The 144,179-nt window shown below is 38.7% G+C and overlaps 3 protein-coding genes, 2 long non-coding RNA genes and 1 pseudogene across 6 annotated transcripts in view; 3 read left to right on the top strand and 3 right to left on the bottom strand.

The window, feature by feature from the left end:
* Window positions 1-29,708: 29,708 nt before the first annotated feature.
* LOC140517867 (uncharacterized) lies at window positions 29,709-33,152 on the bottom strand. Its single transcript, XR_011971761.1, has 2 exons — window positions 33,066-33,152; window positions 29,709-29,934 (listed from the first exon to the last, which is right to left on the bottom strand). It is a non-coding gene; the product is annotated as an uncharacterized lncRNA (long non-coding RNA).
* Window positions 33,094-38,116, top strand: SRSF5 (serine and arginine rich splicing factor 5). 2 transcript variants are annotated; one of them, XM_072629484.1, is made up of 8 exons: window positions 33,094-33,230; window positions 34,075-34,219; window positions 34,558-34,628; window positions 35,390-35,488; window positions 35,607-35,676; window positions 36,871-36,944; window positions 37,090-37,200; window positions 37,306-38,116. In XM_072629484.1, exons 2-8 carry the CDS (start codon window positions 34,094-34,096, stop codon window positions 37,553-37,555), a joined length of 801 nt encoding a protein of 266 aa, XP_072485585.1. In that variant the 5' UTR covers window positions 33,094-33,230; window positions 34,075-34,093; the 3' UTR covers window positions 37,556-38,116. The 2 variants fall into 2 exon arrangements, with proteins under 2 accessions (XP_072485585.1, XP_072485586.1); XM_072629485.1 differs by lacking the exons at window positions 36,871-36,944; window positions 37,090-37,200; window positions 37,306-38,116 and adding an exon at window positions 35,934-36,706.
* A 5,526-nt stretch (window positions 38,117-43,642) lies between these two features.
* On the bottom strand, window positions 43,643-86,261 carry SLC10A1 (solute carrier family 10 member 1). Its single transcript, XM_072629483.1, has 5 exons — window positions 85,772-86,261; window positions 62,685-62,895; window positions 56,214-56,392; window positions 54,111-54,307; window positions 43,643-44,386 (listed from the first exon to the last, which is right to left on the bottom strand). The coding sequence occupies exons 1-5, from the start codon at window positions 86,146-86,148 to the stop codon at window positions 44,298-44,300; spliced, it is 1,053 nt and encodes a 350-aa protein (XP_072485584.1). The 5' UTR covers window positions 86,149-86,261; the 3' UTR covers window positions 43,643-44,297.
* A 3,423-nt stretch (window positions 86,262-89,684) lies between these two features.
* LOC140525411 (uncharacterized) lies at window positions 89,685-92,377 on the top strand. Its single transcript, XR_011974031.1, has 2 exons — window positions 89,685-89,880; window positions 92,012-92,377. It is a non-coding gene; the product is annotated as an uncharacterized lncRNA (long non-coding RNA).
* Window positions 92,378-107,759: 15,382 nt separating this feature from the next.
* LOC140525410 (methylmalonate-semialdehyde/malonate-semialdehyde dehydrogenase [acylating], mitochondrial pseudogene) lies at window positions 107,760-109,362 on the bottom strand (annotated as a pseudogene).
* A 33,563-nt stretch (window positions 109,363-142,925) lies between these two features.
* Window positions 142,926-144,179, top strand: part of LOC140517864 (uncharacterized) — a 4,791-nt gene continuing 3,537 nt past the window's right edge. Inside the window, exon 1 of the mRNA XM_072629482.1 lies at window positions 142,926-144,179. This exon is cut by the window's right edge and continues 3,537 nt beyond it. Coding sequence (XP_072485583.1) covers window positions 143,104-144,179 — 1,076 coding nt within the window. The 5' untranslated portion in view covers window positions 142,926-143,103.

Below are 144,179 nucleotides of genomic sequence, written 5' to 3'. Positions count from 1 at the left end.
GAGCTCCAGCCACTACTTAATATTCCACATGTTAAATAGTGGCTGGAACGAAGTGGCAGAGGTAAATTTAAATGTACAAAGGAATATGATTCTGCTACACTTATAAGAACTGTAAGAACACCTAATTACAACCAGAGCTGTGACTGTTGTAATTGTTCATTCTTTGTTTTCAAAGAGGGTTGATGATATCATAGGTGATGTCTTGACTTTTGAATTGGATTTAAGTAAAGCAGAGTTGTACAAAGTCATCGGCCTCACTGTCTCCTCCAGAGTCATTGGCAAGACAAAAGTCAAGATGGCCCAGGATGTAGAGGATGACCTTGGTGTCTTTGATGTCTGACCAGGCTCTACGTGTTCCATAGCACCTGCTTCAATTTCTTTCATGGTCATTGGAACACTCTTCTTATCCACCTATTCCATAGTTTTATTTCACATTCACATATTCTGTGATGATGATGCTTATCCAGACTAGGTGTGGCCTTGGGCAGAGGGGTAGCACATTTTTTGGGCATCCTAAAGATGAACAACATGCAGGAAACCTCAAGAAGAGGTAGTTTATTAAGACAGCATCCAAAAGCTTGAAGGATTTCAAAAGACACCTAGTTCAACTTGTACTTGACCAAAAATTCCCTCTAAAAAACCTCCAATGAGTGTCTATTCACCCTCTGTTTGAAGACCTCTAATGAAAGGGAATCTACCACCTTCAAAGGCAATATATTCCATGTTAGGGCAGTTCTAATTATTGAGGAGTTTTTCCTTACATCAAGCCTAAATTTCCCTCTCTAGGACTAACATCCATTGCTCCTAGTTCTGTCTTCTGAGGCCAAACATAACATAACAAGTGCAATTCATCTACCACATGACAGCCCTCCAGACACTTGAAAACACTCCTCTACTTTTCTAGGTTGCTTCACCTGATTACACGAAGTCTCATGTTGGGAAGCTTCAGTTTGTGAGTATGTTTTCTAAAATGTAGTTCGTAGAACTGAATGCAATATTCCAAAGGTAGACTAACTGAGGCAGAATACAGTATTCCTATCGCCTCTCAAATTCTGTACACTCTGCCTTTGTAATAGATGCCTAAGCCAGAGCACTCACGACAGGTTCCTTTATCTGTTCTGAATTTTCTGAAATAGGGCCTAGAGTGGTGGCAGTTTGAGGAGGGAAGAGCTGTAGATCAGTTTTAGCAACTATCATGGCCCTCTCATATTTGGGGTAATATATGCATGGTAACAGGCAGCCATATAAGAAGATAGAAAGAGGGATGGACTCGTTCACTACATGCGTAAGTCTACCCTATCCTACCCTCTTTGCCTCTTCCTCCTTTTCACCCGTGATAGATATCTGAAGTGACATCTAGTCTATATGACATGAAAGCTGCTTTTCTTTACAAGTACTTTATAAGAAGAGCAGTAATTTTACAAGCAAAGTAAAAGGAGGAAATTTGATTGCAATCAACAGGCTTTGGGCAATGGGGCTACAACCTACCCCACTACCTGTGGTGACCAGGACCAGACAAGAGTTGAGAGCAAGGTCAAGCAGTAAGAGCAACCACAACCTGAACTCCTGCTGGTGACAAGAAAACAGACCAGGAGCAGTCCTGGAATTAATGTTAGAGAAGTGACTTGACTAGGAGAAGGAATAGGGCACTAAAAGGGGTGGGGTCCTAAGTACCAGACAGTGAAGTGGAAAAAGGGTAAACCAGAACCAAAGAACCTCATCTCTCTCCTGCTGCTCTTGTCCTCCTTTTCAAACTTTGGAGTCCAGCGGTAGGGCCCTGGACACACACACACACACACACACACACACACACACACACACACACACACTCACACACTCACACACGTATATATACATAGGCACTTCTTTACCTTACTCACTTATTACCCCCTATGAGTGAGACTGGCCTTAGGAACCCCAGAGAAGTGGGAAGGTAATCAGAAGGATCTTTGGGACAACTGGATGATGTATTGTGCGAGAGTGGAACTATTGATCATTTCTTTGCAGTTTTATTTTCATAAGTCCAATTAAGCCATGTGATTATAGAAAAGTCAATTGCCTGTGCTATATTAATATAGAGCATTGGAATGATCTAGAAAACTTCAAGGAAATAGGGGAGTGGAGCCGATCCCATGAGTTTCCACTAATTATCCAGTAATTTGGAGATGAATTTCATATTATCTCTGAAACAATATTGAACCCAATTCACTGAGGGCAATGTCTTGCTCAGCAGTCTGAAGAAAGTGATATAAATCCACTAGAGAGAAGCCTTTGCACAAGTATATGGGGAGGGTCTCCCTCACTGCTTAATTTTCCTAGGATTGTAGATTTTATGCTAAAAGGGACCCCCAGGGCCCTCTCACCTGACCCCCTGATTTTTCAGATAAGGAGACTGAAATCTATCTAGGTTAGGTGACTTGTCCAAGGTCACATAGGTAAACTTATATCAGAAGCGGGACTCCGATCCTTCAACTCCAAAATAAGTGGGTGACAGAAAACAGGACAAGAGCTGGGCGGGAACTGCCCTGATAACCTGGTGTCTCAGTTTAACCTGCCTAGTACATACCTAACCCACACCAAGTTTGTCATACCTTTATTAACTCAGTTCAAGATCTTGTTACCTTTTTTGGCTGCCATGCCACACTGTTGACTCATAATGGGATTATATCTCATTAAACTCCCTAGATTTTGGGGGGTGATGTCTAGGCTAATACATCTCCATCCTAAGCTGAGGAAGTTTTTAAAAACCAATTTTCTACATTTAAAAAATTTTAAACTAATTATAAGAATTTATATTTATTCGTAACCAATTTCTTCATATCAGACTCTCATCTACCATGTTGGTGCTATGGATAAGAGAAATGGACCTAAAGTTGGGAAGACCTGAGTTCACATTTGGTCCCTAATACTTATTAGCTGTGTGACCCTGGGAAAGTTATTTAACCTCTGCCTGACTCAGTTTCTTCTATGTAAAAAAGGGATAATAATAGCATCAACTTCCCAGGGTTGTTGTGAAGATAAAATGAGATAATATTTGTAAAGTGTTTTGCACATACTGAAGTGCTACATAAGTGCTAGCTATTATTATTACATGAGTTATTTCTCTAAGCTTTTTATCATCTGCAAATCTGGCTCCCATGTCCTCATCAAAGTCACTGATCTAAAGAAAAATCCTTGGGACCCTCCACTAGAATGACGTAGAAGGTTGATACTGCCTTTGTCATTCTGTTAAGGAAGCTTCCTTTAACTACCCAGAGCAGACAAGGCTTTGGATTATTAGAAATCTTTCCACTTCTGGCTGTTTCTCAACCTGGAGAGAAGTGTGAACTCCAACATGCAATTCCACAAGTCCTTCTGAAATGTTCCCCACTCATCCTTGCAAACACAATTACACATCCTTCAAATGAATGACACTTTTCTCGCCAAGTTGTTTTCAAACTCACGAAATACTCCAGTCAGCTGAAGGCAAGAACGCAGCAGAAATATCACCCTTGGCAAACTCTGGAAAGCAACTGAGGAAGCAAAAGAAGAAAGCCCAAGCAGCAAAAGAGGCTTGGAGAGATGCCATTTCCTTCTGGCACAGAAGATACTTTTTTTTCTAGATAATTAAAACTTGCCTTTCAGCTTTTGTTTCTATCTCTCTAGACTCAAGATTTAGGAATGAATGTTAGCACTTTTTTGGAGAGTCTCCCAAGTTTAACACCCCTCACAAACCAAGGATTGAGTGACAGCGGTAGTACAATGTAACTAGGAGTAGCAAATGTTGAGTCAGGTAACACAAAGAACTAGTGCCATCTAGTGTGAGGCAAGGGGATAGCGCACCTAGATTGGGGTCGAGGAGATGGAATGCCACTTGACTGGCTAGCAGGAAAACCAGTAGAGGTTGGCTACACTAGCCAAAATTAAGCTTGTGCTCAGAAAATAGGTATTACTCACTTTTCTTTCAGAAAGTCACCTCATCAGGTGAAAGAGGAAACTGGAGCAAGAAAAATTAAGAGTCCCTAGGATGACTCACGGAAGTTTAACAGCTTTCAATGATGACTTCTTTCAAAAATGAATTTTTATTGGTACCTTTTGTTTTTATAAAGCTGCGCCACTCCCCCCAGCACCTCTCCTACAGAACCATCACTTATACTAGGTTTTTTGCTTTTTAAGGAAAAGTAAAAAACCCAACAAAACTGATTAATACATTGAAAAATACCAGACATTATATGCAATATTCCACACTTGTGGAACCTCTGTTGAGGTTTAGGGGTTCTGAGACATCGAAAGAGTGACACACAGTCTTGCCTTGAATGAATTTGACCCAAGACTTCTTTCAGCCAAAGATAAGTTTCATTAGAACACCGGTCAGGGTGGGCATGATTCTAAAAATCTGCCATATTGGCCAGACTCTTAAGGAATTTAAGCATTGGCTAGATTCTTAAGGAATCTGAGCACCTTAATGGAGACAAGATGGATACAGAAAGACTGTGGGAAGAGTCTAGGAGTGGCCAAGTAGTTTGGAGAGATTGGGAGGTAACAGAGAAGAACCAAGTGCCCTAGGACCACAAGGCCAAGGAAGAATGCACTCTAGATAGGATCAAGGGTGGGAAGTAGCAGGGGGCAATCTGGAAGTAACAGACCATAAAGGGCTAGGCTAGGTTAGGGAGGACAGAGAATTAGGAGATTAGATGTAAATCAAGATGAAAGGCCAATTGAGAGGATTACTGGGATGGGCTGGAGACCGACTATTTGGGAATATTCAAGGAGAGTTTGGGGCAGGGCCCATACCTCATCATTTCCATCTCTAAAAGATGGGGGGGAGGAGGTATATTTTCAAATCTCTTCTTTGAAACAAGCTTGTTCTTTATAATTTCACATTCATCTTTTGTTGTTTTGTGGTAGTTCTTTCCATGTTCATTGATGTAATCATTGTGTATGCTGTCTTCTTGGCTCTGTTTACTTCATTTTGCATTGGTTCATATAAGTTTTTCTGTGACTCTGTATTTGTGTTTGTTGTTTCTGACAGCATAATAATGTTTTATTACATTTACATAACATAATTTGTTTAATTATTCCCCAATTGATAAGCATTTACTTAGCTTCCAGTTTTTTGCTACCCACCCCCCCCCACACACACATACAATGCTACTATAAATATTTTGCTATATAGGGTGGCTTTCTTTTTGTCAATGATTTCCTTAGAAATCATTCCACTGCCTAGCAATCTGCCTAGCAGTGGAATCTCTAGATCAAATGATATGGAAATTTTGTCCACAATTATTTACATAATGCCAAATTGCTTTCCAGAATAGTTGTGCCAATTCACAGCTCTACCAATAATACATTAGAGTCTATGTCTCTGCACACCTCCTCCACATTGACTAGTTTCATCTTTTGTCATCTTTGACAATTTGCTGAGCGTGAGGTAAAACCTCAGAATTGCTTTGATTTGCATTTCTCTTATTATCAGTGATTTGGAGTATTCTTTCATATGGTTGCTAGTAGTTGGCATTTGTTCTTTGGTGAGCTCTGTGTTCATATTTTTTGACCAAAGGACAACCCAGCATTGTGGGCCCAAATCAAAGAAGGTAGCGTGCTGTTTGAGGGAAGCAGAGTTACAGTAGCTCAAGAGAAATGTGAGATGTACAAATTTAGAGACATCTCTGTGCCAAATGTTCATGTGGACTATCTGTGTCTGACCCGCCTTCCAAGCTCATATTGGTCTGATCAGCCAGTTAGGCATGCTGCTTGTGACTCTAATGTAGTGAAGTCATTTTGATCCTCTTCAAGGACAAAGGACAGCAACTATTTCCTCCATCATCAAATCCTTTGACCAGCAAATCTAATAGGAATCAATCTTAGTTTTGAAGAGAACTTAGGATCTCTTGGTCAGGTATGCCATTTCTTGTTGGCTGTCTTAATTGTCTACTTCCACTTCCCATTCCCAGAGTACATAAAGAAAAAGAACACTGGCCTTGGAGTCAGACAATCTGGTTCAAATCTTAGCCCTTCAAAGTCACCATTGTAACCTTGAAACAACTTATAAACCTCTCTGGGGCTAAGTTTTCTTACTGGCAAAATTAATATAATTGGATCATATTTCATACTAGTACAGGGTCTGGCATTTGTTCAGTACTATCCAACTCTTGTTTTCTTGGCAAAGATACTGGAGTAGTTTGCCATTTCCTTCTCCAGTTAAGGCAGAGGTTAAGTGATTTGCCCAGGACCACACAGCTAGTGAGTGTCTGGGGTTACATTGGAACTCGTGTCTTCTCAATTCCAGGCCCAGTGCTCTATTCACTCAACTACCTAGCTGTATCTGGCACTTAATAGTAGGTACTTAATAAACATTTGTGGGTTAGATTGATTGGACTACATGACTTCTAGAGGTACGTGAGGTTCTAAATCTGTAACCTTTTTCCATATTGTTATACCCACACAAGCCACTAGGTTAAGCAGTGGACAGGAGTCAGGGATGGACAGCATAGAAAAAGAAAACATGGTCTGTGCCTGCAAGCAGTTTACAATCCATATGGGAAATGAATCAGCAAAATATAGAATCCTAGGGTTTAGAGCTAGAAGGAATCTTAGAAATAATTTAGTCCCAGCCCCTCATTTTACAGACAAGGACATTGAGGCCCAAAAAAAGGTAAGTGATTTGTCCATCATCACACAGGGTGTAAATAAACTGGCATTTTCAGCTCCAGGTCTTCTGAGTTCTAATCCAGTGCTTTGGACACTGTATCACAGAGTTAACAAGTTCAAGTGCAAACTGAATACCTAAGACACCCTCAGCATAGCCCTGAACCTGCACAGAGAAATGATTTTTCTGTTAGTCATTCTATAGGCAGGATGCAGTCCAAGTCTACCCAACCAGAGTTAGCCTTACTCACAAAGTGTCCTGAGAAGGCTCATCTTCCCAAAGGTTGAAGGAGTTTACATGCTCCTAAGGACAAACATATAGCTAGACTGGTCACTTTAAAATATATACAAAGTGATTTATTTGGAGAGGTGGCAGGGAAGACACAAACAAGTGGCAAGATTAGGAAAGGCTTTAATCATGTCCTGTTAAAATACAAATACTCCTGGCAGTTATCAGTCATTAAGGACACTTTAGTGATGCTTCCTGCTGACAGAATACCATATTAGTTGGTAGAATGTGACTAATAGTTGTACCTAATAAGGTGATTGCACATGAATAACCTATGTCAAATTGCTTACCATCCCAGGGAAGAGGGAGGGGGGGAGAAAATTTGGAACTCAAATTAAAAAAAAATGAATGTTAAAAATTATTTTTACATGTAATTGGGGGAAAAATAAAATATTACTTAAAAAAAGAATATCAGTGGAGGACACAGGCTGTTCTTTGGTTATGACCCTCTCTAGCTCCATGACAAGATTATCTTTTTCATGGATGCACCCTCACAGCAAACGTTGGCATAATAGACTATGTGATTGTAAGAAGAAGAGACAGACAAGATGTGAGAGTAACAAAGGCAATGTGTGGGGCAGAGTGCTTGACTGATCATAGACTTATCCTTTCCAAGGTAAATATTCACATTCATCAAAAGTGCCATCCCCAAGGCAAAACGACTACCAGAAGAATTAATGTACCAGAACTCTTCTCTGAACATGAACAGTTTGTTGCTAACTTGGAGGAAAAGTTGAGCCAACACACAGCTGGCAACAGTGGAGCAGAAAAGGAGTGGGCAGCTTTCAGAGAGTTGGTGTACAGTACTGCATTTACTCATCTGGGTCAGACCACTCACAAACACCAGGACTGGTTTGATGAAAATGATGGGAAATTCAGAAGCTGCTAAATGAAAAACAAGAACTCCACAGGATTTGCCACCAGGATAGTTCATCCACCTCTAAGAAGACAGCATTTAATTCCATCAAAAGCAAAGTACAAGCAAAGCTTAGAGAGATGCAGGATTCCTGGCTCAGTAAGAAGGCAGATAAAATTCAGTTTTATGCTGATAGTAACAATCTAAAGCACTTTTATGATTCCCTGAAAGTTTTTTAAGGACCAAAAACCTATGGTGCATCACAACTACTCAGTGCTGATGGAGCCACATTGATTAGTGATAAGGACATGATCCTAGAGAGCTGCGCTGAACACTTGCATAGTGTTCTCAACAGACCATCATCATTCAATGTTGATGTCAGTGACCATTTACCTCAGGTTGAAGTCAGTCCCTCCTTAGCTGAACTTCCAACTAAAGAAGAGGTTTTGAGGGCCATTAGGCTTCTTTCATGTGGCAAAGCACCTGGTGCTGATTCTATTCCAGCTGAGATTTACAAGGTAGGGGGACCATTGCTCATACAAAAGCTGACTGAAATTTTCCAGGTTATATGACAAGAGGTTATCCCTCAGGAGTTCAAGGATGCCTCCATTGTTCATCTCTATAAAGGTAAAGGGAATAGATTGTCCTGTGACAATCATGGGGGGGGGGGGAGCGGGGAATCTCTCTCTTAGTCATTGCTGGCAAGATTCTTACTAGAGTCCTCCTTAAGAGGCTGATCCTTCACCTGGAAGATGGTCATATACCTAACAGCCAGTGTGGCTTCCAAAAGGGCCAAGGAACAGTTGATATGGTGTTTGTTGCCTGACAGCTCCAGGAGAAATGCCAAGAGCAGAACAGAGGTCTGTACACAACATTTGTAGATCTGACCAAGGCTTTTGACACTGTTACTCATGAGGGCTTATGGAAAACTATGCCAAAATTTGGTTGCCCAGAGAAGTTCATCAGTATTGTACATCAATTCTATGACGGCATGTTTGCCTGGGTTTTAGATAATGGACAATGCTCTTATGCCTTCCCAGTCACCAGTGGAGTGAAACAAGGCTGTGTGCTTGTTTCCATGCTTTTTAGCATGATGTTTTCTGTCATGTTGACAAATGCATTCAGTGAGGATGAACACCATACTACGGCACCAACTACCACACTGATGGTAAGTTCTTCAATTTGAAAAGGCTACAAGCCAAGACCAAAATGGAGGGAGTTTTGGTGCATGATTTTCTGTTTGCAGGTAATTGTGCACTCAATGCAGCCTCTAAAGCTGAGATGCAACAAAGTATGGATCCATTCTCTGCTGCCTGTGCTAATTTTGGCCTAATAATTAACACCAAGAAAACACAGGTGTTCCATCAGCCACCACCATGTCATCTGTACACGGAACCATTGGTTATAAAAAATGGAGAAGTTCTGAATGCTGTAGATAAAAGTTCACTTACCTTGATACTGTACTTTCCAGGAATGTACACATTGACAATGAGGTTGATGCACACATTGCCAGAGCTGGCTCAGTGTTTGGGAGGCTCCAAAGAAAAGTTTGGGAGAGAAGAGGTATTAGACTGACTGCCAAACTGAACGTCTACAGAACCATTATGCTGACCTCATTGTTATATGCTTGTGAAACATGCACAGCCTACCAGCGCCATGCCAGGAAACTGAATTGCTTCCATTTGAACTGTCTTAGGAAGATTCTGAGGGTCACCTGACAGGATAAGGTACCAGACACTGAAGTCCTTCCTTGAGCTGAACTGCCAAGCATTCAAACTATGCTTCAGAGAGCGCAACTCTGATTGGCTGGCCATGTTGTTTGAATGCAAAATGTACACTTGCTCAAAAGACTATTTTATGGACAACTCACATGGGGCAGGTGATCACATGGTGGTGTGTTGGGGGACAGCTCTGGACCGGGGTCCCCCGTGAGGACCGTGAGACGCCTGAGGGTCCGAACCTGCCCCCTTGTGGGGTACTGGGATGGCCCTGGTAACAGGCTGGCTCCACCCACGGGGAGGCACTTGGGAGGAGCTCGCCCGCCCATGGGAGGTACGGGGGAGGAGACAGGGGATAATAAAAGGGGATGACCACGAGAGCTGGAGGAGAAGAAACGCAATAAAGCTTGCTGGCTGCAACTCCTTTCGGGTGCTCTGCCTGTTTATTCCCCTCCCCCAACAGGGAGAGGGAATTCCCCTCCCCCAACCAGGAGAGGGACCGGAGACGTCCGAAGACCGGGGATAGGTAAGTAGAAGGCGAAGGCCCGGGAGTCGCCCCAGGCAGTGGTGGTCATGGGGTGCCAAATTTGAACACCCCAAAAGTTCACATGGACTGTGCCCAATCTGTAGTAGAGTATTCTGAACTTGTATTGGTCTGATCAGCCATAGTCGGACACACTGAAACTTCACTTTATCATGGTGACGTCATTTTGGTCTTCGAGAATGAAGGACAACAACCAACCAACCAATCTTTTTCAGTCATACATATAATTGATGGCATCCTTTATACCAGAGGTATCAAGCTTATGGCACTCAAAACTCTTGAGGGTAACTGGAACCAGATTAAAATGTAATTGGAAAGTATTTGACAAAATAAATAAAAATATAATAAAACATTAGAAAAAAAAATCATGATGATTGACCAGGGAAAGGGTAGGCCTGTGTGGGAAACAAGGAAGAAGTTCTGTTTCAACAGCTTTAAGTGATCAGAGTTGTGACCTAGAATGGTCAGATTAAAAATCAGAAACTTGAGCGCAGATTTGGCAAGCTGTTTGAGGGAAAGCGTCTCAGAAAGGAGAACAACAAGTCACTGTAGGGAGCCACCTAAAAATCCAACTGCACTTGTTAATGATGTACAATGGGCATGTCAAAAGATTGTGACTCAAAAGAGAACGGACCAATCCGGCCTCTGATGGGAAGATCTGTCCTGCATTAACTTTATAAAAATGCTCTCACTCGCCCTTTCTGAAGAAGGGTGGAGTTCACCTTGGCCAAGGTGTTCCATTCTTCTGAACTCTAATAAATTTTTCTTGATACTTTCTAGTGTCAAGTGTGTTTTTAACACCTGTGTGGGAGTCCTGAGTGGCCAAGAAGCAGCAAGAAGAGTATGTTGGTAAATGTTTAACAGTTAGTTTTCTGATGCATAGGGTTGGGGGTTGGAGAGGGGAATATGCATGATTGGCTCACACGTGTCCTGGATGAAGTATTTGATGCCACTCTTTGGACTCAAGTCATTTTTGACAATATGCTGCAATCTACATAAATCCGTCATTCATCTTTTTTTTTTTTTTGTCCTTTGAGAAATATGCAATTTTTGTCCTGAATAAATTTCAGTTGGATAACACAATTAAAAAATAGTGTGATGTTCCATGATTTGTAGCCATGTGGCATTGGGAGAATATGGATGTTAATAGGCAGTACATCTGTGGCACTTCAAAATGAATTGCTTTATATAAATTATCTTTACAACAATCCCTGTGAAGTGGATCTCTCATTATCCCTGTTTTACAGATGAGGAAACTGAGACTGAGATAAATTAAGTGACTTGACCAGAGTCACATTGTCTGAGACAAGATTTGAAAGCCCACACTCCAAACCCAGCACTTTATCTACTGTGGCACATACTAGTCTATATTGTTAAGAAAGATAGACTTTGATGTTAAGAAGCAGCCTAGGATTTAAGTGCTACACAATTTCTCACTCCCCTCCTCTTCAATTTTAGGTTCAATTCCTTGTCCAGATAAGTTCCTGCCCAAGATATATGTGCTTATGGACTAATTTGACTAATGTCATATTGTGGGAAATTTGGATTATCTATTATCTATATTCATCAACGCCCTGGCTTTTCCTGTGTGCACTACAGAACTGATTTCTTTTGAATGGCTGTAGACCTCATGAAGGAGTCCCTACAATGCTATAGTGCTCCTTGTAATCAATATTCATCTATTTTCAAACAGCAGCTTGCAGAGAACTTGACTATCTAGAGGGCACCTCTCAATGTGCAGTTGGCACAGGATATCTTTCATAACTTTGGGAAGCTCATGTCTTCATGCTTTGTGCTTTGCTTGAAACTCATTCTGGGTGAAGCCTGACTCAGGTTGCTCTCATGGTTCAGGCTCAGAATTAGAACAAAATTAGAGACACTCTTAGACCATTTGACAAAAATAAGTTTACTTAACAATAACATGGAAAGTTTACTCAGCCTGAATACAACATTGATTAGGGTAGACACAGCTTCCTACAACTCTATATTTTCCACAGTAATGCATCTGGTCAGAAGGATTCATGAACTTCTATAGCAGCAAGAAGTCTGCAAGGCTGAGGAGCATCAGCTACTCATATGCTGATCTTTCTATGCCTTAGTCAACTTGAAAACTGTGTCAATATTAAGCCTTAGTCCATTGAACTAAGTAGGTCTCAAGGACAGTTTCATTGCTTTTTTAGGGGAAAACTAGCCTAACCCACATGGATTAATAGTTACTGCCCAGGTTACAAGACTTCAATGCATAGAATGAGTGAAAACAAAAAAATCAAGATGAAAATTACATAAAAACCATGTAAAAATGTATGTTTTGGGTGAATGAACATTATAACAAAATTCTACAGTGAGCAGGGAGAAGAGCCAGTTTTACTGATAGTAGGAGGAAAAGTACTTGAAATATTAAGGCCATAAGGCAAGCCTGAAACTTTGGAACACTGAAGTACCTTCCCTTTTGAATACTGGGATGCCAAGGTACCCTCTGAACCTTTCCAAACTCACAATATCTCAAAAGGTCCACTCCCTCTACCTATTTGGCAAAGAACAAATGGCAAAGTCTGGGACCCAGACCCATTCACAGGCCATATGGCCTCAGAGGGGAGAAGACCCCATGACTACTCTCTTACAGCATTGTCTCTCACCAAATGCCATGATCAAAGGAACCATGGAAGGAGTCCAAGAGGAAGTGACTAAAACTGATAAGCCTTTTAAAAGTTCCTCTTCAGACAATGAAAGAGTACATTCTTCATAATGCAGTTAATTGACTGGAACCATTTACAGAATGTCCACAAATGTTCCACAGTCTTTCCAAGGTACATCCATTCCATGTCACTGTGTAGAGTTGCATCAATCAAGTAAGCCAATGGAGGCTGTGTATGTGCCAGACCCTAGTTACACTCTCTTTGTGAACAATATTGAAGAGGTGGGCTAGATGACAAAACAGTTAGATAAAGAAGTAAGGTACTCTGGACAGTGAGTTGAAGTTGGAGTCAGGAAGACCTGCATTCAATTTCCACCTGTGATGTTTATTCATTATATGGCTACGTGCAAAACACTTTCTAGGTTTCAGTTCCCTCATTTGTAAAATGAGGGGGCTAGACTTGAGGACCTCTAATCTCCCTTCTAGCTCTAAATTTATAATCCTATTTGAAACTGATTGAATGATGGGGAAAAATAATAATTAGTCATTAGTGAATTAGGGGAAGATCCATAATAAAGTACACCAAGAATCTATGCATGGCCCTGTGCTGTTCAGTATTTTTATTAGACATAGATGAAGGCACAAAAGTCTTACTTGTAAAATTTTCAGGTGACACATCCATAATAGTACTAAAGAAAACCTCGACAGTTTAGAATAGAATTAATTGAATAAGATGAAGTTAAAAAAATTTTTTTCAATTATTATAAAAACAATTTTAACATTCATTTTTTAAAATTTTGAGTTCCAAATTCCTTCCCTCCTTTCTGCCCCACCCCAAGTTATTTGATACAGGTTATACATGTGCAGTCATGCAAACATATTTCCATATTAGTCATACTGTGAAAGAAAACACAGACCAAAAAACCCCATAAAACAAAAACAAACCCAATATGTTTCAGTCTGCACACAGCTCTATCAATTGTTTCTCTGGCAGTAGATAGTATTTTCATCATAAATCCTTCAGATTTGTAATAAGATAAAATTTAACTAAGATAAATGAAAGTTCTATTTTTGGTTTAAAAATCAATTTTAGAAATATCAAATGGATTTGTAAGGGTGATCTAGCTACAATATCTGTTACCGTGTTGATCTTCAGGGTTAATTTTAAAAATCTGACTAACTAGGCCTCCATGTGCATGCCTCAAAGCAGCTCACTAAGAGAAGGGGATTACCTTAAGATAGTCAAGCTTCTGAGACTCCAGGCACATCCAAATGAGGAGCTGCAAGTGGTAGTCTACGTTTCTTTTTCAATATTCCCCTCTTCCTTCTTAGCCCTCCATAATTAAAAAAAAAATTTTTTAATTAAAAAAAGATACAATATGAGAGGGCTGTGTGTAGATACCAATTTGTGTTCCAAAGATCTGGATATTTTAGGGCACTTGCTAAGGCAGTGTGAATTAAGAGTGCTCTATGGCTTCTAGGCACAGGGCCTGGAGTTAGGAGGACCTGAGTTTAAATTTGTCCTCAGACACTTATTAGCTATGTGACTGTGGGCAAGTCATTGAACCCTCTTTCACTCAGTTTCCTCATCTGTAAAATGAACTGCAGAAGGAAATGGCAAACCATGCCAGTAGCTTTGCCAAGAAAACCTCAAAAAGAGGCACAGAGTTGTACATGCCTGAAAAAAATGACTTAAAAACAAGTGGCTTCTAAAAAGTTAATAATTGTGCTAGGTTGTCTTCAGAGAGACCTGGATTCCAGAACAAAGAAGGTGATGATTTCATTGTTTTCTGTTCAGATCACATATAGAGAACTGCGTTCATTTACGGGTATCATATCTTAAGAAATAAAGAAGCCAGAATGTGTCCAAAAGAGACTAGTATTGGGAGAAGATGGGAGAACTTAGGATCATGAGACCATCGATTTAGACCTGGAAGAGGACACAATGTTTGTAGACTAGTTGAAGAGCCTGGAGGTATTTGAAGAAAAGATTTAGTAGGGCTTTGATGGCTATCTTCAAAAATTTGTCTTGTAGAAAAGGAGTTGTTCGACTTGTTCTGCTTGTCCGCAGGCACAAATAGGAACAATGGATGATAGTAGCAGTAAGGCAAATGTAAGACTGAAAAAAATTCCTAGCAATTAGACCTGTCCTTCCTACAAAGCATTCTCTGATCTCTTATCCTCTATCTTGCTCTACGCTTAACTGTGTAGATGTCATAAGCCCCTTCCCTTAAGTAGAATTTTAACTTCTTGAGGTAGATTCAAGGGTCATTTTAAAATCTTTTTTATCCCCAGCAACTTGCAGGGTGTTTTGCATGTAACAGGAACTTAAAATATGTATTGAATTTACCTCATAGGGATACTATTAAGATAAACAGGAAAAAAAAAATGTAGTTCTATTAAAAAGGACATTCATTGAGCTACCAGTCAGGAGGCCTGGATTCAGGGGTGTGTTGGAGTCAGTTTGAAAAGCTGGAGAGAGCTTATTATTAAATTTTCAATGTGAACATTTATACCTAAGAAATCAAGAAACTACAAATGAGGACCTGATTCATTTTTTTCTGTCAATTCTCTATAAGAAAGAAATGGAAAAAATTTTTAAAATGCAGATTAAACTTTCAAGTGTGTAGGTACTTGTCACAGAGCTGGTTGTTGGACCACTGCCCTGCCCTGATTCTAGTCCCATTTTTGCTGCAAACTTGTTGTGTGTTATCATCGACATTCCAAACAGAACACCCCTAGGTGACTCCAACTAATTCACAGCTACTGTGTTAGATTAGATGGCCTCTTCCCCTGCAAAGCTCAGGGGACTGAAAGTCATCTTTGTTCCCTACTCAAGTTATGCTGTATATATGTAGTACTTGCAATAGCCACCCAACTCACGGAGTAAGTCCCTCACACATAAGACGACCCCCACGAAACTCCATGAGTCTGCTGATCAAAACTCAAAAACCATGAGAATCAGAAGAACATAATTAGTTAAAAGCAAAAGAATTTAATAAAAAAACAAAGGTAGCAAGTTAGATAACATGATGCCTATGCTGAGTAGGCTTAAGGTGGATGATTGTTTTGGAAGTGAAAAAATGATCTGAATTCTGCTAGATACACTTCATTCACTCAGCACAGGTCAGCCCCAGGTGGAATCCCAAAGCTGAGCTCGCTCCCCCTGGGTGGGAAGGCATAGGCTCTGGAATCCTCTGCCCTCGATTCCAGTTCCAGAGGTTTTCAGATCTTAGAGTAAGACAGGGAGGGCCACCTAGTGCCACAGTGGTACAGTTAAAAAGACACTCACATTAGATAGGACCTGGTAAATTAGTGGATGCCTGAACAGGGCCTTTTACCAAACACCATCAGCAAGAAGAATAGGTAAATGTAGGGAATCCATATATTATAATGCACAGATAAGAGACTATGGCCAAGGCTCACGTTTAGTGGGAGAATTCTGATATTTCAGATGAACTAATGTCCTCTGGCAATGGCATTGCACACTACTCTTGTGGGCTTTGCTCTCCTTTTGGTCTTTCATGGTGTACAGTTTCTTTCAGAGAGGTAGTTTCTGGTAGTTAGGTGTGTAGTCTCTCCCTGAACTTGTTCCTGATGTTGAAAGGTCTCTATTTGACAATTTTTCACTGGTCAGTTATGGTTCTATTAGGCAGGAAATTGTAGAATTTTGTTCTGTTTCCATCTTCTTGTTCAGTTGAAATATCTTGATGGGTTACTACCTCTTTCCTACAAGAAGAGTTGGTTCTACCATCTCTCTTTTAGCTTAAAGCCTACAGGCTTAAGCCTTAGCTGTGTTAAGGAAGCAGGACCTTCACATACTCAGTATCAAAACATGGGAAAATTTTTAGTGGCTTCTCCCCCCCATAAAGAGAATTTGTATATTCTCAGAACTTTCATTGAAATAGAAATTTCTTCTCAAAAGCATTTCTTTGGAACAGTGTTCCAAAATAATTCCAGGTCATTTGGATAATCACTCATGTTATTTCATGTTAGCACTCTGAATACCTTTAATATAGCTATATTCTTATTTATATCAAACATATCTGTGAATGTATTATTACCTCCATGAGATTATAAGATTCTTAATAATAACTTCTATTTAGAAAGCACTTTCAAGATTTACCAAGTATTTTATCTCATTTTATCATCACAACTATCTACTATAAATCCATACTCTAAGCCAAGCCTGGGGCATTTTGCACAAGCAAAAATCCCATTTAAAGAAGCTAGCAGTTTTTGTTCTGAACCTAGGTATCACAGAACCTGCAATATTTAAGCAGGTAGATACATATACTTATAGTCCAGTATACCATCTTAGAGACTGGAGAGTGATGAAAGCCAGCCTGGAAACACTCCAGGACTTGCTTGCCCCTCCCCCCACACTGGCTCTTTTCCTGGTCTAGACTTCAAATTGTATTTGTCCATGCCTCCCTGTGAGTCACATGTCTATATGTTTAGAGAACCCATGTGGACACACATAACCTACATGGTCACACATAGTTTGCACTTGAATGTACAAAGTTATTTGAATGTTATCTTCTCCATTAGAATATGAACTTCTTGAGGGCAAGTACTGTTTTTACCTTTCTCTGTATCCCTAGCACTTAGCACAATTCCTGGAACGTAGTAAGCACTTGTTGTTGTTTTCATCCTTCGTTGCCAAAGAAGACCATGCCATCAGAGAAATGATGACATGACTTGTACTTGACTTTGTTTTGAGTGGGGGAGGGTTGTGCAGGTGACCAGCCTCACTTCTCCTCCAGAGCCATCTGAATCCAGTGACCAGATATTCCTCAGGACGACTGGAGATGACCCAGGATGCACTGGGAGACCTTGGCCGCTTTAGGCCAAGATCTATGCAGGTACTCACTTAGGGTGAGGTATGCCCATTCATTGAATAGGACTGTTCCATCTCAGAAAAGCCTTTCCATTACTCTAGCCTGTAATGCTCTAAGTGGGCAGCTAGGTGGTGGAGTGGATACAGCACCAGTGCGGGAGTCAGGAGGACCTGAGTTCAAATCTCACCTCAGACATTTGACACTCACTAGCTGTGTGACCTTGGGCAAGTCACTTAACCCCAACTGCCTCATCCTGGGTCATCTCCAGTCATCCTGATGAATGTCTGGTCACTGGATTCAGATGACTCTGGAGGAGAAGTGAGGCTGGTGATCTGCCCAGCCCTCCCCCACTCAAAATAAAGTCAAGTGCAAATCATGTCATCATTTCTCTGATGACATGGTCTTCTTAGGCAACAAAGGATGAACACACGTACAATGCTCTAGGTTCTGAAATCTTATCATCCTCAGATTCTTTTCAACCCCACCCCCTTGAGACTTAATCCTTTTCTTACAATGTCCTTATGAGGAAAAGTATTGTGGGATTTAAATGGATGAGTTCCTGATCTCTCTAAAATGAATGCAATGTTTTTTGTTTTGTTTTGTTTACCCAACTAAACTAGAAGAGGCCCCCAAACCCAATCAGTGTTCAATAAATTGCTGAATAAATGAAAAGTAGAGACAGCCTTCTACAGGAATGATCTGGCTCAGTGATTCCAACCTCTATTTTTCCACATCACACTGAAATAACTCCACAAGCTACAACCTAACTCTGTCAACGAGAAAATTGGTTCAAGCCTCACATAACTCATTCATTTCTCCATTTATGAAAAGGAAGTGGTCATAAACAGATGAAAGCCAAGCTTGATAGTGACATAAAAATTCAACCATGTGAATCAACCGTCACCCAACTGTCATCAAGGGCTACAGACAGGTTAATTACCAATTGGAAGGACATCACACAGGAAGCAATCCAAAGTCAGCTGTCAAAGGTGAATGTAGCTTTAAATAGCCTCTTTGGGGATTTGATTAAGTCAAGACAGCTGCTCTCGGAGGAGAAACAAAAGTTTGAAAAGTAAATTTTTTCCAAAAACAAAATATTAAAAACACTTTATAAAAACAGACTAAACTAACACACATGAGTTCTAAGGCTATTAGCATAAAAAAACCCTTTAAGTGTTCTCTGGCACTATAAACAGATCAACTTTTGAAAGAATTTCAAAATTCATCTCAGTAGCCTGACCATGATGGAAATGAGAAGGCATTGGGACAGCAGAACCCTTACAGAGGCATAAGAAAGAGTATACTCCAGAGATCTTGGAGCATTTACACTTACGTGGGAGTTCTCTTAAGCAGCTGGTACCTGAAGCTACTATAACCATTTCCACTCTCACTCTCTAGTAGTCTACTGACTACCAGAGCACTTAAATGCTTATTGATTGACCTAGCAACTTGGAGGTAAGTTCTATAAATAGTATTATACTTATTTTACAATTGAGAAAATTGAGGCTCATAAAAGTTGACTTGTCTAATACCTCATAGCTAGTAAGTGTCTCAGGAAGAACTTGAACCCAGGTCTCTTATGATTATATAACCCTTAATTTTTCTAATGTCTACCACAGTACTCTTTTCACATAGAAAGCAGTTAATAATTGTCAAATTAATGTTTTCTCTTCTTCCAGAGCCAGGCATTTTCTGGGCCCTTGATTGTGGTAAAGAGGTTTTTAAGATCTAATTATCACATGTTCTGACATAGCTTAGCTTTCTTTTCTAACCTCACAGATTTAGAGCTGGAAGGGACCTCAGAAGCCACTGAGTTTGATCCCTTCATTTTATTCCTAGAATCACACAATTAGGAAAGTTCTGAGGTATGGTTTGAGCTTCAGGCTTCCTAACTCTGCATCCAGTGTCCTAGTTGATGATATGCTGCCTCTCATTTTTGTTTGACTATGTTTATTTTTTACAAGCATAAAGTTTGAGTTGTTCTTTTTTTTAATTTTGGGAAGAGGAATTTGATACAGAAGAGGTGTGTTATTGTCAAAAAAAAAAAAAAGGAAAAGAAAGGAAAGAGGATCAGTGAAGCATTTTAAAAAGTTTATTAGGGAGCTAAGCCAAAATGGTAGAGAAAAAGCAGTGATTTGTCTGTGCTCTTGCCAAAATCCCTCCAAACACCTTTAAATAATGCCATAAAACAATTCTTGGAATGGCAGAACCCACAAAAGGACAGGGTGAAATAATTTCCAGCTGGTTCAATATTAGGAAAACTATCAGCACAATTGAACGTATCAACAATAAAACTAGCAAATCATACGTTTGTCTCAATAGATGCAGAAAAAGCATTTGACAAAATACAACATATTTCTAATAAAATACTAAAGAGCATGGGAATAAATGGAGCATCTATATAAAATTAGCCACAAGCATTATATGTAATATAATAAAAAGGATAAGCTAGAAGCATTACCAGTAAGATCAGGGGTGAAAAAAGGATATCCATTATTAATACTATTACAATACACTTCTAGTACAATCAATATTGTACTAGAAATGTTAGCTTTAGCAATAAGAGAAGAAAAAGAAATTGAAGGAATTAGAATAGGCAAAGAAGAAACAAAGCTATTGCTCTTTGCAGATGATATGATGGTATACTCAGAGAATCCTAGAAAATCAAGTAAAAAATTACTTGAAATAAAAAACTAATTTAGCAAAGTTGCAGGATATAAAATAAATCCATATAAGTCATTGGCATTTCTATATATTACTAACAAAGTCCAGCAGCAAGAGGGAGAAAGAAATTCCATTTAAAGTATTTGGGAGTCTACCTGCCAAAACAAACCCAGGAACTACATGAACACAATTACAAACACTTTTCACATAAATAAAGTTAGATCTAAATAACTGGAAAAATATCAGCTGCTCATGGATAGGCTGAGCTAATATAATAACAATGACAATTCTACCTAAATAATTTACTTATTCAATGCCATACCAATCAAACTACCAGAAATTATTTTATAGAGCTATAAAAAACAAAAATAAAATTTGTCTGGAAAAACAAAAGGTCCAGAATATCAAGGGAATCAATGAAAAGAAATTCAAGGGAAGGTGGTCTAGTTGTACCAGATCTTAAATTGCATTATAAAGCAGCAATCATCAAAACTACTTGGTACTGGCTAAAAAATAGAATGGTGGATCCATGGAATAGGTTAGTTACACAATACACAATAGTCAGTGACTATAATAATCTACTATTTGATAAATCCAAAGACTCCAATTTCTGGGATAAAAACTTACTATTTAATAAAAACTGCTGGGAAAACCGGAAAATACTAAGACAGAAACTAGGCATAGACCAACATTTTGTATCCTATACTAAGATAAAGTCAAAATGGGTAGATAATTTGGATATAAAGACTGATACTATAAGCAAACTAGGAGAGCAAAGAATAGTTCACCTGTCAGATCTATGGAGAAGGGAAGAATTTATGACCAAACAAGAGATAGAGAACATTATAAAAAGCAAAATGGATGATTTTGATTACATTAAATTGAAAAGGTTTTGTACCAAGATTAAAAGGGAAGCAGAAATATGGGAAACAATTTTTACAGTCAGTGTTATGATAAAGGTCTCATTTCCAAGAGAACAGAGTCAAGCATAAGAATACAAGTTATTCCCCAAATGATAAATGGTCAAAGGATATGAACAGGAAGTTTTCAGAGGAAGAGAGTAAAACTATCTATATATATAAAAAAATGCTCTAAATCACTATTGATTAGAGAAATGCAAATCAAAACAACTCTGAGGTACAACATCACACCTATCAGATTGGCTAACATAGCAAAAGAGGAAAATTATAAATATTGGGGAAGATGTGGGAAAATTGAAACACTAATATATTGTTGGTGGAGCTGTGAAGTGATCCAACAATTCTGGAGAGCAATTTGGAACTATGCTCCTTTGGGCTACAACAATGTGCATACCCTTTAACCCTGCAATACCACTTCTAGGTCGGTATCCCAAAGAGAGCATAAAAAATGCGAAAAGGACCCACATGTACAAAAATATTTCTAGCAGCTCTTTTTCTGGTGACAAAGAATTGGAAATTGAGGAGATGTCATCAATTGAGGAATGGCTGAACAAGTTGTGGTATATAAGTGTAGTAGGATACTCTTGTGCTATAAGAAATGATGAGCAGGTAGGCTTCAGAAAAATCTGGAAAGACTTATATGAACTGATGCTGAGTGAACTGAGAAAAAATAAGAGAACATTATACACAGTAACAGCCACATTGTGCAATGACTAACTTTGATAGACTTAGCTCTTCTCAACAATGTAAAGATCTAAGATAACTCCAAAAGACTCATGATGCAAAATGCTATCCACATCCAAAGAATGAACTTTGGAATCTGAATGCAGATGGAAGGAAACTATTTGTTCTCCTTTCCTTTTGTTGTTTTGTTTCTTCTTTCTCATGGTTCCTCTCAGTTCTAATTCTTCTTTACATCATGACTAATGTGAAATTATGTCTAATGTGAATGTATAAGTAGAGCCTATATCAGATTGCACATTGTCTTGAGGAGGGGGGAATCTATAAGGGGGAAAAATGGACATTCAGTGAGACAGAGTTCCTTCAAGCATTCCTAAAGAAAAGTCCAGAGTTGAATAGAAAATTTTACTTTCAAATACAAGACTCAAGAGAAGCATAAAAAGATAAACAGGAAAGAGAAATCATAAGGGACTTAAAAAGGTTAAACTATGTACATTCCAAATGGGAAGATGATATTTGTAACTAATAGCAGCTTTCTCATTATTAGGATAGTTAGAAGGAGTACACATAGATAAAGATCACAGGTGTGAATTGAATATGAAGGGATGATATCTAAAAAAAATAAGATTATGGGGTAAGAGAGGAATGTAAAAAGAAAGAGAAAGGGAGAGTTGGAATGGGGTAAATTATTCCACATAAAAGAGGCAAGAGAAAGCTTTTATAGTGGAGGGAAAAATGGGGGACATAAGGAGGAGTAAGTGAATCTTATTCTCATGAGAATTGGCTCAAAGAGAAAATAACACTCAATAGGGTATAGAAATCTATTTTACCCTACAGGAAAGTAGGAAGGGAAGGGGATGAGAGAAGGGGTGGAGTGAGATAGAAGGGAGGGCAAATTGGTGGAGGTGGTAGTCAGAAGCAAAACACTTTTGAAGAGGGACAGGGTGAAAGGAGAGAGAAAATAGAATACATGGGAGAAGGGAAATAGAATGGAGGGAAATACATTTAGCAATCATACTTGAAAAAATTTTGAAGCAAGTTTCTCTAATAAAGGCCTCATTTCTCAAATATATAGAGAACTGAGTCAAATTTATAAAAATAAGATCTATACCCCAAATGATAAATGATCAAAAGATATGAATAGTTTTCAGATGAAGTAATCAAAGCTATCTATAGCCACAGGAAAAAAAATGTTCTAAATCACTATTGATTAGAGAAATATAAATTAAAACAATTCTGAGGTACAGGCTAATAGGACAGAAAAGGAAAATGACAAATGTAAGAGGGCATGTAGGAAAAATAAGACATTAGTGCAGTGTTGGTGAAGTTGTAAACTGATTCAACCATTCTTTAGAGCAATTTGGAACTATGCCCAAAGGGTTATAAATCATGAATAATCTTTGACCTAGCCATACCACCACTGTCTATATCCAAAAAGAGATAAAAAACAAAAAGAAAAAGGCCATATACGTACAAAAATATTTATAGCTGCTCTCTTCCTATGGCAAAGAATTGGAAATTGAGGGGATGCTCATCAATTGGAGAATGGCTGAACAAATTATGCTATTATAACAGAATACCATTGTGCTATAAGAATTGATTAGCAGGATGCCTTCAGAAAAACCTGGAAAGGCTTACATGAGCTAACGTAAAGTGAAATGTACTGTGTGCAAAGATGATCAGCTGTGAATGACTTAGCTATTTTCAGCAATACAACGATCCAAGACAACAACATAGAAGGACTTATGATAAAAAATGCTTTCTATCCCCAGAGAAAGAACTGAGGGTGTCTGAACACAGATTGACGTATACACTTTTGATTTTCCTTATTTTTCTTGAGGATTTTTTTGTCTGTGTTTTCTTTCACAACATCCTAGGGAATATAACAGTTACATAGGTGCTAGGGTTGGAAGCTCAATTCCATGTGGACAGTCTCGGGCAGGTAAAGGTGGGAACTTCTAAATCTTAGAGTTCTCACGAGACCCCCCAGGAAACGACTGGGAATCGAGGTGAACCGAGCTATCTCGTGTATTTCCGCCTCTTCCCGTGAGAAACGTGATGGGAGAGAGCTCTCCCCGCCCTCGAGATTGTCCCGGATTGGAGCACACCTAGTTACCTAACAGGCACGGTATTCAGATGCAAACTATGCCGCTGCAGAGCTTAAGTAGGATCAGGAAAGCCTGAAAGCTCTCTTGGGCGGAGGGGCGCGGAGTGGACGGGACAACAAGGCTCCGCTTTTCCTCTCTCTTCTCTCCCCTCCCCCTCTCTCCCCGCTTGTACTTCTACTTCCAATCTCTTATTGTAAGATCTTTGCCTCCTTGGGAGATCTTTCTCTTTCCCTCCTAAGGAAGTATTCCCCTGCACTTGTAACTAGACCCTGAAATAAAGCTCAACCCTTGTTCGACTCTGGAACGTCCTTTCTCTCATACGAGCATCCGGTTTGGCCAACCGAAGACCTCGGGAGGTGAGGTAAGGGAAGACTCGGGTAGCCCACAGGCCTCTAGGCCTGGCACATAGGTAAGCACACATACACAATTTTGAGAGGGAAAAACAACTGAAGAAGTTAGTTATCAGGCTCATAGGGTTATACTCCTAGAGTGTTAAGGTACTTGAGAAGTCATTTAGTTTCCCTTCATTTTACAGGTTAGGAAACTGAGGATGAGGGAAGAAAGTGATTTACCCAAGATTACACAGGTAATATACAGGAAATAAGTCCTTTGACTCCAGAGATAGTGCTCTTTCTACTATAAGGTCTAGAGAAAAAAAGCCAGGAGATAAGGTACTGCTCAGAAAGGCAAGCCTTTCTGGGCTGCCTCACTGCCCAGGGCTCTGGGGAAAGCATAAGATTCCATGAGATAGGAAAGGGGAACTGAAAGGGAATGTGAGAAGACCATTTATTTATCTTTTTGCCTTGTGATCACTAAAGTTCTCCCTCTAACTCTTAACATTTTTTTATTCCAACTTTGAGGCCAGTTATTCAATAAGTTCCCAATTCACCTAATGTACTTCACTTAGACCACATCACTCTCTCTTATCTTACAAGGGTGGCATGAAAGACTGTTATTTGTTTATTTGTTTTGCTCAGAAAACTTTTAGCAAGATTCTCACAAAGTGTAAAGCTAAATAATTTGTGATAGTGTAAAAAAAATCTTAGAAGTAATCTAGGGAAATTATATTTGCATCACTCCCTTGGATCTGCCAATCAAATAACTATATACAAAAAAGAAAATGAAATGAATCTGACATGATGTTATGAGATCATGCTGACTGTTAATACCACTTGCTCTCCTAGATGTTCACTTAATTATTCTTTTAATAAGAAGAAATTTTAGAATGCTATGAAGAATCAAAGTTAAACTTACTGGCCTATAGTTTTAAGTCAACATTTTTCTATTTTTTAATTGAGATATTTGCTCTTTTCTAATCCTCTAATTTCCCAAGATTTGGGCTTACTCACAGTAGCCCAACATCTGTGTTTGCCAGGTCTTTTGACAGAGACAGAGGTTCCCAAACTTATTTGGCCTACCACCCCCTTTCCAAAAACAAAAAATTACTCAATGTCTCCCCTTCCCCCCAGAAATCTCCTTTCTTTAACCCTTTAACTTTTTTAAAATTTGAGACATTTCAAAAATATATACAATACTTTTAATGACCCATCTTAAATTTAATAATTTATTATAAATTTGTGAGGGTTTTTCCTGCATTTAGATTTTGATGATGCAATACACATTACATGCACATATTCCTGCCAATGCATGCTGGACTTCCTGATGATGTACTACACACTTGCTTGTTATCAGGCTCATAGGGTTATACTCCTAAAGCGTTAAGGTACTTTAGAAGTCATTTAGTTTCCCTTCATTTTACAGGTTAGGAAACTGAGGATCAGGGAAGATAAGTGATTTACCCAAGATTACACAGGTAATATACAGGAAATAAGTCCTTTGACTAGCTATGAAACTGCTATTTTCATCATGCTCTTTTTACAAATACTTATATTATAAACAGGACCCCTCCCTAAACCTCCTCCCCAACTGGATGGAGCAAGGCTCACATCTGGACCAGACAACAAAACTAAAGTCTGGAGTGAAAGAAGAATCTTTGCACATTCCCTACAATGACAGAAGTGCACTGATACAGAAGTGAGAGCAAGTTTTATACTATTAGTCTGTTGTAGCCCCTTCTTCAGGAGCCTGGATTGGTCCAAACCCCTTCTGGTTACAGTCTCCCTGAACCACTCATCCCATGTTGCCCTTTAATATGTTCCCATATATATGTTCCTCCTCCCTCATCATACATTCCATGTTCAAAAATGGCAGCTATTTCTGCCTCTGGGGTATGTCAAATAATATGCAAAGAACTCATTAAGCACACGCAATGAAGAAAAGTTTTCTCCTGGTCACTGGTCCCAGCCAGTTTAAGCTAGTTTTCAGCCTGGCTAGCTTCTTCCCCTGAGAGCTGATTGGTCAGTAGTGCTTATCTTATACCACCTTGAAACTGCAACATCTTGTGGAAACCTAACTTTTTAGTATTCATCACACTTATAATCAGCACTACCATATATGTAATGACCAAATATCTCATGAAATAATGTTTCCTGTGCCCTCTGGAAATGTGATAAAATTCACTCCACCAACTCTTTTCTTTCCCTTACAAAGGAGTCCTCCCATTTAGCTACAATGTCCTTCTTTCTGCTTTCCTTTACAACAAGAATGCAAACTGATATGAGTCTGCTCCTCCAGCAATATGCTCACTCACTGATCCTCTAACAAGGATCTCATGTACAGAGTACCAAGTCAAATGAAAGCTTGTTGATGGACTTTCAGGTTACACATCCATCAACATGGAGAACTAACCATCTTCTCCAATCCTCATGACCACTTGGAAGTCCCCAAAATAAAAATTATGTACAAGAGGTAAAGGTTAAATTCCCTAGGTTAAATCATCAAGAACTGGAATGAATTAACCGAGGTAAAGGTTAAATTCCCTAGGTTAAATCATCAAGAACTGGAATGAATTAACATCAGAGAAGGTTAATCCCCTAACACATTCAGTCAGTACCCCGGCTTCTACCAGTCTCTATAACGTGGCTGAAGGACTCATGAGTTGATGATCTGGGATCCACTCAATTCCTTTGCTGCTGCTATTGCCTCTGCTGACACACACTTCTCTCCCTGCCCTTCACTCTATCATTCTGTGGCAACAAGAACAGAAAGGCATGGAAGCATGTACAAATATCCACAACCTTTTTTTATGCTGTTTAAATTTTGTTTAGTTGTTTTGTTTATGTTGTCTCTTCTATTCTTGCACATTTATTTGAATACTTATCTGTTAATGAAAATTAAAACAATTTACCAATACAAATTAAAATGAAAAATAGGTCAATGGACTATTGTCAATGGACAAAATCATGCAACCATTCTGACTGGATCCACTACAAATTTATGTTATACAACCTCAACTAGAAGAGGTTTAACTTCTTCCTTATAAACTCACTATCCCACTCTCCACAGCAACTCTTCCAAATCTTTTCATCAAATATCCCAAGGCCCCTCCTCTCCTATTCTCTCAGTTGAGAACCTTGCCTCATATTTTACAGAAAAAATTGAGGCCATTCACCATGAGCTTCCTGTTCTCTCTTCTTTCTCATTTCCTATCATTAGGGTGCCTTCTGCCACTCTCTGTCCCTTCACTCCTATCTCACATGATGGAGACTTACCAAGGCTGACTCCTCTACTTGTACAAGGAATCCCATTCCTTTCCAGCTCTTCCAACAGATTCTCCTCTCTGTTGTCCTCACTCTTTCACTTATTTTCAATTTCTCCCTTTCTATTGGCCCATTTCCTATTGTCAACAAACGTTTCCATGTCTCACATCTTGAAAAAACCCTCACTTGATCCTTCTATCCTTGCTAACACAACCTGGGAGTTATTCTGGACCCCTTTCTATCTCTCACCCCTCTTATCCAAGCTAAGGCCTGTCAATTTCACCTTTGCAACATCTCTCAAGTGTGCTCCCTTCTCTCCTCTGACACTACCACTACCCTGGTACAGGGCCTTATCACTTCACACTTTGGTTTATTGTAATATCCTGCTGTTAGGTTGGCCTGCCTCAAGTCTCTCTGCACTCCAAATGATCTTGCATTCCTCTACTAAAGGGGTTTTCTTAAAGTGCTAGTCTGATCAGGCCACCTTTCCCCCCTACACCCCCAATAATCTCCAGTGGCTCCCTATTACCTCCAGGATCAAATACAAAATGCTGTTTGGCATTCAAAGTTTTCATAACCTAGCCCCCTCCCACCTTTTCAGTCTTCTTACACCTCACTACTCAACATGTACTCTCTGATCTAGTGACACTGACCTCCTGGTTGTTCCTTGAACAAGACACTCATTTGCTTGGCTGAGCATTTTCTCTGGCTGTCCCCCATGTCTGGAACTCTCTCCCCCCTCCACTCTGACTACTGACCTCCCTAGCCTTCTTTAAGTTGCAACTAAAATCCCACAGGAAGCTGTCTCCCATCCTTCTTAATCCTAGTGCCTTTCCTCTGTTAAGTATTTCCTATCTGTCCATGCTTTGTATATATTTGTTTGCATGTTGTCTCCCTCATTAGATCGTAAGTTTCTTGAGGGCAGGGACTGCCTTTTGCCTTTTTTTTTTTAATCTCCAGCATTTAGCACATTTCCTGGCACACAGTAGGCACTTAATAAATGTTTATTGAATTGAATTGAATATATGGAGATATTGAATCAGAAAGATAGTACTACACCTGAAGCCTGCACAGGCTATTAGCATCAGTAACTTAGAAAGTGACAGAATTCCAACAGTTTCTGGCTTCCTGGTCTATACACATTCACTCTTTTGCTATTCTGATGTTCTAGGCCTTATCTCCCCAAGCTGCCCATCTCCCTTTCTATATTACTAGATGTTGTTTGTGGACAAGAGCTAGAGATACTGGAACTGGCTCTCTTGTCCTTGAGATGGTTTAGTATGAAAGAACTAGTGACAGGATAAGTGAAATCATTTTGGTGGTATTTTTAGCAAAGTGGGTAAAAATCTGTAATTTGTTTATAGATTAAACAGTTTAGTCTGGTTTGGTAGCATCTTGGAATTTATTTAACAGATAAGGATACTGACATGTAAGGGCATGAAATGATACATACCTAGTAAAATGAGGGGCAAGACTTGAATTTAAGTCTTCTGACCATGAGTCCAACCCAGCCTTGCGGTTTTAAAGATAAAGGTGGCCATAGGTAAAGGACATATTAGGATGCAGGTTAGGCAAATGGGGAATGCTCAAAAGGCCCTACCAGGAGTTTTGTTTTATAATTGGGCATGTTCAGCCAAGCCTAGGTTATAGAAATACCAAATGCTACAGTAGCTCAGAGGAGGGAGAGAACACTTGGGGAGGCAGAATAGAGCAGAAAACCCCTGGAATTAGGGGCCCTAGGCTCCAATTCTGACTTATTACATGCAGCTGCTGGGAGACCTTCAGCAAACAGGCCTTAACTGAAAAATGAGGGGGCTGGACTAGATGACTTTACAATCCATTTCAGCTCTAAATCCCATGTTACTCTGATTAGGCTTGGGAGTTCTGTTGGTTACCAACAGTGTACTAAGCTTGTACAAGTGAGATACCAGTATAGGATTTTTCTTTGGATAAAATTATCTTATTACAAAACAATAAGATACACAGAACAGCTCAATAGCAGCTGTATACAACCTGTATTAAAATGTCAATTGTAAAATACCATTCAGAAAAGATGCATGTTGTAGTACATTTTGAAAGTCAACTTTACTAGAACTTGGCCAGGCCACACAAGCCAAGTCCCACAGAGGAAGATTTTCCACCCAAATCTCCCCTCCCTTACAATGGCCAAAGGACCCCGTGAAAGGGAGTGGAGAGTGCTATCACAATCAACAATCAGGCACAGGCTAGTCCTCCAGTTAGTTGATTTATTAGCTTTTCTTGTTAGGAATTTAAGATCTTGCATGGAGTTTAGCCACTTGGAATACAATGTTCTCTGCTTATCCCAATTCCCCCAGTACTGGCCAAGTTGTGTTTCTCTCTTGTCCACCTTGTCCTCTTTATGGAACACTGAGTTGGCTCTGAAGTTTCCTCCCATTAAACTTCTGACATTCTCTGTTCTTGACTGGAATTCCTAGCCAAAAAAATGGTAAGGTAAATGAAGTCACCCTAAACTCAAATCCTAACAGTTGAAAACAATCATGTTAAGTAGATTTTGCATGTTGGTAAACTTATCTATGTAAAATTTTATTGGAAGAATTGATGCCTTTGTCACTGCTGGGAATAAAATAAAATTTTATGTCACACATTTAGCAATAGGTCAGGTCTTCACATTGCTAAACTAGACTCAAAAAATCTCTTTCCCCACTAGGCCAAGGTGGATCTTAGTATTTCCTACAGTCCTCAGTATAACCTATTGATAAGAATCATAGCAAAAAAACAAGCATGCAGATTCTATTGTTCAACAAACAAGGAATTATACAAAGATAAATAAGGAATCTTCCATCTAAACTCTAAAGACCCATTGATCTATGCCTGGCTCATAGTAAGCGTTTTAATATTGGTTGGTATATTATTAATTATTTTGTTGACACACCGCAAAGAAGTGCTGAAAATATTGTTAGTAACTGCTTCCACTTTTACTTCCTGTGACTGAATCAGCTGCTTCATTCAGTGCCGTGATTAGAGTGTTAAAGAGCTTTGTCATTTAATTAAAATTGCTACTTTAAGTCACCTTGAATTTCTAGATGTGTACTTTGAATAAGAAACTGCTGGAGCAGACTCCTTGCAGGAGAATATGTGTGTGTGTGTGTGTGTGTGTGTGTGTGTGTGTGTGTGTGTGTGTGTGTGTGTGTGTGTGTGTGTGTGTGTGTGTGTGTGTGTGTGTATGCATGTGTGTGAGAGGGGTTGAAGGGAGGAACTGGGATAAATTGGGAAATAAAAAGACCCTATCTTTCTCCCTAAAAAACTCCTTTCCTGTAACCCCCATACATCCATAAGTCCTATCCCTTTCACTCTTCTCAGAATTTGCACCTAAGACCCTCTCCTTTATCCCTCCTCCTCCATAAACCCTCCCAAAAGCATAGACACCAATTAGAAGCTTCAGACACAATTGTGAATTTCAGTACTTCCCTCTTCAATATAGCAAATGAATACTCAGAACTCACACTGGCAGTTCAAACCTCTTTGTAAATATAGAGATTTTTCTAAATTTTAGGAGAAGATATTGAGTAGCCCTTTTCCATATTAAATCAATGTAAGTGCCCTACTTTGCAGCACTTTATTTTTTCTGCCCTGGTTTAGGAGTGTGAGAGTAAAGGAATGGGAGGTTTGAGGGTAAATTGTCAGAGATGCAAGCAATTACAGGCCAGAGAGCTGCGGATATTGGTAAAAACAGCAAATCAATTCAGACTGAAAAATGGGGAGAGCAATTCCTAGTAAGGGCTCCACTTAAGATGAAGAGGCATTGCTATACTTCTACTGAGCAGAGGAGAGACTTTTCATTTAGAATTCTCCAAATTTCCAAAATTGCTTCAGTGCTCTAGGCCAGTTTTTCATCAAACGAAGCTGCTAGGAACTCTGAAATACTATGATTTTGTTAAACTAAGCTTATGCTGTTTGTTAAAAGGCATTAAAATAACACTTTTAGAGAATTTTACTTACAAGGGTCACACGGCCTGAGGGCATGCGCAGTGCAAAGTGCATATACTGCAAGTTCAGAACCAAGGCTGCAGTGACGTTGCACAAGGCAACACAGGCAAGCAAGAGCCGCCAGAAAAGCTTCGGATTCATGATGCATTCGATTTATAATTAATTTTTGGTTGCTGGTTGTTCAGAAACCTTTTGCCGTTGCCAAATTTTTCTTGACCCCATAGGGTCACAATCCAGAGTTTAAGAATTGCTGCCTAGGGAGTGGGAGATGTACTTAAACTAAACTCGGAAGGGCTACAGTGGCCTTTGGCAGGGAGAAATAGTTACAAAGTAAAATTCTGTTTAATGTAGCTAAGTGTGAAGGGAAACCTTCCAACAGGAGAGACAATAAATTAGATGCAATTCTTTAGGGAGAACTTTGCAGAGTAAGGTGGCATCTGGAACAGAAGGGGAAAAAAAAAACTATTGTCTTTTAGAGTTCCCTGTTTGAAAGAAAGGAAGAGAAAAACTTGGGAGAGCATCCGTGATGGGGAAAAAGAAAGCAGAGGGCCAAGAGGCCAAAAGCTGAAAGAAATGGTGATGTCTGGCATGGAGAGGAGAAGCCTGGAGACAAGTTCACTTGGTTCTCCAATATCTGAAGGTCTTGCCAGGTGAAAGCGGGATCACATCTGCTTGTTTGGCTTGGCTGCAAGCAAAAGCCTGACCTGAATTTGCTGGGGAGGGCTCCAGCAGTGAGAGTTTGTGACTTCATTCTGTCTCCTAAACGCAAACATCTAGCTTCTCTGTAGCTTAAAACTGAAAAGAGCCGGCAGAGGAGACAGAGCAATGATACTTCATTCTAGTTCAAATGATTGCTTGGCAACACCAAGGATATGAGGCTAGATAAGGTTTGCAGTCCTGCACATCCTCTGCACGCCCACAAAGCCCGCATGGCGGGGGCGGGGTCTTAACGCATGCAAGCCTGACACGTGGTGGGTCCCCCTCTGCAGGCCTGGACACCAGTGCGGGCTGCTGGCTTGTTTGAGAATAAGACTCAATAATAATACCCGTTAATAAAACGGGTGGAGATTAAACAAGGGGGCAAGCAAGCAGACAAAAAGCCGGGTGAAGGGCCAGGTAAACTGCAGAGGCAGTCACCCCAAAAGGCAACGGCTGTGGAATGCCTTGGGATGATCCCCAACCTGGCCCTCCCCACCTGGAAGCTGTTGGGGCTCTCTTTTCCATTTTCGGGTTCTACATATCGGCCCTATGGGACCGGAGCTTCTAGGGGGCAGGGCCTGCTTCACTTCCGTCTACCCTCCGGGTCTAACGCTGAACCCAGCGCTGGGAAGACACTTCCTGAATACCGAATAATAAACCCGAACCAAAGGGCCGGGTCAAGCGGCCTTCATTTCTGCCCTTTACCACTAAAAGCTACAAACGCCCTCCCATCCACTTCCGCCTTTCTCCCTCCCCTCAAAGTCCGCCTTTGGCCCCGCCCCCCAGCGGCGCTAGGCCTCTGGGACGGAAGAGGAGGAGCCTCCAGCCCCTTCAGCCAGTCTCTTAAGCCTTAGAGCGAGCAACAAGGTCACGTGCTGCTCTGGGCTAGGGCCGGAAGTGACGCACGCCCAGTACCTTCCATTTTGTGGAACGTCCTAGTGGATAAGTGCGTCAGTTGCAGAGAGACGTAGCCTGAGGAAGTTCGTGCTCTTCGAGTCAACGCTGTTGGTGGACTTTCGACCGCTCCGCCGTCTCTGCCTCCGGCGGGTTTAACGCTTTAGTTCCTGCCCATTTAGATTGGTAAGCGACTGGCCTTTTAAAGGAAATAATTCCTTTCGGAATTATTTTTGCTCTTCCGGTATCTGCCTCCCCGTAGTGGGGGTTAAGACAGGACACGGGGAATACCCCGTGTTACCAGCAAGCCATAGTCCTTTCTCGTTGTAGGGGCCTGAAAAGGACTAAAGATTGCTACCCGGAAGCGTCTGTCGTGTCTTCTAGAGGGCTGTAAGGGTGTTGGGGCGGTGTCCGTTATATCTTTCCGGGCTTTTTCCCATTTTATCTGAATTCAGGAGGCCTAAGTGTTAGGTTTAGAAGTCAGACCTTTAACGTGCATTCATCCACCAAACCGGCCGCTTAAACGGTCGGCGGGTCGGTAGGGAACGTTCGTGGGGGAGGGGGAAGTGGAGAGAGATTTGCGCGCGCCACTCCAGTCCCGTCCCCGCCCAGACGCCATTTTGTGGTTCCAGAGGCTTTATTTGCTTACTGCGCACGCGCTGGCGTCGCGTCGCGTGATTGGAGCTTCCATTTGGCTGTGACGCTCTGGCGAGGAAGGAGCTCACGCGGCTGCTCTAGATTGGCCCCGAGAATGCGGAGGATGTAGCCTACGCCCCTCCTTCGCTTCTCGGTCCTTCCAACTGCGGCGGAGGGGAGGGGAAGTGCGCCTGCGCAGTCTCCGACCTCCGGGGGCGTTGCGGCGGCTGCGGTAGGGGGTAAGGTGAAGTGACCCGCGAGTGCGGAGTCAAGATTACTGGGAAACCGCCCTAGTTTGTAGATCTGCTGAAATTCTGATCCGTACGTGAGCACCCTGTTTGGGTTCGAACGCTCCTGTTGGTTTTATAACTAACGTAGCCTTTCTTTTTCGTAGGAATCCGAAGTGGGACACCATGAGTGGCTGTAGAGTATTCATTGGAAGGCTAAATCCGGCAGCCCGAGAGAAAGACGTAGAAAGGTTCTTTAAAGGATATGGACGAATAAGAGACATTGATCTGAAGAGAGGCTTTGGGTTTGTGGTAGGTATCCAGTAAAAACTGTTGCTAGTAAAGAAAAAAACGCTATGAATTTTATTTTAAAATTCAAACTGTCCTAACGCTGTGAGGTTAAATAAATTTAATACAATCAAGGAAAATACTGCACTAATACAGCTTTAACAAATTCCACATCTTAAGAGGAAATGTAAATTTTTAAACGTTAATGGGCTGTTATCTAGTATTGGAGTACATAGATTGTTAGATAGTTATTCATATTGACTTAGTTTACTAACATGTAGTGATTTAAGTTTGCCTAGTGCTGCACATCTGTTGTTATTCATTTTCCTGTAATTAAATAGCTAAAATGATTCATTTCTTAGGAATTTGAGGATCCAAGAGATGCTGATGATGCTGTTTATGAACTTGATGGAAAGGAACTCTGCAGTGAGCGGTAAATCTTTTTTTGTTTAAAAATTACTGCTGGATTTGGGTTCAAGACCCAACTGTTACTGCCTATGAGACCATAGGCTTCTGAGTTAATTTTGCATCATATATAAAAATAAGGTTGGGCCAGATGACCTAGAAAATTATTTTCACCTTTAAACCTATGAGCCTGTGAAATCATGTTACTTCTATTTTTTGAGTTTTTTTGTTAAATAAATGTAAGCCAAGTTTATTTAACTAGTGTTTTTAGACACTGCAGTATGACAAGCAGTGTAAGTTAGTATAAGTCATCTCAAAAGCCAGAGGTTTTTTTAGTCACATGTTTAAAAGATGCAACTTGTAACAGGATTATAATATTTCATTTTTGAGTTAAAGAAGTCTCACAAATGAGCAACACTCCTCAGAAACTGCCAGGTGAATTTTCTATGCATCTCTACATAGGTCCTATAAAAGTTTTTAATTGTAATGTTATTTTACAAATGTGTTCATAGGAATATCTACATGCTGTGCATAAATATATACTGATGGTGTGTTGCAAAATTAAGAGTGTTGAACTCTTGGGAGTCAGAAGAGAAAACCTGGATTTGATTCCTGAATAGATATTTAACTAATTTTGTGGCCATGACTTGAGTCATATAATTCAATTTCTAACAGGGGCTTAACATCTGTATTGTCAATACGTACTGGATTAAAACCTAAATGAGAACGTATATGAGTGCTTGGGAACTTGTAAGCATTATTAATGAAGACTTTTCTACTTTATTCTAGGGTTACTATTGAACACGCCAGGGCTCGTTCAAGAGGTGGACGAGGAAGAGGGAGGTATTCTGATCGATTTAGTAGCCGCCGTCCCCGAAATGATAGGAGGTATGGGTTTTTCTGAATTAAGGTATTCTACTTTAAAAACAGAATTGAATAAGTAAAATGTCCTGTCTCTTAAAACTCACAAGTAGTGTTTTTCCATTTCAATTGTTTTTTTCCCCAGAAATGCCCCACCTGTGCGAACAGAAAATCGTCTTATAGTTGAGAATTTATCTTCACGAGTCAGCTGGCAGGTTTGTTGAAATAAGGTTTAAAACTTCTTCAATATTTTAAAAAATAATGGGTAGTTAATATTAAACCTTTTACTAAAGTAGTTTTATCTTTAAATATGAACTTAACTGGACATCTATAATATCATTTTAAACTATTTAACATAATTGGGGGATATTTGAAGCCTAGAGTAATGATAGTGATCAAATGTAAATGTTTTTGAGGATTTTTCTTGTTTTAAAATCAATTTTAACCAAATATTAAACCCTTTATTTGCCAGCCTATCTGTGTCGTTGGCCTTATGACGAGGAGTGCCTGTGGGTTATCCTAATCGTTCTGTCTTGGTCACTCTTGGTTGGGCCTGGTTGACTTTGCCAGTCAGCTCCTACAGTGATCAGTTGGCCACCTCTAGATCTGTGTTTGCCGGTCTAGACGTAATCGGTGCACTTCCTTAAAGTGCCAGGTTGCAGCGATCCCCGAGATAACGAGATCTGATCCCTAAGTTGAGAGCTGTCCTCCTGTAACGCTTCCGAATAAGAGGTCCTGGTCGAAAAGAGTTGAAAGATACGAAATTAGGTGGTCGTTGGAATCCTGATCGCAGTAAAGTGGTCCTTGGTAACTTCACAAGAGTAGAAAATGTCTGCATCCGTCAGTAGTCTGCTAATAGGGAGGGCTGTGCGATTTAAAGGCTTCCATCGATTGGGTAGTGTCCTTCAAGTGGGTGGCGAAGAGCCAGTCGGGCATATGTCATGACGGTATCTCCGAGCGATTAATGCAGTATGCTGCTTGACTAGCCTAGGGAAATGTTAATAAAGGTAAAGTAAACTACGTTTTTAATGACATATGGGGCACAAAATAACTGGTGTCTTGTAAATGTTCTGTTTAAATATAAGACTTACTCTACCTCAGTCTTTACTTTACAAATGTACTGTTAACTTTTGTTTTTTTTCTTTTTATTTCTTTTGTGCTGAGCCTCAGTATAGACTAATACTTGTAACATTAAAATCTGAATTTTTCCCTTGCATTTTGCGTAAAGCAATATGCTATTTTCACTTATTTCGTGCCCTGATGTAGATAATTTTGATAGAATACAAGTGTGGTAAATGCCATGTTTGTACTTTATCTAACATCTTCTCTTTCAGTAGTCTTGTTTTATGCCATGTTATCTGTTTATGTTCTTTCATTTTTCTTCGTTTAACATAATTGTCTTGTGTTAGGATCTCAAAGATTTCATGAGGCAAGCTGGGGAGGTAACCTTTGCAGATGCTCATAGACCTAAGCTAAATGAAGGGTAGGTAAAGTCTTATGAAAATCACTTCAACTTAATGAATTATGTAAATTAGATTGTGGTATCTCGAGTCTTGTAACCTCTTTGTATTGTAGTACATTGTGTATTGTCTTTCTGATGATTAACAAGATCAATAACTCTTTCCTAGGGTGGTTGAGTTTGCCTCTTACAGTGACTTAAAGAATGCTATTGAAAAACTTTCTGGAAAAGAAATAAATGGAAGGAAAATTAAACTGATTGAAGGCAGCAAAAGGCACAGGTATTGTTTGAAGTATAATTTTTTGCTGTTTCGAGAAAATGGCAAGAATACAGGTGGGGGGGGGTCGATTTTCTTCCTACTAATTAGCTATTTTATTTCCTATAGTCGGTCACGAAGTCGGTCACGTTCCCGCACTAGGAGCTCTTCTAGATCTCGGAGCCGATCTCGTTCTCGTAGCCGCAAATCTTACAGCAGGTCCAGAAGCCGAAGCCATAGCAAATCCCGATCTGTTAGTAGGTCACCAATGCCTGAAAAGAGCCAGAAACGGGGCTCTTCAAGTAGATCTAAGTCTCCAGCATCTGTGGATCGCCAGAGATCCAGATCTAGGTCTAGATCTGTTGACAGTGGCAATTGAACTGTACATAATTTGCCCTGGGGACCTTTTTTAAAAAAAAGACAAAAATCAAACCATACTTGCTAAAAATTCTGGTAAGTATGTGCTTTTCTGGGAGAGGGGGGTTGGGGGGCTGGAAATCTTTGTAGATGTGGACCACCAAGGGTTGTTGAAAACTTAATTGTATTAAATGTCTTTTGATAAGCCTTCTCCTGCTCACATTTTTGTGAATGTCTGAAGTGTATAGTTATGTATATTGACTGCTCTTTTATAACTAGAGCAACTTTAATTTTTTTGTACTAAAGAAATAATTTGAACGTTTTAGTTCCTAGTTTATTGGAATATGTGAGTGGCAATTCAGAAATTAGTTTAATGCCTTATAATTAAACTAATGGCTTTGGACACTTAGAACTCTTTACATCTGCTGTATATAAAGCTTAGAGTGGGTGTGATTTTTTTTTTTGTTTTTGGTTTTTGTGGGAAACGGGTATGTTCCCACCCACCCTTTCACAACTATAAAAGACGGCGCATTAAAGACGCTGTTATTATTGGTAATAAAATTTGTAAAAAAACAAAACAAAACTGTCTGGTTCATTTGACTGAATTTCCTGTTACTATTCAATCTTTACCTTTCCTTGACCTGAGTTTGGCATTCAATATACATTTGGGGAGAGCCACTGAATCTGGGAAATTTTTAGGGGGAGCTGGTGAATAATAACCTTTGTAATCTAAGGTTTTCAAAGTATTCTTGCATGTCTTAACTGTTTATACTAATAAAAGACTCAGACTCAACTCTTGAATCTAGTATGTAGCTATACATTGGAAGATCTTAATAGTGTAAAAATGTTTCTTGCTTCCTAATGCCTTCAATTTTTTGTTTGGCATAAATTTTAAAAATTTGGAGAGGGATTTTAAGACCAATAATGAAGTAATGCAGGGGAAAAGAAAGAGACGAAACAAGTATGACAGGATGGTAAGAGTAGTGGAGTGTGTTGGCAAGGGTACCTAACCCAGAAACTCAACTTTTTATCAAAGTATTCTTTCAACAAGCATATTTAACATACCAAAGGTAGTAGTGAGTTGGGGAAATATGAGGATAGTACTTTATGGGAAACAATTAAATGAAGCCATGTAATCTTAAAGGAGGTGTAGGTAAGTGCTATGCATTTCATATATGGGGAACAGTTTGTTAACTATTAAAAGAATGCATATTCCCTATTGGCTGAGGTGGTAACTGAAACTTAGATAACTTCCTCTATTATCTGTGGTTTTGGTTCTTGTACTGAGTTTTGCCTTTGAGGCAAGCTCTTCACAGGAAAATAGGACATAAGGTTCCTTGGTATCTTACATATATAGTAAGCCTTAAAATTAGTAAAATAGCTGGAGTGAGACATCTTAGTTTGTCACCCCACTTTCCAAGCCAGGATTACGTTTGCTTCTCCATACCTGAATCAGATTATTCTTAAATGCTAGAATTTGTGTGAATGCATTCTTAAGCTTGCTTGGTGTGATGCCACATGTTCAAGTGATAGTAATTTGAGGTCAAGCCAAGTCCTATTTTTCTTTTTCAGAAATCGTAACCCTGTGAGCAACGATTTTCTTGTTTTGGCATCTCTTGTGAATACCATTTTATGTGCTCCCTGTAAATTTGGTAGGCAAATAATTTTGTGAGTAAAAATTAAGGTAGATATTCTAGACTTGGTTTTCCCAATCCACCACTGCACTAGTGACTTTGCAGTTGTTAACCCAAACTAGCTAGTTCAACCACATAAATATGTCTTGCCTGGTGTGCTCATCTCACCATCTACCATTTCTTTGGAATTGGTGATATGCTAGTATTCACAAATTTGTCCTAATCTCAGTGGAGTCCTGTTAAAAGATAAAACTTGTAATTCCACTAAGCTGTTCCAAACAATATTTCAGTATTCTGAGAGAAAGTTATTTTTCCTGAGCACTCCTTTTTCCATTCCATGCCTCAAAATGCATTTCCCAGTTTCTGAAGAGGTGAGCCTTAAGCAAGCCTTGTGTTTTTGATCTAGTCTTGTTTGTTTAAGGAGTTTACCCTCTTAATTATCCTGTCTACTCAAATTTTTCTATGTTCAGTTGCTTTAAACAAATACCCACAGCCATCCTTAAATTTTCATTTGATCATTAAGTTATGAATTCAGATTTTTCAGCCAAAATTCACCCCAGTAAATTTACCTTGCCATCTGGCTGAAAAGGTGTTCTTTCTGACATTGCAGTCCAGTGGACTCATTCTTCCATTTTTCTTGACCTTTGTGCAGTTATGACACAATCACTCACAAATACTCTCCATTTGTCATGATTTTGCCAATTTATAGCTTCCTGTTTTTATATTTAATATTTTATTTCTAGCACTGAACACGATAACCTGATGGTAAATATTTAGTTAATATCTGTTCTCAAAGAGTTAATTGCCATCTCCAGTGATATAATTGTTACTCTCCTGAACCCTGTGACAGGAAGGTGATTGATTCAAGATGTGTAATGAAATATTTGGGGATATGGGATGGTGTGGGAATTTGTTTCACTTGACTGCACAAGGGTTTTGTTTAGTTTTGCTCTTAATTTGAAGTTGGTGGGAGAGTGAACAAATGTAATTAAAAAAAAAAATTAGACAATGGGTAGTGCTTAAGAAGACGTGCCTTGAACAAAGTAAGTAATGTAATCCAATCTGCTCCTCAGGAATATGTTTGGGCAGCTCTAAAGTTAAGACTAGAGAGTGGAAAGATGGGATGAAAAGTTCCTCAGGGTCTGAATTAGAGTGGTTGTATGTATACGAACAAACGGACAAAAGGGAGATTTAGGAGGTGTTGAAGAGGTCAGATAAAAAAATCAACAATTACTAAAATGTAATGACTCCTGGAGAAGACGTGAGAAAATGTACCTTCCTGCCACCTTTGTAGAGGTAGGTATGTATGGAACATTGTATATACTGTCAGTTGATGGGTTGATTCTGCTCAAGGGCTATCTCTATCATCCTCACTCTAATCTTTTATCTACTGACTCCCTATTCTCTCATTTGTTCTACCATTCCTGCTAACCAGTCATATATCTTCACAACGGTGAACAAAAGTCTGGGAAACTTTATGACGTTTCCATTTCCTGTCGGAAACACTGCAATCTGACTTCATATCATTTGTCTAAAAATTACTCCCACCAAAGTTGCCAATGATTTCTTAATCACCTAATTTAATGACCTCAATCCTCACCTTTCTGGACTGCTCTCTACCATTTGACCCTGTTGATTGCCCATCTTCAGGTTACTCTCTCCCCTCTTTGCTTTTGTGACACTTCTTTCTCTGGGTTCGGAATTCTGATGGTTCTTTATCTTAGTCATTCACAGTAACCTTGGCTTTTCCTCAAGGGGGTCTATCCAGGGCTTCTCATACTGCAAATTATTTCACTTGATCTGATTAGCTCCCATGGGTTCAGTTATCTCTATGAACATCGTTCTCAGGTTTGAGAATCTGAGAATATATGTGTGTGTGTTTATACAGCTCTAGTCTCCTGAGTTCCAGTCTCTTTACCAATTGTCTTTTGGGCATCTCAAAATCAACATGTCCAAAACAGAACTTGGTATATTTCTCCCCCAAAGACTCCTCTCTTCCCACATTGTTGAGGACACAGTTGTGAGCCTTTTTCTCACTCGGCACATTCAGTCTAATGTATGACTAAGTTTTATCATTTCTACCTTGCAGTATCTCTAAATGTGTTTTGTCTGCCTCACAGAGCCATCATCCTGGTGTGGTTTGTCATACCACACATGAGAGCTACTGAAATAGCCTCTGAGTGGCTTCAAAGGAAGATTTTCCAAAAGTACAGATCTGTCACCCGCCCTCCTTAGTGAATTCCGGTGGTTCCCTATTAACCGCCAGCATCAGATAGGAAATGCTCATGTCATTTAAAGTCTTTTACACTACTGGAAAAGAGAAGTCTACTTCTTGGCCCTTCAATTAAATGTTTTATTAGCTTTCTCACAGATCAAAAGTAAGGTCTCCAATTAGCCCATCTGAGGTGGAGATTTAAAAGGTTGGTAGAATGTGATCTAGAGCATTGGCTTCAGGCATTGTGTTCCAATAGGTTTTCACCTCCAAGGGAACAGACAGTATGACTCCTTCCTCTCCTTACATCTAAGCATGTGCTGGAAGCACAGGTTAGTGGCTCTGGATAGCAGGTTGTAAAAATTTCAGTGTGAACATTTACACTTTGGAAGTAGGAAAACACTACAAATCTGGGCTTGATTTATTAATTATCTAGACTTATGAAAGTGATGGAGAAAATGTTAATACCGATTAAACCTTGCCCCTTTTTATATTTCAAGTCTTAGATTGGCCTACTTATACATATGTTCTCAAGGTCAGTACCTCATGCCTCCAAAGCTCTCATCTCCTGACTTAGACATCTCAAATATCACCTGTAGTAGGCCTTTCTGGGCCCAGCTGCTCTTCTACTTACTGCCCCTCCCACTCTTCCTAGGGCCTTCCTTCTGTTATTACCTTCTATGTACTTTGGATGTAGCTGGTGTGTACGTAGTTTGCATTCTGTCTCTTCCCTTTCTTAGAATGTGAGCTCCTTGAGGGAAGGAACACTTTTCTCTTTAAACCCAAAGCTTAGCACAGTGGCACATAGTAAGCACTTAATTCTTGTTGACTTATTTTTTGTTAAAAGAACTCATTCACTGGATAGGGACTTCAGAAATGAAGATAATATAAAAGGATATCAATAAAACTTTTTAAAGAAAAGATTCATATGCATTCTAGCCTTATCCCCATTTTTTGTAGTTCTGGGAAACACTGCAGAGTGACACAAGCTAGAACTCTGGGCCTAGAGTTAGGAAGATCTATGTTCAAATATAGTATCAAACATTAGCTGTCTCAACCTGGGAGAGGAAGAGGGGATGGTATGTGTGACAGGGAGAGGGCACTTGCTTTAGTTTCCTCAGCTGTAAAATGAGGATACTGTACCTATACCTATTAGGGTTGTTATGAAAATCAAATGAAACATTTGTAAAGCGCTTATCATGATGCCTGGCACGTTGTAGATGAAATATAAACACAGCTATTTCTATGTTAAATTTTATGGGATAATCTTGGACAAATCACTTGACCTCCCTAGGAGGTAAAATGAGAGTTGGGCTAGATGGCCCTTACGTCCTGTCCAGCACTATGATTCTATGATAAAATTTTAAGGCAATAAAAATTTCACATGAGAAAGTAGTACTTGTTGATATGTCTGGAATTCCAGGGACAGTTTTATATACTTTTCATTGGGGGTTGATACAAAAAAAAAGCTTGTGATCTAATAGCTTCATCTTTAAAATTAAAGGGAATAGTCACTAGGTTAGGAAGGTGCACTTGTGAACTTTCTTGGTTTGTAGGGACTGAGGGAGGCAAAAAATAGGAAAAGAAAGGCAAAGTTGGGCATGATTCCCTAAAATGTTTTTTTCAAGTAGGAAAGTGGAACCAAAGCTACCATATGAAGAAAATTATTTTCTCAATCTCATCTTCTATCACTTGTAAAGTTTTCACCCCTCCTGTTTGCCCTGAAGTCCCAGAAGCTGGCATTCCTTAGTCATTTAGGATACTTACATTTTTGCTTGTAATTTTGTTTTATTTTCCACTAGCCTAATGTTACTGTTGTGACAAGCAAGGACAAGGCTGCTTAAGTTAGGTTTATTAGACTGTGTAAAGGCAAGTCTTATTTGTGGTAGATTGCTACCTATGACCTCTCAAGCTTTCATATTCAAGGTCTTCTAGGGAAATTGTGTTTCAGCTTTTTTGCATATGCCTGCTTCTCATTCCTACATGAACCTTTAGTTGGTTATTTTTTGCTACCACAGTTTCTATTGTCCTTATTTTCCACAAACTTCTGCAGTTCTCTCAAAAAACCAAAGGGACAAATGTCCATATCTGGTCTTGGGATTAATCTTCTATGATTCCTCAGGATGGAGTACAATGTATGGAAGAGGAAAACATGACTAAGGGAACTGATACCTACTTTTAGCCCCAAAACAAAAAAAAGCACTATTTTAGACTCAAAAAGCTCAGCTGCCAAAAAAATTGTAGTAACAATATAGACACAAACTTTAAGTTGCACTATTAACATTTCTCTTTATTATGAACATTCTCTTAATCATGAATATCCAGACGCTGGTGTTAAAAGTGAAAACTCAGGTCAAATATAAAACAATTTGATGGTGAGTTGCTAAACTGGAAAGTGACTTCACTATCAGTTATTTGCTTTTGGGGTGTTAACTTTGGGAGAGGTCTTTGGAATGTATCTATTGTGTTAAAATATATCTAATTTTTTTTCACTGAAATGTTTAAAAGGAACTGGTAACTAATCAAAACAATATCTGCTTAGAAATTCTGAGGCAAAGGAAAGGAAGACAACAGAAAATACAGTGAAATGAAAGTCTAGGTACAACTTTTCCTAATGAATACTTAAAACTGAGCCTTTCCTATCTTACTGGACATAAATTCACCAAATTCCATTTTTTGTGTGTGGCGAGAAATAAAGTTCCAGGTTGGTACTGGCTATAAGTTGTTCAGATGGACATCCATAACACCTAGTGGTAGTACCATGATCACTTTGGTGTTTACTGCTGGGATGGTTTACGGAGGGCACAGGAGAGTTTGCCCCTGTAATTCACATAATGCTGTTCTTTCTGTTGAGTATTTCAAGCCTTGCTGATAGTACTTTATAGATAAGATCTAGTTGCTTGTGAGGTGGACTAAGTCTAGGCCACACTTGTACCATTGCCTAGAGTTCTTGCTCCTGCTTCTGTGGCAGTGTCACTCACAGCTGTGTAGATCATTTTTGTTTTATCTATAAGAGGGATAAAAGGAAAAACAAAGACAGCAAATGAGACAAATTTATCCAAAAGTAGTAGAGCTAGCAGGTGTCAGCAGCAAGAAATCATACCCCAGAGTACACCAATCCACTTTAGAATTTTTTCTGTACCACCTCCTCTCATTTATTGATTTTTAGAAACTCAAGATGGCTTATTTAACCCCTCTCCCCCAGCAAGTTGTAATAGCCTTATTAGATAAAGGACACCTTTCCAAGTCTGAGAACATATGGGTTTTAGTTCATCAATCCAGAGGGAGATAAATTCCAACTATATCCTTAAGATCTGTGTGTGTGTGTGTGTGTGTGTATGTATGTATGTAGACTGTTTCCAGAAAAGTATGAATCTGGATTTCATTACTCAACTGAATCTGCTCTTTCTAAGGTTATGAATGTTCTCTTTTAATTTTGAAATCTGTTGACTTTTCTCAGTTCTTCTTATGTACACAATATCCTCCTGTATAATCTCTCCTTCCTAGGTCTTTGTGACACTACTCTCTTTTTGTTTTCCTTTGTCTATATTTCTTAGTTTTCTTTCCTATATTATCTTCCATGTCCCACCCTACCCCCCATGCATGGGTCTCTCCTAAGGCTCTGTCCTGAGTTTTCTTTTTTCTCTCTGCACTCTCTCGGTGACCCCATCATCTTCTATAGATTTAGCTAAGCAAGATAACTCTGAGAGTAATGTCCTAGTCTCTCTGAAACTTTAGTTCGACTTCACCTACTGAACATTTTTCATCTCCAATTTAACATGTCTAAAACAGAACTCCTATTTTCCCTCAAAACTTCCCCTCTAACTATTCTGTCCTGTCCCACTTCTAGGTTTGCCATCTTGGAGTCATCCTTAGTTCTTCCTGTCCTTCATAGCATTCCCTCCACTCCCATTTGCTTGGCAATTAGGTGCCAAATTAGGTGTCAGTTTAGTATTGCGAGATCATTTTTTATGTGTCCCCTCCTCTCTCTACAAGACCCTAGCTCATTGTGATGGCAAGCAAGGTAGGGTCTTTTGCTGTTTTTGTTTTAGTATAATCAAGTGCCTCTAACTGAATAATATGATTAAAGAAGATCTTCCCTACCCATTAATAGGCCTGGAAAGATTTGCAGGAAGGTCCACACCTTTTGTTAAGGAGGACCTGGTTCTCAAGGGTTGTGATGCCCTCTGGCTCTAAAAAGTGTATAAAGACTCTGAAGTGGGGTTTTACTTTGGGGCTTAGTTTTTGGAAGGAGCTTTGTGTGCCAGATGAGATTGGGAAACTGCTAAGCAGCCCCTGGTTTTGAAAACCCAGTTTTGGTGCTTCCCTCTCTGGTAACTCTACATGTATGGTCAGGCAGTTGCATCTGTCTGTTGATTTGTGATGTTTATGTTGCTTACTCTCAGACAGTTTGGAAGTGCTGTGTGTTGATTTAGATTTCTCTGTATTTTCTCTGAAGTTCAGGACTTTTTCCCCTGAACTAAGTGAATGATACATATACTTGATTAAAGTGACTGTTGACCCCTTGAATGTTGCTTTCCTTTTAGAAATGCAGATCTAAGAACCTGTGATAGCAGACCCCTCTGTGTATGTCTGGGTGCTTGTTTTTACACTCATCTCATTAGAGATGATCTCGTTAGAGCTCCGGCTCTAATCTCCTTTCACCTGAACTACTGCAACAGCTTCCTAATTTGTTTAGCTACATCCAGACTTACTTCATTCCAATCTATCCTCTATACAATTTCAAAACTGGCATTCTTAAAGTATATGCTCTACATGGGTACCTCTGTTCTACCCCCTGTACAGGAAGCTTCAGTGCCTAATAAAAATTCCTCTGTTTGGCATCTAAATGCTTTAACAACGTGACTAGCTTATCTTCCCAAGTTGCTACTGCACATTCTTCTTCTTCATGAACTAAATGATCTAAGCAGACTAATGTACTTCCTCTTCCCTATTCAGGACATTCCGTCCCCTGTTTCCATTCTGTCTCTAATGGCTAGAATATAACTCTTTCTTTACCTTGGAATTTCTCTTAGAATATTTTGCTTCCTTCAAGGACCAACTCAAGTGATTAGATACATCCTATTCTGATTTTTGCAGTTGTTAGTCTCTCCCCTCCCCCATGAAGTTTATTTTGTAATTTTTTTTTTGTTGTTATGGTATACATGTCATTTCCTAGTAATTGAATCTAAAATCCTTGAAAGCAGGGATTATTTCATTTTTCTCTTTGGTATCCCCAGTACTTACCATAGCACCTTAAACATAAAAGTTTGTTGAATGAATGAATTTGTGAAACAGAGACATCCTTAGGGAATAGCATTCTGGAATATATTATCCAAACCCTCTCTATCTACCTTAAGTCAAACCCTTGGAGGGTTCTATTCTTGAGTTCCCAAAAGTTGTTTCTGAGTCCAATGGCATCCAATGGTCTAAGTTTGATTCCTCAAGAAGGTTGTGTGATTAATTGGTTTCTGGGTGACCAAGAGTTGTTAATAAACTTTATTAGGTTTTATGTTGCCACTTCTTGGCATAAAAGATAGAGTGCTGGACTTGGAGTTAGGACCTGGATTCAAATCCTCCTCAGACACTAGCTATGTGATCCTGGGCAAGTCACTTAATTAAATGTCCTCACTCGTAAAAAGAAGAGCATGAAAAAACAGATTAAGCATTAGGTGCTCAGAGATAAAACCTAATTACAACAGGACAAGACTACCATTATTACAAGTGTAATGGGTGAACTGGCCAATGAGCTCAGTTTTTATGAGTATGTGTAGCATGCTCTGTTAATGAAATCTCCATGTGAATTTTAGAGCATAAACAGATACTGTTTCTAATCTGCTTACCACATAAATAAGAAGAATTTTTTGGGTGTTTGTTGAACCATAATTTTGAAACTATTCAAGAATTGTGGGGTTTAGAGATAACTTAAGTTTTCTATGTGAGAAGGAAAAGAGATGAAAGTGGATTTGAAAAGTGCTAACAAAAGGCTGGGCAATGTGGGCCCTATTTCCTCCCTAACTGCAGTCAAAAAAAAATAGAAAGAGGCCTTAATCTCTCCATCAGGGCCAACATGTGGCCAGTGTACAAGCCTCTGTTATTTGGCTCTTTTCCCTTCTTTCCTCTCCTTAAGAAAATCTCTTGTGGCTGCAGGAGAGTAGGAGAACTTCTGGGAAAAGATCCAGTGCAGACCAGGACAGCAGTGACTTTTCCCCAGATTTCCCACCTTGGAAGGTCTGAAAACTTGCAGACCCCCAAGAACTAGCTCTGAAAACAGTAGCATAAAAAAAGCCTAAAGCTTGGATCAGCTTCTCTCCACCACCAGGTAAACAGAGCCCAACTTTAACTTAAAGTTCAAAGTCAAGAAATAGGAAAAATGAGCAAACAACAACAAAAAAAGTTGACCATAAAGAACCACTACAGTGGCAGGGAAGATTAAGATACAAACACAGGAGACAACAATGTGGAACCAGCAAGAAGCAAATTCTCAAAGAAAATTCAAACTGGACACAAGCTCAGCAAGAATTTCTGGAAGAGTTAAAAAAAAGAGATGAGTGGTAGAGGAAAAATAATGAATGATGCAAGAAAATTATGAAAAGGGGACTGACAGGTTGGTAAAAGAGGCACAAAAGAATACTGAAGAAAAGAACACCTTGAGAAACATAATTGGTCTAATGGCAAAAAAAAGACACAAAAATTCACTAAACAAAAAAAATTCCTTAAAAAGTAGAATAGGCCATGAAGAAACATAGATACAAAAAGTAACTGAAGAAAAGAACTCTTTAGAAAACATGATTGGCCAAGTGCAAGAAGAGGAACAAAAGCTCACTGACAAAAATAATTCCTTAAAAATTAGAATTGTGCAAGTTGAAGCTAATGACTCCTTGAGGCATCAAGAAACAGTATAGTCAAAAGAGTGAAAAAGTTAAGAAAATAAAAAATATCTCATCAGAAAACCATGGAAAATGGATTAAAAACAGAGAATTTAAGAATTATTGGCCTGCGGTAACTAGAGAAAGCACAGGCCCTGGAGTCAAAAGGGCCTGAGTTCAAATCAATTTAAATCACTTGTGACCCTGGGGAAGTCATTTAACCCTGATTATCTCAAACAAACAAAAAAGAATTATTGGATTGCCAGAAAACCATGATCAAAGAAAGAGACTAGATGTCGAATTTCCAGAAATTATAAAGGAAAACTGCCCCAATACTTTAGATCCAGAGGGTAAAGTAGAAATTGAAAGACTCCCACTGATCAACTCCTGAAAGAAATTCCAAAATGAAAACTTCCAGGAATATTATAGTCAAATTTCAGAGCTACCAGGCAAAGGAGAAAATATTTCAAGGAGTCAGAAAAAAAAACCAATTTAAATATGGTAGAGCCACAGTGAGGATCACACAAGATTTAGCAGCTTGCATGTTAAAGAAGTAGGGAGCTTGGAATATGATATTCCAGAAGGCAAAGGAGTTAGGATTACAATCAAAAATTACCTACCCAGCAAAAATGACCATAAACTGTCAGGGAAAAAATGAATATTTAATGAAACAGAAGACTTTTAAGCATTCCTGATTAAAAGACCAGAGCTGAATAGAAAATTTCGTATTCAAACCACAGGAGAAGCATAAAAAGGTAAACAAGAAAGAAAGATCATAAGGGACTCAATAAGGTTAAACTGTTTACATTTTTATGTGGGAAAATGATACATATAACTCCTAAGAACTTGATCATTATTTGGGCAGTTAGGAGTCTACATAGAGAGAGAGAACAGGTGTGAGTCGATCTTGTTAGAATCTACAGAACAAAAGGGTGAGCAACAGGGATGCGCTATGAGAAGGAAGGGAGAGAAAGAATGGGGGGAAATCTCACATAAAAGAGACATGGAAGGAAAAGTTTTTTACAGTGGAAGGGAAAATGGGCAGGTAGGGGAGTTGGCAGGCAACACTTGAACCTCACTTTTATTGGAATTGATTCTAAAAGGGAAGAATATATGTGTGTGTACACACACACACACACACACACACACACACACACACACACACACACACACACACATTGAGTTGAGTCTAGAAATCCAACCGGGAGGGGAGGGGAAGGAGAGAAGAGACAAAGGATTGTGTGATAAAAAGGAGGGAAGATTGAGGAAAGCAGTGGTCTGAAGTAAACAAGCTTTTGAGGAGGGACAGGGTAAAAAGAGACAAACAAAAGAAAATGGGATTGAGGCAAATACTCAGTAATCATGACTGTGAATGTGAATGGTATAGAATCATCCATAAAGTGGAAAGCAGAATGGATTAAACATCAAAATCCAACAATAACAAGAAATACACTTTAAACAAAAAGACAGAGTTAAAATAAGGGACAGAAGCAGAATCTGTTATGCTTTAGCTGAACTAAGAAAAAGATAGGGGTGGCAATCATAATCTCAGAAAAAGGAAAAGCAAAAATAGACCTAATTAAAATACATAATCAGGGAAGCTACATTTTGCTGAAAGGTATCATAGACAATGTAGTAATATCAACAATGTTTTACATCAGGTTTCTCTGATAAAGGTCTTATTTCTCAAATATATAGGAAATTGAGTCAAATTTATAAAAATAAAAGCCATTTCCTCAACTGATAAATGGTCAAAGAATAAGAACAGGCAGTTTTCCGAAGAAGAAGTCAGAGGTATCTATAGTTATATAAAGATACTTTAAATTTTATTTTATATATATATATATATATAATATTATTATATACATTTATTGCATGAGAGACTCTCCCCACTTATATTCCCATATATAATTTATAATTTAATGACATCTACAAGTCTTAATAATAATAAGAGTAGAGCCCTTTACAAATATCTCACTTTATCTTGAAAAACTTTGGGAGGAAGGTGCTATTATTATTCCTAATTTTATAGATGAGGGAAATGAAGCACCAAGAAGTTAAGTGTCTGAGGTCAAATTTGAATTCAAATCTTTCTGACTCCAAGCCCAACATTCTCTCCACTGTGCCACTTAGATATCCCATATGTCTATTGCTCTTACTTTGTGGAGATGTTTTTCCTATTGAGTCAGCATAATTTTGAAAACAATGACACTCAAGAACTTGTCACATCATACCCATTTTTTTAGTTTGGATAATCTTTCATTCTACTGAACGTTTTTGGTTTGTGACTAAAAAAGTTATCAGGAGAGCATTCAGGCTGTAGGAAGCCTGAATGAACTTTTCCTCACAATACGGATACTACATTGTCAAGAGCTTTAGCACTAGGAAAACCTTGCCACCCAACTTAGAAGTAAACAAACTCTCCTTGGTACTTCAGTTTTCCATGATTTTGTTTTTGTTGCTTTAAGGATCTTTAATCAACTCAATATAATCATTAAATGTTTCTGAATCAGAGCTATTAGTAGCAAGTATAACACCTGACACTCTTTGTGAGCACAGCCAGTCTCTAATGCATAAAGGATGGCAGAAGACAATCCCTATCCTCTAGGAGTCCATAATCTAACAGGTGGGGAGGGGGAGGGAGGGGATAACACCTAAAAAGAAACTGAAAAAGAGGTGGGCAGGGAAAGGATAAGAAGGGATCTGTTTGAGGGTATGATGAGATATCTGCTGTAGACCTCCTTTTTACATAGAGGATCTGGGAGGAACTCTCTGATGTCTGCCCTCTACCATCTCTAATCAGAAGGAGGGAGGTACTCAGGGGGTAGGGGTTACTGAGGTGGTTTGAGTTTCAGAGTTGATTGGACCTTGTAGAAAGATGAGTTTCTGAAGACAATAGTGAAGTCCAGATGAGAAGTCAGGTGGGAAATGATATAGATCAAAGTACAGAGAGAGGGAAGGGATAAGCTGGCCTTAGAAAACGTTGAGGACAGTTTGTTGCTCATCTTACTGTTCAGCTGGGAAATGATTGTGCAGGGTCTGAGGCATACATGGGGCCAGTTTAAACAGGTTTACGAGGAAAATAGCTACAAAATAATTTCCCTTCCCATGCCTCAGGAAGAAGGAGAAAAAAAGCAATGGAAACTGCTGGCAATGTATTAAAGATTTCTCTGTATCAGCAGTTCATCTTGCTGGTGAGAATGATGGTAAAGCCGTTGTGACAGGGATCATGAAGGAATTGACTTTCCTTATCCTTTTTCCCTTGCCCTCTTTTGTCTGAGTAGACATGAACCTGCTTCTGAGCTTCTTCATTTACTCTGCTATGTAAGCTGTAGTATTATTATTATTTTTAAAGAATGGTGCACCTATCTCACCCAGACTGGAAGTATAGCCTATTTTAAAAATTATATCACTTATATTTATTTGTTGTTATTCAGTCACTTCATTTGTATCCAACTCTTTGTGACCTCATTTGAGATTTTCTTAGAAAAGATACTAGAATGATTTGCCATTTTCTTCTCCATCTCATTTTATACATGAGGAAACTGAGGCAAACAGGGTTAAGTGATTTGCCCAGGTGCATGAGCCTGAGTGCCTGATGCTGGATTTGAAATCATGAAGATGAGTCCATATATTTGCCCTTATTTATATTTTTATGTATTATATGTATATGTATATATTATATATACATTATACATGAATATATTTTTATATATTTAATATTTAATTGTATAATTATTTTATTCTCATAATAATTTTTTTGTTTTGTTTTTTGAAGACCGTGTTTTCCCATCTTGCCCACACTGGAAGTGCTAGTCCAACCCCAAAGTTCACCAATAGTGAACCAAAGCTGACCTGCTCTGTTTTCCCTTGTAACTGGTTTGCTCCTCCTTCTGTAACCTGGTTCTTACCTACCAGCTTCCATGAGTTCACTTATTTCAGATGCCAGATCAGCTCAGCCCTGGCAGTTCAGAACTCTCAGCTTTAAATAATCCACGATCTTCAACCTCCACAGAAGAAGTATTACAGACATGTACCAACCATGCCTGGATATAAACTGCATTTTTTGACTGACCTTGATTTACTTCTCATAAACATCCCCTTATTCACTGTATAAGGAGGACTGCTCTGATAATTTTAAGCTTATAGAAAGACAGTGGCTGAGAATATTTCTTCCTAACTCTAAGCTGGGAACTCCAAACCTTGGTTCATTGTTAGAGAATCTCTAAATAGAGGCATTTTTTTACAAGTCATTTATCCAGTATTTTCCCTACTTACAAGTCCGAAATGCAAACATTTAAAAGGGAATCCATGACCTTCCCCTAAAAGGGAAAACAACCTCTAAGACTGACTTTCACAGTGTACCTCTGATTGTTCCCAGAGATGGTTTTAGGTTGAGAGAATAAGAATGGTTGTGATTCTAGTTTCATTTAAACTTTGATCTTTTAAATCTTGCTAAATAGTGACCCCTTGGGTTGCACAAATGTCAGTGCACTCTGTGGTTTTGGTAATACCATAAGGGCTGTGCTAGGAATCTGTTCATGATACTTTAGAAGTTCATCACTGATTTTTTGAAACATGGTCTACATTGTAAATGTAAAGAGCATAAGTAGGAAGCTAGAGAAGGCCAGTGAGAATAGCAGGATTAAACTCCAATTCCTGAGAGGCTATTTAGGTCGTGGACAGGCCTCCATTACAGCAGAGTCAACTTGAAGGTCTTCTTTTCTTTGGTTGTGGTGATCATATGTGTACCAAAAAAGGTGTAAAGGACATGTGGGGAGAAGGGGAAGGAAGAGAAAGAGAAAGAGGAACCATTCTTGAGGGAGAAAGGAAAAGGTGGTAGCACTTCTTTACTACCTATTGCCCTCCAGACAACTCATTCTGTGAATTTTATGCACAGATAGAAAGATGGATAAGATCGGAGATTCTTAAATGCTTTTGTATCATGGACCCTTTTGGCATTTGGAAGAAGCTATCAGACTTGTCAGGATAATGGTTTTAAAAGCATAAAATAAAATGAATGGTATTACGGGAAAGATCAATTATATCGAAATGCATTATCAGAATATTTTTTTAAACAAATTCACAGATCCCAAGTTAAGAACCCCTGGATTATATTATCTCAAGGAGTTTTCAGATCACAATATCCTTATGACAATAAAATGTTTTGAGCTTCTTTAAGTAGATGTGATGTGTGTTTAAAAGTCTTTACTCTAGCATTAATAACTAGAACTTGGTAAAGAAAGAATTATACATTTTCATCCAAGAAGTTACTGTCTCGTCCATGACACATCAGGCCCATAGCTACATAAAGTTTTCCTTAGTGCAGTATAGGATTCAGGATTCAGGAATCTCTTTTTTGTTTAGATAATAGGATCACTAGGTGAGAACTGGAAGGGCCTTAAAGGCTATTTAGTCCAGTCTCCTCATTTTATAGGTAAGGAAATTGAGGACCATAGAGGTTAAATCCAAGGCAGAATTTTGGGTGTCCTGCAGTCTTAATTAATTTTACCCCAGAGATAGTCTTAATAGAGCCTATCATCCTATTCTTTCCAGTCTCACAATTTTTCTATATACATAGTTTTTTTCTTTGTCACAATTACCTTTTCTCTGGGTCCTACGTATATCCTATATATATATATCACAACATACTTTCCCCAGGCAGTTGCCTTTCAGTTGGATATATTACTCTAGTTCCCATACTCCAGTACTGATAAAATCTTGCTGAGAAGGAAATAAATGGCTTACTTTATAGAAATCTGTGGAATCAATGCCCCATCCAAAAGAGCCATTTACTACTTTATCCTTGGCAGCTCAGACTCAGGGATCACAGAGTTTATGAGACAGTCTTTCAGTACTTACCCTTGGGCATCCTGATTTTATTGTAGCATCTAAAGATGGCAATAAGAAGAAGCCCCTCCCCAAGCTGGAAAATCATGTAGAGGAGAGGAAAAAAGAAGAGAGGTCCAATTACTTCTGGAGGAAAAGCCATATTGAGGATGGTAGCGCATAGCTGAACATTCTGACATCCAGTCTCCATGCTCACAGTACGTCTGCATCTGTATAGACACATTAACCCCAAAGACTGTCATGAAAGCAACTTCAGGAGAACTAATTACCACTGTTATCTTTTCCTTCTTTCCTCATGAGATTAAAATACTTCGAATGGTATTAGACAAACCGATGGATATAAAATAAGCATCTTGTTTGCACCTGAGGGGTCACTTGTGGTTTACTATCACTATGATTGGCTTTTTGTTTAAGATTTTTATCAATGACTTGGATAAAAACATAGATGACATGCTTACTCAATTTGCAATGACACAAAATCTGAAGAGGTGGATTCATTACATTGGATGACAGACAAATTCAAGAACATCTTGAAAGGCTAAGACAATAGGCTAAATCTAATAAGATAAAATTTCATAGAGATGACTTCCCCTTATAAAATACATTTTAAAACTTTATAAAAATTTATATTATATTTTTACAAAAATAAAATTTTAATCCAAAATTTTATTGATTTTTGAAAAACCAACTTAATGAATTCAAGATGTGTCTGGATATCAAATTATCTGAAAAATCTGGACTTTTTTAAGGGGACTGCAAGTCAAACCCAAAAGCTAAAATGATTGTAACCATTGTGTTAAGGATTAGGGAAGTTATAACCCCACTGTGCTCTTCTATCCATGGTCAGACTGCATTTGGAATATGATATTCAGGCAGCTATGTGGCAGAGTAGATAGACTGTGGGGCCCGGAATCAGGAAGACTCATGCTTCTGAGTTCAAATCTGGCCTCAGACACCTACTAGCTGTTACCCTAGGCAAGTCACTTAAACCTATTTGCCTCAGTTTCCTCATCTGTAAAATGAGCTGGAGAAGGAAATGGCAAACCCCTGCAGTATCTTTGCCAAGAAAACCCCAAATGGGGTCACAAGAGTTGAATACAGCTAAAAAACAATTGATCTGACTGAACTGATTCAGTTCTGAAGGCTAGATTTTAGGGAGATCGTGGATAAGTTAAAAGAGCAGCATGACATATGAGGATCAATTGATCCTCATATATTCAGTCTGCAGATGAGAATATTTGCGGGGCACATTGTGCCTGTATTTGAAGAACTGTCATATGGAAGGAATTAGTCTTGTTATGCTTGGGCAGAGAGGGCAGAACTGGAGGTGTAGAGGGTTTACGTATATTTGAACTCTTCAAGCAAAAGTTCAATGACCATTTTCTGGGTAGGCTGTAGTTCAGGTCATGCTGGACTTCAAGGCTTCGGGGGTCCTTTTCAACTCTGAGATTCTATGATGTCTTTTAGTTGTATTTCTTATTATTACCTTTAATATACTTTATGCTCTAGTCAGACTAAACTACCCTTCCCTGAACTTTCCTACCTCATTTTCTTTGTTCACTCTTGGAATATACTCTCTACCTTCATACCCCTACCAACCATCTCTGTCTGTTGAAATACTTCCTTTCCATCCTTTTACAAGCCAAATTCTTCATTAAAATAGTTCATGATTCACACGCACACACACACACACACACACACACACACACACCCCTCCAGCTAAAAGTAATCTCTCCTATACAATCATATTGTACATTAATATTATGACTTTTTTCTACATACATGTCATTTCTTCTACTAGATTATGATTTCCTTGAAGATGGGGACTAGATCTTTAATAAATGTTTCTTGTTGAATAGAAAGAAGTGCATGGGAAAAGGTGGAACCTACAGAAATTACTCTGTGAGTAACTCTTGTCTAGGGCCATCAGCTTCAGAAACCCAAAACTTCCCACAATATAAAGAAGTTTCTTAATGTAAAATGAGAGGCCTCACCAAGAATCCACTGCCCACCTAGCTTGGGAAAATGCAGGGATTTTGTGGTCACTTCTGAAAGAAACTAAAAATCGAAAAAAGTAGGACTGTGTTGGGTGATAGAAACCAAAGTCATACCTACCTTCCATTGAGGCGTAAGATGGCTGAGAGGATATAACCCAGGGTGAAGCCAGTGAAAGGCATCAGAGCAGAGGTAGCCAGAAGATGATATGTCATGATAAACATGATGCTTCGGCCAACATTGATGGCAGAAAGGGCAGCAATGGCCACTGATGAAATAAGCATTACGATCATTCCTCCCTGAAAACGAGAATAATGGGAAAAGAACAATTTAAAAACAAGAAGAAAAGAAAAACCTCTTTTTAAAGAGACCTATTCTTTAATAATCTCAGTTCCTGAAAGGACCTGTCTTAATCACCTCTCCTTCCACTTTCATCCCCAGGAATAATCATAGCTGTCTTGAGTGTCTTGCTATGTATGTATTATCTCATTTGATACTCATCATAATTCTGTGTGATAGACGCTATTATCATCTCCATTTTATAGACAAGGAAATGATGGAGATTGAAAGAAGTTAAGAGATTTACTCAGGGTCACATAGTTAATAAATATTAGAGGTAAGATGTGAATCCTATTATTCCTGACTCCAAGTCAGCATTTTTTTTTAAATATGGAATTTATTTATTTTTAAATTCTTAACATTCACTTCAATACGAATTTGAATTCAAAATTTTCTCCCCATCTCTCCCCACCCTGCATGCATCCCATCCACTCCTTCCTCCAGTCTGCCCTCCCTTCTATTACCTACCCTTCCTCCATTCCCCTTCACCTCTATTTTCCTGTAGGGCAAAATAGATTTCTGTACTCCATTGCCTGTATACCTTAATTTCCAGTTACATGCTAAAACAACTTTTAACATTCATTCTTAAAGCTTTGAGTTCCATATTCTCTCCCTCCCTCCCTACCCACTCTTATTGAGAAAACAAGCAATTCAATATAGGTCATACATGTGTAACAATGCAAAGCACTTCCATAATAGTTACATTGAAAAAGACTAACCACATTTCCCTTTGTCCTATTCTGACCTTCATTTATTCCATTCTCTCCCTTGACCTGTCCTCCCACAATAGTGTTTGCTTCTGATTATCCTTTTCCCCAATTTGCTGTCCCTTCTATTATCTTCCCTTTCTTATCCCCTTTCCCCTTGCCTTTCTGCAGGATAAAATAGATTTCCATATCCAATTGAGTGTGTATTATTCCCTCCTTAATTAAGCCAAATCCCGTGAAAGTAAGGCTCAATTAATTCTTTTCATCTTCCCTCTCTTCCCCTCCATTGTAAAAGTTGTTTCTTGACTCTTTTATGTGAGATGATTTGCTACATTCTACCTCTCCCTTTCTCTTAGTCCTAGTACATTCCATTCAGTAGTAAATTTTATTTTGGGGGGGTGTTCTCCCTTCATATTTAGCTCCTGTGCCCTCTGTCTATGTGTATATCTATATCTATATCTATATATACTCATGCATATATACATATATACACCCATACACCCATGTACATATACATACCTACACATATATAATATACACATACATATCTACCCATACGCACCTATATATATGTATATATTCCCTCTAACTACCCTAATACTGAAAAAAGTCTCATGAGTTACAAATAGCATCTTTCCATGTAGGAATATAAACAGTTCAACTTTAATGAGTTCCTTAAGGCTTCTCTTTCCTGTTTACCTTTTCATCTTTCTTTTGATTCTTGTATTTGAAAGTCAAATGTTCTATTCAGCTCTGGTCTTTTCAACAAGAATGTTTGGAAGTCATCTACTTCCTTGAAATTCCATTTTTTACCCTGAAGTATTATATTCAGTTTTGCTGGGTAGGTGATTCTTGGTTTCAGTTCTATCTCCTTTGACCTCTGGAATATCATATTCCAAGCCCTCTGATCCCTTAGTGTAGAAGCTGCTGAATCTTGTATTATCCTGATTGTATTTTCCTCAATACTTGAATTATTTTGTTTCTGGCTGCTTGTAATATTTTCTCCTTGACCCAGGAACTTTGGAATTTGGCTACAGTATTTCTAGGAATTTTCCTTTTGGGATCTCTTTCAGGAGATGATCAGTGAATTGCCTCACCAACTCCACTCCACCTTTCATGCAAGGCAAAATAGTCATTTTCATCAGTGAGGAGACAGTCCCATCCCAGTGGGCTTTGGGACTGGGCTTGATGTGGATACAAAGGTGGTCTATGGGTTGAGCTGCTCTTTCTCTGATGTCCTAAAGTCTCCTCCCCTTATCTTGAAATACCACAACACTTCCCCTTATCCTGGGTCATAAGATTCCCTTGTCTCTCTTATCTTGTGTCATTCATCTGCCTCATCCTGGGTCCTTATCTTGCAAAACTTATCCTGTCCCTAAATCTCCAACCCCTATAAGAAACCCTAAAATCATCCTACAGGCTGTACAGCTTTCTGTCTATATAAGTCTGGTTCTTTTCCTATATCAGTACTTTGGTTTAGCTCCTTGCTAAATCTCAGGTCTGCGTGCTTTTGCATCAATAAAGCTCCCATTGGCTAAAGAGAAGGAGTAAGTGATTCTTTCAAATCTAACCTCCCTCAACTTTGACCCCAACAATTTGGTGCTGAAATACTCTGGTCAAAATATTAATTGGACTCCGGTGATCTTCTCCTAGCCACTGGGATAACAGGTAAGTGCCCTTTTCTTTGTTCTCTTTCCCAGACCTTTTCTGCTTCCACTGTCTCCCCAGCAGAAAGACTCCTGGAATGGCCAGATACTGCCAACAGTGTCTGAAGCTCTACTTACTTCTGGGTAGTTAGTTGGATTGTGGATGCCCTTGCACTGGGTTGGTCACCTTTTTTCCTCCCCTCTGTCCTGGCACACTGGGACAAGTGGTGAAAGATTGCTAGGAGGCTTCTAGAAGGGAAATTTGTTGAGGAGATTTTAAGGAAAATGGCTAGTGTTCCATTGGAACACAACCTGACCTCAATATAATCCAGAAAAGTAATTGGTAAAGGAGATTTCTAAGCAAAAAAAAGTTTAGTAAGAAATTTGGTCTCCAAAACTTAAAGAAAGAGAATCTTGCTCTGTTTTAGTGGACTTTTTACCCTGTATTGTTCCCCCTGCACCCTAGTTTACCCTGTGTTGTTTTAGCCCCTCCCCTGTGGGTTGTTGGAGGAGGTGGGGAGGTGAGCCTCTGTGCCTGGGTTTGCATGCCCTGATTTCAGAGTCTGTATCCTGTGTTGTTAACTTAAAACTTTATATGCATTTTCTAGTACATGCAGCTCAAACTTCCTGGGAGTATGGGACCTTGCTCTCTTGCAGCCACAAGTGTCAGCACTCCTCTTGGTCCCAGAACTGTGACTAGGGCCCCTGCTTCCTTGTGAGTGACCACAAACCCTCTTTTCTGCTCTAGAACTGTAACCAGGGCCCCTGATCCCCTGAAGCTGCAATCACTAATGCTCCCTTTGACCCTGGAATGGTGGCTCAGAGTTGCATATAGGCAATGCAAAAGGGTTCTGCACACAGTGTCAGAAACAGGTGCCTTGTAATCTCTTTCTGTCCAGTTGTCTGATGCTCTACCATCCCTGGGCTGAGAATTCCTGAAACTGCTATTGCCACTCTTGCAACCACCTTCAAGGCCGAGCACTGGTGTTGCTTCAACTTGCTCTGTGTTCCCTGTTGACCCCCACCCCAGTTTCACTGACCTCTCCTGCTGAGAAGGTTTGGGGAGAAGAGACTAAAAATATGTATTCTGCCTCCCTTGCAGGCACACAGCAGTCCTCTCCTCATGTAGCATTTCATCTCACTAACTTCTAATTCAGAGATACTATGACTTCATGAAGAATATGCTCTCTTTTGCCACAATTATCCTGGGGTGATTCAGAGAGGAAAGGCTTTGTGTTAGAGTCACAACTAGACTTCATTGGAGTTGTTTCCCTGGAATAGTGTGGGACAGAGGATGGATAACTGGCAAGTTAAAACAGTGAGCAAGGTAAATCAAACCAAAAGAATGAGCGTACAGAAGAAATTCTGTCACGACTCACTGATGCATATTAAAATCCAAGGGATAAATGAGTATCGTAGCATCTTTCTTGGGTTATTATAATATCCTCTGAATTGGTGTCCCTGCCTCAAATCTCTCTATAAATTCTTCATACAGTTGACATATCAATGATCCTAAAGCATATATTTGATCATGTCTCTCCCTTATTTAATTAACTCTACAGGCTATCTTATTTTTATAACTTTCTCTAGACAGAGAATGAACAAATGAATCCAGATTGTCCTACAAACAGAATTAGTCAGGAGTTCCAGGGGCAGGGAGGATGCACTGTAATCAAGCTGAAGTTAGCCTTTACCCCAAGCACCTCCTTTTCCCTTTGTCCTTCCTCTGCAGCTTTAGAAAGAAAACCACACTCCTCTATGGGTAAAGGTAAAGGAGTTACTTAAAAGTAGGTCATACTCAAAGAGAGGATCTGGGAAAGAGGAGTAAGTCACACACAGATGGGGACCAGAAAGAGGGAGTAACTAGTTCTCTCTTATCTATCATTCAAGCATCTTTCATCCCATACATCTCATACATGCTAGAAGTAAATATTACTGATGTTACTGAGGATTCATTGATCTCTAGTAATTTTGACCCATTGGTCCATCACTGGTAAATCCCTCTCTTCCTTCATGATTTTTTCAGTGGCTCATCAATTGTGCACACTTCTAACAAGTATCTTCAGCTTGCTAGTTCAGTTAGCAAATTCTGTTAGCATTATTTTCAACATACTTATATTTGGATGTGTTTCTCTCCCTACAGAGCGTAAACTCCTCAAATGTAGGGACCATTATATTCCCAGTGTCTAGCACATAATTGACATTTAATAAATGGTTGGTGATTAATTGATTGAGTGTGGCCACAGAACAACCTACCTAGTAGCAACCAGATATAATGCTTCATAAGCTTCATGTCCCATAAATAAGTAGTCCCCTTGCCTGTAATATACTTCTATCTCCCCTCTGCCAGGTCCAGCTAATGTCCTGGGAGTGTTTGCTGGTTATTCCTGCTCTCAATGGTCTTTCTTTCCTCTAATGTCCTATACTGTTTATAATCCATATCACATAACTTAATGTCTGCTGTCTTAAATTGTTGGAGCTCTTTTGCCTACATTGGTTTTGTCACTTCAACAGAATTCCTTGAAACTAGTCACAGATAATTTTAAATGCTTTTTCTGTGAGTTCTATTGTACCATACTCTTCTTAGTTGATTCATTTATTCCTTAATAGTAAAAAAGCCAGCTAGAAATAAAACCAGGCTCTGCACTACATAGCAGAAAGAGCTGTGGGGCTTTCAGGGAGAAGATTTGGCTTTAAATCCCAACTATCACTTGAAATTACATATTCCTTTTGAGTAACTGATGCCAGGATGTACCTGTGGACAGTAGCATCTTTTTGAAATTCAAGATTAAGACGCTGATCACAGAAAGGACCTCTTAAAGAGGATGTGGTCTAGGAAGGAACTGAGTGAAGGCTACTCTCAAATGCTACTTCAAACTCTATTTTAGCATATTATTATCATCATTTCCTTGTTCAAGATTCTGATGAAGTTACCTCAAAATATTTTGGGGAAAGAATTCTGTCACGTCATGGGGGACTATGGCAATTTAGAAATCTCTTTTTCTAAGCTAGAAGTGACTTGCACATATATTAATGTTAAATTGATAGAATTGTTTCTAGTAGACGAGCCTAAATCACAGAGTACATTATTAGTATTATTTTTTTCTTCCACATTAACTTTTCACTGTGCATTCATTTCCCTTATGGCCAGTGAAATAGATGAGAAATTAATTTACTCGTGTAATGGGATTTTGACAAATGCTCATATCACCTAAGATGGATGCACCCATGTAGGCGTAGCTAAATGAACACTCATGTAGCCTCAGTACAACCATATGAGACAGATCAGATAGGTATCATTACCTGCACTTTGCAAACAAGGAAACTGAGACTCAGAGAGGTTAAGAGATTTGCCCATAATCACATAGTTAGTACACATCAGAGGTAAAATCTGAAACTAGATTTTTTTGACTCCAAGCCCAACATTGCCCATTTTATCACTACCTATAGTGTAGGGATTATTATTTTAAACAAATATTAGGTATTTGACAAATGAGTAGACTGACACACAGAAAGATTAAATGACTTGCCTAAAGTCAAAGAGCTAACTAATGTCATGATTCCCAATTCAGTGGTCTTTGAATTTATCAACACTACTTATTCAAGGACAGCCAGGTGACTCATTGGATAGAATGCTGAGCTTGGAATCAGGAAGACTCATTTTCTTGAGTTCAAATCTGTCTTCAGATACTTACTAGCTTTGTGACCCTGGGCAAGTCACTCAGCCCTGTTTGCCTCAGTTTTCTCATCTGTAAAATGAGCTGGAGAAGGAAATGGAAAACCACTCCAGTGTCTTTGCCAAGAAAACTCCAAATAGGACCACAAAGACTTGGACATGACTAAAAATGACTGAACAAATAACATGTTCGCAAGGGTCAGTAATCCCCCTGAATTCTTACCTTAATAATGTAGCGTCCATACTGTGGTCTCTTGGAATTGATGATGATCCCTATAGTGCAAGGAATAAGTATCAAAACTAGTGAGATGGCAATATTCGCATAGGGCACCTTGTCCTTGAGATCCCCTTCATAGATTCCCTTGGAGTAGATATATAGGAGAAAAGGCATCAGACCCAAGGCAAAGAAGGTGGAGCAGGTGGTCATCACAATGCTGGAATAGAGGAAGAAGAAAGAGAGCTGAAATCGAAAGCTGGGGACTTGGCTGACTACACTGGCCCTGTCAGATTACTTCCTCCTTATTACAATCTATGACATAATTCTGGTAGCACCTCAGCCCTGTAATATTTAGGAGCTATAGAGAGAAAGGTTATTTAGGTAATCTTCTGATCCAGGGATGTTCAGTTCATTAGTGATATAGAGAGTATTAGGACTCTGGTTTCTAACCTATGGAAGTGATGAGGGCCATGGTGCAAAAAGCACTAGTTTAATAGTCAGAAAATCCAGGTTTGCATCCCATCTCTGCTCCTGTGTTATCTGGAATAAGTTTCTTAACATCTCTGAGCCTCAGTTTACTAATCTGTAAAATAGATGAGATGTTCCCTAAAGACTCTTCCTACTCAAAATCTATTGTACTCTTTTGGACCTTTGGGAATGGTGTATGATCAAAAGCAAAATCATGCTGTGAACATTTCTATTCTGTCTTCTGGAAAACTCCCCCAAATTCCAGAGCTCCCAGATCAAGGAGAAAGTACTTCAAATCTGCCAAAAAGAAGCAACTCAAATATTGTGGCACTGCATTCAGAATTAGACAGGATTTGGTTGCTTCCACGTTAAAAAACCAAAGGGCTTGGAATATGATATTCCAGAAGGCAAGGGAGTTAGGATTACAACCAAGAATCACCTGTTAAGCAAAACTGAATATAATCCTTCGGGAAAAAATGAATATTTAATGAAATAAAGAACTTTCAAGCATTCCTAATTAAAAGACAAGAGCAGAATAAAAATTTGATCTCCAAATACAAGACTCAAGGGAAACATAAAAAAAGTAAAAAAAGAAACAAGAAAGAGAAAACACAAGAGATTTAATAAGGTTAAACTGTTTCTATTTCTACATAGCAAGATAATATTTGTAACTTGTAAGAGCTTTATCACTATGAGGACAATTAGAAGGAGTATATGTAGACAGGGGGTATGACTATAAGGTGACTTTGATAGGACGATACCCTTCAAAAAAATAAACAGCTGAGAAAGAAGATTGCACCGTGAGAAGAAGGAAGGGCAAGAGTGAAAGGGGTAAATTATCTCAGATAAAAGAGGCACACAAAACCAGGCACACAACACACAATGACTAAAGTAATCTACTGTTTGATAAAGTCAAACACTCTAGCTTCTGGGATAAAAACTCACTATTTGACAAAAACTGCTGGGAGAACTAGAAAATAGTATGGCAGAAATTAAATATAGACCAACTTCTCACACCATATACCAAGCTAAGGTAAAAACGAGTACACATAAAATATGATACTTTAAGCAAAATAGGAGAGCATGGATTAGTTTTGTCTGTCAGATCTGTGGATATGGGAAGAATGTAGGACCAAACAATATAGAAAGCATTACAAAATGTAAAATAGATAATTTTGATTATATGAAATTAAAAATTTTTTGCACAAACAAAACCAATGCAATTAAAATGAAAAGGAAAGCAGAAAACTGAGGGAAATTTTTATAGCAAATATATCTGATAGAAGCCTCATTTCTGAAATATATGGGGAACTAAGTAAAATTTATAAAAATACAAGTCATTCTCCAATTGATAAATGGTCAAAGGATATGAACAGGCAGGTTGAAGATGAAGAAATCAAAGCTATTTATAGTCATATGCAGAAATGCTCTAAATCATTATTGATAGAGAAATACAAATTAAAACAATTCTGTTTTAACCTGTTTCAACCTCATACCTATCAAATAGGTTTTATAAGACAAAATGGAAAATTATAAATGTTGGAGAGGAATGTGGGAAAACTAGGATCCTAATGTACTATTGGTGGGGTTGTGAACTGATCCAAACATTCTGGAGAATAATTTGGAACTATGCTCAAAGGATTGTAAAACTATGAATACCCTTTGATCCAGCAATACCACTACTAGGTGTATATCCCAAAGAGACTTTTTTTTAAAGGGAAAAGGACCTACTATCCAAAAATATTTATAGCAGCTCTTTTTTGTAGTGGCTAAGAATTGGAAATTGAGGTGATGTCCATCAGTTGGGAAATGGCTGAACAAGGTGTGGTATATGCTTGTGATGGAATATTATTATGGTATAAGAAATGACAAGCAGGGTGATTTCAAAAAAACCTGGAAGAACTAACATGAACTGATGCAAAGTGAAATGAGCAGAACCAGGAGAAGAGTTGTACACAGTAGCAGCAATATTGTTCAATGAAGAATTGTGCATGACTTAGCTATTCTCAGTAATATAATGATTGAAGACAATCCCAAAGGACTGATGATGAAGCATGCTATCAACCTCTGGAGAAAAAAAACTATTGTCTGCAGATTGAAGTATGCTATTCTCTCTCTCTCTCTCTCTCTCTCTCTCTCTCTCTCTCTCTCTGTCTCTCTCAGACTTCTTGTACAAAATGATTAATATGGAAATGTTTTACACTATTGTACATATATAGCCTATATCAAATTGCTTGCCATCTCAAGGAGGGAGGAAGAAATAAATTTTGGAACTCAAAACTTTTTTAAATGTTAAAAAATTGTTTTAAAATGCAATTAGGGAAAAAATAAAATATTATTATTTTTAAAAAGAAATTACATAGAGACTATATATAGGTAGCTAGATGGCACCATGGATAAAATTCTACCCCTGGAGTCATGAAGACTTGAACTCAGATCTGGCCTCTGACACTTACTAGTTGTGTGATCTTGAACAAGACACTTAGCCTTCTTTGCCTCAGTTTTCTCATCTATAAAATGAACTGGAGAAGGAAATATGGCAAATCATTCCAGTATCTTTGCCAAGAAAACCACAAATGGAGTCATGAAGAGTCAGACATAGCTGAAACAACTGAACAACCATAGAATAAATATAAAGGTGATAAATACAAAATAGTTAAACAGTAGGTAATTGAGGGGACATTTGTAATTGAGGGGATCAAGAAAGGCTTTCTGTAGAAAGCCATAGGTGAAATACCTTACAAAATTTAAACATTATATCAACATCAACTATTGTTACTAGTCAGTTTCTTTATCTATAAAATTGAAGGGTTCGTACAGCACTGACCTTTAAAATTTCTTCCAGTTCTATTAGCCTATGAGTCTAATTAATAACATGAATCAACATAAAAAATAGAAACTTCTAATATGTTGAAAAACACTATGAATTGTTTTGTGATTGAGTTAAAAAGGCAAATCACATTCTGGGCAACAGACCTGCTGCCTTCTTCATGAAGTTTTCTCAGATTCTTCCAGGTCACACTAATCACTGCCTTTTTAAAAAAAAAAAAAAATTATTTTTTTAAAATTTTCAACAGATACTTCCACAAGATTTTGAGTTCCAAATTTTCTCTCCATCTCTACCCTTTGTCTACCACAAGACAGCGTGCATTCTGATTACCACTTTCCCCCAATCTGCCCTTCCTTCTATCATATGCCTCCTTTCTCTTATCCCCATCCTTTCTATTTGCAGGGCAAGATAGATTTCTATACCCCATTTTATGTATATCTTATTTCCCAGTTGCATGTAAAAACAATTTTTAACTTTCATTTTTAAAGCTTTGAGTTTCATCTTCTCTCCCTTCCTCCCTCCCCACCCATCCCCACTGAGAAAACAAGCAATTCAATATAGGTTATACCTGTGTAGTTATGCAAAAGAATTCCATAAAAGTCATGTTGTGAAAGACTAACTATATTTCCCTCCATGCTATCCTGCCCCCCACTTATTCTATTCCCTCTTTTGACCCTATCTCTCCTCAAAAGTGTTTACTTCTAATTATCGTCTCCTCCCATTTGCCCTTCCTATCATCCTCTCCCCCCTCCCCCCACTTATCCCTTTTCCCCCTATTTTCCTGTAGTGTAAGATAGATTTTCATACCAAATGGAGTGTGCATATTATTCCCTCCTTAAGCCAAATGCGATGAGAGTAAGATTCACTCTTTTCCTCTCATTTTCCCTCTCTTCCCCTCCACTGAAAAAGCTTTTTCTTGTCTCTTTTATGTGAGATAATTTGCCCCATTCTAGTTCTCCCTTTCTTCTCCCAATATATTCCTCTCTCCCTGAATTTTATTCTTTTAGATATAATTCCTACCCATTCAACTCACCCTGTGCTCTCTGTCTATATTCATATAATTCTTCCAACTACCCTAATACAGAGAAAAGTCTCAAGAGTTACAAATATGATATTTCCATGTAGGAATGTAAACAATTCACCTTCAGCAAGTCCTTTATGCTTTCTTTTTCCTGTTTACCTTTTCAGGCTTCTCTTGATTCTTGTTTGAAAGTCAAATGTTCTATTCAGCTCGGGTGCTTTCAACAAGAAAGCTTGAAAGTCCTCTATTTCATTGAATGTCCATTTTTTCCTCTGAAGTGTTATCCTCAGTTTTTCTGAGTAGGTGATCCTTCGATTTAATCCTAGCTCCTTTGACCTCTGGGATATCATATTTGAAGCCCTCCAATCCCTTAATGTAGAAGCTGCTAGATCTTGTGTTATCCTGATTGTATTTCCATAATACTTGAATTGTTTCCTTCTGGCTGCTTCCAATATTTTCCCCTTGATCTGGGAGCTCTGGAATTTGGCTACAATTTTATTCAAAGTTTTCCCTTTGGGGTGGAGTGATTGGTGGATTCTTTCAATATCTATTTTACCCTCTGGTTCTAGAATATCAGGGCAGTTTTCCTTGATAATTTCTTGAAAGATGATATCTAGGCTCTTTTTTAAAAAAATTTATTTATTTTTAACACAGTTTGTAACAGATAAAGCAATTCAAACTTTTGGTCAGGTGATACATCCTTTTAAAGCATTTACAATACAGACCACAAAATAATTTTTTTTTAAACATAAGCTAACTGAGACATAGATAATATTTATGTTGCTAACTTCACAAGCTCTTGACCTAATTGTCTCCACAGTATTGCTAAGAATAAAAGGACCCTAACTTAATGTTGTTGGTCTAAAGTCCTATGCCTAATAGCTTAATTTTAGACAGCCTCGGACGTTCCTCTACCCATAATCTATAATTGAATAGATCTGGTGTTAAGCTTACAAACTTTTTGACTATAGGAAATTGCCACCAAGAGTAGGGACATTGCAGGGAAGCAATATCTCCAAAACTTCATGTCAATTCCAGGCAGAAGTAGATTGTCCACTTGCATTCAGTCAGGCTTAAAGTCTGCCAGTTGTCAGTGGGGAAACTGAGTCTGGAGAATCCCACCTCAGCCCATGCTGAACAGCCACTCTCCTGCTCTTCCCTTGAGATCACCTATGCAGTTCAGGAGCTTACTGGCATCATGTGATGGAGGCTCAGATGGCCTTTCTTGCTATCCATACCTGGAGTTAGACTCAGAAGAACAGTCACTTAATAGTCCTATAGCATCTAAAAATGGCAAGTTCCTATAACCAGGTTTCAAATATGACTATAGTTTCACTTTGACTAAGGAACATCTTTTGAGGCAAGTCTTAAGTGGCTTACGTGTCTTTCTATACATGTTCTAGTTCCTGATTAAATGGCAATCATGAAATCTAATTTACCATTAAAACCTTGACTTTTCCATCAATGCCAAATTTTATCTGAGGTTACCTTCTTCTTGGAAAGTTAGACTGAAATTCTTTTCTCCAAACTAAAGATGTCATTGGTTTATTCTCAGTAATTAATTTCAGTCTATTGTTTTAATACCAATTGCTTTTACCTCACTTTGTAACATGACCAATTTTTCTCCCCATCACCCCCCTCCTCCTGCTTCCTAATACCTTGCATTCTGATTACTCCTTCCCTCAATGTACCCTCCCCTCCATCACACCCCACCCCTGTCCTATCCCTATCTTCTCTCTTTTCTTGCAGGACAAGATGAATTTCCATACCCCTATCCCTGTAATTCTTATTTCCCGATTATATGCAATAAAAATTCTCAATATTCGTTTCTTTTGAATTCCAACTTCTCTCCCTCCCCTGCTCCCTCCCCAGCCCCACTAAGAAGGGAAGCAATTCAATACAGACTAAACATGTGTTGTTTTGCAAAAGACTTCCATAGTAATCATATTGCGTAATACTAATTATATTGCCCTCTGACCTACCCTATCCCCCTTATTTTTCCCCCCTACAATTGACCTTGTCCCTTCTCGAAAGTATTTATTTCTAGTGACTCCCTTCTCCCATTTGCCCTGCCTTCTAACATTCCCTTCGCTCCACTTGTTGCCTCCTCTCCTACTTTCCTATGGTGTGATATAAATTTTCATATCAAATTTAGTGAGCATGTTATTCCTTCCTTCAGCCACATGTGGGGAGAGTAGCTTTATTTCCCCCACCCCTTCTCCCTCATCTCCTCCATTGAATAACATTTTTCTTATCTCTTTTATGAGTTATAGCCTGCCCCGTTTCATTACTCCCTTTCTCTTCCCGGAATTTTCCTCCTTTACCCCTTAATTTTTATTTTATTTTATTTGTGTGTGTGTGTGTGTGTGTGTGTGTGTGTGTGTGTGTGTGTGTATGTGTGTGTGTGTATCATCTCTTCTGATATAACACACCTGTATCTATCTATGTTTTTGTGTGTGAGTGTGTGTGTACAATCTCTCCAACTACCCAAATACTGAGAAAAGATTCAAGAGTTAAAAATATTTTCTTTCCATGGAGTAATGTAAACAGTTCAGCTTTAGAGAGTCTTTTATGATTTTTCTTTTTTTCCCTATTTCGTGGTTCTCTTTATTCTTGTCTTGGGAAGTCAAATTTTTAAATACAGATCTGGTCTTTTCCTCAACATGAAATCTTCAAATTTGTCTCTATCACTGAATGACCATTTTTTCCCTTGAAGTATTACATTCAGATTTGCTGGGTAGGTGATTCCTGGCTTCAATCCCAGTTCCTTTGACTTCTGAAATATCCTACTCCAAGCCCTTTGATCATTTAATGTTGAAGCTGCCAGATCCTATGTTATCCTGATTGTATTTCCACAGTACTCAAATTGTTTCTTTCTAGCTGCTTGCAGTATTTTTTCCTTGATCTGGGAACTCTGAAATTTGGCCACAATATTCCTAGGAGTTTCTCTGTTTGGGTTTCTTTCAGGGGGTGACCGATGAATTTTTTCAATATCCATTTTGCCCTCTGATCCTAGAACATCAGGGCAGTTTTCCTTGATAATTTCATGGAAGATAGTGTCTAGGCTCTTTTTTTGATCATGGCTTTCAGGTAGTCCAACAATTTTTAAATTATTTCTCCTGGATCTATTTTCCAGGTCAGTTGTTTTTCCAATGAGTTCTTTCACCTCATCTTCTATTGTTTTAAATTTTTGGTTTTCTTTACTAACTTCTTGGTTTAACTCATAGTCTTTCTTTTCCCTGGACTCAATTCTCTCTGTCAATGAATTATTTTGTTCAGTGAGCTTTTGAACCTTCTCCTCCATTTGGCTAATTCTGCTTTTTAAAACCTCCTTTTCCTCATTGGCTTTTTGGACCTCTTTTTCCAATTGAGTTAGCCTCTTTTTAAAGCTGCTATTTTCAGCATTTTTTTGGTTCTCCTTTAGTAAGCTGCTAACTTGTTTTTTAAGGTCTTCTATTGCCTGAGCCAAGTTTAAGTCCCCTTTGGAGGGAGAGCCCTTCACTTCCTCTGACAGTATGCCTTGTTCTTCCTCATCTGAAGGGATGGGGGGAGACACCTGTTCCCCAAGAAAGTAACCTTCTATGGTCTTATTTTTTTTTCCCCCTTTTCTGGGCATTTTCCCAGCCAGTTACTTGACTTCTGAGTTTCTTCTCCATAACCACCTCGCCTCCAGATCTGCCCATCTAACGCTTGAGGGCTGAGACTCAAATGCTACTTCCCAGCCTCAGGGCTTTCGGCAGGGGTGGGGCTGCTATTCAGTGTGAGATTAAGTTCAGGTGCTCAGGTAGGGGCAGGGCCACCACATGGGGCTCAGTTCCCTCGGGGATTTACGAGGAGACCTTCAACAATGGATCTGGGCTCCTGCCTGCTTTGGGAGCCCCTGTCCACTGCTGCCTCCACTGCTGCCTCCCAAGGGGGCCTGAGTCATGGGGACACCCCGCTCCTCTCTCGGCCAGCTGAAAAGACCCTCTCACTGACCTTTGGAGTCTGTAGGTGGAGGGACCTGCATGGCCACTGGAGATTCTGTCCCTGAAGCCTGCTGGGATCTGCTCCCCTTGGTGCCCGTGGTCAAGGCAGGGCTGGGCTCTGCTCCAGGTCCAGTGCACAACAGACCTTTCGCGTCGGTTTTTCAGGTCTGTCTGGAACAGAAATCTCCTCCACTCCATTGTTCTGTGGCTTCTGCTGCTCCAGAATTTGTTGGGAGTTCTTCTTTACAGGTATTTTATGGGCTGTGGGTTAGGAGCTAGCATATGTGTGTCTTTCTACTCTGCCATCTTGGCTCCTCCCTCACTCTTTTTTTTTTTTTTTAATCATGGCTTTCAGATAGTCCTGTAATTTTTAAATTATCTCTCCTGAATCTATTTTCCAGGTCAGTTGTTTTTCCAATGAGATATTTCACATTGTCGGCTACTTTTTCATTCCTTTGGTTCCTTTCATTCTTGATTTTTCATAAAGTCATTAGCTTCCATCTGTTCCATTCTAATTTTTAAGGAATTATTTTCTTCAGTGAGCTTTTGAACCTCCTTTTCCATGAGGCCAATTCTGCTTTTTAGGGCATTCTTCTCCTCATTGGCTTTTTGGATCTCTTTTGCCATTTGGGTTAGTCTATTTTTTAAAGCGTCATTTTCTTCAGCATTTTCTGGGTCTCCTTTAGCAAGCAGTTGACTTATTTTTCATTATTTTCTTCCATCACTCTCATTTCTTTCCCAATTTTCCTTTACTTCTCTTACTTGATTTTCAAAATCCTTTCTGAGCTCTTTTATGGCCTGAGGCCAATTCATATTTTTCTTCAAAGCTTTAAATGTAGGAGCTTTGACTTTGTTTTCTTCTTCCGTTTGTATATGTTGGTCTTCCTTGTCATCAAAGTAAGATTCTATAGTCTTATTCTTTTTCTGGTTTTTGCTCATTTCCCCAGCCATTTATTTGACTTTTGAGCTCTTAGACCATAATCTGTGGATTTAGAGCTTCAGAAACAACCACTGTCCCTGCTCCTGCTGCTGCTGCCCCTGGCTCCTCCACCTCCTCTGCCACTCTGGGGCTAGTGCCAGACCACTCTTCTCTCTCACACAGATCCAACAGGTTTTTTCCTATTCATCCTTGGTGTTTTGGGGTTGTGAAATCTGGAAACTACTACAGATGGCAGAGATTCAGTTCCCCCTCCCAGACCTGTTCAGTTCCTGTCTGTGCCAACATGGCCCACATTGGACTGTTCTCTGCTCCCAGCGTAACATGAGAGACTCTTCTTGTTGACCTTCCAGGCTGCCTTGGACTGGAGATTTGCTTCACTCCGTCATTCTGTGGGTTCTGAAGCTCCAGAATTTGTTTAGAGTCATTTTTTACAGATATTTAGCTGGGCTTAGGGGGAGAACTCTAGCAAGTCCATACTTTTACTCCACCAACTTGACTCTGCCCTCATTTGTTCTTCATTTTCAAAGAGGACCAATGACATGTCTTGACTTGGGTAATGTCTTGACTTTCTAGACAACTGGATATAAATGAAGTGAAACTGCACAACATTGGCAGCCTGAGTCTCTCTTTCAGAGTCAAATGACTAGACAAAAAGTCAGGATGACTGGTGATGGTCCAGGATACAGTGGATGATCTTGATGTCTTCAACATCTAACCAAGCTCTTAGCTGCTTTCATGGCCATTGGAACAAACTGTTCTCATTCACCCATTCTGCAGGGGAAAGTCTTCACATGCTTGAGGTAGTCATCCCCCTAATTCACCTGATGGTTCTGAGGCCTGTTGGTTTCCCTCAACCTAGTTTGGCCCATCTGCTGAGACAGTTTAACTGGGGTGTGATCACTGCACATGCTACAGCTTCTTGGAGTGACAAGTGAGAGTTTTGTGCCAGATGGATATGGAAGATGGATGAGCAGCCCTGAAAAGGGCTCAGCAAGCCCTCACACCAGAGGTGCTAGTCTTTCCTTAATACCCCATAGACCCCATATGTGATGTGTGTGTGTGTGTGTGTGTGTGTGTGTGTGTGTGTGTGTGTGTGTGTAAAATGTAGGGTAGATAGAGAAGATTCTAGCTGATACCACTCATGGAGATAGGAGAGTAAAGGAGATATCATCAAACCATAGTGGTCCAGGATCCTACCTATCTCTTTCCAATAGACTGTTAATGATGCTGGCAAAGCCTCCTCCTATTCCCTGCAAAGATAAAAGTTGCAGATTTCCTTGGAAACAGAGTGGGCCAGATCCACGGCCAGATATGTATCTATGCTACACATATACAAAGCATGTCTTTATAATACAGGGCCCAATTATGTAATCCTATACCTAAAAACTGGCAAAGATAGGGAAAAAGAAATGTAATAGGAAAGCCAGTCCAGGTTGTCGGTTGGACCTTCGGGAAAGAACCAACACCCATAGGTCACTGAGCAAGGAGACAGGGCCCAACTGTGGACTCCACTAGGCACCAGAGCCCCCCAGCATCATATAGAGCCAACTGAGCACTATGATGCCAGAAACAGAGGAATCCCTTTGGGGACTGGGAGGCATGTAGCAATGGATAGAAACAAATCTAGTTTGGGAGTTGTGCAAGAAGAAGACAAAGGCTGGTTAAGGTCATAATTCACAGTGGACCACGAGGAGACTGAGACAGAAGGCAAGCACTGATGATGAGGTGGGGCTTAATACCAGGCACCTCATCTAGATCAGTATTAGCAGTGGCATCCAGACCAATCATGATGAATTCAATCCATTCAAGACTGCTGAAAGAGACAGGCCCCAATACAACATCCATATCCAGGAATTGAGACAGAAAATCTGCATTTAACAGAAGAAAACACTAAAATCTATGAAGAAATACTATGCGTGAAGAGAATCCCAAGGCAAAAAAAAAAAAACAAAATAAGAGATTAATACCACAACGACTATAAGGGAAAAAAATGACAACTACAAGAACTGCAAGAGTGTTTGGAAGAAATGAAACAAGAGATAAAAAGTGAAATTAAAGTTCCAGAAGAAAAAATTTAAAGGAGAATAAGTAGCTCAGAACAGAAGGTAGAAAAATCTTAAATAATGGATTCTTTCAAAAAATGGAATTGACTAAGGACCTCAATTACTCCATGAGAGAACCAAGACTATTAGAATAAAGTCAAAAAATGAAGGGAGGGAGAAAATATGAGGTGACTACTATCAAAAACAATTGACCTATTTTCCAGGCCAAGGAGAGATAATTTAAGAATTATAAGATTCACTAAAAACCATTACCACTCAAAACACTTGTCTACAACATTTTACAAAATTATAAAAGAAAACTGCCCAGATCTATTAGAATCAGAGGACAAAATGAAAATAGAAAGGATCTACCAATTATCTTCTAAAAGAAACTCTAAACTGAAAATACTTTGGAATGTTGTCTCTTTCATATTCAGTCATAATTGTTAATTGGGTTGATCCTCCCCCTCTTTTTTTTATTCTCTTTTGCTCCCACCCCCTCTTTATAGATATGAAAAAGAGAGAGAATTTGCCTGATATTCATGATCTATAAATGAAATAGCCTGTTTCCTCCCTGGTACAGTTCTTTTCTTCCCCTTGTCCTTCCCTTGATTCTAGGTTTTTATTCTTTCTTCCTTTGCTTTTAATCCACCCCCACACACACACATTCTTCTGTCCAACGTTAAAATTTGTTTTACTTATGACTGTTCCTTTACCTATCCTGCCCTCCTTCCTAAGTCCCTCTCTTCCTCTCCCTTGACCCATGTCCTTCTAATTTCTTTTTGGGTTTAATATATTGCTATATCAAAATTTTTATATGTGTGGGTAGTTGAGTGTAATTTCGTTCAATTTATTTTTTCCGGCTCAGAAAGTGAAATTCATGAAATGCCTATTCCCTTTTGCTATGATTAATTAATTTTCATTTCATGTTCCTGAATAGGTATAGTGATTATAATAATAGTGATTTTCCACCCCTGCCAGCTCCTTTCTTCCCCTATAATAGTTTCTTGTCTCTCCCATGTTTTGTCTTTTTCTTGAGTCTATCAAAACAGGAAAATTAAAAAAACAAACACCTACAATTTTTTTTGTCATATTTACCTTTCTCTATGAATCGTAAAGACATTAGAGCTCTCAGAAAACACATCATTCATTAGCTTTTAAACAATTCATTCTCATGTGTTTACTTCCAGTTAAATAAATGTGTATATCTTTCTTTTTTATTTTGATTCAAAATGTCTACCAAGTTCTAGGCTTTTCATGAGGAATGCTTAAATATCTTCTATTTCACTAAAAATTCATTTTTTCTTTATAACTTAACTTTGCCGGGCAGATTATTCTTGGTTGTAAGCCTATATCTTTTCCCTTTTGGAATATCATATTCTAAGTTCTCCTCTTCCTCATAGTGGCAGCTGCTAGACTCAGGAGTTACTACCAAGCTGGGCTCTGTGTAAGACCTTCCTTTTACCTAAGAGCTCTTGGGATAATGACCCCTATGTTAGGTTCATCTTGGGGCCCTTCCTCCCTACTACTGAGCTCAGTAGCTGCTGTGGCATTAAACTCTGCCTAGGACCTCCTTCTTCCCACTGGGCTCACAAGTTCACTCACTCTACATTAGGCTCCGGTTGAGGCTCTTCCCCCATTCTCGGCTCTGGAGTCTCACCGGGAGACTTTGTGGTTGCTGTAAGCTAATTTCTTGTCACTTGGCTCAGGGATGTTCCCTCCTGTGTTGAGTGCTGCTGGGATTCATGTCATGCTGGACCTCTCCAGTTGCCCTGGGGCTACTTGCTGCTGTGATTTCCACCTGTCCTGACTTGTCTTGGTCTTTGCAGAAGTCAAGTTGTCTTTCTATATGCTTCTGGGCTGAATGGAGGCATCTAAAGGTGATTCTACTTGTTTCTTTTTTAACTTGGTATATTTTTAAAGTTCTATACAAGTTTGTGGGAATCTTGACTCCTCTGGGTACTAGTACATCACCATCTTCCCACTATCCCCTACACACTTTCATCAAAAAAAAAAAGAACTTTTCAACATATTGGGCAAGCAACAACTCAAAAAAGCCTGAATCAAGCACAAAAATACAAATTTCAAATATCAAAGGAGAGCTAAAAAAAATTGAAAAATATGGAAACAGATGAAGCATTAGTGATCTGACAAAAAAAGGGAGAACCAAATTGCCAATATCAAAAATTAAAAAGGAAAATCACAACAAATGAAGAAATATGGGAGACTATTTTGGGCAGTTATATGTCAACAATGTTCATAACTTAAAAGAAATGGATGAATATTTACAAAAATATAAAATACTTAGAGTCATAGAACAAGAATAAGAGAATTAAATTAACCCAACTTCAGAAAAAGAAATTGAACAAGTAATAAAAGCACTGCCCCTTCCCCCAAAAAAGGACAAAATGGATTTACTAGTGAATTCTATTAAATTAGAACAATTAGTTCCAATATTACACAAGCTGTTTAGAAAAACATGGAAAAAAGAGATCTTACCAAACTCTATCTATAAGAAAAATATGACCCTGGAACATAAATGCAGTTAATGCAGAGAAAGAAAGCTATAGACCAATGCCTGTAATAATTATCTCCACTAAAATATTAGCAAGGAAAACAAAACAACATATTTTACAATGTTATACACTATGACCAAGTATGTTCATACAAGGAATGCAGGGTCAGTTCAATATTATGAAAACTATAAGCATAATTAACTGTACTAATAACAAAAACTACAAAAAATCATGTAATTATATCAATACCTGCAAAAATGCTTTTGATAAAACACAATACCCCTTTATGTTAAAATATTAAAACAGACATATAGGAGTACAACCATTCTGAGGATCTGGACCTCAAAAAACATGGAGTGGCATCACAGAAGCCTAAACCAAGAAGCCTTCAGACAATAAATAATAGGAAAAAAAATGATAGGATATGTTATGGAAGAGAAAAGAGATATAAAGGAGGAGCAATAAGTACCTTAACAGGTATCTTGAAGCCAAAGATCAAAGCTGAAACCTCCACTGTATCCATGAACTGAAGACCTGAGGGAAGTCCCAAGAAAAGGCCTGCTCTTTTTCCCAACTTCCTCTTCTGGGGTCAATTTATCCACAGCTACCATTGCATAATCTGCTGTTTCTTTACCCAAATGTTTCCAAAACATTTAACTAGTGATAGATATAAATGTTAATTTAGGCAGAGAATTCAACCTCTGTTGAAGTGTTAGAAATATTTCTAAATGACTGTTTGGGGCAATCATGACTAAAACTCAACTTTTGTTTAAAGTAAATTCTCTAAAGCCACAGAAGAAGGAACCACATGGACACTTTGGGCCTAGACATAAAAAAGCTAACTAGAAGCATATAATCACAGTTCATTTGAAGGAATAAAAGATTAAGAATTTTGAAGGAAATGGGGTGGGGGGGAAGTAGGAAGAAAGAGGACTTGAGACCAGATCTCAAATTATATTGCAAAGCAGTGATAACGAAAACAAAGCGGTAATGGTCAAGAAATAGAAACACTCATCAATGGAACAGAGTCTGTATGTAGGACCCAGAGGTCCTACATACAATCTTTGATAAACCCAAAGATTCCAGTTACTGGGGCAAGGACTCATTCACTATTCTATTAAAAACTGCTGGGAAAACTTGGAATGCAGACGGGGCAGAAATTAGCTGAGACAAGTAACTCATGCTATAGGCCACAATAAGCTTCAAATAGATAATGGACCTAAATATAGAAAAAGCATATCATAAACAAACTAGAGGAGCAGGGAAGGTTATATCTTTCATAACTATGGACAAGGGAAGAGTTATTGACTAAATAAGGGATAGAAGACAAAAAAGACAATTTTGATTCAATAAAATTGAAAAGTTTTTGAACAGATAAAATCAATATATTGAGAGGAGGGAAAATCTTTACAAGAAATTTCTCCAATAAAGTTCTGATATCCTAGAAACATAAGGAATTGAGGAAAATATATAAAAACAAGAATCATATCCTAATAGGAAAATGATCAAAAGATGTGAAAGGCAAACTTCTTCAAAAGAAGAAAGGCAAACAATTAATAACCACATGGAAAAATGTTCCAAATCCCTAAAGAGAGAAATGCAAATTCAAACTTGTCTGAGGTTCCACCTTATACCTAATGATGAGGTGATGGGACCTAGACACCTAACAGGAAAAGACCATATCTCTAGAAGCAACCCAATTCCTGAATTTTCCCATACATTGTGGCAGCCCAGATCACTGGCCCACCACAGATCACTGATCACCTAATTAGTTTATTTAACATCCTTTCACTGTTGTACTTGGCCTATTCCAGACTACTTAGCACTCCTTAATCCCAATCAGATCCTTTCACCGTCCCTTTTGTATATAAGCATCAGTCTCACTCCTGTTAAGTTGCAGATTTACTAGGAACCCAGCTCACTTCTAGTTGATTACGATAAAATTTGCCCCTTAACTAGAAGATGGTTTGAGTCCATTAATTCATTCCAGGCAGATACTGCCTGGTACCCTGACATTTCAGGGTTCCCAGCAATCCCAAACTGTGTCACCCTACATACTGGTAAAGATGATATACATGACAATCTTTGGGGGAACTGTGGAAGAACAGGCATATTAATGTACTGTTGGTATTGAATTGATCCAACCACGCTGAAAAGTAATTTGGATCTATACTAGGAAGAAAGAGGAAAAAACCCTGTGAAAAAAATACCTATAGTACATTTTATGTTGAAGCAAAGAAAGACCATTGTGGAACAGCGAAAGAAATATGAACGCAAAGGAATATTATCTTACCAAAAGAAATGATGAAAAGGATGGATTCAAAAAACCTATGAACATATCTTGCAAATACAACCTGCAAAGCAAAACTAGAACAATTTATATGTCTACCTTATTGGAATGAAAACAATTATGACAAACTTAAGAACTCTCTTCTAGTGAATAGATGACTAGTTTTGATTCCAAAAGACTGAAGATTTATCATGTTTCCCACACAGTGACAGAGAAGTGATGGACTAGAAAAGAGAGATATTTTTCAGACACAGACAAAGTGTGTATTTGGCTTTGGCTGACCAGTCTAAACAAATTTGCTACAATGGAGGAATTTTTTTTTCCTGTGGAGGACAAGTAGATATTGCCAGTGATACTAAAAGATGAAGGAAAAAAAGAGAGATGGTAAGTGAATTTAAAAAAAAAAATTTTATTTAAAATTTTGAGTTCTAAATTCTATTTCTCCCTTCCTCCCTCCCCTACCTCCCTGAGACAGTAAGCAATCAGATATAGGTTATACGTGTACAATTATATAAAACATTTCCATGTTAGTCATTTTGTACAAGAAGACTTGAATAAAATAAAAAGTGAAAGAAAGTGAAAAATAGCATGCTTCAGTCTATATGCAATCAATATCAGTTCTTTCTCTAGAGGTGAATAGTATGCCTCATCCTTAGTACTTTGGGATTATCTTGGATCATTGTATTTTGCTATGAATAGCTAAATCATTCACTGTTCTTCATCGAACAATACTGCTGTTACTCTGTACAATGTTCTCCTGGTTCTGTTCACTTCACTATACATCCGTTCATGCAAATCTTTCCAGGTTTTTCCGAAATCATTCTGCTTGTCATTTCTTATAGCACAATCATACTTCATTACAATCATATACCACAGCTTGTTTAAGCATTCCCCAATAGATATGTATCCCTTTGATTTCCAATTCTTAGCCACCACAAAAAAAGAATTGCTATAAATATTTTTGTACAAATAGTCCTTTTCCCTTTTTATGGATGTCTTTAGGATATTGACTTAACAGTGGTATTGCTGGATCAAAGGGTATGCACAGTTTTATAGCCCTTTGGACATAGTTCCAAATTGCTGTCCAGAATAGATAAGTGAATTATTAAAAAATCAACAGAAGAGTGCGGAAAGAAGTTCAGAAAGAGACGGGGTCAATCAGGAGAGTGTTGAAATTTTTCTTAAAGCTGTAAGTAATTGTCATTCCCTGTATTATATGCAGTCCTCTTTTTTCTGTTCTTTGTATAGAGAGATGTGCATATTGATATCTGTCAAGTTCTTAATAATGAAAAGGAAAATTTTTTAAAATAAAAAAGTCAATGTAAATGTGAGTGTAGGTCTATAAAACCAATCATTCTACCCCTCTATTCAGCTCTCATGCATTTATCATGTTAGTACATATTCTGATTAACTCAAGATATCAGAAGTATGAGCTAGAGGAGAACAAGACCTATGATCTTCTATTGAATCAATCAAAGCATTTCAACTAGGTGCAATAGGAACTCTGTGGAGCTTTGATAAACCTATCAAACTAGTTTGAAATCTGACATTGCAACTCTGACAGTAGGGAAAACCATTCTAGCCAAGCCCCTTAAGAGGAATCACTCTGTAGGTGTATGGGTGGGAAAGAAGAGGCACAGGTTCAAACTGGGTTTCATCCCACTCCCACCCCATTTGCCCCACCCCTATGTGACCAGAGGAGGACCCTGGGAACTCAAGAAAATGAGAGGATTTTGGACTTCCTATAAAGGGAAGGTCCTTCTATAAAAGACTCTGATTCTGCCCTAGAAAGGATGCATATAAAACTAAGAAGTACTTTGCTATATATGAGAAATCTCCTAGGGAAGTCTAGCAAATGCATAATAACAAAAGCTTCCATTTCTATAGCACTTTAAGGCTTGCAAAGTGCTTTACAAATATTGTCTGACTTTATCCTTACAACAACCCTGGGACATAGGTGTTATTATTACCCCCATTTTGCTGATGAGGTAACTGAGTTTCTCTGGGTCAAATATTCCCAGATATCTGAGGTCAGATTTGAACCAGATCTTCTTGACTCTAAGTTCAGCACTCTATCTATTGTACCACCTAACTTCTAGTAAGTGTTCCTATAATAATGACAGATACATGGTATGGAAGAGGAATTTCATAGACTTTTTGACCTTTACAGTCATCCATTTGGCAATGTGCACACACAAAAAAATGAGATGAGTATAGTTGTAGTACTCGATAAGTATGAAGAGTAGCAAGGAAGTTCTATGTTGATAGTACATAGATAACAGTTATTACTATAATAGATCAGTGTGTGGTTTAAAAAGGTCTATTCTGTAATAACTAGGACTAAACAGATTGGACTATCTGCTAGACAACTGACCAGTTCCATTTGCCTTTAAATTGAACCACCTTGGTCCCATGAGTTTTTCTTATTCTTCATCGAATTCTGACTCTTGTGTAGACATTAAAGGGCAGGCTATGAACTTAAGTATGTTTGAACACTGAGTTTTGTCTACAACCATTGCATTTTTACAACATTATCTAGGCAATGCCCTCTTATGTCACATTATGACTCTTAAAATATCTAAAATAGTGTTGCTGCATTAAAGCAAAATATGGAGAGGTTCATATTTTGGATCAGCTTCAGTAATGTATCTTACCACTGATTAACAGGCTGAAAATTGAGATCTTAAATTAATGAATATAGATTATACTTCAAATAATTGTACAAGAAGCACAAGAAGGGAGGTGTGGAAGCATATTAAAAACTTCCTTTTTAGTAAAACTGAACCATTAAAAAAAATTTCCTCTGATCAAAAAGCCCCTTTCAAACTCCCTCCCTCCTTGGAAAAGTAGATGACTTTTTGTAGACAAAAAGGTCTTTCTTAAGGAAATGTATTAAGGGTAGAAAACGAAGTTTGAACAAAGATGGTTTTGCCTTCTCCATCCCCAAACCAATTGACCATTGGAAGGGAAACACCCTCTTCTATTATTCAGAAGAGATTCTTGATATTGATTATTGTGAAGAGTCCCTTTCAATCCTTGAGGGGCATTCCAGGAAGAAATGAGATAGTGATTTTGTTACTCCGCTATTCTGGAATGGTAACCCAAAATTGTGGTGGCATAGCGAATAGAGTGCCAGGGCTGGAGTCAGGAACACTCCTCTTCCTGAGTTCAAATCTAGCCCCAGACACTTACTAGCTGTGTGACCTTGAGCAAGTCACTTAACCATTAACTCAGTTTCTTCATCTGTAAAATGAACTGGAGAAGGAAATCTTAAAACACTCCAGTAGCTTTGCAAGAAAACCCCAAATGGGGTCATGAAGAGTCAAACACAAATAACAACAACTCAAACCTGTAATTTTTTACATATTGTGATTTTTCTTCCTATGGATTTCTATAAAAGTAACCTCAAATAATATAGTAGTAGAATCATGTCAAAGAACATGAAGAGACTATACCATTTTGGAAATCTTTCTTTCTAGGCTAGAAATGCTTAATTTAATTAATTAGATTTTATTATATTACAGTATCATAAATAACCTCATGATTTAGAACTTAATTATGCTGTTTCATATATTTTGGAATCTCCTCAGCTATATGATATGTCCCTTGAAAACATGAATCGTATATTAGTTCTTCTCTTATTCCCCAGTGCCCCACAAACCAATTACAATGTTGGACCCAGTATATATGTTCAATAAAGACCTCAAATTCTAAATTCATAGGATCTTATAGGGAGTCCTGCCCCTACTTCATGACTGACAGTGTGGCATAATGGGATGGTATGTTTGACTCCAAGTCAGAAGAGATCTGGATTCAGATCCTACCTCTGACATTTAACTCACAGTATGATGAGTAAGTCATTTAATATTTTGAGTCTGTTTCCTCATAAAATGGGGATGATAGTAATGGGGTTATGGGACTCAGACCCCTAAAAGAAAAGACTATGTCTTTGCAAACAAGCCAGTCCCTGAACTTTCCCATACATTTTCAGCTGCTCAGATCACTAGTGTCTCCCCTAAGGCATATGGCTCACCCCAGCCAACCTTGATTACTTAATTAACTTACTTGGTAATTTTTAATCCCATCTAGGCAATTTCACTATTGCCTCTGGCCTACCCCAGGCTGTTAATCATTTCTTAATTCCAGCAAGATCTTTTCACTGACCCCTTTTTCCTTTTTTCTAAAAACCAATCTCACCCCCATTAAGTTGCAGATTTACTAGGAATCTACCCACCATACTGGAGTTACAATAAACTGCACCTTCATTGAAAGAAGGCTTGAGTGTTTGAATTCTTTCCAGGCAGACTTGCCCCATACCCTTACATTTTGAGGTTCCTAGTACCCCAAACTGCAACAAAAGTCCTTTACTTATAGACTTGTCATGAGGATCAAACAAGCTAGAGTATGTAAAACACTTGGCAAACTGGAAATGTTAGTTATTAATGAGATGATTGGGTGTGTGTGTCTTAGAAATAATAGATGAACAAAGGTTGAAGGAACTGAGAATGTTTATTAATGTAGGTTTAAATGTTTGAAAGGTTGTTATCTGGTAGAGGAAGTGTGGTGTCCCAAAAGGCAGGACTAGGCTAGAACCAATGGGTGGAAAGTAGAAAACGGCAGATTTGAGTTCAATATAAAGAATTTTCTAACAGCAAAAGATGTACTGAGGAGAGAATGAACATTGGAAGTACTTAGTGAGAAGCTGGATGTCAGGGATCCCCAACAAAGGGGATATAGTGTTGTAGTCCCATGAAATTTCTGATTTGGATATTCTGGCATTCTTCATGAGAACTTATCTTCCTCTGCTGCCCACCATGATAAATGAAGTCCAAGGACTCTACAAGTCAGAGCTTTATTTTAGAATTGTTAAATTCTGAATTGATAGTCTGAGAGTATCAGACTACTGATCTTTACAAAAAATAATGCATATTTATTGGTGTCCTTGAATGGAAGGTTCATGTTTACTTTGAAAATTTGCTTCCCTTTCTTTCTTGTGTATCTATGTCTGATTCTGGTTGCAGCAATGGGTACACTAAGTATGACAGTTACCACAGCCATGGGAAAAAGAACTGAAGACTTGCGTTCCAGCTTTGGCTTTGTTACAGCCTTACAAAAAGATCCTGGACAACTTGCTCTCCTTCCCGAAGCTTTAATTTTCACTTCTTGAAAGTCAGGGAATGGGAGGCAAGAAGGAAACTCAGAAACTATCTAACCCAACTCGCTATGTTACAGATCAGGAACTGATAACCCAAGGAGGTTAAACAATTTGATTGAGGTGGAACAATCATTAGGGTTGGAAATAAAAATAAGATGATCCCTTTTAGTTTTTTATTTTACAGTCTCTTGACCCTATGATAATCACAGTTTTAAAGATATATACAAATATTTCCAGTTGAGTAGTGGCTTCAACAAAGAAAAATCAAATACTTATGTCACATTTAAAAATTCTATAGCCCCAGATATAGGTTGGCAGTTAGGTAGCCCAGTGGATAGAGCACTGGGTCTAGAGTCAGGAAGAATTGAGTTCAGATCTGGCCTCAGACACTTACTAGGTGTGTGACCCTAAGCAAGTCACTTAACCCTGTTTGCCTCAGTTTTCTTGTCTGTAAAATGAGCTGGAGAAGGTAATGGCAAACCACTCCAATTTCTTTGCCAAGAAAACTCCAAATGGGGTCTCAGAGAAAAGGATACAACTGAAAACCACAGAACAATAGAGATAGGTTATTCCTTCCCTTCTATCTCAATACATTAAGCCTGAGACCACAATGGTCACATACTCTGCATACCTAGACTTCTTGCAATAATAATAAAAATTGCTAGTATTTATAAAATGCTTTGAAGTTTGGAAAGCATTTCACAAATAATATTTTATTTTATCCTCACAAAAAGCCTATGAAGTAGGTACTAATTATTATCTGTTTTACAGATGAAGTAATTGAGGCAGCCTACGGTTAAATGACTTTCCCAACATCTTCCTGACTCCAGTCCCAGCATTCTATCCACTGTACCACCTAGCTGCCTTTTGCACCTGAAGATAAAACTTCTGTTGCATGACCCTATTAAGATATATATAATCAAGTTTTGTTTTCTATAAGTTAGTGATTGTGTTCTCTGAGACCAGAAGAAAAAGCTGAGGAGGAAAGAGGAAGGTTTGAGATAAGATAAAGCCAAGAACTTCTGGCTGGATGATGGTTGTTAAAGCTTTGAAAGGGTTCACTTCAGAAGGTGTATAAGTCTTCTTTGCCCCATAAAGGGTTTTTGGTTTTTTTTTAATATACACAGAGAGTTTTGAGCTTCTCCTTATTCAATCCCTTAAGACACAAGTTCCCAGGTTTCTTTCATAAGTTTAAAATCCGCTTTGGGCTTTTAGTTTATTTTTTTCAAGAATTTGTTTTTGTTTTTCTTAATGGGAATCAGCTTAGGAAATAAATACTAACTAATAAATACTAACTAATAATAATTCTACTGCTTTACTTGCTATTGGATAATATCTCCTGGAACAAGAGGAAATTAGTTAATCATAGGAGATGTGGTTTAGATAAGAGACAAGACCAGGACCAAATGGGCTATTAATTATTCATGTAGGATGGGAGGATTAATTATTAATGTAGGATTTGTCGCTGGGAGACTTTGAAAACAGGAGAGAGCTGAGTCTAGTTGGGATGATCTGGTGCCGAACTGACCAAGAAACCAAGAACCCACAAAGTATTGAGCACACTGTTAGGAACTGTGAGGGATACAGAAAAAATAAGAAGCCTTCCTTTCTTTCCAGACTAATCTTTTCCCATCATCTTAGTGTTTAAGCTAAGGGATATCCCTTAATTCCTACCTAGGGTTAACAGTTGAAACTGAGCAAAACTCCAATAATACACCTTGACCAGGTGGACCTCCCCAGCTTTCCACAGGACACTTTAATCCAACTTTAATCTTTTTGTTCTCATTGAATTGTGGTGTCATTGCTGGGGGGTCTTTTCAATACCAGGCTGCTCTTTCTCATTCTCTCCTACCTCTAGCTTACCTGAGGTTCATGTCTCCTTTTAATGCCAAACTGAAGATGTTGGATAGGGTCCCACCTGGGGAGCAACCACATATCAAGATGGCTAGGGCCTCAACATTGTTCAACCGGAAGATCTTGCCCAGAGCGAAGGCTGTGAGTGGCATCACCCCATACTGAGAGACCAAGGCAATGGCAATCCCCTTAGGCTTCAAGAAGTGAGCCTTCATCTTGCTGAACTCCAAAGTACATCCCAGGGAGATCATGACAATGAAGAGCATGAGTACTAAGATGATACTAAGAGCCAGGTCAGTGGGACGTTTGCCGAAATTGGGTGGTAGAGTAAAGTTGACGTAAGAAGATGCATTGCTGGCACTCAAGTCCCAAGTCTTGTCCTCCATCTTCTTGTAATTTGCCCTGGAACTGTTGTGTGTGATATGGATGTGGTTACCAGTCCTCTTTCACTTCTCTGCCCTCAGTTCTCTATGGTGCCTCCTAGAACATTAGTATAAAATACAACTTTGGGTAAATAGAAAGAATGATGCAATTGAAGATCTTTGGCAGCCGCTCTGTGGAGAAAGAACCTAGACTTGTTTTTTTTTCTTTTCTCATCTACCCCATTCCCCACCTTCCTATATCTCCCTATAAACTCCAGACTTTTTTTTTTTTCATTTTTAACATAGTTCATCTCATGTAACACAATTCCAACTTTTGGTCAGGTGATATTTCTTTTAAAGCATTCACAATATAGACCACAAATGGATTTTTTTTAACATTAACCAACTGAGACACAAATGATAACTATGCATGCTAACTTCATAAGCCCTTGACCTAATTGGCTCCATACTGTTACTAAGAATTAAAGGACCCTAACTTATTATTGTTGGTCTAAAGTCCAAAGCTTAATAACTTAATTTTAGACGACCTCAGATGTCCCCCTAACAACAATCTATAATTTAATAGATCTGGTATTAAGCTTACAAATATTTTGACTATAGGAAATTGCCACTAAGAGTAGGGACATTGGAGGGAAATGATATCTCCCCATCTTCATGTCAGTTCCAGGCAGGAGTAGATTGTCAACTTGCATTCAGTGAGGCTTAGAGTCTGCCAGGTGTCAGTGGAGAAATTGAGTCAGGAGAATCCTACCTCAGTCGATGCTGAATAGCCACTCTCCCACCCTTCCAATGAGATCACCTTTTTCAGTTCATACCAGCATCTCACAGGCTTACTGGCATCATGGATTGGAGGCTCAGACTGCCTTTCTTGCTATCCATACCTGGAATTAGACTCAGAAGAACAGTCACTTAATAGTCCCATAGCATCTTAAAACAGCAAGTTCCAATAACCAGGTTTCAGATATGACTATAATTTCACATTGGTTAAGGAACATCTTTTGAGTCAAGTCTTAAGTGGCTTACATACCTATCTATACCTGTTCTAGTTCCTGCTTAAATAACAATCATAAAATCAAATTTTACCCAAAGTTACCTGCCTCTAGGAGACTTAGACTAAAATTCATTTCCCCAAACTAAAGATGTCTCTGATTTAGTCTCAGTAATTAATTCAGTCACTTGTTTTAATACTAATTGCTTTTACATCACTTTCTCCCCATCTCTCCCCTACCCTCACCCCCTAATACCATGCATTCTGATTATTCCTTCCCTCAATGAGCCCTCCCTTCTATCACACCTCAGCCTTCCCTTATCCCCATCTTATCTCTTTTCTTGTAGGGCAAGATAAATTTCTATACCCCATTACCTGTGTTTCTTATATCCCACTTATATGCGATAATAATTCTCAACATTCGCTTCTAATACTTTGAATTCCACCTTCTTTCCCTCCCTCCCTCCCTACCCATCCCCACTGAAAAGGCAAGCAATTCAGTACAGGTTATATATGTGTCATTTTGCAAAAGACTTCCATAATAATCATGTTGTATAAAACTAACTATATTGCCCTCTATCCTACTCTATCCCCCCTTATTTTTTATTCCCTCAATTGACCTTGTCCCTTCTTGAAAGTGTTTAATTCTAGTAACTCCCTTCTCCCATTTGCCCTCCCTTCTATCATTCCCCTCACTCAACTTGTCACCTCCTCCCCTACTTTCCTGTAGTATAAGATAGATTTTCATACTAAATTTAGTGAGCATGTTATTTCCTCCTTAAGCCATATGTGGAGAGAGTAGTTTCACTTTTCCCCTCTCCCCTTCTCCCTTTTCTCCTCCATTGAACAAGATTTTTCTTTATCTCTTTTATGAGTTATAGCCTGCCCCATTCCATTTCTCCCTTTCTCCTTCCAGTATTTTCCTCCCCCACCCCTTAATGTTTATTTTATATATATTTTTATGTGGATATCATCTCTTCTGATTCAACACAGCCTATATTCTCTGTCTATGTGTGTGTGTGTGTGTGTGTGTGTGTGTGTGTGTGTGTGTATGTACAATCCCTCCACCTACCCAAATACTGAGAAAAGTCTTAAAAGTTATAAATATTTTCTTTCCATGTAAGGATGTAAACAATTCAGCTTTAGAAAGTCTTTTGTGATTTCTCTTTCCTGTTTACCTTTTCAAGCTTCTCTTGATTCTTGTGTTTGAAAGTTAAATTTTCTATATAGTCTTGGTCTTTTCAACATGAATGCTTGAAAGTCCTCTATATCATTGAATGACCATTTATTCTCTTGAAGCATTATACTCAGTTTTGCTGGGTAGGTGATTCTTGGTTTTAATCCCAGTTCCTTTGACTTCTGGAATATCATATTCCAAGCCCTTCAATCCCTTAATGTAGAAGCTGCCAGATCCTGTGTTATCCTGATTGTATTTCCACAATACTCAAATTGTTTCTTTCTAGCTGCTTGAAGTATTTTCTCCTTGACCTTAGAACTCTGAAATTTGACCACAGTATTCCTCGGAGTTTCTCTTTTTGGTTCTCTTTCAGGAGGTGATTGGTGGATTCTTTCAATATTTATTTTGCCCTCTGGTTCTAGAACCAGTTTTCCTTGATAATTTCATGGAAGATAATGTCTAGGCTCATTTTTTGATCATGGCTTTCAAGTAGTCCCATAATTTTTAAATTGTCCCTCCTGGATCTATTTTCCAGGTCAGTTGTTTTTCCAATGAGATGTTTCACATTATCTTCTATTTTTTCAAACTTTTGGTTTTGTTTTCTAACTGCTTGGTTTATCTCATAGTCATTCATTTCCCTGAACTCAATTCTCTCTTTCAGAGAACTATTTTGTTCAGTGAGCTATTGAACCTTCTCCTCCATTTGGCTAATTCTGCTTTTTAATTCCTCCTTCTTCTCATTGGCTTTTTGGATCTCTTTTTCCCATTGAGTTAGCCTCTTTTTAAAAGTGTTATTTTCCTCAGCATTTATTTGGTTCTCCTTTGGCAAGCTGCTACTCATTTTTCAAGCTCTTCCATTGTGTGAGACCAGTTTAAGTTCACTTTGGAGGCCCTGGAGGCAGGAGTTTTAACTTCCTGTGACAGTAAGCCTTGTTCTTCCTCATCAGAAAGGATGAGAGGAGATACTTGTTCACCAAGAAAGTAACCTTCTATGGTCTTATTTTTTTTTTCCTTTTTTGGGCATTTCCCAGCCAGTTACTTCACTTCTGAATCCTTTGTCAAGAGATTAACTCAGCTGCTTGGTTCCCCTGGGCTTTGGGTGGGGACTGGACTATCACTCAGGGCTGGGGTTTAGATCAACTGCTCCCTACCGCCAGAGGCTTTAAGCTGAGCTGCCTGAATAATGGATCCAGGTTGGTTCCTGGCCTCTGCAGCTGCCTACAGTCTGCTGCTGCGGCCTCTGCTGTCGCCTGGGGCTGTTGCTGGAGAAACCCTGTTCCCTCTCACTAGCTGGGAAAGGTATCTCCCACTGACCTTTGAAGCTTTTTTTATCGCTTGTGGGTTGAGGTATCTGGAAACTTCTCTGCTAGGAACTCTGCCTGGAGATCTGTTCAGGTCTTGTTCCTCCAAGTGCGGGGAGGTGGCCAGGGCTATGCTCAGCTCTGCTCAGCAACCCATGAGATAGACCTTTCCTGTCGGCCTTCCAAGTTACCTTTGGCTGGAAACCTCTTTTGCTCTGCTGTTCTGTGGCTTCTGCTTCTCTAGACTTTGTTGAGAATCATTTTTACAGGTATTTTGTGGACTGTGGGGGAAGCACTAGAGTATATGTATCTTTCTACTCTGCCATTTTGGCTCTGTCTAAACTCCAGGCATTTTGACCTCTCTTTTTTCCCTTCTTTCACTTATTACAGGAAAAGACCACCAAAAGGTGGTCCAGTTCATGTTCCATACTTCCATCTCCCCAATCTCTTTCTAAAACCCATCAGTGAGAAGTATTGAATTTTACCTCATTCTAGAAAGTAGTCAGTGATTTTCAGGGACCCATAGTAGAGAATGGGTACAAAAGTGCAGTTTGTTCATTCCTCTGCTTCTTTAGGAGATCTGCCATAATTTCAGAACAGCTATATTCTTTCCTGCCTGAGCCTGAGAATCTCTTCTCCTGTTTCAAGAAGAGATGAGCCTAGTATTATGATTGGCCCCTGCTCCTTTCTCTAAGGGATTTTGTTCTTGGAAAGTGTGGTAGCTGAGCCCCATACAACCAACCCTGGCCACACCTTCCTGTAAAATTCAATTGAGAAAGGGCAGAGCCATGGGTCCTGGGGTTTCTTTATTTCCAGTGAGCATCCTAGCCTGTCCAATTGCCCTGCAAATTTATTTAGAGAAGCTATGTGATGAAATGGATAGAGAACTGGGCCTAGAGTTGGGAAGACCTGAGTTCAAATCCAGCCTCTGACACTTACAAGCTATGTGACCTGAGGAAGTCACTTAACCTGTTTGCCTTAGTACCCTCTTCTGTAAAATGAGGATAATAATAGTATCTACTACCCAGGGTTATTGTAAAGATCTAATGAGATAATAATTGTAAAGTCCTTACTATATGTCTGGCATATAGTAAACACTATATAAATGGTAGTTATTGTTATTATTAATTAACTAGAAAAGAGATATGTAGAAGCTTTTCCATCTTCATTTCTTTTGGTTTTGCTTAGTGAACTTGGGTTATGTGTCAGAGTGTAAGGACAGAGGAAGGTGCATAGCAGTAGTGATAGATAGATTAGAAGGCACTGTGAATGCCTTTTGAGACCAGTATATCAATGTAATATTTCCTTACTTTAAGTACCCCTTTACCTCAGAATAATCACTCTAAGTGCCCACCTCCACTTACACAGATTGCTTACCTCCACTGCTCTGAACAGTGGAGACTTTGGGCTAGGGAGCAAGAACGGCAATGACATATGTGTTGTAGAGAGGTGCTTGTGCTAAATGTCAGAGGTGGAGGGATGTCATAACAAACACCATTCTTCCTGGGATGGACTTAGAAGTCCACTAACGTTCCTTTTGAGTAGTTAAACAGTGCAGTGGATCGAGTACTAGCCCGGGAGTTTAGAAAAGCTAAGTTCAAACATGGTCTCAAATACATGCTAGCTTTGTAACCCTGGGCAAGTCACTTAACACTATTTGCCTCACTTTCCTCATCTGCAAAAGGAGCTAGAGAAGGAAATGGCAAACCACTCCAGTTATCTTTCCCAAGAAAACCAAAAATTGGGTCACAAAGAGTAGGATATGACTGAAACAACTGAATAACCACAAACAAGTCTTGCTTCCTTGTGGACTAGTTTTGGTTAAATGAGTCAGAGATTAGGGTGAGATAGTCAAGCCTAAAATCATCACCTACCAAGGAAATTCCAGTCTTCTACCATATCTACTTGGATCCTGAGTCCATCCATGCACTGTGCCATGAGTACTTACATCAAAAATACCTCCAGAATTTCTACCTCTTTATCTAGTGAATCAAGACTCAAGGGAGCAGTCCTTGTTCATTTGGTAAAGAATGGCATCTGGGAATTAAATTCCAATTGTATATTTCCTGGAACACCTTATTCACTCCTATTGTCTGCAATCCTATTTCTTGTGAAAGGCTTTCAGCTCCTTAGTAGCTCCTAATTAGATCTTACATAGATTAGATTATTACAGCTTATGTATCTTATAAGGTAGATCTTATTTATGTATTAATTCTATGCTGAGAAAAAATTTTGCATACAACACCTAAATATATATGATAGCATGCCAGTCATGTGATTAGAAATATTGAGGTTCCACCATAATACAAGGTTACAAGAGAGGGGGTATTTCACAAATGGGTGGGGGTTCATGGCTAAATTGTAATTGGTTAGATCCATAAGTCAACACACATTTTGCAGGTCATGAAGTGGATCTGAGGGAACAGAAGGTCAATGATTCTTTGCTAACCACAGAAAACACAACACTTACTCAACATTTCTGCCAAGCAAGCATGTGAAGAGTATCAGCAAATGGCTAAATAAATAACTTATTCAGCAATGGGATGGATTAATTGATAACTTCTTCAGGCAAAAGCCTGGAAATTGAAAGACTGTATCAAGAAGATCATGTATCCTGTATCCTAAAAGACTGAAGCTATATCCTACCTCTGTCTGATATTCTTATCCCTCCCTAACAGAAAATGTCATATTAGTTGTTTTGTTTTCTATTCAAATTTTATTTATTCTGAACTTAACAAATACCAAATAAAATGAGCATTTCCATCATTGTGAAAAGTTCAATGAGAAACTGGATGAAGGATGAGATTCTTATGATTGGTATAAGATCTACCAAGATTCTTCCCCTACTAACCCCTTCAACATGGATTCTAAACTAATTTGAGCTGTCCCCTCAATTTAATTGGCGTAGAACTGCATCATCCTTGATGCAGCTTCCTAGCAGCCTTTGGCAGTATTAACATGACTTTCTGGTCACTTAAGTGTCATTCATATGGAGTCAAGGTTCTTCATACATGGTAGTTTCATCTTGAAGCTACACAGGTCACCATACTCTGCCCTGCTGACCAGATCCATTTCCTTAAGAAGGCAAAGAGTATTCCTACTTATAAGTGCTACTGTATCCTTGTTGAATATACTTTCTATGATAAATAAACCGCTTTTTGTTAACTGTTGAATGACCTATGAAGAATGCCTCATTTTGTCCCAACAATCAAATAGGAGCCTGAGTCAGACCCACCCTTAACAATCCCCTGGGAAGGAGATTCTAGCATCAAGTGGAAGGCTAGAAAAAGTTTTCCCTAGAGCTCCTTTCAGCACTAAAATCCTGGTTTAGCCTTTATGGAATCCTTCCTGGGGGCGTATCTTTCTTTGCTCCTCACCCTGACAACTGAAATCTGAGGACTCCATGGACCAGAGCATTATAGAAGGAGAGTTTTATTTGGAGAATCTTCTTGAATTCTGAGTTAACGGACTATTGATCTTCAGCAAAAACAGAAGTATATGCTTTCTTTTTTCTTTTCTTTCTCTTCTCTCTCTCTCTTTCTATCTTCCTTCCTTCCTTTTTTCCTTCCTTTCTCTCCCTTCCTTCCTTCCTTCTTTCTTTCTTTCTTTCTTTCTTTTTCTTCCTTCCTTCCTTTCTCCCTCCCTCCCTTCCTTCCTTCCTTCCTTCCTTCCTTTCTTCCTTCCTTCCTTCCTTCCTTTCTTTCTTTTTCTTTCTTTCTTTCTTTCTTTCTTTCTTTCTTTCTTTCTTTCTTTCTTTCTTTCTTTCTTTCTTCCTTCCTTCCTTCCTTCCTTCCTTCCCTTCTTTCTTTCTTTCTTTCTTTCTTTCTTTCTTTCTTTCTTTCTTTCTTTCTTTCTTTCTTTCTTTCTTTCTTTCTTCTGACCTTGAATGGAAAGTTCATGTTTGTTTTGGCTCATCTCATTTTGTAATGGGACTTTGAATGCTTCTGTCATGTGTTTATGTGGCAAATATGATCCTGACAATACAAGGCAATGGTTCCATTTGTGAACAGTTGAATTCACCAGGTTCCGCTATGAGCATTTCTACTTTATGTAGTTTGCCAGGCTCTAATTGTATTCTATTTAATTATCTTATTTGTAAGGTCTAAGATTTCACTGTTTTAAGTAGAAATAGATCTTTTGAGCAAGTTAGGACAATATAAAATAAACTGGTACAATTTAGAGATTCTTTTGAAAATGTTTTTCTATCTAACAAATGGACGTGATTTCTTTTTTTTTTAAACAGGTCTGAAACTTGCAGAATTATATATTTTTAACAAGCAGATATTATTTTATTGAACAACAGTAAAGGGTAAGAACGTTACAAGCCATTGGATTTGTCAAAAGTAACCAAAAATGGTTTACCTTCAGATGAGTCTACAAAATAGCTAAGGTCCATGAATAGAATTAAAAAGCCCTACATGGGTGACTTTTTCATGAACTCAATCAACTCAGGGTCATGTGGATTTTTTTGTAGAAATAGGGGATGATGGAAGGGAGAGCATGGGGAGGAGGGAGAAATTTGAGGTCGACACTCATGGGGAGGGACAAGATCAAAAGAGAATAGAAGTAATGGGGGACAGGATAGGATGGAGGGAAATATAGTTAGTCTTATACAACACAACTATTATGGAAGTCATTTGCAAAACTACACAGATTTGGCCTATATTGAATTGCTTGCCTTCCAAAGGGAAGGGGTGGGGAGGGAGGGAGGTAAAGAAGTTGGAACTCAAAGTGTTAGGAACAACTGTCGAGTAATGTTCTTGCCACTAGGAAATAAGAAATACAGGTAAAGGGGTATAGAAAGCTATCTGGCCCTACAGGACAAAAGAGAAGATGGAGACAAGGGCAGAGAGGGATGATAGAAGAGAGAGCAGATTGGTCATAGGGGCAATTAGAATGCTTGGTGTTTGGGGGAGGAGGGGATAAAAGGGGAGAAAATTTGGAACCCAAAATTTTGTTAAAATGAATGCCAAATAAAAAAAAAAAGAAATAGAGGGGTTTATGATAGTGATTCAGAACTGAGTCATTGCTACCAGAAAGTACAGAAGAGAAGAGTCATCTTTAAGGAAGCTGGACTTAGTGATCAATGTAGGTTATACAGTAAATTATTATAAATATAATAAATTATAAATATGATAAATATAAAATATAATAAATAATTAGGAACTGTGCAGTATATCACTGTATATAAATATGTAAAAAGGTAATACCTACCTAGCAAGACGTGACCTACCAGCTAGAATTATTCGTCAGAAACTTACTATCAAACTGACAGGTGACAAATTACCACACTACAAATATAGATTTCAAAATATTCTGGAGAACCCAACCAATAAACTACACTGGAACCAGACAATTATCACAGACTGCACTGTGACCAAAAATTGCCCTGACATAATATTGATCCATCAAAACTTAGGAACAACAATTTTCTGATGACAAGAAATTTTTATTTATGACACACATGGATGTTGTGCATCTACATGTTGTCTCTTTTCACACTTTAGTTATTAACTCACTGGTTGGTCTCTTCTAATCAAAAATATAGGTGAGGGTATTTGCTCCATTATTCTAGAACTTCTGGATTACACCACCTCTCCATTGCTAATCCCTGAAATACCATACTGTCTTTGTTTCAAGGCATGGACCACGTGACCAACAATTCTTGTTCCAGAGATTCCATATGAATGTCCCAAAGAAACAGTGGCTCCATTGATGTTCACTTTTTGGGGATCATCACCCAAGATTTTCATATTTGCTAATACAACTAACCTAAAAGCTTCACTTACTTCCTACACTACAGCATCTTTTTTTCTCTTTCCTTTTTTAAACTATTTAATTATTTATTTTTAGTTTTCAACATTAACTTCCACAAGATTTTGAGTTCCAAATTTTCTCCCCATTTCTCCTCTCACTCAATTTCAAGATGACGTGCATTCTGATTACCCCTTGCCCTAATCTGCCCCTTTATATCACCATCACTATCCCTTTCTTTTATTCCTTCCCTTCTGTTTTCCTGTAGGGAAAGATAGATTTCTATACTCCACTGCCTGTATATCTTATTTCCCAGTTACATGTAAAAACAACTTCTAACATTAGTTTTTAAAACAGTGAGTTCCAAATTCTCTCCATTTTCCCCCCCTGTAGGATTATACTCAGTTTTCCTGGGTAGGTGATTCTTGATTTTAATCCTAGCTCCTTTGACCTCCAGAATGTCATATTCCAAGTCTTTCAGTCCTTTAATATAGAAGTTGCTAGATCTTGTGTTATCCTAATTGTTTCCACAATACTCAAATTGTTTCTTTCTGGCTGCTTGCAATATTTTCTCCTTGACCTGGGAGCTCTGAAATTTGGCTACAATATGCCTGGGAGTTTTTGTTTGGGGAATCTTTTTCAGGAGGTGATCAGTGGACTCTTTCCATTTCTGTTTTACCCTCTGGTTCTATAATATCAGGGCAGTTTTTCTTGATAATTTCTTGAAAGAGGATATCTAGGCTCTTTTTTCGATCATGGCTTTCAGGTAGTCCAATAATTTTTAAATTGTCACTCCTGTTTCTATTTTCCAGGTCAGTTGTTTTTCCAAAGAGATATTTCACATTGTCTGCTATTTTTTTTCATTTTTTTTGTATCTGATTAATAATTCCTCATAGACTCATTAGTTTCCATTTGCTCCATTCTAATTTTTAAGGAATTATTTCCTTTAGTAAGCTCTTGGACCTCCTTTTCCATTTGAGCAATTCTGTTTTTCAAGGCATTCTTCTCCATTGTTTTTACAAGGCCTTTTGGGCCTCTTTTGCCATTTGGGTTAGTCTATTTTTCTTTTATTTTTTCCATGTAAAAGGCATTTTATTCTTAATTACTTATTTTTAATCTCAAAAATGACAGTTAATGCTCAAATAAAAAGCAGGTATTCAGCAATATCATTTCCTCATTACAAATTTTTTTTTTAAAGAACACACACAGCTATTTTGATTTTTAATAGATATTTTCATTTTTGTGAAGCAGGATAAAGATCTGGGTAGTGAATATAATTATGCTCTCAGAAAAGACTTTTGCTCTTATTCCTATTGATGTGACTTTTAGGGATGCCAATCCTCCCCAAGGAAGTCATGGCAATAGTCTATTTTTCAAGGTGTTATTTTCTTCAATATTTTAGGGGTCTGCTTTAGCAAACTTTTGACTCATTTTTCATCATTTTCTTTCATTTCTCTTCCCAATTTTTGCTCTATTTCTCTTGATTTTAAAATTCTTTTTGAGCTCTTCCACGGCCTCAAACCAATTCATATTTTTCTTGGAGGCCTTGGATGTAGGAGCTTTGACTTTGCTGTCTTCTTCTTGTTGTATGTTTTGATCTTCTTTGTCACCAGAGTAAGACTCTATAGTCTGAGTTTTCTTTTCTGCTGTTTGCTCATTTTCCCAGCCAATTACTTGACTTTTTAACTCTTTCTTAAGGTAAAACTCTGCTTCTAGTGTGGAGGGTGTACTGTTCCAAGATTCAGGGGTTTTGTGCAGCTGTTTTCAGAAATACTTCTAGGGACCTGTAAATCTTCAGTTCTTCCAAGGTGGTATGATCAAAGGAGAGGTGTTTACTCCTCTCCTGGCCTGTGCTCTGGTCTGTGAGTGACCACAAGCACTCTTTTCCATCTTGGAACTCTAAGGAGGATTCCCTCTCCACTGCTGCCACAAGCTCCACCACGCCAGTGTTCCTCCTCACCCTAGGACTGCCACCAAGGACTACATTCCAGATCTAAGCATGGACAAAGCAAGAGAATCCTGCCTCAGTGCCATCAAAGAGATTCCTGAAATCCCCCTCTGATCAGCTGCTCAATCTCCCCATTGTCCAAGAGCTCTGGAAGCAACTGCTGCCATCCCCACCACCTCCACTGCCTGGGAATGGAACTGGATTACACTTCTCTCTCACCCAGGTCCAACAGACCTTTCCTACTGACTAAGTTGTCTTTGGCATTTGTGGGTTAAGAAATCTAGAAACCACCACAGCTGCCAATGATTCATTCCCCTGCAGCCTGTTCCAGGTTTGATGGGGCCTGGTCAGTGCTGGCATGTTTAGTGCTGGACTGCTCTCCTCTCTCGCACTGGTGCTATGGACCCTTCCTGTCAGCCTTCCAGGATATCTTAGGCAGGAAATTTGTTTCATTCTGCCATTTTGTGGGTTGTGCTGCTCTAGAATTTATTTAGAGTCGTTTTTTACATGTATTTGGATGAGTTTGGGGGAGAGCTCAAGCAAGTCCCTGCTTTTACTCTGCCATCTTGTCTTCACCCCTGGACATGATTTCTTAATAGCTATTTGTCTTTTCAATAGCAATATTGGGTTTCTCTATCTATTACTTAAGAATCTTATTTTCAGGAGCTAATATGTGTCTTCCATAGCATAAATTGATCCATCTAGATATTTAGAGCATTTTAGAAAGTAAAATTCCTTTTCAAATGTATTTCTACATGTGTGTGATTTCTTATTAGCTATTATCTTCCAAATAATAACATTGAATTTCTTCTTCTTGTTTCCCAGTATTTTTGCTTTTTTTCACCAAGTTCAGCATCAACAGGAATTTTCCAGTGTGACTTGGTACACTCTTCATGTATCCTTGTATTCTACTCAAATATATGGTTTCCCTATAATAAAGTTACATCCTCTCTGAGCTTGTTTACACAACTCATACTGGTGCTGGGAAGGTGAATCTACAGAGGGTTGCGAATACTTTCAGAGTTCTAGGGCTAACATTGTGGGTAGTCATTCTCCTAACAAAAGCTCATAAGCTCCCCATCAATGTGCTTCCTTAACAATTAGCCAGTAGACTGCTAGCTCTTTACTCAAGAGGAATAGTGAACAGTAATTGCAAAAGATTTCTCTCAACACCAGACACACACTTTTTCCTACCCCACCTGTAACAAGTATGCATAGTCAAACAAAACAAATCTCTGCATGGACAAAGTTGACAATAAAAGAAAGTCACAAATGTTAGAGGGAATATGGAAGACAGGGATGTTAATGCATTAATTAATTATTAACTAATTAATTATTGGTGGAACTGTGAATTAGTTCAGTCATTTTGGAGAGCAGTTTGGAACTATACCAAAAAAAAAAGTCTCTTAATTGTGTATATATCCTTGACACAGCAAAGCCACCACTAGGCTTATACCTTAAAGAGACCAAATAAAGAGATAAAGGACAAAAATATACAAAAAACTTACAGCAACCCTTTTTGAGCTGGCAAGAAAACTAGAAGCTAAAGGGATGCCCCTCAATTGGGAAATGGTTCAACAAATTACAGTATAGGAATGGTACAGAATTGACAAAAAGGACCATCAGTCAATTAATTGTCCATATTTATGTTACGTAGCTCTTTATTTCTGTGGAGGTGCCACCATATCTCCAGTCTCCCAGGTTCACCATTTAGGTATTATCTTCAATTCCTCTCTCTTACCCCTCGTACTGAATTTGTTGGCAAGACCTCTAGATTTTACCTTTGTAAGAGCTTTAAAATATATTCCCTTCTCTCTTCTAAACCACTACCCTTATCATATAGACCCTTCTCATACCTCACTCCCAGTCTATTATAATAGCCTTTTAGTTGGTCTTCCTGGCTTAATTTTCTCCCCCACTTCAATCCATCTTCATTCACCTGGCAAAGTGATCTTACTGAATAGTGCTTCACCCCTATTTAGTAAACTAGAGTAGGACCTGCCATCTCCAGGATCTAATACAAAATTCTGTTTGACTTACAAAGTCTTTCTAACCCTATTTTTCTAACCTTTTCATATCTTACCACTCTTCTCCTTTCTTCCCACCCCACACACTCTTCAATCCATTGGCACTAGCCTCCATTTCAATTCAATTCAACAAGCATTTATTAACTGCCTACTGTGAGGCAAGGATTATGGTAAGGGATGGGGACACAATAGAAAAAATTAAAATAGTCCTTGCCCTCAAGGAGTTTAAAATCTAACGAGAGGAGACAATACACACAAAAAAAGCTGAAAAAGTGGAGGGGGCTATTGGGGAAATACCCACAATAAGAGTATGATGTTCTAAGGGTCTGGAATCCAAGCAAAGCTGCTGATGAAAAGTGGAGAGCTACTTAGAGAGTTACAGATCCCAGCCTCAATAAAGGAAGGAACTCACTGTTCCTCAAATAAAACACATTTTCCCTAGTTGTCCCCCAGGCTTCCTCATTTCTACCTCCTGACTTTCCCTTTCAAATTCCAACTAAAATCCTATTTTCTAGAAGCAGCCTTTCTACATTCTCCTTAATTTAATTATGTTCCCTCTGTTGATTGTTTCTAATTTATCCTGTATAAAAGTTTATTTGTACATGGTTGTTTACAAGCTGTCTCCCCCATTAAACTGCGAGATCTTTGAAAGCAGGCACTGTCTTTTATGTTTCTTTGTACCTCCAACATTTAACGTAGTGCATGAAACACAGTAGGTGTTTAATAAATGTTTATTGCTTGAAGCCAGGCACTGTTGTAAGAACTGGACAGTTTCAGAAAAAGCTAGGAAGACTTGTATGAACTGATGCAGAATGAAGTGAAGAGTGAATTAAAACCAGGAGGACAATTTATATAATAACAACACATTATGAAAACAAACAATTTTGGAAGACTGAGTTCTAATCAATGCAGTGACCAGACATGTCTCCAAAGGACATGTGATATAGCATGTTACCCATCTCATGACAGAACAAAGATGGATTCAGGGTACAAAACATTTTTTTGGACATGGCTGTTGTAAGGATTTGTTTTATTCGATTATGCGTACTTATTGCTGCTTGTTTTTTTCCTCAGTTTTTAATTGGGGTAAAGAAGGAATTTTTAGTAATACCACAAAATGGAAGGAGGAGGCATTTATTCATTTTTTTAAAAAATTTACAGAAGGGAACAAAAGGAAATCCAGCAGGAATAAATAAAATATTATATGTTATATACATAAAATATGTAAAATTTCCAATTCTTGGCCACCACAAAAAGAGCTGCTATAAATAAATATGGATTCTTTTCCCTTTTCTTTTTTTATAATCTCTTTAGGATGAAGACCTAGTAGTGGTATTGTTGAATCAAAGGCATGCGCAGCTTTATAGCCCTTTGAATGCAGTTCCAAATTACTTTCCAAAAAGGTTGGATCAGTTCACAACTCCACCGACAATGCATTAGTATTCCAATTTTCCCACATCTTCTCCAACATTTATCATATTCCTATTTTGTCATGTTAGTCAATCTGATAGGTGTGATGTGGTACCTCATAGCTGTTTTGATCGGCATCTCTCTAATCAATAGTGATTTAGAGCATTTTTTCATATGACTATGGATAGCTTTAATTTCTTCATCTGAAAACTGCCTGTTCATATCCTTTGACCATTTATCAATTGGGGAATGACTTGTATCCATCCTGCCTTGTAATTAAAATACCTATAAAAACTTACTGAAAATGTTGGTCAATATTCATTGTTTTTTGTTTACTATAGGGCCATGCTTTGAGCATATAATAAACCAGTTATTAATATGACTGGTAGCAATACCTATTAATAAATCCTTGGACAATTTCGATGTCAAAATTGAAAGATCACAAGGAATAGGAATAGGTCAGAAAATGGAGTCGTCCGGTGCTTACAAAGCAAAATTTATCTATGATGTTTCTGGGCAGGAAAAATCCACTAACCAATATAATGTTGCTGTTCCTTCTAGAAAATCACATACAGGTTAGTTTTCTATGAACTTATCTGTATTATCTATATTGCTTATTTGTTTATTTCTTGCACCTGAATAATAAATTCAGGGTAAACTGTTTAATTCTGGTGTGCTCAGGCTGGCAAGTGTACCTGTCTCACTGTGATTTGGGAGTCAAAAGCAGAGGTTGGGCTGAGAATCTCTGGAGTCTTATTGGAGCATCTCAGTTCTTTTCCTAGGAATTTTCCACCTTCTCTCCTCATTTTCCCAAAGGCAAATACGCAAGAGGCTTGTCTGTCATTTGTCATTGGTATTATTATGAATTCACGTGGTAGGTAACTACTGCCAAATATATATATACATATATATATATATACTACAATGCAGAAATTATGGGGATAAGAACCTAGATTTTGTTATTATGCTCAAGCATAGCTTCACACCTCAGAGAAAATTATGTCATAGTGACAGAGAAATAATTCATCTCCATGTAATAGAATATTATTGTTCTATAAGAAATGATGAGCAGGCAGATTTCAGAAAAACCTGGAAAGATTTACATGAACTGATGCTGAGTGAAGTGAACAGAACCAGGAAAACATTGTAGTAACAGCAACACTATGTGATGATCAACTATGATAGACTTAGCTCTTCTCAGCAATACAATGATCCAAGACAACTCCAAAAGACTCATGATGGAAAATGCTATCCACATTCAGAGAAAGAGCTATGAAGTCTGAATGCAGATCAAAGCATAGTATTTTCACTTGTTTTTTGTTTTTTCTTTCTCATGGTTTTTCCCTTTTGTTCTGATTCTTCTTTCACAACATGACTAATGTGGAAATATGTTAAAATTATTGTACATGTATAATCTCTATCAGATTGCTAGCTGTCTCAGGGAGGGGAGAGAGGAAGAAAAATTGGGGACTCAAAACCTTGCAAAAATGAATGCTGAAAACGATATTTACATGTAATTGAAAAAAATTGAAAAATATTTTTAAAAAAAGTAAAAAGAAATCATTTACATTTTGCAATCTTGTACTTTCCTCTTAGGTCATTAAAATTAAAGAGAATATAGATCCCATAATTCCTTCAGTGTCAAAAAAGTTGAACAAACTTAAGCAGTCATAATCTCAAACATGGGAACAAAACAACCTTCACAAACAAATTCTATAGATAAATGAATTCAGGTTATAGATTAAACTACATTTAGAGAAGTCACAAATAGACTGATTGAGGGAGATGATTTACACCTTACCAAGAAGTCAGAGACAGTTAAGATTCTTCCTCTGGTTTCTTATCTAAGAAATATTGTAGGCTCTTAAGGAAATTTCCTTTTTTGTTATTCCATAAATTAACCCATTTATTGTTAGACTATGGGCTACAGATATTCGATAAGAAGATTTTACTTGTTTTTCAGTTCTGTCAGTCTTCTGATGGCAGATTTGACTATGACTGAAGAGGTGGTCCATGCACCACCAGGTACTGTTTTCATAGAGGATCCACAAATCCAGATAACCACAGTCTGTCTCTTCATTTTGGTCTTGCCACAGAATGAGCGAGTATACTTGGCATGTTGGCTAATTTCAATTTGCTTCACCATTTTTCTGAGAGATGCATCATAATGTGCTTCATATTTACCAACAATTCTGACCTTCTTGGTACATTTAGCCATGTTGTTAGTTGCATGGCCAGAGCTCAGAGAGTCTTAAGGAAATTTTCAAATTCCATGGAACAGGTTTTTGTCAGATGAAGTCAATATTAAGACAGACTTTGAGTTAGCCAAAAGGAAGAATGTCCCTGAGTCCCAAATAATAAAAGAAAAATCATATTTACTTTATTGGCTACCCTCCCTACCTTTGTTCATGAGTAGTACTGGTCTGGTCTAGTTAAAAACTGACATAAAATCCTGCCTTCAGTGATTAGGAAACAATTCTGGAATCCCTTACAGTCTGGTCTGGTCTAGTTACAAATCTGACATAAACCCAAATTCTACTTTTAGGGCAGAATCAGACATCATTTTTTGAGGAGGGAAATCTCTCAAATCCATTTGTCTGTCGTTGTCATTTGTAATTACTGCACCATCTTGACTACTGAGTAGTTCTGGTCTGCTCTGACTTAATGCTTGAGTGATCAGACAGGATTCTTGTCATTAATTGGATTAATTAAAACATCTAGTTTCTTTTGAAATTCAAATCCTGAATTCGTTTTAATTTGGAGCTTCATAGTCAAAACAGCTCTGAGTGTCTGTGGTTACTGCAGTTCTGATGCTGACTTCACCTTTCTGCAAAACAACAGACTTACACTGACCCTTTTCCACAGGTTCCCAAAGTGGGTGATACCGTTTCCTGTGGGGTGCTGGAACAATGGGAGGAATGGTAGTAACCTCAGGTGCAGTTTGGGGGGTGCTGAATAAAAATAAGGTGGCAGTAGAAACATAAGGAAAGAAGAGAAGAAAATTTTGAAAAGCCATTTGTACATTTCATCTGTTGTGTAACAGAGTTTGTCATAGTAATTATGTCATTTTCCAAATAAACATACAAAATGCAAGTTATAACTGATCAGTTGGTCAAGTCTGCCCACAGGTCTTAACAAACAAGTGTGAGCAAGCAGGAGTGCTGTGCATCATTGGGAAGTCCAGCATACATCAGAAGGAATACATACATATAATGACTTATTTACAATATGTGGTTACATGATGCAATATTGCATCATCAAAATTTCAATGCAGTAAAAATCCCACAAATTTAAAATAAATTATTCAATTTAAGATGCATCATTTTAAATATGTATGTATGTATATAACATGTATATTTTGAAATGATGCAAATTTTAAATAAAAACATTAAAGTCTTAAAGAAAGGAGATTTCCAGGGAGGGCACTGAGTAATTTTATTTTGAAGAGAGGGCAGTAGGCCAAATAAGTTTGGGAACTTCTACTTTAAATTTTTGGTGGGAGATAAATTTCAAGAAGATAGGAAAAACACTAGGGAGTTTTTCTCATCCATATGCTCCTAATCCTAGCCAGGTTGTGAGCGTAAGAGAGAAAAAAAATGATATAAAAGAAAGATTTCTCCTTTGCAGAAATTAACTAAAAGGAATTTTGTTTTTTTACCATACATTAAATATTCATGAAAATGTGGTGTGAAAACTCTGAAGTATCCTAGTAGGTGGCTAGATGGTACCATACTGCATAGAGCTCTGGGTCTAGAGTCAAGACCAGAGTTTAAAATCGACCTCAGACTATTATTTGCTGTGTGACTCTTGGCAAGTCACTTAATCTCTATTTGCCTCAATTTACTCATCCGTAAAATTAGGATAATAATAGCCCTACCTCTTATAGTTGTTGTGAGTTTCAAATGAGATAATAATCATAAAGCACTTCACACTATGCTGGGAACATAGTAAGCACTATATAAATATTAGCTATCATTCTTATTCTTATTAATTATTAATTTCTCTCTATATTAATCATTAATTAATTGTTTATATATATATATATATATCATTAGCAAGCTCTTGACTCACTTCTCATGATTTTCTTGCATCACTCTCATTTCTCTTCCCAATTTTTCCTCCACTTCTCTTACTTGATTTTCAAAATCGCTTTTGAGCTCTTCCCTGGCCTGAGACCATTGCATATTTATTTTGGATATTTGGGATATGGAAACCTTGACTTTGACGTCTTTCTCTAATGGTATGCTTTGTTCTTCCTCATCTAAAATGATGGAGGAAAATACCTGTTCACCAAGAAAGTAACCTTCCATAGTCTTATTTTTTTCCTTTTTGGGGTCATTTTCCCAGCCAGTTACTTAAATTTTGAGTCCTTTGTCAAGTAGAGGGTATCTCTAGAGACCTGTAAGCCCCCAGAGTACAGTTCCTCCAAGGTGGCACACTCAAGGGAGAAGAGTTTACTCCTTTCCTGACCTGTGCTCTGGTCTGGGAGAAATCACAAGCTTTTCTGCCCAGGATCTATGAGTAAGGTTACCTCTCCACAACCGCCTCCAGCTCCACTAACCAGTGCTCCCACTCAGGGCTGAGATTCAGATCAGCTGCTTGTGTCTTCCAGGGTCTTTAGGGCAAGGGCTCCAAAAATGGACGCTGTAACCACCTGGGGCTGGGGTTAGGGCAGGACCCTGCTTCCTTCTCACCTAGGTGAAAGAAATTTCTTACTGACCTTTGAAGCTGTCTTTGGAATTTGTAGGTTGCGGAATCTGGGAACTGAAGCTGCTACCATTCCCTGAAACCTGTTCCAGTCCTGTCTGAGCCACACCTCAAAGCCAAGGCTGGGCTACACTCAATGGGCTGTGCTCCACTCTGAGCCCGTTGTGATAGATCTTTCCTGTCAGTCTTCCAGGTTGCCTTGGGCTGGAAATATTTTTCACTCTGTCATTTTGTGGCTTCTGCTGCTCTAAAATTTGTTTGCAGTCATTTTTACAGGTATTTTATGGGCTTTGGGGCAGAGCTACAGCAGGTCCATCCTTCTACTCCACCACTTTGGCTCTGCCCCCCCTTGTTTAGTTCTCTTAAAGGTTTTCCTGATTTTATAAGGTACCTTTCTATCCGAAGCAAGGAACCCACTATTCCTAAACTTAGTGTTATCATTCACAAAACAGACACGCATAGAACATATAATAATATTAAACACAGCATAAAAACAGGCCTGAGTTTCTATTGTTTCTTTTTTTTTTTTTCAGCTTGGCTATTTATTTTAAAAGATACAAATGCACACATCTTTATGTGCTAATAAATATAAACTACAATTGGTTCAGTTAGTGCAATTTCAAGAGTCCCTGGTACTATTTAATTTCACATGAAATTTATATACTATAACATTCTATTATAATCCAGCCCATGATGAATTGTTGGAATGAAATATGTGAGTGCATACATGCATGGATATACATTCATACACATTATGGATTCTCACACACACACCTAGATTTACATATATTACCAGTCTAACCACACAATTTTATAGAAGGATAAAACAAGGGACAGTCTACCTTTCCAAATATAGATCTTTGTTACCCTTATTTAAAGATAGCACTTCAGAAGAGATGTTCCTATTATTCCATATGTGTTTTTTGAAATTAAGGCTCTAGATGATTTAAAGTGATCTACTTTGATCAAACATACCATTTGGTAAAGTCAGCAATAAGCCTACCACATACATGATACTTGGCATTTTATAGTATCTGACAATCTTTAATTTACCCCAATGAGTTTGATCAAGACAGTTTAACTGGAGAAACAGAGAAGTAAGTTTCTTCTCTTCAAAATGAGAGGGTTAGACTAGATCGTCTTTAAGATCCCTTGATTTGCTTTAAATCTGGTTACCTATAAGTGATGTAGCTCCTATCAGAGAGTCAATATCTCGTATGCGATGAATACTGGAGCCTGCTCTTTTGGGCCCAGAAACTTGTTCACTGGCTGATGAACCACATAAAAGTATATGTAAAATATTTGGAATTACCAAAAAAGAGATTACCTACTCCTAATCAACATCTTCATCTTTGAGTTCCATTCTGACCAACCTAGCTTGGTTAACACTAAAATCAAGGAAAGAAAGTGAGGCGTAACGTCACTTGAAACAAGGCATGTCAGTCATATTGTTGCCATAATAATGCAGTCCAGGCTTTATAGTATCTTTGTGTCATGAAAAGAATTGAAATTTATCTTATGCTAAGAGATGTCTTTAAGAGAATTGTGCTCTAATCAAAGGACATAACTGAAAAATGCAGAGAGGACATAAGAGCATAATGCATGACAGAGTTCTTTCCTATAAGAAATCAAGAAATATGATGATACAACTTGCTTCCTGAAAGATTCCTTCCCTATTTCACAGTAGGAAGATCTCTTTATTTCTAAGACTGATAAAACTCTTGGAATATTTTGCTGAAATAGTGTTGTGTGTTTGTGGTCACTCTTCTAAACACAATAGTTGAAGTTAATTTTTTCCAGAGTACTCTGAGGAAAAAAAGTACTCTTAGCAGTGGCAGTTTGAAGTAGAAGACTGACAGAACCATAAAAATAAAACATGGTCAGTGAATCACTATTATGAAGGGTTGTATTTTGGGGACCAAAAAGTAGACAACATCCAGTTCTATTTTAAGACTTCTTCCACCAATTATTGGAAGGTCTCCTTTGGAGACACTAATGTCTCCCCTGGCTCCATTTCCCCCTGACCCTGCCTCTCCCCTGGATTCTCCCTTTAATAAGAATTTCACAGTTAAAATGATTACTTCACAAATGGAAGTACTAAGCAACGGAAAACCCTAGATTGAAATTTTGACCACCAGTGTAGTGACAAAAGAACTATATAGGAAAAGGAGGTCTGGCTAGAGTACTCCATTCCCAGTGCATTGTGTGTGAATAATCTAAGCACACTTGGCAAGATCTATGGGAGACATGGTTAAGTAAAGAGAGGTTATTAAAGATAGAAAAAGTCTATTAAAAGTTCTTTTTAATAGCCCATAGTTGGCATAACTACTGCAGGCACAGTTAGTATGGAGTCTTATTTCCACTAAGAAGTAATGGTCTTTAGCTGTATGTAGAATTGGATGCCCTGTTTGCCATAAAAGTTGGTTTCTCCTCTGAAGGAAGAATGAGAGCCTATAAATGAGAACACTGGTAAAGGTGCTGGAATAGGGACATTCACACCCACCTGCCCCACATCCACCAAGTGAGAGTATTTTCGAGGAACTGCTCCATTGGTAGTAAAGATGGCAGTTCCATTTCCGTGTGGATTTTCATTTACCAGCTGGAAGGCTTCATCCAAAGTATTTGCCTCCATAACCACTAGAACTAGATCAAAAATCTCTTCTTTGTAACAGGTCATATTTGGCTTGACCTTTGAGATGATGGTTGGCCCAACAAAATTGCCATTTTCATAGCCTTTAAATTTAATTTTTCTTCCATCTAGAAGAATCAAGGCTCCCTCCTTCGTTCCACTCTCAGTGAGATGACATACTTGTTCTTTGGCCTGTGGGGAGATTAGAGGGCCCAAATCATCTCCAAACTGGTCCCTAGCATTAACCCGAAGCTTTTTGGCATGCTCCACAAGTTCTGGCAGCCAATTCTTTGCTTCCCCTACTAAGATGGCTGTGGACAGGGTCATGAAGCATTACCCTATGGCTCCAAAAGCTGCTCCTACTACTTGGTTCAGAATATTTTCCTTATTGGCATCTGGCATGACTATCCCGTGGTTCTTTGCTCCCAGATTTGCTTGAACTCTCTTGCCATCTCTTGACCCTCTCTTGAAGATGTACTCTCCAGCCTGGTTGGAGCCCACAAAGCTGATTGCTTTTATATCCAAATGATCACAAATAAAATTCACAGCTTTGTGCTGCCCATGGATGATGTTCAACCTTCCATCTGGGGCACCAAAATCTTGCAGCAACTTGGCAAGAGGCATAGCTGCTCCAGGTACTCACTCAGATGGTTTGAACAAGTAGGTGTTTCCACAAACCATGGCCATGGGGAACATCCAGAGAGGAATCTTGGCAAGAAATTGAATAGAGCAATGCCTACACATACACTCAGTGGTACACAGTAGGAGTAAATGTCCATGTCTTTGGTAATGGAACGCATGATTTCTCCCAGCATGAGGGATGTTACACTACAGGCATGTTCAACTACCTGAAGGCCTCCGAACACATCTCCCTCTGCATCAGTCAGGGTCTTCCCTTGCTCCAAAGTGATTAGCTTAGCAATTTCTTTCAAGTTTTCCTTGATAAACTGCTGATACCTAAGCAGGACCTGCTGGTGGCTTAGTACAAATGTCTCTGACAATGAGTGAAAAACATGTTTGCAGACTCCACAGCTGCATTCATTTCAGCCTCTGTTGTTTTGGAAACTTGACCAATCAACTCATTGGTAGCTGGGTTGTGAATGTCGATCCACTTGTCACTTTTAGATTCAACAAATTTCCCATCTGTAAAAAGTTTGACTCTTGGCACTGAAGATGAGGAAAGAAAGGATGCTGGATACCAGGTAGGGTTTATCTTAGAAGAAACCTGAAGCATCCAGGCTCATAAGCCTGCCGCCACTGCCATTACCACTGCCATTGCCCCGTCTCCTACTAAGTTTCTTTAGGAGATTTAGAAGTTAGGATTTTACCTGTCTCCTCTATTGAATTTGCAACTTGTGACAGTCCTATGACTGGGATCGATCCTGCTGCCAGCCTAAGATCAATTCTCCTGTTTATTAGTTGCAATAATATATTCACAATATTATCAAAAAGTAGTTTTAATTTGGCGACAACATCAGTTTCTTTTAACTTTATTTGCCAACTTGGTTCAGTCATTTAATGTGTTCTTTTAAAGTAGGTAACAATTTCTCATGCTCCAAGAAAAACACATTTCAGCAAAGTCTTCCTGTCCTTTTCCGGAACAAGTGCTTTTCAGAACAAGTGCTGCTTAAGAAAAAGAACTTATTAAATTCAGTTTTTTTAGACTGCACTAAAATACAGAGAGAAATTTTAAAGAAAGCTACCTATTTGTTTCTTTAAAAGCTTGTTTTGAAAAGCACTTTTCTTTCCCATTAGTGTGGGGGAAAACTTCCAATAAAAAACATTCCTCTGAGAAATCCCTTGGTGACTGGAAGCTCTCAAGGAAATTCCTCAGAGAATGCCACTTATGGAACTCTGGAGTCGATCTCTCAGATCCTATCTAGGTGCCAAATGTTATAATTAATACTTTAAAATAGAAAATAAACTGAAGTACAAAGCTTCCAAGTAATAATAGTAGTGGTCAACAGTTTACCATTAAGTCAGGTCAACTAATTCTTCAGTAACTAGTGAAAAAGAAGTTATTTAAAGAGCTTTTTAAAATATATAAAAGAAAAGAGGAATTAAAAATTACAGCAATCTTAGGAAACTTGTTTTGAATTCAATTCAATTGGACAAGACAGGTCATCTGACTAGTTTACTTCTCCTAGGTTTCCTCAATCCAAATTCATCCTGTGTCTATCAACTTGTCTAAACGAGATTGCCTTAGAAATCTCTGCCCTGTACCTATATCATTTTGTAACCAGAAAGCTTACTTTATTTTTCCTGAGAAAAGTGGTGTTATTGTCAGAAGAGTACATCTATACATCTCATTTATTGGTGCTATTTTGTAAAAAGGCTCTTTGGCTGATTGCTTTTCAGATAGCAAAGAGACACTAATGGGATACTCAGTGGAAACAGCTCATTACAAGTACAAGTTTTATTTCCTACCAAGTAGTCATAGGCTCTTTATTAGCAATGACAATGAAGAAGCTAGTCTGATAAAATCTGATACTATGTCAATCTTTGAGAAAAGCCTTGTGCAAGATGCCCATTCATACCCTCCCCTGTCCAATTGGTGTAGTCCTACTGTTCTGAGGAGACTGACTACATGTGCTGCAGAGCACAGATAATTCAATTAGTCATTTGGAAAATTCGGGTCCCAAACAAGATCCAAGTCACTGAAGAGGTCATTTCTGGAAGGACTTGAATTATTCATATACCTGCTCAAGTTCTCCATGCCATTTTGCATATGTAATCAAATACATAAATAAAGAATTTTTCTCAGTGCCTTTTTCCTGTTTCTGTTTTGGTTTAATCCTACAAAAATAAAAATGATGAAAATTACTTTTCCTTCCCCTTTTCTTCTTCCTTTTTCCCCTTCTGTCTTTTACTATCCTTCTTACTTCCTCTTTCCCCTTCCCTCCCCTCTTTTCTTTCCTGAATTATTTGTTCTGTGCACAATGGCATACTTGAAAGAATCCTGTACTTAAAAACCTGGGTTTACAATCCTGCCTCTAATATTTACTAGTTGGATGATTATAGGATTTGCCTAACCTATTTGAACCTCACTTCCCTCATCAATAATACAATAGAGGTCACAAAGCTGTATATGATTAAGGACCGAATTAATGGTGAAGGCAGAAAACAGATGGAAGGAGAAAAATCATCATGGTGGGTGATAATGGGTCATAAATGAGTCATAGAGGCTAACACAATTTGCATGTGGTGATTGGGTATGTAGGAATATGTTGTTTGTAGTAATCCTTCAGTATATTCCCACATAACCCAATTACCAGATACATATTTTGCTTTTCTTATCACTCATCAGCATCAATAAATAAAACAACATGGAAATTCATACCTCTTCTCAAAATGGAACTTTCCCCAAAGAGGCCTCCTCTCTTCCAGGAAAGAAGTAGGATGGAGAGGTGAAGGAAGAGAAGAATGAGAAAGTAAGGGATTTAGGGCTATCTGATTACTTAGTTGATCTCATTCTCTAACTCATTTCTCTAACTCACTGTCTATGCTCTAGCCTTTTTCTTTGGATAAGTTGTTGGGAAGGGGATTCTGAAAGAAGATAAGAATCTATGAAAGAAGGAGGTGGGGGAAGGAATGATGGAACCAGAAGGATCTGTACAGGGAAGGAGTCTGCTCAGGAAGTCTTCCCAGGGGCCTGAGCACTGAAGTTTTCCCCAAATTCTATTAAGAATTTTTCCCTCTACCTTCATCCCCTTGTTTTGGGGGATATGGCAGTACTGGGAGGCTAGAGTTCTGGGTCCCACGCAGGATGGGATAGTCATAAAGCTTACTTTAAAGTGGCCTTTCGTTTCAACTAAGACTGGGAAATAGGAACTTGTGGTTTATGGTTAGCAGTCACTCCCCATCCCCCAGCTGCCAGAAAGGGAAATCCAACCTTAGCAGATTACACTATTCAATTTATACTTAACCTCTAGCTCAAGGGGGAAAAAAGAAGCTTATCTACTTAGCCTAGAAAGAAAGGAATTTAACCTTTAGTCAGGCCCCGCCTCTCCCTGTGAGTAAGTGGAAATTAGCTTTTAAAAAGTCTTATAATCCTGTGATTATTTTATTCCTACAAAGGAATATATGTTTTATATGTCACTCTAGTATTTTTATCAAGAAAACCCCAAAAGGGTCCATGAAGAGTCAGACATGACTGAAATGACCAAGCAATAACATAATTCATCTGAAAGTTTAGAGAATTACAGGCATTCCATACTACTTGTTTTTTCTGTCTTTATCTGAGCCCTATGCATAATGCTGTCCATAGACTAGATAAGGAATCATCTTTTGTCAAATAAGTTGTTCTGTTTCTTGATACTACCAGAGCCATCTGAGAGAAGTGTTTACTTTTCTAGTGTATTAATAACCAATTATTAAATTAGGATTGAGGTTTTTCCTATTTCCTCATTCAGCAAAGATGAGATTGACCTAATTCTCATGGTATATGCTCTGAGATCTTCAGTAAGACTCCACTCAACTAACTGCCCTTACTTTGGTCAATAGGGTTTTGTTAAAAGTATAAACAGAATCTAGCCTAGGTGCGTTCTAGCCCTAAAGCACTGAACCCATGCTCTTGTTACCTGTCCACTGCATTCTAGGGGGATTAAAGTCAGGAAGGAGAAAATCACAGTGGTATGGATAGAGAAGGATTCCTTTGTCCAGATTGCTGGAGCCTCGAGATCAAGTCTTGTTCTCCGTGGGAGGAGCTGAAGACTTTTAACCCACTTTCTCATTAATATGTCCACTCTCTCATATGTCCCGCACCAGTCAGGGTTGATTTCTACCTGTGGGGGCACCTATCTTTTTCCCAAAATATTTAAGCGTTCAGTGATCTCCATGGTGATGTCTTTGGTTGTCAAAGGAGACCAATGACCATCAATTTATTATTAGCTAGCCTAATAAATAAATTATTAATTACCCATAAACTCTGTCTGTCAGAATTTTCATTCATCACACCTCAAATAGAAAAATAAAAGTTTCCCATTCAAGAACAGTTCATAGAATACAATACAAAATGATTTTTTTAATAGTTTGGCACTTTAAAAACATTTAGTCACAACACAAAATCCTACTCTCTATAATTAGTAACTCCTGTGTTGTTCTACCATAAAAGCTGACTTTTTAGCCAAACAGGTTTTTTTGTTTTTAAATTTTTTCATGCATATGCTGAAATGGACAATCCGTTCATTTAGTGTATGAACTTCAAAAGGTTGACACAAGCCTTTTTCCTACATCTAAGGACTTTAAGATTACGGGATTGTAAAGACCCATTGTGTGGTTTGATAAGGGAACCTATTTCTGGCACAAGCATTTCTTTCATTTATCTTCTCTTTTCCAAAAGTATGTATATATAATGTATATGCTTCCAGGTATAGTAGTAAAAAAAATGTTGACAAAACCAATTCTAGTTGTGAGAATTTCAGTCCAATCCAATTGATTTAGTGATCAATGATCACTAAAAACGTAACAAAAGATAGTCATTAAAGTAATCTAAAGCCCATTACTAAAACATATCCAAAACCTACATATGGATGGATGGACACCTGTGCATATTCAAATGGACCTGAAGGAAAATTCTCTCTCTCCCATTTTCTCTCTGTACACACACACACACACACACACACACACACACACACACACACACACACTCGGAATACACTTAGATACACATTAAGTGAATACATAGTACATTTATACATAGTGAATACAGAATAATTCACTCATAAAACAAAAAACACTGGTCACAATTATCCTGAATATATTAAATATTTAGGTAAAGCTAATTTAGCTCAAAGATATAACATTAATACATACTATTCCAAATGCAACTTCACAATACAGAATCAGTGGTCAAACAATACATTATATAAATAATGAACAAGTTTTTCCCCCTTGTAGGTATTTTAAATAATACTGAATTATAATATTGTTTTCAGGTCCTTGCTGGAAGTCAGCACAGGATCTAGACTGGTAAGTTGCACTTTATAGACAAAAAGAGAGTGTTTAAGTTGTTAAAAGGGAAGAGTGTCTTAGTTGACATGGAATCTCTCTTTCTAAATTAGCACCATACCAATTAAGCTGAAACATTCAACACTTTTCCCAGATCAAAACACAGATACTTAGAGATGAAATAACTGGTTATAGGGTTGTGAAAATAGACTGTCCTCAGTCTGCTAGTTAACCCACATTCCCATGTTGGAGGACATCTTCCCTATTTTAAGAGATTTCCTGTTCCAGGAATCAGATCTTTAACAAACTCCTCAGAAATTTTCTTACAGAAGCCAAGTACATTCCAATTCTTATGGGATTATTTTCCTTTTAATATACCTAGACAATTTAGTTTTGTGAAATCATTCACAGTGATAAATTAAATTCTTCTCCTATTCCCTTTCTGATTTAAATAAGCCTCTTTCTTTCCAAGATGGAAAGAGATAATCTTAAGACAAAGACAAAGACAAGCCAAAATTTGTTTTCTTTAGTTTCCTCAACTAATCAAATATCAAAGACAGTCTGAATACTTTTTAAGTAAAAACTAGCATACCTTGTATAGAGGGGTTAGGATTTTGTTTCCACCATACACTACCTTCTGAAGGACCTTCCATTTCTTTTTAAAATTAATTTAATTATTTTTCATTTTCAACATCCACTTCTACAAGATTTTTGAGTTCCACATTTTCTCCCTATCTGTCCCCCCTGCCCACCCCAAGACAGCATGCATTGATTATCCCTTCCCCCAACCTGCCCTCCCTTCTATCACACCCCTCCCTTCTCTTATCCCTATCCCCTCTACTTTCTTGTAGGACAAGATAGATTTCTATACCCCATAGCCTGTATGTCTTATTTCCTAGTTGCACGTAAAAATAATTTTTAAGACTTATTTTTAAAACTTTGAGTTCCAACTTCTCCCCTTCCTCCCGCCCCATCCATCCCTACTGAGAAGGCAAGCAATTTGATATAGGCTATACATTTGTACTCATGCAAAACACTTCCATAATAGTCATGTTGTGAAAGACTATATTTCCCTCCATCCTATCTAGTCCCCCATTTATCCCATTCTGTCTTTTGACCCTATCTCTCCTTAAAAGTGTTTACTTCTAATTATCTCTCCCCTAATTTGCCCTCACTTCTATCATCTCACCCTTCCCCTTATCCTGTTCCCCGCTACTTTCCTGAAGTGTAAGATAGATTTTCATACCAAGTTGTGTGCGTTTTTCCCTTCTTAAGCCAAATGTGATGAGAGTAAGCTTCACTTTTTGCCTCTCACCTCCCCCCTTTTCCCCTCCATTGAAAAAGCATTTTCTTGACTCTTTTATGAGATAATTTAGCCCATTCCATTTCTCCCTCTCTCCTCCCAATATATTCTTCTCTCACCCCTTAATTTTATTTTTTTTATATCATCCCTTCCTATTCAACTCACCCTGTGCCCTCTTTCTATATGTATGTGTATAATCCCTCCAACTACCCAAATATTGAGAAAAGTCTCAAGAGTTACAAATATTGTCTTTCCATGTAGGAATGTAAACAGTCCAACGTTAGTAAGTTCCTTATGATTTCTCTTTCCTGTTTACCTTTTCATGCTTCTCTTGACTCTTGTGCTTGAAAGTCAAATTTTCTATTCAGCCCTGGTCTTTTCATCAAGAATGCTTGAAAGTCCTCTATTTCATTGAATGACCTTTTTCCACCTTAAGTATTATACTCAGTTTTTCTGGGTAGGTGATTCTTGGTTTTAATCCTAGCTCCTTTGACTTCTGCAACATCATATTGCCAGCCGTCTCATCCCTTAATGTAGAAGCTGCTAGATCTTGTGTTATCCTGATTGTATTTCCGCAGTACTTGAATTGTTTCTTTCTGGCTGCTTGCAATATTTTCTCTTTGACCTGGAAACTCTGGAATCTGGCTATAATATTCCTAGTAGTTTTTCTTTTTTGGATCTCTTTCAGAAGATGATCGGTGGATTCTTTCAATATTTATTTTACCCTTTGGTTGTAGAATATCAGGGCAATTTTCCTTGATAATTTCATGAAAGATGATGTCTAGGCTCTTTTTTTTTTTTTTTGATCATGGCTTTCACGTAGTCCCATAATTTTTAAATTGTCTCTCCTGGATCTATTTTCCAGGTCAGTTGTTTTTCCAGTGTGATATTTCACATTGTCTTCTATTTTTTCATTCTTTTGGTTTTGTTTTGTGATTTCTTGGTTCCACCAAGATGTAAGGAACCAAAAAAGGGGACAGTATTTCAGTATTGGTTTTGTGTAATAAAAATTTGTGCTGAAGTGTAAAGCAACATTTAATGGAGTAAAAATTAAGTCTGTATAATTGGGAAATAGAGTCTAGAGGAATTAAGCAAATAGGAGAAAGTAAGATAAGCATTGGATAAGGTAACAAGAAAAATCCAGTTTTTATCAAATGAAAGAAAATATGACAATTTAAGCAAATAGGGATGAGAAAAGAATGTGTAGAGAGTTTAAGGAAAGTTGTTGTCTGCATTGACATAGGGATTGAAAGAAAAGAGGTTGAATTTTTTTTTAATTTATTTATTTAAGTTTTCAACATTCATTTCCACAAAATTTTGAGTTCCAAATTTTCTCCCCATCTCTCCCCTCCCCCACCCCAAAATCCCGAGCATTCTAATTACCCCTACCACCAATCTACCCTCTCTTCTAACATCCCTCCCTTCCCTTATCCCCATCTTCTCTTTTGTCCTGTAGGGCAAGATAAACTTTTATACCCTATTACCTATATTTCTTATGTTCCAGTTGGGGCAGCTAGGTGATGTAGTGGATAGAGCACCAGTGCAGGAGACAGGAGGATCTGAGTTCAAATCTCACCTCAGACACTTGACACTCACTAGCTGTGTGACCTTGGGCAGTCACTTAACCCCAATTGCCTCACCCTGGGTCATCTCCAGTCACTGGATTCAGATGGCTCTGGAGGAGAAGTGAGGCTGGTGATCTGCACAGCCCTCCCTCACTCAAAACAAAGTCAAGTGTAAGTCATGTCATTATTTCTCTGATGGCATGGTCTTCTTCGGCAACGAAGGATGAACACACACGTTTTCCAGTTGTATGCAACAACAATACTCAACAGTTGTTCTTAAAACTTTGAGTCCCAACTTCTCTTCCTTCCTCCCTCTCCACCCCATCAGAAGTTGAAGTTTTGAAAAAAAATGAGGAATTTTTTTGGAAATGCCTTAAATTATACTGGTAGGGTTAAGTTAGAAAAATTAAGGGAACTGACATGGCTCTTTGGGTGATTCAAAGAAATAAAGAAGCAGCCATGGAGGGTGGGGATGTCACTGTGAAATTTTGGAAATTTGATACAACTAAAATCAATGGACCCTTTTGAAAAATGAGGTTTAGTTACTGCCACTGGCAATTACAAATCAAAAATTGATTGGGTTGAAAACTTTTTGAAACTACTTGGGGGAGGGGGGGAGCTTGCTTGAGGTTTTTCAAATATCCCTCCAAATACCTGTAAAAATGAATCTAAATAAATTTTAGAGCAGCAGAACCCACAAAATGACAGAGTGAGACAAATTTCCAGCCAAAAACAACTTGGAAGGGTGACAGAAAAGGTCTGTTGGGCTAGGTTGTGAAAGGAGCACAGTTCAGTGTAGGTGTCCGGGATAGCTGGGAACTGAACGGGCCTCAGGGCACTAAATCCCTGGCAGCTGTGGTGGTTTACAGAATTCTCAACCCCAAAATGCCAGGGACAACTTGGAAGGTCAATTGGAAAAGGCTGCTGGACCTGTGTAAGAGACAACCTCAGCAGCAGCAATGACTGTTTCTGGAGCTCCAGGCTCACAGATTGTGGTGGGATTGAGAAGCTAATCAGAAGGGGATTGTAGGGATCTCTTTGGTGTTGCTCAGGTGGGATTCTCTTGCTTCACCTTGCTTGGATCTGGGTTGCAGTCCTGGATGTTAGTCCTGGGGTGAGGAAGAGCACTGGTGTGGTGAAGCTTGTGATGGCAATAGGGAGGGAATCCTCCTCACAGTTCCAAGGCAGAAAAGAGTGATTGAAGTCACTCATAGACCAGAGCACAGACCAGGAGAGGAGAGGAGCAAACATCTCTACTGTGATCATTCAATTTTGGAAGAGCTGAAAATTTGCAGGTCCCGAGAAATATCACTGAAAAGAGCTGCACAAAACCCTGAAGCTTGGGAGAGTACACCACCACACTCCCTCCTATTTCCTATTCCCACCCCACTGGAAGCAGAGACCTACCTGACAAATAGCTCAAAAGTCAAGTAATTGGCTGGGAAAATGAGCAAATAGTGGAAAAGCAATCAGATAAGAATATAGATTCTTACTCTGGTGACAAGGAAGATCAAAATATACAACCAGAAGATAACAAAGTCAAAGTTCTTACATTCAAAGCCTTTAAGAAAAATATGAATTGTCTGCAGGCCATGGAAGGTCTCAAAAAGGATTTTGAAAATTAAGTAAGAGAAATAAAGGAAAAATTGGGAAGAGAAATTAGAGTGATGCAAGAAAATCATGAAAAACAAGTCAACAGCTTGTTAAAGGAGACCCAAAAAGTGCTGAAGAAAATAATACCTTAAAAATAGGCAAAAGAGGTCCAAAAAGCCAATGGGGGGAAGAATGCCTTAAAAAGCAGAATTGGCCAAATGGAAAAAGAGGTCCAAAAACTCACTGAAGAAAATAATTCCTTAAAAATTAGAATGGAGCAAGTGGAATCTAATGACTTTATGAGAACTAAAGAAATTATAAAACAAAATGAATAAAAAAGAATGACTGAAAAAAGAATGAAAAAAATAAAAAACAGTGTGAAATATCTCAGTGGAAAAACAACTGACATGGAAAATAGATCCAGGAGAGATAATTTAGAAATTATTGGACTACCTGAAAGCCATGATTTTTTAAAAAAGAGCCTAAACATCATCTTTCAAGAAATTATCAAGGAAAACTGCCCTGATATTCTAGAACAAGAGGGTAAAATAGATATTTTTAAAAATCCACTGATCACTTCCTGAAAGAAATCCCCAAATGAAAGCTTCTAGGAATGTTGTAGCCAAATTCCAGAGTTCCCAGGTCAAGAAAAAAATATTACAAGAAACCAGAAAGAAACAATTTGAGCACTGTGGAAACACAATAAGTATAACACAAGATCTAGTGACTTCTACATTAAGGAATTGGAGGGCTTGGAATATGATATTCCATAGGTCAAAGGAGCTAGGATTATTTAACACCAAGAATCACCTACCCAGCAAAATTGAGTTTAATCCTTCAGGATAAAAAAATGGATATTCAATGAAATAGAGGCCTTTCAAGCATTCTTGATGAAAGGACCAGAGCTGAATAGAAAATTTGACTTTCAAATACAAAAATCAAAAGAAGCATGAAAAGGTAAACAGGAAAGAGAAATCACTAGGGCCCAATTAAAGTTGAATTGTTTACATTCCTACATAGAAAGAGGCTTTTCTCAGTATTAGGGTAGTTAGAGGGAACATAGATATAGACAGAGGGCACAGAGTAAATTGAAAATGAAGGGATGATATCTAAAAAATAAAATTAAGGGATGAGAGAGGAATATATTGGGAGAAGAAGGGGAGAAATAGAATGGGTTCAATTATCTCTCACATAAAAGAAGCAAGAAAAAGCTTTGCCAATGGAGGAGAAAAGGGGAGAGGTGAGAAGGAGTGAGTAAATCTTACTCTCATCACATTTGGCTTAAGGAGGGAATAACATACACACTCAATTGGGTATGAAAATCTATCTTACCCTACAGCAAAGTATGAGGGAAAGGGATAAGAAGGGGAAAGGGGTGATAGAAGGGAGGGCAAATGGGAGGAGGGGGTAGTCAGAAGCAAACACTTTTGAGGAAGAACAGGGTCAAAGGAGAGAATAGAATAAATGGGGGGGCAGGATAGGATGGAGAGAAATACAGTTAGTCCTTCACAACATGACTGTTATGGAAGTATACTGTATGACTGCACATGTGTAGCCTATGTAGAAATGCTTGCCTTCTCAATGGAGGTAGGGAGGATAAGGGACAAGATTTGGAACTCAAAGTTTTGAAAATAAATGTTAAAAATTATTTTTACATGCAACTGGGAAATAAGACATACAGGCAATGGGGTATAGAAATCTATCTTGCCTTACAAGAAAATAGAGGGGAAGAAGATAAGAGAAGGAAGGGAAGGAATTGTGATTGAAAGGAGGGCAGATTAGGGGAAGGGGTAATCAGAATACATGCTGTCTTGAAATGGAGTGAGGGCAGAGATGGGGAGAAAATTTGAACTCAAAATCTTGTAGAAGTGAATGTTGAAAACTAAAATAATTCATATTTGTGAAAAAACTTTGTAATTTTAGTATATTAGAAAACTTGATCAGTCTTTGTATGTACAAGGGGGGTAATAATAATAACACCTACCTCCCAGGGTTGTTGGAAGAATTAAATTATTCTAAAGTGTTAAGTATAATAATCAGTGTATTAATGTTCACTATTGTTATTGGGTTTTGGATTAACATATCAAAAATTATAACATGACTTTATAGAAAGAATGTTTTTATCTAACTCAACAGGTATTTTTTAGATTTCTAGTATTCTTGCATTATCACTTTGGAAGAATATGAGACATATGATTAGAAATGTGAATTCTCTTTTAATTAAGAAAATATGCTTTTAAAAGCATACTGTCCTGTGAAATTTTTCTAAACTATTGCAAAATGCTGTTAGACAGAACACTCTCTATTGAGTTATTAAAACAAATGTGATAGCAGTATTTGAAAAAAAAATTGTAATAATGAAGTGTTTTTTGCCTTAAATTTTTTATGATTTAATAAGAGGTTTGAGGACTCCCCAACCAGAGTTGTGATTTGAATTTGTAAATATGCTTGGGTAAAGTTATTTTGAAATGGACTAACTTGACATCATTTGGTTAAAATAAGTTTAGTAACTTATGAATTGATCTGCTAAAAGATAGTAGGATTGTTCAAAAACTGATATTCAGTGGGCTATATTTTCCTCTAAACTAGCCTCCTAAGGAAAGACTTCAGTCTTACTATTTATAACTGCCCTATAAGTTAAAAATGGTTCAGCTAATAACTGAGAAATTTAAAAAGCTAAATATTTTAAAGTACTACAGAAAGCAGGTCTCTGAAATCTTTTAATCTTTAAGAACTAGGCAAAAAAAGCCTAATATGTGGTAAATACTACATAAGTGGACTCTTCTAACCTCTTTAATTGACTATAATTACTCCACACTGGATAACTCTATACTGGATTTTAGATGTCATTGGATGTGATTAATAGAATACCAAAGGAGACAGAATAGATGATATTCCCTGTATCATAATTTTAAAATGCATTCCACTGATTTATTGTCATCTTACTAGCAAAGTTTCATGTTTTAAATACTTGATACTGGGTATGCAAAATTTTCTCTTGTAATTTAATTTTTTTTGAAAGTTGTTAAGGCAAGTTACTTCCCCTTTTGATATGAATACTGTTAGATCATAAACATATTTGTTATAGAATGTGACAAATGTATTTGAAAACTTAATCTTTAATGAGGAATTTTGTGTTACAAATTAAGGCAATTATATATATATATACACACATATATATGTATATATGTATATATACATATATACATATATATGTGTGTATATATATGTATATATATATATATACATATATATATATAAATTGGAGGCATCTACTGTAGATGGCTTTTTGAATGGGGGGGAGTTAATATTCCCCCCAAAGACATGTAAAAACAATTTTCAACATTCATTTTTTTTAAATTTTGAATTCCAAATTCTCTCCTTCCCTTCCTCTCCCTCTCTGAGATAGTAAACAATGTGATATAGGTTATACATGTGTAATCATGTAAAACATATTAGTCGTTTTGTGGAAGAAAACTTGAACCAAAAAATATAATAATAAAGTGAAAAATAGCATACTTTGGTCTGCATTCAGAGACCATCAGTTTCCCTTGGAAGTGAATATACTTTTCATCATGAGTCTTCTGGGATTGTTTTGGATCATTGTATTGCTGAGAATAGCTAAGTCATTTACAGTTGTTTATCATACAATAGTGACATTACTGTGTACAATGTTCTCCTGGTTCTGTTTACTTCACTCTGCATCAGTTCATGTAAGTCTTTCCAGGTTTTTCTGAAATCATACTGCTCAATAGACAACCTTTTAAAGGAGTACAGCTACCAAGAGCTAAAGAGATGTAGGCTGATAATTAGCATAAGTGGAAGATTAAGTGAAGGGGTTTTGCAGAATAGGGGAGACATGCTCATGTCTTTAGGCAGTAACGAATGAGCCAATAGATAGGGAGAGTTTGAAAATAAGTGATAGAGTGGGGATGACAGGGGAAGCAATCTGTTGGAGGAAATGGGATGAAATGGATAAAGGGGTTAGCCTTATTAAAGAGTAAAGCCACCTCATCATGTGAGATGAGGGTGATGAGATAGTAGCAGAAAGCACATGAGTGATAGGAGATGAAAAAGAGGAGAAAAGAGGAAACTCAAGGAGAATGGCCTCAATTTTTTTCTGTAAAATATGAGGCAAGGTTGGGAGAAACCATGAGAGGTTTGGGAAAGGATGAAAAGGTTAGGAAGAGCTTTGGAGAATAGGATAGTGAGCTGATAAGGCAGATACAGTAGGATTGCCTAGCAGCAATATAACGTATAATGTATTGTCTGATCACTGATTCTGTAAACTGTGAAATTACATTTGAAATGTAGTAATGTTATATCTTTGAACTAACTTAGTTTTACCTAAATACTTAATATATTCAGGGCAACTGCGACCAGTGTTTTCTGTTTTGAATTATACGTGAGTTATTGTATGAGTGAATTACTATGTCTTCACAGTTGAGGTTGTAAAATATAAATCTGTAGGAGATTCAGTCAGAACAGTTACTTGATTTTCTTCACCTTCATTTTGTAGCACATGTGTAGGCATGAAGGTAGCAAATGATAGGAATGATCCAAACCCAAGGCTTGGCCTAGGAGAATCAGCAAAATATTAAGGGGACTAGAGATAAAAGAGAGGAGAACATTAGAGAATTGAGGGCTCAAGGGACTAGAGGTCTCAGTATAGAGGAAGAGTAGGTTTTCATAAGGAAATGCAGAAGGAGAGGTGAAAAACCATGGTCAGATACTGGAGTTTTTACAAAGGAATATTTACTTCCAAAGGTACTATCATATATATGCAAACTTACTTCTCCAACAATTGGGAGGCATAATCCCTCTCTAAGTTTTTACCATTTTAGTCTCCGGGAAGTGGAAGGGGATTAGGTTCATAATTTAGCTCAATTCCTATTGTTCTTAATAGGAAGCACAATCCCAGTTCCTTTGTCTCCCCCTTACCCCCCACTTTTTAGCTCAAGGCTTCTCAGGGCTTCCACGCTTGATTCCAAGATCACTATGGCATGAACTCCCAGTCCATGAGGATTACTCCCAGCATCTGAAACTGAGGGACATACAACACAAAGTAGAAACAAACACCACTTGGCCCACTTCTCAGAGCTCAAATAAAGAAGAGAAGGCAAATCCCTTCCCTGCCCTCAGTTCTTGCATCACAAAAGCAGGTTGCTGAAGAGTCAACAACTCAGTTGCTAATTTTAAAGATGCAAGCAGACAATCCAAGAAGACTATCTCTATCCAAGTGGTAGGAAATTCAAAAGGCTCCAAATTAGGCAAACTGGGCATGCTTCACTCAATAAGCCCCTCAAGGCCAATCCCCCATTAGACCTGCAAATGCCCAGAGAAGCCAAGGATAAGGAGATTTCAGAATTCTTGAACATAGAGGTGGTACATTTGTAATTGAAGAAAAGATCAAGGATATGACCACCATTGTGTGTGGCTGAGGTGGGGTGGAGGAGTAGTTATGGGAAGTGAGTAGGTTGAGGAACTGGTTAGGATATTTGAGGAAGAGTCAGTATGTATATTGAGGTCTCCTAGATTGAGGGCTGGAGTTATGAAGGAGAGAAAAATTGTGAACTATACATCAGACTCATTGAGGAAGACAAGGGAGTGATCAGGAAGTCTGTAGGCAATAACTATCAAGAATATTTATAGTGAACTGCTGAGAATTTGACTGTAAATTTGGTTGAGGGGAACTTCCCTCTCCCAACAAAAAGGAGCAGGTTTGTATTTCAAAGGCCAAATCCAGTCTCTGATGTGGGGCTGACATCTCATTACCTCTGGTCACACCTTACTTATCCCTCCCTTCAGGAGAATGTGAAGAAATTGTTCATCCCAGGCATCCACTTTCAACATAATAGATCCACGTCAGCCCACGGTTTCATTTGCCCTTGGTTCACCTATGACTTTGTCCTCCCTCTGCAAAGTTAGAGAGCTTAAAAATACAGGTTATTAATAAAATTCATTAAAAGCACAGATCATAGAATTTGCCTGGAACCCCTCCACAGGACCCCTCCAGCAAAACAACTGAACTAAGATTAAACTTTGCCTATTTTTCAAAATTTTTGCTTCAATTTTTGGACAGCCAAGTTGTGACAGCTAGAATTTGCACATAAGGCACATAAGTCTTCTCCAGTCAACCTCAGTAGGAACCTTCAACAATCCACTCAGGAGCTAGTGTGGGAAAGGGAGCAGAGGAGAGGGGAGGAAATGAAGGGGACCCCAGCTTCTGGCCTGTAATGTACAACTGTTTCCACTTCCTTAAGACTCCATAAGGACTCCGTGGCCTGGGGAGTTGCTGCCAGAAGATGCAACCCTCAGCTTTCTCCGTCTCCTAGCCCACAATCAGCTTCTTTATCCAGACTCCACTTCATCTTCCACCCTTCCCCAAGCTATCAATTATGTCTTGAGATGCCCCACTCCACTACCCAAACCACCCCCAGGACCCCAGGGAGGCACCTCTCCGATCCCCTGTGAGGGAAGGGCTGCCAGGCTGGTCAATGTCATGGCCCCCGAAGCCTTCGGGTAAGGGCAGTGGAGCCCCTGCAGATCCTAAGACACACACCAAAAAGGAAGGTGGGGAGAGAGGCAGAAACAGCCCCTTCTGGGTGAGTCTGTAGGGGATGGAGAGCCGTATCCTTTGCCCCGCAGAGTGGCAGCAGGGACTTGTACTGGCCACTTGGAGAATTTTCTTCATGGACATTTCGTGGCTCATTCATTCACTTTCATTGGTTGAAATGCTAAGAGCCCATGGAATGTCACTGAAGGAATTTGTCCACCTTCTTCCCCTCCTTCCCCCAAATCTAAAGCTTGGTCAATTTTCACTTTAAAAGTTCAGATTTCTAGGAAATCCAAGATTCATCTGGCAAGAAAGGGTTTGTCATCTCGAATTTGTCCAAAAGGCGGTGACGGTTCCTTCTGAGAGTAGAGCAGAGATTGGGTCCCTGAGCACTCCGCCTCGATGTCGCGGAGCCCGTGGAGTGCCCCTCACCCTGCACGGATGGCAGAGTAACCATGGCCCGTCCACCCCTGGAGGCCACCCCCCAACCCCGCTCCCAAGTAGTTATCAGGCGCCCATCCCTCTTCCCCCGGAGGGCTCCAGCCCCTGCATCTCCTTAAGAGTCCCGTTTCTGGCAAAATTCACATCTCTGCCAGCCTGCTCCTGCTCTGTCTTCCCACGGAGACACTCTAAACTTTTCCTGCAGACTTATCCCAGTCCAGGCCAAATTTGGGGCCTCTTCCATGAGCAGGGAAAAATACTACAAATCCCAGGATCCTGAAGGAAGGTTTAAAATGTATTTCCCTGAGAATTTCCTTTAAACCTGCCTAAACATCCTGGGCTGGGCATCCGCAGGGGTAGACCTGTGGTGATAGAAATTCTTCTGAGCAGGTTATCGAGAGGTTTTGACTAAAGGACGGGAGTTTTTTTAGGATCTTTCTGGAAGAGGAAGACCGTAAAAGAAGAGGGAGGCGGTGGCAGTGCATGTGTCCCATGACAGGTACGTTAACAATTAACTTTTTCAAACACCGACTTTCAACCGAGGAGGAATCTAAACCAAGCAGAGGAGAGGTATATGGCTGTTTCCTTTTTTTTTTTTTTTTAATTTCCAGTGGCCCAAGTCTGAGAAAACAAAGAAGACAGGGAACGATGAATAGCGACCTTCCCCACATATCACACACACACACACACACACACACACACACACACACACACACACACACACACACACACCCCTTATTTAAGCTGGATGAGACTGGCACTCATTTCTTCATTATGTCTTTTATTCCATCTAACAAATCTCATCTTCTCATAAACACCTTTGATGGGCATTTCCTCATGCCTCTTGGTGGTATGAGGGTACAGGGCACCCCTATCAACTTTTTGGGAGCCTTTTCCAGGTCATGTTCCCTCACCATGGGGGTCCCACAGGGTGCTGCTCTGGGTCCTCTTTTCCCCTGTACTATTACTTCACTTGGTGATCTCAGCACCCATACATTAATTATCATCTCTTTGCTGATGATTCTCAGAGCTACCTATCCTGCCAACATTTCTGTGGATCTCCAGTCTTGCAAATCCAACTGCTTTCCAGACATCTCAACCTGGATATCCAGTAAGCATCTTAAAATGGAATTATCATTCCCATTTTGCCAAAGAGGAACCTGAGACTTACAGAAGTTGTGACTTGCCTAGAGTATGAAATAATACTTCATAAATCCCTTGAAAGGAAGCAGTCCTTTAAAGCTGACTTGCTTTTTCATTTGGGAGACTTTGTAAAGAAAGACAGCCTGAATGTAGTAGTATAATAACATTAGGCCTATTAACAATAATATAGCTAATGTAATAGAAAAAGAATGATGGGGATACTGATAACTATAAACAGTCATAAACATTAGCTTCTTAAATGTTCATGAAATTCAAGTTTGTGACAAAGCAAACTTTTCCATTTAAGTAATCTTACATTTTGGGCTTCAGTTACTGTCTCTGTAAAATGAGAGAGTTGTATTAGGTCATTCCTAATGTCCCTCCTAGCATTCAGATTCTGTGACTGATTCTCTTGCCAGGATTCTGAAAAGAACTGGGGATATGCAATCCCATGGGAGCCACAGCATGGGTAAGAACCAGAGAATGTAAATGGAATCTTGATTCTTTAAACTAATGATAACAACAAAAAAAAAACCAACAACAAAACACACTGAGCCCTTTGTAGACAGGAGCAGGAAAACATATGGTACGGAAAAATAAAAGGGGGGGGGCAAACATGAAAAGCTTTAATATTTAGCTCTTCGGAGTCCAGGAGACTTGGCACTAGTAAATGCTTTATCATAAAATCAGAGAAAAAAATCAACATCCATCCACATTCCCCCAACTTCCTAGAACCATTCACAAAGCTACCACTTCCCTCCCTTTCTTTCAAAGTTTTAACAAGCATTTGAGATAATGGGACCTTGAAGTTTTCTTTACATATTTGTACTTTCACTGGATGTCTCAACTACCCAAAGGCGGATTGCCTTTTGTCATTTATTCTTTCCCTTTTCTCTATTCACTGTTTTACTTTTAAAATCAAATCTGGTTTATTTGTGGAAAGTCAACAAGCCATCATTGTACAAGAAGAGAAGGCATACCAAGCCTGTATTTGAAAGGGAGCGCGCTCCAAGCTAGCCAACTCCTCCAGCAAATGAGTAAGTGTAGATCAGCATGTCCACAGTGATATGCTTCTGAATTGCAGTCACAGGCTGTTTTTCTTGTTCTATTTTGTTTGTTCAATGGAAAGGAAAAAATCTTTGGGGGAAAATTGTTTTTCCATAGCTAGGGAATAAAGCACAAAATCCATAATGATCACAGCCTTTGAATGTCAAACACAAGTTAAACCAGGATGTATGAAGTATGAAGAGGGGCTTTTCTTCACTGTTTCTGTATCTTCTTGAGGCCATATAAAATATATGGAATGGTCAAACACTTGGCATCTTCAGGTGTTTTAAATTTGTCAGCTCTGTAGTTAGAGAGCTAAATCAATATCAAGAGTCCCCCATTCATTCCTCCCAGACCTTGGGATGCTCCCCAAAGAAGGTTCTCCCAGTTTTTCATGTAAGTACATCAAGCCACAAGACTTAGCCAGAACCTTTCATCTGGCTAGACTCTCATCCCAGACCTCAACTGGCATCTTTATCCTCATTCTAGAAATGGGCTGCCCACACAGGCGGGTTTAGCCACCCAAGGCCAACAGAGATGGAATTCTTACATTCCACCTCTCTAATCCCCAAAGACTGCTTCAGGACTAAGGGCATTTGTTTAGAGATTTCTTCCTGGGTACTGAGGTGAGTCAGCAGTCACAGGTTGTTCCAGACATCTCTCTTCCCCCTCTAATCCTAAACGAACTTTACTCATGGGAGAAAGGGAAAGCCAGTTTCTCTCTCCTCCCTCACCCCCTTCAAAGGCAATGTCACTATATAAGAAATGTCTTTATAACAATGATATTATTACATATTATTATACGTGATATTTATACATATTATTATATACAGCATCATTACATAAGAAAGATGCCTTGGTTGGCATCCAACTTCAAAGCAATGAGATGTCAAGAAGTGATAGGAGGCAATTAACAAGGAATTGTCTGTACAAATAACAAAACAGGAGACTGGGGTGGGGAGGGAGGTGAATTCATCACACTCTGATCCAAAAAAAGGGGCTAGACAAGTAATTCGGTTACAGAGGGGAAAGGCTAAATCTCCTCTAGCTTAAACCTCCCTCTTTCCCCCAAAGAAACAATATGGAGCACCTCCCCTTACGTTATGGGATGCCAGAGTTGCCGTAAGGGCAAAGTCCAGCTGTTCCACTGTTTCCTCAAGAGAACAGAACATCCCTGGAGTGACAGGTCCCTTGGCACTTCGGTCCAACAGTTCTAGTATTGGGAGTGGGACAGCCTAAAGCCCTGTTGGTTTTTATGAGTCAACAAGTCTGTTCAAATTGGTTGCCAGCTCATGTGTTTGCAACTGCACAGGAAAAGAGCCCTTTACTTTATAACCGAATTCAACTAGAGTAAGAATGGCTGGTTAAATGCAGTAGATAACATAAAAGTGTTGAGCTTCCAAGGCTAATTAAGGGTGATTTGCTTATAAAGTCAAGACTGGGCACCTGAAGAAAGTCAATATTGCACAAGACTGACCAAGCTTTCCAAATGACTTCAAGTTATGGATGAATGAGTTTGAAACCCTCTGACAACTGGTATACTTGTAGGTAAAGAAAGTGTAAAGAAGGCTTTGGACAGAAAATGTCTCCAAAGTGCCTTCATTATCCCTTCATGGAATCATAGAATCTTCTGATTGGAAGGCACCACAGAGGCCACTGAATGTAAACTGAACCTGAATAAGAATCCCCTTTACCACATACTGGACAAGGGTGATACTGTGGAAAGAATAACGAATGGAAAGCCAAAGACCTGGTCCAACTATAGTCTCTGTCACTTCGCACCAGTGTGACCTTCAACCCCCTAGTCCTTAATTTCCTCGTCTGTAAAATAAAGGCTTTGGAGAAGATGACCTCTGTGATTCCTTCTGGCTCTGAATCTGTTATTCTAAGTACTCATTCAATTATTATTTTTTTTAATTTATGGGACAAACCAAGCATTTCCATAACATTGTATAATACAAAGATGACTGCACATGAAACTCCAAATCTGTTGTGTACAATTTGCTATTCCTTTTAAATATGTAATAAAATTATCATGTAAATTTCTTTTTTCTTCACCTCCCTCCACCCTAGAAATGGCTACCATTAGAGATAAATAGGTATATATATGTATGTAAAATTATTCCTTACATACTTCTATTTATCAGCTCTTTCTCTGGATGCAGATAGTGTCTTTCTTCATATGTCCTTTATAGTTAATTTAGGTATCTATGATAGTCAAAATGACTTATTCACTTAAAGACATTCTTAAAATAATATTGATATTATCATATACAATGTTCTCTTGGTTCTGCCCATTTCGTTCTTCATTATTTCATGCAAGTCTTTCCATGTTATTCTAAGATCTTTGAGACCATCATTTCTTATAGAACAGTAATATTCCATCATAATCATATACTACAACCTATGCAGCCATTATCCAATTGATGAGTATTCCTGTAATTTCCAGTTCTTTGTCACCACAAACATACCCAATTGGATATCCAATATTCATTCACTTGAACATCTTTTCTTCAAGATTTCAAATGAAGAATTTTCTTGCTTTGTGACCTATTCTTAGACTCATTTTTCTTGACTCTCCATCAGATGTAGGCCTCTGATATGCCAGAAAGAACCAATGAGCTCTCAGTAGATCCTTCCTGACTCCCACCTCCTAAAATAATCTAAGGTGAAAGTTCTGCTCATCTAGTGGGCATAAGACAGGGGTGGGGAACCTGTTGCCTTGAGGCCAGGTGTGGTCTTCTAGGTCCTTGGGTGCAGACTTTGGACTGAATCCAGGTTTTACTGAACAGATCCTTTCATTAACGGGATTTGTTCTGTGAAGTTTGGATTCAATCAAAGGTCTACTCTTGAGGACCTAGAGGGCCACATGTGGCCTCAAGGCTGCAGCTTCCCCACCCCTGTAAAAGCTCTACAAAGGTGAAGGGACCACAGAGGCCCAGAAAGATTGAATAATTATACAAGATCACACAGGCAGAGTCAGAGTTGGGAGTCAAACCCAGGTCTGGAGGCAATACTGCTACCACACGCATGGAGGATGTTTCCATGGAGACATCATGAAATAAAATAGCTTTCCCATTGTGGTCATCTGTTTTCTTTAGGACTTGGTCACTGAAAAATAACCATTTCAATGCAAATTAAGCACGATGAATATTCAGTGAAACCTATTCTGGGCAAGAAATTATGCAAGTTTAGCTAGGGAGGATGTGAGGATGAATTAGATGCCCGCTCTGTAGGGACCTCCTTTGTGTCCTTTCACACTCTCTATTTGGAAAGATATTTATCTGTGTATTTGGTATATCTCAGCTACTATTCAGGCAAAGAGATAAGACGTGGAGCTCCAATCCCTTGAAGAAGGCACTTGTAGAGAGATATAAGAAAGTGGACTTGGAGGGTTCACTTAAGGGAGGGAACCACTTCAGATAAAATCAGGACAGCAGCCTGGAAGAAAGTTTCCTAAGGCTGGAAGTTTATCACAACCAGCCTGAAAGAACTAGGGACCAAATGAAATCTGGAAGGAATGACCTCTCTGGACCTCTTGAAACGCCTAAGGGCATAGATAGGCCAACCTTCAAAGTGTACTTGGCTACCTTCTCAAACCTGGTCAGCTCCAAGAATTTAGAACCTTTAAGCTGATTTAAGAAATCAGAATTCAGGGCGTTTTAGATTCTGGGAAGGCTCATATCCCCTTACCCTCACTCCAAGGTAGAACTGTTATGGCAGTACCCCAGGAGACAGGGTGTCTCCTGTCCTTTGCTGGAGGAGCTGACTTGTCACCCACAGAACCCATGGCTCAGTAAACAGATCTCACACAGGAACAAGCCCAGGGCATGTTTTAAGGTGAGTTTGATACTTTATCTGGGATTCCTGCTTGGAGGAGTGGAGAACCAAAAAGGCCATAAGGAGAAGAAGATGCTTTGTTCTGTTTTGAAGACTTATTCATTAAAAGCTTTTCCTTGGGTGAAAAACTGGTTGGTGTGAGATTTCAGAGACTCTCAGAACCAGAACTCAATGGGACTTTTAGCTGCTGCTGTTCAGTCGTTTAGTTGTGTCCTGCTCTTTGTGACATCGTGGCCCAGAACACTTTCCATGAGGTTTTCTTGGAAAGGATACTGGAGAGGTTTGCTGCTTGCTGCTCTAAGGCAAACAGAGGTTAAGTGACTTGCCCAGGGTCACACAACAGTGCAATTTTAGAGGACATCTATTCCAAATTGCACCTGACCAAGAATCCCCTCTGTGGCATGCTGAGCACCCTGTTCATCCCATTTCTAGTGCTAGATAAACCATGGCTTCCTAAAGCAATCTATTCCATTTCTGTGTTTTGTTGAATTAAGTTTTTCTGTATATCAAACCTAAACCTGTTTCTCTACAACCTCTACCCATTGCTCCTAGTTCTACCTCTTCATGCCAAGCAGAATAAATCTAATTCTTCCTGCATATACTTTAAAAATGTTATCATGCCATAATAATCTTGCTCTTTAAGATTTACAAAATGCTTTACCTATGTCATATCATGTGATCTGCACAACAACCCTGGGAAGTTGGTGCCCTATTTTACAGATGAGGAAATTGATGCATGTGGTGGTTACATGACCTGCCCAGGGTTCCATAGGATCTGAACTGCCCAATTCTAAATCTCTAATACTCTATGTCACCTAGCCACCCCATCCCAGTCATGTTTCTTCTTCAAGCTAAATATCCCAAGTACCTCAACCAAACCTTGAATAGTATGGTCTAGAGTTCCCTCTTGATGGCCCTCCTATAAAAGTTCTCCAGTTTGATAAGATCTTTCTAAAATAAAACAACCAGGAAAAACATTACAATACTCACAATATCATTTCACGTTGAACAGAGTTAGGTGGGACTATCACCTCCCTCTCTCTAATCTCTGTGACTTTCTTAATCCAGACCAAGATTACATGAAGTTTTTGCCTGCTCTATCCCCTTGCTGACATTTTGAGTTTTACAGTTCCCTAAAACTCCTAGCTCTTTCTCAGAGGAATGGTTATCTAGCCTCACCTACCCCATCATGTCCTTGTGTAGCTTTTTGCTTCAATTCAAGTGCAGGCAGCATAGTGTGACGAAGACTGATGAAGTTAAAGGATAGCAATAACTAGGGCAGAATGACCAGACCTTTGACCCAGGGTGCCATATTTATAGGACATTGATATCATTAGCAATCTTTCAGCAGCTTAATTAACAAGAAAAAGTACTTAAAATAGAAAGCTACCAGATGGGCCTGGAGTGAGCTCCTCCATGGCCTTGCCCCATTCTTCCTCTTCCTCATCACATCTCACATCTGCCTCCCCAGAAACAATCAGTGTTCTGACATTTGTCTCCTGTCTGCTCATTCCTCCCCACAACAAATGAGAATGGGCTTCAAGCCACTTGACTCAGCTATGATTGGTAGTATTTGAACCAGGTACAAAAATTCCTAGTCTTACCTGTGATATGGAATCAGGAGACCTGATATCAAATCTTATCTATGCCAATTGTTTGTGTAGATTACCTCACTTCTCTGTGCCTGAGTTTCCTCATCTGTAAAATGAGGATTTGTACTAGATGACCTACCAAGTCTGTTTCAACTCTAAATTTATGAATTTGCATTTTGTGAATAGGGGAAGAATTTGTGATTTTCTCAGCTTGGGGATCTCCCTCTGCCACCGCTTGTGACAATAGTCTCTGACATATAGATAGGTCTTAGGGAGTTGCCTGGGGCCCATAATAATAACAAATATCATAGCAGATCTGTGACTTAGGAGATGTGTCCTAGGGAGTTGTCTATGGAGTATGGAGAGTGCCCAGGGTCACACTTAGTAAGTCTCAGTCAGAATTTAAACCAAGGCCTTCCTGACTCCAAGCCCAGCATGCTATCCACTAACCCCTGTCCTACTTCTTTATATTTATCCCTATGAGGTTTCATTTTATTAGATTCAACTCTTTATCCAACCTTATTGAGATCTTTTTGGATCTTGCCTCTGCCTCTGCTTTCTCCGCCATCCTTCTGCCATCTATAAATTTGATCAGTAAACCAATTTTACTTTTATCCAAGTGTGTGATGGAAATGTTACATGAGGCAAAGCCAAGGAGACATTCCTGGGCACTCTATTAGAAATTTCCTTCCAAGTTGGCATAGACTGTGTATGAATATAAGGGCAGCTAGATGGTACAGTGGATAGGGCACCAGGATTGGAATCAGGAAGACTTATCTTTGTAAGTTCAAATCCAGTCTCAGATACTTACTAGCTGTGTGTCCTTGGGCAAGTCACTTCACCCTGTTGGCTGCAGTTTCCTCATATGTAAAATGAGCCAGAGAAAGAAATGGCAAACCACTCTAATATATTTACCAAGAAAACTGCAAATAGGATCACAAAGAATTGGACACAACTAAAAAATGACAGCAACAATTTCTGAATATGTTTTAGGTCTGGTCACTTAACCAGTCCTGAATTGACCTGACTGTACTATCATTTAGTATCCTGTATTTCTCCATCTTGTGTACCAGGAAGGATGAAGGTTTTTGTCAAATCTTTTGTTAAAATTCCCTGATCTACAAGTTGCCAAACTGTCAGAAAAAGAAATTAGGTTAGTTTGGCATTTTTGATGAAGCCATGTTGACTCTAAATAAGAGGTTCATAACCTATGTTGTGTCAAGGACCATTGGGCAATTTGGTAAAGAACATAGATATCTTGTCAGAATAACATTTCATTGCCTAGATTCATAATGGAAGGAAATGCTAAATTTCAGTTAGAGGTTAGTAGAGGGAAAATGTGTAATTTTTCTCCCTACAAGTTCATAGATCCCTCCTGAAATCAACCCCAAGTTAAGAAACCCCTCCTCTAAGTGACTCCCCATTTGCCTTTCTAAATACTCACAACACATTCCCCTGATAATATGCTTTAGAGTTTTTGCCAGAGATTGATGTCAAGGCTTAAAGAGATATCATTCTGATCTTCAAAAAAAAAAGACTATTCTCTTTCTACTTCTGAAATCTCTATGACATTTGCCTATCCTCTGCCCTGTAGGCATCCTGGTGCAAAGGAATGGATAATAGACACAAAGTCAAGTAATCTGAGTTTGAGTCCCAACTTTTTCATATTTATTACCTGTGTCACTTGAACAAGTCCTCTATCCTTTCTAGAAATTCAGTTTCCTCCTCTGTAAAATGAAAAGGTCAGATTACATGACTTCTAAAGTGCCATCCAACCCTTATTCTCTAATGAACACATCTCCCATGATTTTTCAAAGACCACTGATGGAGTTTCACCAGTCAGAATTACCAGTTCCTTCAGTATTTAGTGAAAGAATATAGGCACTCTGTTACCATCACTTGCCTGTCCAAAACGGGACTCATTGTCTTTTCCCTTAAACCCTCCTACCCCTCTATCTTCCCTACTGCTATAGAGGGTAACAACATCCTCCCAGTCCCTCAGGCTCTCTAGGAGTCATCTTGGATTTTTCATTGTCTCTCACTATATCCAAACTGTTACCAAAACCTGTCGATTTCCCCTTTGTAACATTTCTGGAATCCATCCCCTTTTCTCCTCTGATACTACCACTACTCTAGAGCAGGCCCTCATCCCCTCACACCTAAATTATTGTAATGGCCTGTTAGTGGGTCAGCCTGCCTCATTTCTCTCCCTACTCAATAGATCCTTCATTCAGCCATCCAAGTGATTTTCCTAAAGTCAAGTCTGACTATGTCACTTCCACTGGCTCCCTATCAACTGCAGGATGAAATACAAAATGCTCTTTTTGGCATTCAAAGCTCTTTATTTCCTAGCCCCATCCTATCTTTCCAGTCTTCTCAGACCTTATTTCTCACCATGTATTATATTTCAGTCAAGCACTGGCTACCTCTCTTCCATGAACAAGACCGCTCCATCTCTTGGCTCCAGGCATTTTCCCTGGCTTTCTCCCATACTTGGAATGCTCTCCCTCATCTCTGCCTGCTGATTTCGGTGGCTTCCTTTAAGTTTCAACTAAAATTCTATTTTTTACAGGAAGGCTTTCTCAACTCCTCTTAATTCTAGTGCTTTCCCTCAATAATTATTTCCTATTTATCCTGTATATAGCTTGTTTGTAATATATCTGCATTTTGTCTCCTCCATTAGACTGTGAGTTCCTTGAGTGCAGGGACTGTCTTTTGTCTCCTTTTCTGTCCTCAGCACTTAAGACAGTGCCCGGCACATAGTAGAAACTTAATAAATGTTTTGATCAATGGGGACAGTTCTCGAAGCCACCTAGGAGAGAGTGACCTTTCCGAGTACAGAATTGGGGTTCTGAATCCCAATGGAGTGCTCCACTGTAGTGTAGACTCTCTAACTGGGATAGGAGGGCATACTCGGGAGCTGTTTATTTCTTTCATGATTGTTCAAGGGCAGGAAATTAGGGAGCCTTGTTGGACAAGGTGGGGAGAGGAGAGGGAATAAGCATCTATTTAACTCCTACTATGTGCTAGGCACTAAGCACTTCAGCTTAGTGGAAGAGGTTAAATGATTTGCCCAGAGCCTCACAGTTAGAATCTGAGACTGGATTTTGCTCTCAGGTCTTCCTGACTTTAGGCTCAGCACTCTATCTACTGGGCTACCTAGCTGTTTTGACAGGACCCTAACATAGTTATACTTGAGTAGTGTTCTGGTAAATATGTGACTACATCTCCCCCAAAAATGTTCACCTGCCATATTTTTTAAGCTTAATTTGCATTATCGACATTTTCTCTTTCATTTTCTTACCTCTAGTGAATCAACAAAACTATAAGCCAGCACCTGATTTGTAGTCTCTTTGCAAGGTATTAAATGTTCACAGTAAAAATCTAACAGTTATTAGCTCTTGTGAGGCTGTTCAGCTGGCTCGAGCACAGCTCTGTACACATAATATGTAAAAGTTAAAGTACGACCTTTCCAATCCTCAAAGAACTTATGCTTCTACTGAATGTCTGTGAATTGTATTACATAATACACTTCCTTCTACCCCTAGAGAACCCATGAGACTTGGAGTAATCTCATTTTTTACACAGTAATTCATAACAACATTAAGCATACCCATTGTATGCAAAACATAATGGAAATAAAAAGTTTATATAATCAAATGAGTTAATACATAAAGCACTTTGTAAACCTTAAAGTGTTATATAGATGCTAGTTATTACTGAGCAGCTACGTAGTGTAGTAAATATAGTATCAGGCTTGGGGGTCAGGAAAACTCATCTTCCTCGGTTCAAATCTGACCTCAGACACTCAGCTGTGTAATCCTGTGCAAGTCACTTAACCTTTTTCTTGGCTCAGCTTCCTCATCTGAAAAATGAGCTAGAGAAGGAAATGGCAAACCACTTCAATATCTTTGTCAAGAAAACCCCAGATAGGGCCATGAATAGTTGTACATAAAGGAACAACTATTCTAATCCTTATCATTATTATAAGACAACATTCCTCACCTCAACAAAATTGAAGCTGTTAAAGCTTATGTTGAGTTTTAAGCTTACTGGATATCAAATACTTCATTAAGAAAACTTTACAATATTCCCAGGAGCTAAGTTTATTGCAGTATCTGCCATTTCCTTCTGGGAAAAATAAAGCATAGAAAATTAATATCTTGCTAAGATTGTAAACAGGAAACCTGAAGAGTCAGGAATAGATCTCCTTCAAGATATAGTAGAAGTCTCTATCGAAAGTGTTTGACCTTCAATACATGAACATTATAGGCCTAGATACTTGAAACTACTTTGTAATGGGAAAATTTAAAAACTGAAATGCAAGTAATTTTTAGAATCATATGATCACTTTTTGCTTCACAGTTCTAATTTAAACATTCTTTGAGTCAGAGAGGCAGCTTGTCTTAGACTGGCCTACGAGTCAAGAACACATATGTTCAAATCCCATCTCTGATGAATACTGACTACGTGTCCCTGGATAAATCACTTAACTTCTTGGTGTTCTAAGCCACTCTCTGATACTATAGGTTGCAAAAAAAGACTTGGAACTTGTATTAGTAGAGGGAGTTTTCCATTCTCCCCAGGACTACCCTATACTAATGATATTCCCACAGTAACTGTGCAAGACCACAGCTTTTCACATGAAAGGGGAGGATATTGTTCACTGGAGTATAGGGGGGTAGAGTCAAGCCCCAGAAATGGGAGGATAGACCTGCAGCAGTACTCCGTCTGAGGAAGGAAGAAAAGGTAAAGAACCAGGTCCGGAAATGGGAGGACAATTCTTACTCCAGTATGGGGAAGTAGAGTCAGACCTTAGCATTAGCAGAACATTCCTAAAACAACACTTTGCCCCATCATAGGAGGACAGAGCCAGGTCAGAAGGAGCAGTATTTGTTCTGATCTCTTCTAGGATTCAGTAGCAGCACCTGGGACCATACTCAGACCCTGGTACAAGATGGGTAGCAGTTAACCCTGAGTCAGTGGCAGTGGGAAGTGGTAAAGGCCCCCGCAGCAGCAGCACTGGCCATGGAGCTAGTCCTGTCAGCAGAGTGGGTAGATTCACAGGGTCCAGCAGAGACAGTAGAAAAGGCAAAGCCCACTATAACCCTTTGCTTACCATTAAAAAGTCCTCCTATGTTATTGCCTGTAGAATACCCAGGAATCACTGTACAATTCATCCCCAGGGAGGGTTTATAGGACCAAGGAGTGGCACTGTTGGGAGGCAGATTATTTTTTGACAACAAGGAGGGAGGTGAAAATTTCTACCTAGCCCCAGTAAAAAAAGACAAGCAGTCCTTCAGAGACTTCAGATGGGGCAGAGATTTTAAATTCTCTCCCCCCTACCATGGCTGTTCCAGAGAGAGGGAGGTCCTTGGCTGGTAGGCAAAGGAACACTCAGTGGGTGGTTGTGCAGGACAGTTTTGTTACCTGTGATGAGGATTAGTGACTATGCAGAAAGTGTCACCTTCATTATAGCTTTGATGCTCCTGGTGCTTCTCCTACTCTTGTTAACCTCTGTACTTTGAAAGACCTACTGTGAACCAGAAGGATTTGGTACCACCTGCTACTGGGACAAGATCACTAGCTCTGAAAATTGGTCCTTCCAAAGGATCTGGGGGTTGGAGAGAAGTAAGCCCAGGATTTCTTGTCTTCATTCTCCTATAGCTGTCATGCCTTCAGGGAGCTGTTATGTTGGTTGATTTTTTTACTACATTTCTGTTCTAGTTTTTCTTTTTTCTTCTTCCATGCTGCCTACATCGGGATTCTTATAATCCTGATATGTGATTTAAGAGATGGAAGGTCCTGGGTGGAGTAAAAGCAGACTCTTGCTAGAGCTCACCCCCCAAGCCCAGCCAAATACCTGTAAAAAAGGACTCTAAACAAATTCTACAGCTTCATAACCCACAGAATGATAGAGTGAAGCAAATCTCCAGCCCAAGACAGCCTGGAAAGTTGACAGTATGCATCTATCATGCTGTGCTGGGAACAGAGCACAGTCCAGCATGGGCTGCACTGGCACAGACAGGATCTGAGCAGGCCTAGGGGTTTACAGACTTCCCAACCCCAAAATGCCAAGGACAAATTGGAAGGTCAGTGGGAAAAACCTGTTGAATCTGTGTGAGAGAGAAGAGTGGTCTGGTGGAGGAAGGGGTGGAGGAGCCCACAGTTCTCCATGGCAGCAGTGGCAGCAGCTGCTTCTGCAGTTCTAGGTCCTTAGATTGTAGGGGGATTGAGCAGCTCACAGTTCAACCCCACTCCTCACACCTATTGGAAGCAGAGAATTACCTTGACAGAGCTCAAAAGTCAAGCAAATGTCTGGGGAAATGAGCAAAAACCAGAAAAAGAATCAGATTATAGAATCTTACTTTGGTGACAAGGAAGACCAAAATATACAAACAGAAGAAGAAAACAAAGTCAAAGCTTCTATATCCAAAGCCTCCAAGAAAAATATGAATTGGTTGCAAGCCATGGAAGAGCTCAAAAAGGATTTTGAAAATCTAGTAAGAGAAGTAGAGTAAAAATTGGGAAGAGAAATGAAAGTGATGAAAGAAAATCATGAAAAATGAGTAAACTGCTTGCTAAAGAGGACCCAAAAAATGCTGAAGAAAATAGACTTAAAAAATAAACTAACCCTTAAGATATACAGGCAATGCGGTATAGAAATCTGTTTTGCCCTACAGGGAAATAGAGGGGAAGGAAGAAGGGGGGATAATAGAAAGGAGGACAGACTGGAGGAAGGGGTAGATGGGGGTGCACACTGTCCTGGGGTGGGGGTGGAGAGATGGAAAGAAAATTTGGAATTCATATTCTTGTGGAAGTGAATGTTGAAAACTGAAAAATATATAAATAATATGTATTTTTTAAAAATAGACTAACCCAAATGGCAAAAGAGATCCAAAAAGCCAATGAGGAGAACAATACCTTAATAAGCAGAACTGGTCAGATGGAAAAGAAGGTCCAAAAACTCACTGAAGAAAATAATTCCTTCAAGATTAGAATGGAACAGATGGAAGCTAATGACTTTATGAAAAATCAAGAAATTATAAAAACAAAACCAAAGGAATGAAAAAATAGCAGACAATGTGAAATATCTCATTGGAAAAGCAACTGACCTGGAAAAATAGATCCAAGAGAGACAATTTAAAAATTATTGAACTACTGTGATCAAAAAAAGAGTCTAGACATCATATTTCAAGAAATTATCAAGGAAAACTGCTCTGATATTGTAGAACCAGAGGGAAAAATAGAAATGGAAAGAATTCACCTATTGTCTCCTGAAAGAGATCCCAAAAGAAAAGCTCCTAGGAATATTGTAGCCAAATTCCAGAACTTCCAGGTCAAGGAGAAAATATTGCAAACAGCTAGAAAGAAAAAATTCAAGTATTGTGGAAACACAATAAGGATAACAGAAGATCTAGCAGCTTTTACATTAAGGGATTGACGGGCTTGGAATATGATATTCCAGAGGTCAAAGGAGCTAGGATTAAAACCAAGAATCACCTACCCAACAAAACTGAGTATAATACTTCAGGGGAAAAAACTAGTCATTCAGTGAAATAGAAGACTTAGAAACATTCTTGATAAAAAGACCAGAACTGAATAGAAAATTTGACTTTCAAACGTAAGAATGAAGAGAAGCATGAAAAGGTAAACAGGAAAGAGAAATTTTAAAGGACTTACTAAAGTTGAACTGTTTACCTTCCTACATGGAAATTTCATATTTGTAACTCTTGAGACTTTTCTCAGTATTAGGGTAGTTGGAGGGAATATATATCTATATGTATGTATGTATGTATACACACACACACACACACATATATATATATACACACACACACTCACAGGGCATACAGTGAGTTCAATAGGAATGAATGATATCTAAAAAAATAAAATTAAGTGGTGAGAGGAATAAAATGGGAGAAGGAGAAAGGGAGAAATAGAGTGAGGTAAATTATATCTCACATAAAAGGTAAGAAAAAGCTTTTTCAATAGAGGGGAAAAAGAGGGAGGTGAGAGGGAAAGAGTGAACATTACTCTCTTTGGATTTAACTTAAGGAGGGAATAGCATGCACACTCAATTTGGTATGAAATTCTATCTTACACTACAGGAAAGTAGCGGGGAACAGGATAAGGGGAAGGGTGAGATGATAGAAGGGAGGGCAAATTAGGGGAGAGAGACAATTAGAAGTAAACACTTTTGAGGAGGGATAGGGTCAAAAGAGAGAATGAGATAAATGGGAGGGCAGGATAGGATGGAGGGAAATATAGTCTTTCACAGCATGACTGTTATGGAAGTGTTTTGCGTGACTAAACATGTATAACCTATATCAAATTGCTTGCCTTCTCAGTAGGGATGGATGGGGAGGGAGGAAGAGGAGAAGTTGGAACTCAAAGTTTTAAAAATGAGTGTTAAAAATTGTTTTTCCATGCAATGAGGAAATAAGACATACAGGCAATGGGTTACAGAAATCTATCTTGCTCTACAAGAAAATAGAAGGGATGGGGATAAGAGAAGGGAGGGGTGTGATAGAAGGGAGGGCAGATTGGGGGAAGGGGTAATCAGTGCATGCTGTATTAGGGTGGGCAGAAGGGAGAGATGGAGAGAAAATTTGGAACTCAAAAATCATGTGGAAGTGAATGTTGAACGTTAAAAATAATTCAATTAATTTTAAAGAGATGGAAGGTCCTTCAGAAGGTAGCGTATGGTGGGAACAATATCCTAACCCCTTTATACAAGTTATGCTAGTGTTTACTTAAAAAGTATTCAAACTGTCCTTGATATATGATTAGCTGAGGGAACTAAAGCCTTAGGATATTGACTTCACTTCCTGGTTGCCTAAGTGTGAAACAACCTGCCCAGCAACTCAGAGGCAGGGGAATTTCAGTCAGTTGAATCAACTCATTTTGAATCCCTGTTCTAAATGTCCTTCTCCTACTTTGATTAAGTAAGTCTCCTTTTGTTAACTCTTGAATGTCTTAGGAGTGTTTTAATCTCATTCCCAAATTGAACCTAAATTATCAGGGAGCTAGCTTAAGTCAAGCTCTAGGACATACTGTTTTTGAAATTATTTTTTAAGGCCTGTGCAGAGGTCTTTTTCCTCTTCCTTAGAGGAAATTGCCTCTTATTGAACAGAAAATCCAGTGGCCATTTCAGTAAATCAATTCAGTTTCACTTATCAAGTCAAATAATTCTTATATTCCTCATTTGGAATTATTTTATGAAATAGCACATAAATATGAATGAATATTACCATTTGACTTAGCAACCAGATATAGTACACATTTTTTCTATACATTTAGATAAGTCAAATGTTGTGTACCCTGAGAATTAAATATACATGATCTTTTAGAAAAAAAAGAGCTCACTCACTTTCAGGTCATGGACTCTAGAACTTGAGTTATTCAGCCTGTTTTTCTCTCCTTCAAACATACATTGGTTAAAAAAAATTCTCAAATATATGTTTTCAGAGAGTTTTTTTCTTCTTGACAATGTATTGTAGAATTCCACCATCAATTGTCTTCAGTAGTGTGAACATGAAAAGATACTGGATTGAATTCTCAGAATTTTCTTCCCCAACAATCTAAAAATATCAGAACTGAAGATTCCTCTTGGAGGAGAATGCTGTATTTTACTGCTTAATTCCTTTCAGAGTTAGCCAGTTAGCTTCTAGCAGCTTATGCTTATGAATGTAGACTAAGGTAATGAGAATCTGAGAATATCATGGAACCTTGTAGGTAGACGTAACAGTGATGTCATAGACCCATGAGGCAAACTTCTAGAAGTGAGACTTTGTTCATAATAGAGATTAAACCAGAAAGAGGCTTGTTGAATAAAGTGGGATCCAACAAGAATGTAAGACAGAGTGCAATCACTTGTGATCAATCCATCACAAAGGAAATCAAAGGCTTAACCACCTGACACTGGAGAAATTGGACAATAAGTAGCCTAAGGAATAATACCACATTGAAATCACCAACCGTGGCAATGGAAGAAAGTAATGAACATGATCAGCCTATTTCAGCTGGGAGGCAAGAAATGAGAAAAAGAAGGAAACCTTCTCAACCAATGGTAGACAAATCCCAGCAAACAGAAATCACTGAGAAAAAGAAATACCTGACAGGTTCACAACAGGCTGCACCTAAAGCTGTCTTTAGCCATAGTAATATACATGAAAGCAAAGCAAAGTATTCTGCCAAAGAATACGAAAAACTAAGATTATCTTCTCAGCTTCAGCAAACCTGGCAGAGGAGAAAATATGGACAAGAAGTAGCAGATAAATCCCAGCAGACAGAGGAAATTAAAGGAGGGAAAAAAAAAGGCTTAAGAAGGAAGGAAGAAACTCTACCTCCACCATCGAAACTTGAGGAACCTACGGAACCAAGTGGGGGAGGAGAAATGAAGTCTGGAGAAACCTTAGCTGATGTTGGAGGGGCATCTCCTCCTGTCCCTGAATCTGATCTTGAACAAACTGATCAGCCCTCTAAAGAGCATGAAACTCCCTTAGCCAGACACCCGAGCTATTCCCTGATAAATAGATCTCAACAGACAAGTTGCACTGGAGATTGGGGTCTTATGGCCTACTATGGCCTATATAGAGAAATGGTGGACAAGCAGACTGGAATGAGTGACACAGAGCTAATGGGATTTCCTAGTGCTAGTAGCAAAAAAGATTCACCATCCCAGCCAATGGAAGATACTGAGGGAACCAAAGTAACACCAAGGACATCCCGAAGAAGTTCTGCTGCGAGTAAAACTTTCTCTCCCCCAGGAAGTGCCAAAATCATCTCTGCCCAAGGAAGTACAGAAGCTGCTAGCAGAACTCTTTCTCCCCAGGCAAGTGCCAAGGCTAGCAAAACATCCTCTGCCCGGGGAAGTATGACTGCTAGCAAAAGCTTCTCTTCCCCAGGAAGTGCCAAAATCATCTCTGCCCAGGGAAGTACAGAAGCTGCTAGCAAAACTTTCTCTCCCCCAGGAAGTGCTAAAGTCATCTCCGCCCAGGGAAGTACAGAAGCCGCTAGCAAAACTTTCTCTCCCTCAGGAAGTTCCAAAATCATCTCTGC

This window comes from Notamacropus eugenii, chromosome 1 (genome assembly GCF_028372415.1).
Source record: "Notamacropus eugenii isolate mMacEug1 chromosome 1, mMacEug1.pri_v2, whole genome shotgun sequence".
NCBI classification, from domain to species: Eukaryota; Metazoa; Chordata; class Mammalia; order Diprotodontia; family Macropodidae; genus Notamacropus; species Notamacropus eugenii.
This window is presented reverse-complemented; position numbering and strand designations above follow the sequence as displayed.

Bases quoted from the DNA above. Each gene is read 5' to 3' on its own strand.
- SRSF5 (XM_072629484.1), top strand. From the start codon at position 34,094: ATGAGTGGCTGTAGAGTATTCATTGGAAGGCTAAATCCGGCAGCCCGA. The intron at 34,629-35,389 runs GTAAATCTTTTT...ACTTTATTCTAG, and splicing joins AAGGAACTCTGCAGTGAGCG to GGTTACTATTGAACACGCCA. The intron at 35,677-36,870 runs GTTTGTTGAAAT...GTCTTGTGTTAG, and splicing joins CTTCACGAGTCAGCTGGCAG to GATCTCAAAGATTTCATGAG.
- SLC10A1 (XM_072629483.1), bottom strand. From the start codon at position 86,148: ATGGAGGACAAGACTTGGGACTTGAGTGCCAGCAATGCATCTTCTTAC. The intron at 54,308-56,213 runs GTAGGTATGACT...GTGTCTATACAG, and splicing joins ATCTTACGCCTCAATGGAAG to ATGCAGACGTACTGTGAGCA. The intron at 44,387-54,110 runs GTAAGTACTGAA...TCCCTCTTATAG, and splicing joins TAAAATCAGGATGCCCAAGG to ATAAAACAAAAATGATCTAC.